Source organism: Dama dama, chromosome 29, assembly GCF_033118175.1.
Source record: "Dama dama isolate Ldn47 chromosome 29, ASM3311817v1, whole genome shotgun sequence".
In the NCBI taxonomy this organism is placed as follows: Eukaryota; Metazoa; Chordata; class Mammalia; order Artiodactyla; family Cervidae; genus Dama; species Dama dama.
In genome coordinates this window covers 55,249,086-55,389,226 of record NC_083709.1, presented here as the reverse complement: position 1 = coordinate 55,389,226, position 140,141 = coordinate 55,249,086, and the positions used below count along the sequence as shown (strand labels likewise).

Below are 140,141 nucleotides of genomic sequence, written 5' to 3'. Positions count from 1 at the left end.
AGTGTTTCAGCAAAATAAAAAGTCTATAATCAATTATGGTTATATAAATCATCAGACCAAAATTAGTGAGAACAGACCTATTTTGCAAACAAACTAGCATTTTTTTTTTTTTCAAACTAGCCTTAATTTGGTTGTATTTGATAAAAATGAGGGTAACTTTAGGGAGAAAAAGATATTTCAAAAAATGTTAAATCCCAGTTTGTTCATGGAGGTCTGCATGTCGTAATACTCATTTCTTGGATAGTTCTTTGCTGTTATGTGATATTAATGCAAAATTTAATTGAATTCTTAAAGAACACCCTAAGTTTGTTGCTGAAGCTTATCTCAGTTATCTATCTTTGGATGAAGATCAGATGTCTCATGACCTGCAACCAGGACTGGAAAAAGACATAATTTAAGGGACTGTCTCCAACCTGGATGGAAGGACTTTTTATCAGGTACTCTTGACTAGCTCATGCACAATGAAACTGAGGGGAAATTAACTCTTAGATTAATTCCCACTTCCAAAGGCCCCTACACTGGATTGGTCTATAGAGAAGACAGCCGACCTGATCTCACCTTAAAATGATGCTCAAACAGGAGAAACTACACTACACCAGGATGAGAAGACAATGACATCAGAGGTAGACAGCTTGTCCAAGATGCTGGACCTGATTCGTATGATCATTTATAATGTTTTCTTGACTTCTTAGATCTTTGCATATAAATCAAATGCTTTTCTATCATAGGCCTGATTCTATGCTAGTTTTAGAAATCAATCCAATTGTTGGGTTTGTGGCCAATTACCTGTATCTAGTTCTGGGTTACCTTGGTAAATTTCTCTACTACAAGACTCTAGCTGGTTGGCCCTGAGGAAATTTACTTAAAAAAAAAATTATAGTCATATTCAGTTCACTGTGATACTACCAGACGGGGTCCCCTCACTGGGCCAATTAATAATGCCTACTCTGACTCTGGCCATAACTTTGAGCCTTTTTCTATTACTCAAGCTCAATCAGAGCAACAAGAAAAGTTTCAGCAAAGGAGAAAGAAATCTCCTACAATTATGAGATGGATTTATATAGATAACACCAGGCTATGGTAATTTAGGTTTAAAGTCTCCTCTGTGTTGAAAACAATTAAATCATACTAAGGAAAATCAGTCTAGTAACACTAGAAAACTGGGCTATGTGCCTTATAGATGGTGGTGCCAATGTATAATTTCCCTGAAAGATAAAGATTCGTACAGAGTAGACTAAGTCAGACGACCTGGGATATACTGGGCTACATCTAATGGAAGCTGTTAAGTCTTACTTGTGACTTTACTAGTACTGCTGGCTATGTTCTTTGTTCACCTGTTTTACAAAATTGTGTTTTTACAAAAAAAAAAAAAAAAATTTTTTTTTTAAGTAAATTTCCTCAGGGCCAACCAGTTAGAGTGCCAAATGTGTGACTGAGGCCTCTGATAGAATAATATATAGTTCCCTATGAGATCTATGATAACAGTGTAACTCTAGATATGAGAAAAAGCAACAAGAGGGAACGTTTTCCTGGACCAAGAGGCTAGTAAGACAGGTGGTCCAGAGAATTTTGGATATTGTTTTATGGCCTAGTCCAGTAACAGCACATTGAGTGGCCAGTCAACAAAATCTTTGCCAAACCTGAGAATGGACATTCTCAGCACCATGGGATAAAATGGTCATGAAATGCCCCCCTCAAAATCATGGTCAAGTTTATGAGCAAAAAGGGGCTCTGCCAACTTAAGACTGACACTTGCCATCTACATCTACAGAGATTAAATCATGGCCACTGCAACTGTTGACTTTCAACGGCCCTGAAAAGAGTTCAGGGTGAAAATCAGGAATGAGGCACTCTGTGCTCTGAAAAAAACTGGCAGAACAGGCCTTCAGATAGTTAGATCTTTTCAGGAGATTTTATGAGTCCCAATTCTTGTATCTTCTCATACCTAGAGAAACACTGACATCATTAATGGTGACATCTGCTTTGGCTATTAAGGAAAATTTTACAATTAAAAGTAAAAATAGAGTTCTCAGCTATGGTTCAGACATCCTGGGAAATAACCAGGTGTTACTGTGGGGGTAATTTCAGATTAGATGTTGTATTGCTAAACACTGGAGTTTTCTGAGTCGTGTCAGGCTTAGATGCCACCATTCTCAAAACAATGTCTGCTGGAAGCTAGTAACTTCTACCTTACTTTTTATAAAACTAGCCAACTGGCCACCTGGCTAAAAGTCTCCCCGAAGTGCCAGGTCCAGACTGGGTTTCAGGCCTATTCTAAAAAGAAAGAGATTTATTTTGTCTACTAAAATTCCAGTTATCCCTCTTCCAGCTACTACTAATTGGGTCTGTTACAACAAAATGGCAGACCAAGGGATTGAGATTTTAATCATACAAGGTTCAGATCTAGGACTTGGAACTCAGGAATACTTCCAATTCAGTGTCCCTTCTTCAAGCTGAGGCAGTCCTATGCCCCATTTTGACAGGAAGTTATCACAGTCATAGTTGCCCTGTTCCCTAAATTAAAACTGAGCAAGACTCTGTGGGGTGGCTACTCTGGAGTACAGATCTGCTGTGTGTTCTCCATTTCTTATCTGTAGGATATAGTCTTCATTCAGCCTCCCTGACCTTCTCTGAGTTCCAAAGGATGGATTCAAATGATTGCTACTTAGGGAAGGAAGGGAATACAGAAACAGGAAAAACAATCAAATGGTGGTACAGCCTTGAGACAGGGTCCTATTTCCTGCCCAAAGAAATATGCATAACAGTGTCTTTTGAGTTCTTATACAGAACTGGAGCCCCACCCAGGTGGAGGATGGTAACTTCAGACTAAACACAAGATTCCTGGAGCACAGCTCTGTTGCTTCACCACCAGCCAATCAAAAAAAAAAAAAAAAAAAAGTCACAAACCCTGCAGCCCTCACCCCAAATGTTGCCTCCTGTTTCTGGGGACCAGTGATGACCATCCTGTTAGGTCTCCTGTTTGGCCCCTGTCTATTTCATCTCTGAGAGGCGCCAACAGTTTCAAACTAAATTGCTGTTATTACAAGAGTGAAAGCTGGTTTCAGATGTGGAACACCCCAACTTAGATCAGGTACAGAGAGACTTCTGCTCTGCTAGGCAGGCCTACGCCCAGGCACAGCAGGAAGAAGTTACAGAAGAAAGAGACCTCTGCCCCAATTCCCAAGAAGCATCTTGAGTATGAAGTCTCTCAGGGGGGAATTGTTAGGGGGAGCACACTGATTGAAACCGCCCACCCTGGCCAGGCACCATAGTAACCATTTGCATGAGTTGTTTTATGATAGGAGATCCTGATAAGGCATACCGAACTAGTAAGCCACCACCAGCCGGAAGAGTTCGGGAAAGGTCAAGAGGAGACACTGCCTGTCCGTCCACTTCCCAGAATCCCTCTTGCTAGCATCCATCTTGGCTGAGCGGTGCGTGCACCACCAGGAAAGACTCTGAATTAGAATGATTGGCCAAAGACCACCCGGAAACAAATCCCATCACCATAAAGCCCGAGACTGCGAGCCAGGTGGCAGAGCTGTCCTCCTGGGTTCCCTTACTCTCCTGCTCTCCACCCGGGTGCCCTTCCCAATAAAATCTCTTGCTTTGTCAGCACATGTGTCTCCTCGGACAATTCATTTCTGAGTGTTAGACAAGAGCCCGTTTCGGGCCCTGGAAGGGGTCCTCCTTCCTGCAACAGTCACACTTTACTAAACATGAAAAAGTCAGTTGAAATCAATTCTAGTCTTGCTTAGAGGCCATCACTAATGATATTCTGGTATATTTATTTCCAGACATTTTCAGCTCTCTCAGAAACACACACATACACATTCACTTTTACAAAAATGGAAATATACTACACATACTATTTTAGAGTTTGCTTTCCCATTTCATATATGATGGCCATCTTTCATTAAATATATATTTGCATTATTATTTAATAGCTACAGAGAATCTAATGTATTAACAAAACAGTTTAAAAAAAACAACTCCTCATTGATAGACATTGAAATCATTTCCTTCCCAGCATTCTCCTTATTCTAAACAGTGCTAGATACATATCCTTGTAAGACACCCATGTGCACTTGTCTGATTATTTCTGTTGGATATAGTTTGGGTTTTAGTCTCCTTTTCTGTAAAACAAGAAGTTGAATTGGGTGATCTCTAAGGTTCTTTTTAAGAATCTATATTCTGAAAGATATCTTAAGTTATAATGTGATTTCTTGCTTTCCCATAAACATTTCTTACACATATCAGGTAAGGAAAAATTTACACTAATTTTAAAAGTAAGATAATTAAAATTGATTCTATTAAAAGAAAATAAACCTCAACATTTAGAAATCACTAGAGAGTCCCTTAGTAATATATTTTATTGCTGAATTATTATGGTCATCAGTTATTTTTTTGCCTAGTTTAAACCTGGTATTACCATGTAAATTTTTAAAAAATATTAATTTGTTTATCTGGCAGCACCAGGCCTTACTCGTGTCATGCAGGATCTTCGAACTTTGATGAGGCATGCAAACTCTTAGCTGTGGCTTGTGGGATCTAGTTCCCCATCGTATGGTGTTTTATCCTGCTGGGCTGCTTAGTTGTGTTGAACTTTTTGCTGCCCCATGGACTGTAACCTGCCAGGCTCCTCTGTCCATGGGATTTTCCCGGGCAAGAATACTGGAATAGGTTGCCATTTCCTCTTCCAGAGGATCTTTCTGACCCCGGGATTGAACCCAGGTCTCCTGCATTGGCAAACAGATTCTTTACCACTGCACCGCCTAGGAAGCCCTGATCAGGGATCAAAGCAGGACCAGAGCATTGGGAGTGGAGTCTTAGTCACTGGACCACCAGGAAAGTCCCTATTGCCATGTAAATTTATTTAAATAAACTTATTCACCAGTGGAGCCTCTCTGAACCGTCTGCCAAAGAATAATGCTCATTATATATACTTTCAAGGTTTAACAGTTCAAACTTTCTCTTCTATAAATGTAATTCTAGCTTTTCCTGGAGAAGAGAGAGATTGAATTGATAAAATACCTGGTATCATAGTCAATGAGAGTTATCATTATTATTACTATTTTGCCTACATTAAGGGAGATTCTACAAAACAACTCGCCTGTACTCTTCGTTGTTCATATCCAGAAAGAGGAATCAAAGACTAAGGGACTGCTCCAGAGTAGGAGAAACTAAAGAAACCCATGGCAAGCAGAGGCTATGGATGATCCTAGACTGGATCCTGGATTCAGATTGGGAGGGGTGGAATTCTGTACATGACATTGTTTGGCTAACTGGAAAAATTGGGAGTGGAGTCTTAGCTGCTGGACCACCAGGAAAGTCCCTATTGCCATGTAAATTTATTTAAATAAACTTATTCACCAGTGGAGCCTCTCTGAACCATCTGCCAAATAATGTTCATTATATATACTTTCTGTATGCCAAAATTTCGAGCTGTGGTTTTGGAGAAGACTCTTGAGAGTCCCTTGGACTGCAAGAAGATGCAACCAGTCCATCCTCAAGGAAATCAGTCCTGAATATTCATTAGAAGGACTGATGCTGAAGCTGAAACTCTAATGCTTTGGCCACCTGATGCAAAGAACTGACTCATTGGAAAAGACCCTGATGCTGGGAAAGATTGAAGGCAGGAGAAGAAGGGGACAACAGAGGATGAGATGGCTGGATGGCATCACCGACTCAATGGACATGAGTTTGAACACACTCCGGGAGCTGGTGATGGACAGGGAAGCCTGGCATGCTGGTGTCCATGGGGTTGCAAAGAGTTGGACACGACTGAGCGACTGAACTGAACTGAACTGATGCCAAAATTTCTGAATTTGATCATTACGATGTTGTTCTGTAAAAAAACAGTCTCTGTTTCCGTGAGATATACAATGAAGTAGTTAGGGGTGAAAGGGTGTGACACATGCCATTTATTTCAAATGGTTCAGAAAAAATACAGGTACTCTGTAGATAGATGAACAAATGTGGCAAAGTGTTAATAATTGAAAAACATAAATGAAGAAAACACAGGGGTGGTTCCTAGCATTCTTGCAACTCCTGTAAGTTTGAAATTAAAAATGAAAAGCAAGCAAGAAAAAAACAACCCTTTAGAGGATGATTTTTTTTTTTTCTTTTCTGAGAAATCTTTTTCACATTCAATGTATTAAGCTCCCACTTGTAATCTGGAGTTCTGCAGGGTGGGATGTGTCCAAAGACAGTTATAACTGTAAAATTTCAGTCAAATATGAGGTCAGGCTTTTTCCTCCATTCAGGTGTCACACAGTTTTTATACACTGAAAGGGAGCCAAGTAAAAGATTAAAGCACAAAAAAACTCTTTAAAAAGATATTTACATGTAAAAGGAGAACGTGTCACTTTTCCTCAACAGTTTTTCTTTTACTATGAAAATGTAAGTCCATAGAAAAATAGAATAAGAAATAAGTAAGATAAATAAAATAAATAAATAAATAAAAAATAAGAAATAAATAAAAAAATAAATCCATAAGCTAGAGTGTCTATAAGCTAAATCCATAAGCTAGAGTAGCTATAATGTCACATGTGCTTCATTATTATTTTTTGCTAAATTTTTAAGAGATGTCTTAACATTTAATGCCTAATCTTCAGTGAGAGACTCTAAAAATAAGAAAAATTTTCTTTGTAACTACAGCACCACTAACACACCTAACAAAGTTAGCAATAAATATCACCTAATCTGTGGTCCATATTCAGATTTTCTCATTTACTCCCAAATGTGTCTTTCACTGATTTGTTCAAATCAGAATCCAGTCATTACACTTGCTTATTATTTAAGTCTCTTTTAATCTATAACTGTTTCTTTTCTTGCTCTGCATAGTAATCTCTTTCCTCTTGTGTCCAGCAAATATAATCTTGGGGGGAGTATTAATTAAGAAGTGAATAAGGCTGTCTTTGTATACAATATGGACTAATCATAGAGACTTATTTAATTAAAAAAACAAACGAACAGGTGATGTTTTGTTTCTTAGAGACAAACTGATTACTGATTTGAGTAGTCTAATATTTGAACCTCACTTTTCTCATCTATATAATGAGGGTGATAATCCTTGTCATGTCTATTCCATAGGTGTGTCATGAGGCTCAAACAAGACAGTTTGTGAAAGCACTCTTTTCACAAGCAAGTGCATGTAAGTCAAGATTATTATTATTATTTTATCCAGCATAATGACTTTTTAACTTGACAGTTAGCAGGAGACATTAATTCTAAATACCGCCACAGGCAGAGGAGAACAAAAGAAGAAAAGTCCTGTTATGACCAAGTAATCCCCCTGTTTCCTTATCCCTTCAGAATCCAAACCCCATGAAAATAAGTCTAAACCCATGAAAATAACTCTTCAAACCATAGTTTCAAATATGTGATGTGGGCACCCCAAGCTCCCCTCCAAACAGCCTGAGCCTTGTAGGCGCAGCCAGCAGAAGTGGCCGGGGCGGGAGAAAGATGCAATTGAAACGTGTCTGCACAGACCGCCTGTCTCGCCTACTCCTTTTCCGCCCCGCGTGCGTCAGCGCTGCTGACAGTGTTATTTCCTGTGTGAACTGAAAAGTGCAAAAGAATGGAAGGATGGCTGGTCGCCCTGTCACACGGTAACACCTAGGGTTTGGCTTTAGGAAACATTCTTGGTTCACTGCTCTGTCTCCTAAAGCCTGAGCCAGCGTGAGTGGTGTGCTCTCCTGAGCTTGGAAGATGTATGCTGCCTTTGGCCCCCACCACGGGGTGGGCATTCACTGCTTCTCATTTTAAATTCCTTTCTCCTGTCTGTCCAGGTTGAATCCCTTTTTTTGTTCATCCCATACTAAGATTAGGAGCTCTTGGGATCTCTGTGATGGAAGGGACGTCAAGGTCTTTGATGCCAGCACCCACCAAATTAATAGTCGAAGGTCCATCATATGATTACTTGTGTATACTTAGGTTGGAAGAGCAAGACTCCCTGAGTTCAAACTCCTGGCACCTACTAGGTGTATACTCACACAAATTACTGAGTTGCTCTTAGCCATTCCATCTTTAAAGTGTGGATAATAACAGCATTTACGTAGGGTTCTTATATGAAGATCCCCAGAATTTATCTCTATCTATACATCTCTGTCTCTATCTATCTATACCTGTAAAAGATACACAGCAGTTCCTGGCTCATAGGAAGCATTACATGTGTTAATAATTTACATGACGCTGTCCAGCCTCTGCACAAACACCTCCAAGGATGGAGAACTCCCTACTTCATGAAGCAAGTCATTTAATTGTTGGTCTATTCCAACTATCATGTAAAAGCTTCTTATATTGTGGGGGGAGGAAGAGAAAGGTAGTGGAAAAAAGGTACTAGGTCCTGTGGAATTATTTATCCTCATTTTACTGCTTTATATATAACTAAACCAAAGTACAGAGGATTTAAGAAATTTGCCCAAGCAATGATCCTGTCAGAATTTGAACTTGGGCCTCTTAGAGGCTCCAGTATCTTTAATTATTGGAAGGTAACTGCCTTTTTCCCATTAAGACTCTGGTTTTTCACAGAGGTTGGCACATAGTGAGTTCTCAAATGATAGGAATTATCATTGTTAATTTCCATTAATACTTTATATGTTTGAACCATTCTTTCCCTCTTTTTTATTTTTTTATTTTTTCTTGCTGAGGTAGGCTGCTTACAACATCTACTTTATTAGGTTGGTTTGTTTGCCACCCCTTTTGTTTCAACTGAAATAGGGTTGATTTACCATTTTGTGCCTTCTTTACTGGGCTTCCTGGTGGCTCAACGGTAAAGAATCTGCCTGTAATGCAGGAGACCCAGGGTTCTATCTTTGGTTGGGGAAGATACCCTGGAGAACGGAATGGCAACCCACTCCAGTACTCTTGTGGAGAATCCCATGGACTGAGGAGCCTGGAGAGCTACAGTCCATAGGGTCACAAAGAGTTGGACATGACTGAAGTGACTGAGCATGCATGCCTTCCTTACTAAGTTTTACCTATATGAAATATCAGTAGCATAGTCCTGCCCCGGTCACCAGTGTCCACAGAGAGAATGACTCACCAGAAAGAGAAGTATTTGACAAGAATCCCTTTTCAAGTTAGTTTCTTCTGTTGTACAGAAAGTTTTAAAGTCAAAAGTCAGTCCCTTAGTGGTTCTGGGAAAAACTTCTTTTTCTTTATTTGCGCTAGGGTCATTTTTCTTCCTGAAGACTCAGCTAGAATAATTAGATGTGCGGTGCTATGCTTAGTTGCTCAGTTGTGTCCGATTCTTTTCGATCTCATGGACTGGGACCTGCCAGGCTCTTCTGTCCATGGGGATTCTCCAGGCAAGAATACTGGACTAGTTTGCCAAGCCCCCCTCCAAGGGATATTCCCAGCCCCAGGAATCAAACCCAGGTCTCCCGCAGTGCAGGCAGATTCTTTACCGTCTGAGCCACTAGAGAAGCCCAAGAATACTGGAGTGGGTAGCCTATCCCTTCTCCAGGGGAACATCCTGACCCAGGAATCGAACTGGAGTCTCCTGCATTGCAGGCAAATTCTTTACCAGCTGAACTATCAGGTAAACCCAGGATAATTAGATACCAATAGGTTATTCTAACTGTCCATCAGATGCTTAGCTGTAGCTTTTTCTTACATGTGACTGGAATGTAGTGCTTCTGAGGTAGCCTGTTTCATTCTGGATACACTTATTATTTCATTCATTTATTTATTCATAAATATTTATTGAGAGCCGTTGCCAACCAGCTAGGGACTAAGGATACAATGGAAAGTCAGGACAGCCGTTTCTTCATAAGACTGGACCAGATTCTGCATCCCTTGACTTTCTACCTGTTGATACATCACTTTCCCCTCCGGTTAATTTCTGGTCCTTACGGTAACCCTTCATATACTTGAAGATAGTTTTCCAGTTGCTTGTGTCACTAAGACTTTTTTCCTCCATGTTTCCTTGTAAAGATAGTACTTTCTTTAATATTGGCAGGTGATCTAAAGGTGATGAAGAAAAGTGGGTCTTATTTACTTTGTCCAAGCCTCAGTTTCCTTATTTGTGAAATGAAGATAAGTATCCACAAGAGGTGACTGAAATTTTGAGATATTGTGTTACTTATCTGAAATAGAGTGTGTGTGTATATTAGTACATATTAATAGCATTAAATAACTGTATGCCTATATGCAGGTACTCTTCTAAATGCTTCACATTTATTATCTCATTTACTGTCATAACAGCTCTGTGAGGTGGATGTGATTATTCCCATTTTACAGACAAGGAGCTTCAATACCTTGTCCAAACAGCTAGTAAGTGGTACTGTGAAGGATCTGAAACAGTATGACTCCAGACCCTTGTTTAAGGGTCCTTGGTTGGTAGCTGTTTTTAAATTGGGAGGGGCTGGGAGAAGGACAAGAGTCAAATGGTCCAGAAGGTGAAGTGGAGCTGAGACTGAACTGATCTTTTACTTGTGGTGTCATCTACTGTTTTAAGTAATTGCTTAGAGTTTGAAATTTAGTCTTGGGTTCACAGTCTAGCCTCAGAGGAGGCTCCCTCCTTCCCTGAATGCAGATCCCTGTCCATTCAGCCCCCTGTTCACATGTGCTGGTTCTTCTGTGCCCCATTGTGTGGCTCTTGGCAGCAAATGGTACTTTTCTTTCCTCAACACATCATTTGTTAGTTTCTGACACTGGTTAAACTGCAGCATACAAACATATTTTTTCACTTAAGTGTGGTTTTTTGGTATTGTTTGGTTTTTAGCTATTTACCATTTCTAAGTCAGTCTACTAAACTGGGAAATCATAGTTTCAACTCAAATAACAAACAAAAGGATAATTTCCTTAACACTTATAGAGCTCTTACAAATTAATGACAATAAGAGAAACAGCCAAGAAGAAAAATAAGCAAAGGATATGAACATAAAAGTCACAGACAAGGACGTACAAATGGCTCTCGTATATGTGAAAAGACTAATCCACGGTTGAAGTGAAGCAAAGTGAAAGTCACTCAGCCATGTCTGACTCTTTGGTACCCCGTGGACCCAGGGAATTCTCTAGGCCAGAATACTGGAGTGGGTAGCCTTTCCCTTTTCCAGGGGATCTTCCCAAATCCATGGTTATTATCAGGTAAATATATGTTAAAGTTATAATATTGTTCCTATGGCAAAGATGGGTGCATATTTCTACATCTATATTTATATCTACATATCTATATAGTGATACTGCCAGTGAGGTAATAGGGAAAAAGTTACTCTCATACATTGCTCCTGGAAAAATACATTGGCATAGCTTCTATAAAATAATCTGACAATTACAAATCATAAATGCACATACTCTTGTTGAAGTCAGAGTTTCTCAGCCTGGGCATTATTGATCTTTGGGAACAGAGAATTCTTATTCTGGACATTGCAGGATATTTAGCAGCAGGCCTGTTGTCTATTCATCTGCTAGATGCCTGTAGTACCTCTCCCTCCAGTGTGGCAATGAAAACTGCTTCCAGATATTGCCAGATTTCTACTGGGGGACAAGATTTCCCTTTGTCAAGAACCACTGGTTGAGGGTTTTTTATTTTATTTATTTTTGGCTGTGCTGGGTCTTTGTTGCTGCTTGGGGGCTCTCTCTAGTTGCTGAGAGTGGGGGCTAATCTCTTGCTGTGGTGCACAGGCTCTAGGGCACATGGGCTTCAGCAGTTGCTGTGTGGGGGAACGGTCGTAGCAAATTGCAGGCTCTAGAGTTCGGGCTCAGTAGTTGTGGCACACAGGCTTAGCTGCCCTGTAGCATGTGAGATCTTCTTGGGCCAGGGCTCAAATGTTGCCTGCATTGGCAGGTGGATTCTTAATGACTGGACCACCACAGAAGTCCGAGATATTTTTTTATTACTGCATAACAACAAACTTAATGGCTTAAAATAACAGCTAGTTGATTTGCTAATGATTCTGAAATCTAGATTGGGCTCAGTTGGGCTGTTCCTCTGCTGTTCTTGCCAGTGGTCGGTCATATGGCTGTGTTTATTTGGTGAGGTAGGTAGGGCTGACCTCAGCTGGGATACTGAGGTGGCTGGGTCTTCTCTGTCTATAAAATCATCTCTCGTCTTTTTATCCCACACATGGTCTCTCAGGATAAGGAGAAATGGAAAGTAGAGCACTCTTTCTATGTGACTTATCCAGCAGGGTAAACAGATTTATACATAGTAGCCCAAGGATTCCAGGGACACAAAGGTAAAAGCTGTCAGGCCTTCTTAAAACTGTTGCTAATGTTCAACTAAGCAATTTTCTACATTTCTATATAAAGTGAAGAATCTGTCCAGAAAATTTTTAGACCTTAATGATTTCTTTTGATTTATTTGGTATCTGAATAAGGCCAGTCCAAGCAGAAATTATGCAAAAATTTCCCCTGAGTTCATAAAATTCTAAGCCTAGATTCCCTGGTCCTCAGGGCTAAGCCTGCTCTGGTCTTTCCTTTTTCAGCATTGTAACTCATCTTCCTTCTGAAATTTCTGTTCTTAGGGTTAACATCCTTAGATCTTGATTTAACTATTACTTCCTGCATTCAGTTGGCCGTTGAAAAGCTCAGAGGTTAGAGATGCCCACCCTACATGCAGTTGAAAATTCCGATAGAACTTTGCAGTTGGCCCTCAGTACCCCAAGGTTCTGCATCCATGGATTCAACCAACCTTGGATCATGTAGTACTGTTGTTGTTTAGTTGCTCAGTTGTATCCAACTCTTTTGGCACCCCATGGACTGTAGCCCACCAGGCTCCTTTGTCTGTGGGATTTCCCAGATAAGAATACTGGAATGAATTGCCATTTCCTTCAGGAAATTTTCCTGATTTTCCTAATTTTCTTCCAGGAAAATCAGGGATTTTCCTGATCCAGGGATTGAACCTGCATCTCCTGCATTGCTGGAAGATTCTTTCCTGCTAAGCTTCTGAAGAAGCCCATTTAGTACTGTCAGTTCAGTTCAGTTCAGTTCAGTCACTCAGTCGTGTCCAACTCTTTGCGACCCCATGAATTGCAGCACGCCAGGCCTCCCTGTCCATCACAAACTCCTGGAGTTGACTCAAAGTCATGTCCATCGAGTCAGTGATGCCATCCAGTCATCTCATCCTCTGTCGTCCCCTTCTCCTCCTGCCCCCAATCCCTCCCAGCATCAGGGTCTTTTTCCAATGAGTCAACTCTTCACATGAGGTGGCCAAAGTATTGGAGTTTCAGCTTCAGCATCAGTCCTTCCAATGAACACCCAGGACTGATCTCCTTTAGGATAGACTTGGTTGGATCTCCTTGCAGTCCAAGGGACTCTCAAGAGTCTTCTCCAACACCACAGTTCAAAAGCATCAATTTTTCGGCGCTCAGCTTTCTTCACAGTCCAACTGTCACATCTATACATGACCACTGGAAAAACCATAGCCTTGACTAGATGGATCTTTGTTGGCAAAGTAATGTCTCTGCTTTTTAATATGCTATCTAGGTTGGTCATAAATTTCCTTCCAAGGAGTAAGCGTCTTTTAATTTCATGGCTACAGTCACCATCTGCAGTGATTTTGGAACCCCCAAAAATAAAGTCTGACACTGCTTCCACTCTTTCCCCATCTATTTCCCATGAGGTGATGGGACCAGATGCCATGATCTTAGTTTTCTGAATGTTGAGCTTTAAGCCAGCTTTTTCACTCTCCTCTTTCACTTTCCTCAAGAGGCTTTTTAGTTCCTCTTCACTTTCTGCCGTAAGGGTGGTGTCATCTGCATATCTGAGGTTATTGATATATCTCCCAGCAATCTTGATTCCAGCTTGTGCTTCTTTCAGCCCAGCGTTTCTCATGAAGTACTCTGCATATAAGTTAAATAAGCAGGGTGACAATATACAGCCTTGACATACTCCTTTTCCTATTTGGAACCAGTCTGTTGGTCCATGTCCAGTTCTAATTTTTGCTTCCTGACCTGCATATAGGTTTCTCAAGAGGCAGGTCAGGTGATCTGGTATTCCCATCTCCTTCAGAGTTTTCCACAGTTTATTGTGATCCACACAGTCAAAGGCTTTGGCATAGTCAATAAAGCAGAAATATATGTTTTTCTCAAACTCTCTTGCTTTTTCGATGATCCAGCGGATGTTGGCAATATGATCTCTGGTTCCTCTGCCTTTTCTAAAACCAGCTTGAACATCTGGAAGTTCACGGTGCATGTATTGCTGAAGCCTGGCTTGGAGAATTTTGAGTATTACTTTGCTAGTGTGTGAGATGAGTGCAATTGTGCAGTAGTTTGAGCATTCTTTGGGATTGCCTTTCTTTGGGATTGGAATGAAAACTGACCTTTTCCAGTCCTGTGGCCACTGCTGAGTTTTCCAAATTTGCTGGCATATTGAGTGCAGCACTTTCAGAGCATCATCTTTCAGGATTTGAAATGTAGTACTGCAGTATGTATTTACTGAAAAAAAAAATTCACCTATAATTGGATCCATACAGTTCAAACCTGTGTTGTTCCAGGGTTCACTGTGTTCTGTGACTATATTATCTTAAATATTAATACCTTCTGAATTCAGAATTCTGAATTCAGAATACCTTCTGAATACCTCACCTCCAACAACTTGCACAAGCACTTTTGAAGCGTCTGCTGACATCATTCTTCCATGTTGCATTGGCCAAAGCAAGCCACATGGCCAAGTTCAGAGTTATTATGGAAGCGGACCTTGCAAGAACATGAATACCAGGAGATGTGGTTCATTGGGACTATTGATGTAACTTCTGTCCCACTCATTGTTCATAATTTTGTTTATCTCCGTTAGAGAATTTATCATAACCTATATTATCATTTGCTTATTGACTTGTCTGTTTCTTTGTATTAGTGAGAGAAATCCATACCGAAGTGCTCTGGTATTGCTATCTTGTTCTCCTCCAAAGTCTATCAGTGTTTGCCACACAGGCCAACAATAGGCATTAATATTTGTTGAATAAATAACTGAATTTTCTAAGCTGTGTTCAGCTCATTTTACAAAAGACCCTGTGGTGATATGACCATGGAGAGGGTTGAAATTCTTTCTTCTATTTTGAAGCACATTGTACATTTTAACGTGTTTTTCTGAAAATAATGACTCAGTTTAAAGATGTGTGGTAAATTTTTACATCTGAATGGAACATAAAATCAGATTTTTCAACTTCTGTCATTTTGGCCATTTTTCATTGTACTCTTAGAAACTGGGAAACATTTGATTACTTTTGTTAGTTTAGAATAATAAATATTTCAAGTAATATTGATTATCTTTCAGAATAGTCTCATATTTGTTTCTTTAGAGAGGAATGTAGACATGTTGCAAAAGGGATTTGTGGAGTTGAGCTGGACTGATAGTAACTTCTGGCAAGTTGTTAACTGTGGATTTTCAAATCACTGGTGATTTCAAGTTTCCTGAAGAGGCCTTTTTTAATCCAGGTAAAACTACAGGAATTTATTTTTTTTTTTTCTTGTACTTTATTTAGCCTTTAATAATAACTATGGGAAACACAGAGAGCTTTTACACAATATACTTTGGGGAATTTGGCAGCTACAAATTTATGAAGATAAGGTGCTCTTAATCTTGCTTTTTCTTTCTAATTCTACTCCTTTGAAGAGTTCACAGGATTCTTAATCTTTCAATGTAGAGTGAGTTTATGCATCTTTGCTGGTTGCCTGGAAGGGAAGAACAGGAAAGAAGGGATAAAACCCAAGAGACAATGCATGATTTCAGGGTATTGGTATTATTTCACATTAAAATCTATATACATAACCAACTTTCTCAATTCTTACACGAATTCACTATTTAAGATCTATCAGTATACATCTATATATGAATGTAATTAAAAGGTGCTATAAAAAAAAAAAAGGTGCTATATTTCTCATGTATATTTTTTCAGTTTACCTGCATCATATAATCCTCATACAGCAAACATAAGATAGTGGTAGCAATACTGTATATATTTTAGACATTATATAAGAAAATTTTAATCCAAAACAGCAGTGGCAACTCTTTTTTAAAAAAAAATTATTTCTTTATTTGGGTGGGCCAGGTCTTAGGGCATATAAGATCTTTTGATTTTTGTTGTGGTGTGCGGGATCTTTGGTTGTGGCCTTTAGTTTTGGGATCTTAGTACGGCATATGGGATCTAGTTCCCTGACCAGGAATCAAACCCGGGTCCCCTGCGTTGGGAGTGTGGAGTCTTAGCCACCTGGCCACCGGGGAAGTCCCAACAGTGGCAACCCTTACAGGTTTAGCAACTTCATTCTAGCTGAGTGACCTCAGGCTACTCATCTCCTTTCTTAGGGACAGCGTCCTCAATTGTGAAATAAGACAACTGGGGAAATGTTCCTTCTAGTTCTTGGGTTTGGATGCCAGCAGCAAAGCATTATCACTTATATAAAGATGCCTGTAAAGGCCTTAAAATAGAAAAATACTAATGGCATATAACGTAAGAGGATTTTGTACAAAATCTGAAGGAATCAGGATGGGATATCACTTTTTTTCCAGAGTAAAAAGTCATGTTATTTAATAGAAAAAAGAAAAGATAATTAATTCCTACTTAGTTAACAGAATTTAGAGGCTTAAAAGAAAATAAATATATATTTTTTCCTTTCTCTGAAATGACTGTGTCAGAATTTTAGTTATATCTGAATTGCTTACGTCATATTGATACTTTAAAGTAAGTATCTAGGGGAATTCCCTGGCAGTCCAGTGGTGAGGACTCTGCAGGGGACTCGGATGCAATCCCTGGACGGGGAACTAAGATCCTACATACTGCATGGTGTGGCCAAAAAAAAAAAAAAAAAAAAAAAGAGGGGGAAATAAAGCAGGTATCCAGAGAGTTGAACTGAAAGTATATACAGTTCTCATAACAAGCTGATGAAGTGTGAGAATGAGGTTGGCTCGATGGAAGGACATAAAGAAAGAAAAGATGGTTTTGTAGACACTCGGCAGTATTAGAGCAGAGAAAGGTTACACTAATATTCTGTAATGTTATTGCACTGGGTCACTGGGAGGAAAGTTCCTCTAAGACTTTTAGTTACTGTGAGGATAGCAAACAGCATATCAATGCCTTCCTAGTAAAGCATGAGTCATCTGGAGAATCATTTCCATACCTTCCACCAAAATGTAACTGGGAACAAGTATGGACAGAAAAACATGGTTTAAAAAAGATCTGTTCAGACCCTCATAGAATGAAAGGCTGTTTGTAGGAATTAGTTTCTACAGCCTTGGGGAAAACAGAAAGGGAAAGAGTGGGTGATAGTCAAGAGAGGTTCTGTCTTAAAAGGGTTTGGAGCTGGAAAATGCAGAGCAAGAAGAGGCACTGAAATGCTGAGCATGAAGCGGTACAGACTGTTTCCAAATCTTGGTGTTTGGTCCTCTGCTCCTCTGCCCTCTCTTGAAGGGCTCTGTGAACTTTGTCATCCACTCAGGGAGCAGTGTCACTCACCAACTGATGCCCTGGGGATTTAAAAATGAATAAAGATCAATCTCAAATCTCTAAATCTTCAGGTCCCCAGTTTAGCAGCTGTGAGGGAATGGCTGGGATGGGAATAGCTGGGAGGGAATCCTGTGTAATAATCACAGTGCATTGTGGTAATGGTTGTAGCAGATGAGTGTGCAGAGCCAGTGGAGCTGAGAGGAGGCCCTCACTGGTGACCCTAGAATGTTCTCAGAGGGGGTGACATTTGCTACAACTCAGGAGAGGGAAAAGGATAGCGGCAAGTATAGTAAATGGTTGGGCCAGTCAAGGTACTAGCTTCCCGGGTGGCTCAGTTGGTAAAGAATCTGCCTGCAGTGCAGAAGACCTCCTGCAGGAAACCTGGGTTCAATCCCTGGGTCAGGAAAATCCCCTGGAGAAGGAAATGCCTGGAAAACCCCATGGAAGTCAAGGTATAGAATAGGAGAACTGGCATTCCAGAGATTTGTGAAGAGGGAAGCCAGAGAGACTTGCAACAAAAAGACGTATTTGGAGTCTGACGGCTATTTCTCACCATTTAAAAGAAAGTTGTAGTGTCCTTTAGGTCTGCAGTCTCAATCTTTTTGGCACCATGGGGTAGGAGGGATGTTTTTGGGTTGATTCAAGTGCATTACATTTATTGTGTGCATTCAGTTTCCTAATCCTAGGTTGTGATGTAAGATTCCAATTTAGCAAATCATGGAGGGCTAAAGAAGAAATGACCAAAGACACCCATAAAGCAATTTGCTGAAAACTTGTGGGGTGTGCAGCTAAACTCTTTAGAGCATTACCAGATTTTAATTCTCATAATGATTCTATGGGCTAGGTACTATTTGTTCAGTCACTAAGTCACGTCCCACTCACTGCGACCCTGTGGACTGCAGCATGCCAGGCTTCCCTGTCCTTCACTATCTCCTGGAGTTTGCCCATGCTCATGTCCATTGAGTTGGTGATGCCATCCAACTGTGTCATCCTCTGTCTATTCCCGTTTTTAAATAAAGAAACTGAGGCACAGAGGCATCGTGTTCAGTTGAGCTATGCACCCTGCTTCTAACCCAGACAATCTGACTGCAGGGCTCCAAGTCTTAGCCAGTGTGCTATCCTTCCTCGTGACTGTGAGCACTGCCACCACCAGGAATCAAAAAATATTGGATGAGCATCATCCCACTCATCCTGGGGCTTTTCCTCCTCACATGGGAAGGAGAGCACAATGGTGAGAATGAGGGTGTCACCGTCGTGTGAGTGGGTGACATGGAGTTCACCAGCCAGATCTGCCGTCAAGGGAGGACATGCTGTTGAGCTCTGAGTGCTGTCCACCGGCCCTTTGAGGGACTGCCCCAGCTACTGAGTCACCTTCTCGAGGTCATGCTATTCCCCAGGATGTACCAGATCCAATGACTAATTCAGAAGGCTCTATAAAGCTCCAGCCATGTAGGTCCAATACCTCCTATGAGTCAGGCTAGCTGCAGGGCCTCACAGGGAGGTCTGCTGAGCCTGTTGTGTTTACGTTGACGCTCCACTTCTCCTTCTGTTCCATCCTGCTTCCTGTTCCACCCTCCACAGGTGTCAACCCCATGGGCATTCTTTCATGACCGTGTTGCCCCTCTGTCACAGAGCCTGCTTCCCTGGGGACCCAATCGGTGATAACATCAAATCCATTCTGTGACCCCTCACTTTGTTTTGTCTCCTTTGTAACGTCCTTTCGCATTAGTTTCAAAACCATCCTTTGTTTTTTTAAGGACCTTTGCTTTTTTCATATTTCAGATAAATATCCAAGAACAAAAGTTAATAAAATTCTCAAAAATAGGTTACACAAAGATTTAACCTGCTCCCCCCGCTTTTTTGTTTTTGTTAATTGAGTTTATTTAGAGCAGCATTTGGCTCACAACACAAAGCAGAAAATGCCTTGAGTCCCCCTATAGCCTTTGCCTTCCTTTCACATGCACAGCCTCCCCTACTGTCAACATCCATTTTCTTTGGTTTTGGCAATATATATAGGTTATAGAGGGGCTTCCCAGGTGATGCTAGTGGTAAAGAACCTGCCTGCAATTGCAGGAGAGATGTAAGAGATGTGGGTTCGCTCCCTGGATCTGGAAGATCCCCCGGAGGAGGGCATGGTAACCCATTCCAGTATTCTTGCCTGGAGAATACCATGGACAGAGGAGTCTGGTGGTTTATGGTCCATAGTGTCGCAAAGAATTGGACACGACTGAGCAACTGAGCGTGCATGCACACATAGGTTATAGAAATAAGATCTCTTTAAAACCAAAGCTTTCATTACAATAGTTTATGTAAACTCTTAATGACTATTTTTGATTTTTGAGTTGTTGGCTGGCTTTATTCCAATAGGCTCCTGCTATGTGAACTTGGCAGGCTCCTTAAACTTTGAGTCTCAGTATCTTCTTCTTTAAAATTGGGAGGATTATATGAGCTGTCCCAACTTCAAACAAAGTACTCGGCACATAATAAAGATTCAGAAAATGGGCATTTTAATGTAAAGTCGGCACTGGCTATATTTGTTCCCTATGGCTGCTGTAACATATTACTACAAATGTGGGGGCTTAAGACAACAGAAGTTTATTCTCTGAGGCTCCTGGAGGCCAGAAGTCTGAAATCAAGGTGAGAGCAGGACCGCTATCCCTCTGGAGGCTCCAGAGGAGAATCTTTCCTTGTCTCTTCCAGCTTCTGGTTACTGCTGGCATTCCTTGACTGCATCACTCCAATCCCTGCCTTCCTGGTCAACATTGCCTTTTCCTCTCTGCCTTCCTTTTGTAAGAATACATGTGATTGCAGCTAGGGCTTACCCTGAAAACCCAGGATAATCTCTTTAACTCACGATCCTTAATGTGTATAGACTCTGTTTCTATATAAGGGGACATCGCCAGGTTCTAATAATTAGAATCTGATATTTTTGGGGGACCATTTTTTAGCCTACCACACAGGGTGATACAGATCCTGTCCTGTCTTTACAAGGCATGGTTCTGGACATTTTACCTTTGAGTTCAATTATGTCGCTCAGTCATGTCCGACTCTTTGCAACCCCCATGGACTGCAGCATGCCAGGCTTCCCGGTCCATCACCAACTCCCAGAGTTTACTCAAATTCATGTTCATCAAGTCGGTGATGCTATCCAACCATCGCATCCTCTGTTTTTCCCCTACTCCTCCCACCTTCAATCTTTCCCAGCATCAGGATCTTTTCAAATGAGTCAGTTCTTTGCATCAGGTGCCCAAAGTATTGGAGTTTCAGCTTCAGCATCAGTCCTTCCAATGAATATTCAGGACTGATTTCCTATAGGATGGACTGGTTGGATCTTCTTGTAGTCCAAGGGATTCTCAAGAGTCTTCTCCAACACAACAGTTCAAAAGCATCAATTCTTTGGCGCTCAGCTTTCTTTATAGTCCAACTCTCACATCCATACACTGGAAAAACCATAGACAACTAAAATTGTCATTTGTTACCCCAGTTTGTCCTTGGAAAACATCTGCCTTATTTTAAGAACCTTCCTCCCTCTGGCTTCCTTGGTGGCTCAGCTGGTAAAGAATCTTCCTGCAATGTGGGAGACCTGGATTCAATTCCTGGCTTGGGAAGATCCTCTGGAGAAGGGAACGGCTACCCACTCCAGGGAGTCGGACAGGACTGAGCGACTTTGACTTTCTCTCTGACAGAAAGGACCGTGGCCATCAAAGTTGGGTGGTTTCTTTAAGGCCTCAGCATTAGACCGTGTTGCTATTTTACAGAGGTCTTTACAAGGTTTTGTTTAATTCCAGGATGCCCTCTAGCACTTTTTCTCAAACTTGCACATTCCCGGCACCTCTAATTCAGTGGGTGGTGCTCGGTCCCGGAATCCAAAACTTTCAGTGCCTCTCGGGAATTTTATCAGCCAAAATTTAGAAAGATTAATTCCAACAAAGTCCTGAACCCAAACCCTCGAAACAGGGAATTCCCTTTCCCGCCTGCTGGATGTGTCATAGCTACATGACTGAGTTTTTATTAAAAGGGCGGAGGAAAAAAAAGGCAAGCCTGAAAACCGAACAGTCCTATCTGTACAGTATCCACTGAAAGAGTTCCCTAGAGGGAAAACTTCCAGTTCCGAATTAAGTGGCGGATGACGACAGCCTGGATTTGGCAGTCCTACTGCTGTCTTTAGCCCGGGACCTCATGGGTCAGAGTGATCAAGCGCTGGCCACGCCCTCAGCGGGAGCCAAGGCTTTCCTCGCCGGAAGCAGCCCCAGGTGTGGTGGCCTCAGGGTATCCCAGCCTTGTTATGGGTGTCCATAAGAAAGGTACAGCGTTGGGGTGGGCCAGGGAGTGGTTTTCAGCGCCACTCCCGCAAGCGACAGCCGCTCCAGAGTGGTGCAGGCAAGGGAAGTGGGGGAGACATAGGTATATTTATACTGAGCTGGATGCCGAGATCACTCTCTGCCGCCGGAGGAGCGGTCCTGAGTTCTCCCGAAAAGGCTAAGAAACCAGCGCCAGTGATTGGCCAGGTGGGGGCAGCCTTGGTGCAGTGGCGGAGCGCACAGAAAATTTTCGGGAGTTGCGAAGTCCCTTCGGGGATGCTAGGCGCAGTTCGGCTCAGCCAGGAGCGATGAAGGAGCCTGTTCGGTTCAGCCTTGAGAGGCTGCGGCGCAAAGTCAGGCTTAGTCGGAAGGTGATAGGGGTAAAATGTCCAGGTCAGCCGTGGAGTGATGGGTGGCTAAGTGTCGGGTTCAGCTGGGAGTGTCGGGGTGCCGTTGTCAGGCTCAATGGGGATGTGATGGAGGTGCAGAGTCAAGCTCAGCTGAGAGGCGATGGGGGCTCAGGTTAGGCTTAACCCTGGAGGTGATGCGTGCCGCAGCGGGGGGCGCTGGTTGGAAGGGCTGCTCCGGCAACCGGGCGGTCAGGCGCTGTTCTGGGCGCCGCGGCGAGAGGCGCTAAGTGCTGTGTCCGCAGCTGGAGCGAAGCTGGAACAGCGGGCGGAGCCCTGCGCGGCCGCCACCTCCCCCGGCCGCAGGCTCCTCCTCTCCCCCCGCCTTCTTCGTCTAGCCCGCCCGCGCGCCCAATCCGTAGCCTTCTGCCCCGCAGAGCCGGGCTGCTTGTCTGGCCGACGGAGGCTGAGCGCGACTTGAGCGAGCCGCGGCGCCCGCCGACCAGGGGCGAGCCCGACTCCCGGGACCCCGCTCTGCCCCCGAGCGGCCGCCTTCTCCCTGTTGTCGCGGGGACGCTGCGGCCCGAGCCACGATTCTCCTCCTCTTCCTCCCGAAGGGGAAGGGACGGCGAAAGCGGAGCGGCTGAGCTGGAGAGAGCGAGCCGAGGCCCTTGCCCCGGAGGCTCGGGACTGGAGGAGGCGGAGGCGGAGGCGGAGGGAAGTGCGCGTCACTCCCGGGAGGAGAGTATTTCACCTCCAGGCAGAGGCTGCGGCTGCCAGTTGCGTAAAAGCAGCAGCAGCGGCGGCGGCGGCGGGCTCCGGGGCTGGAGGGGCTCCCTGGCCATGGAGGGAAGATCCGGACCTGGGGACGCCAGGAGCTCTGCCCAGTCTCTTTGGACTGCTGTGTAGGCACCTGAATTAGCCAGCGCTAAGCGGGGGAGGGGAAGGTAAGAAGCAGCTGGGTCACCAGCCCCCTCTCCTGCCCGGTCTCCCTTGCTCCGCGCTGGGGGCCACTGCCAGGACGCGGACGGGGGTCCTCCGGTCCTTCCTGGCTCCCAGGAGTCGCATCTGGGCCTTTCTGTTTGAAGCGGCAAACATCCTCCCGCCCCCCAACAGCACCCTCCCGCCCTGCCCCCGCGCACCGCCTCTCCCCTCTTTGGATTAGGAGTAACAAGGCTCCCCAGAGTAAGTCCTCTCCATAAGAAAGGGTCTTTGGGAACCGAGTCTTGATTTCTTTCTCTGCCTCTCTCTTTTCATTACTTTTACGGGGAAGGAAACAATGGACCTTTGAAAGTCGGTGTGAACAGCCTTAAACTTTTTGGAGAGGGCTGGTTTGGGGGAATAAACCCCACAGGAAGCCGACTACGGTGAAAGGCTGGTGGAATGTGCATTGCAGACTTTCGGCTTCAGTGCGCGCGCGCGTACTCGTTTGGGGTGATCTTTGTCTCTATTCCCGTTGGGTTGGTTCCCACCCCCATTGTCCCCCACCCCAGTTTCTGTTAGTTATGGTGGGGCGACTCTTTAAGATCTCCGTGCAGCTTTCTTTAAAGCTGGGGAAAGGCTTAGCACTGGCTCCTCCACTTCTAGCTTTCCTCTGCAAAGTTGGGAGGTCTTGGCAAAAGAAGGGGGTCTGGTTCTGCGAGGACCCCTGAGTGCTGGTTAATGCTGATTGCTACACTCCTTGCAATAAAATTAAGGTTCTGACGTCCCTGGATGCTCTCTGCTGAGGGTTGATTTGTGTCACCAGAGTTCCCGTGGAGTGGAAGCCACTCACTTAAATTCTCCGCATTAGGTTAGGAAAACAGACTTTGATATATGTCTCCTTTCATCAGCACTAGGGGTTACGAATAGAGTGCTTCATAATTTTAAGAACTTTCATTCTGCACAGGAGCCACTCACTGGTTTGTATTCACTCCCCTTCTTTAAGTGTGATTGTGATGTGATATTGCATAATTTCATGTGTTGAGAGTGTGCAGATGCCACCTTCTGTAGCTCTTCCCAGAACAAAGTGAGAATGATTCAGAGGAAGGGGGATGAAGGGAAGTTTCACCTGAGCTGAGGGAGGACTGAATCCTCAAAACAGCCTGCTTACCTGTTGGAAACGTCTCTGTTTTTAAAACCAATACATTTAAGATATTAGATTTATGGTTCTTTGGTTGGCTAGAATGGAGCTATTAATGTTTGTTTGACCCTTGAAGGAAGCTTGCTATTTCAGAATTGGTCAGGCATCACACTTTGGTTGTGTCTTTGATTAGCTACTCAAAGTTCCAAAAGAGTTTGCATTTCTGGGCGAAATAGAAGATAGTGCACTTCTGCTTAGTATGGGCTTCCCTTAGTAAGGGCTTCCCTTGTGGCTCAGCTGGTAAAGAATCCACCTGTAATGCGGGAGACCTGGGTTCAGTCCCTGGGTTGGGAAGATCCCCTGGAGAAGAGAAAGGCTACCCACTCCAGTATTCTGGCCTGGAGAATTCCGTGGACTTTATAGTCCATGGGGTCGCAAAGAGTCAGACACAACTGAGCGACTTTCACTCACTCACTCATTTTCTTAGTAAATGTTGGGTAGTGCCTTCTGGTGCTTTATCCTTTGCAATAAAATCACACCTCTCAACTTTTTGCCTGTCTGTGCTGCAGGGTGTGTGTGTGTGTGTGTGTGTGTGTGTGTGTGTGTGTGTGTGTGCGCGCGCACACCTCTCAACTTTTTGCCTGTCTGTGCTGCAGGGTGTGTGTGTGTGTGTGTGTGTGTGTGTGTGTGTGTGTGCACACACCTCTCAACTTTTTGCCTGTCTGTGCTGCAGGGTGTGTGTGTGTGTGTGTGTGTGTGTGTGTAACTTAAAGTCTTTTAGTTTTTTCAGTTCAGTCCCCTTGATGCTGTTTTACCTGAATGTGTTTAGAGGTCCAGGAAAGTAATGTTAAAAGTGAATTCTGAGTCATCACCTGTTTCTCTTTAACAGTCTGTGAATGAGCAGGCAGGCTGAGCACTGGGCACTGTGTATGTGGACAGGAAATTTGAATCAATAAATTCTTACATGGTACTTGTTTAGATTTCCTTTGTCACAGCTAATTGTCTGAGTAAAGTCTCTTTTCTTGATCTGGCTGATAACCAACCCTTCAAATTTTCAAAAGTCTCAGGTTTCACAACAGGAAATAAGAACAGGACAACACCTTATTCATGTTCCAATAGACATAATCGAGCCTGTTCTCAAACAGCTATGTTTGAAATGAAAAGGAAGCAAAGCAAGAGAGTGAGGTAGGCTTGTGGGCAATTTCTGAAGTTGAAAAGTTACTACTTCTAGCTAGGTGCCTCTGGGCAGGTTTCTGCAATTGAGAATGATGAACCAGATGTTGGGTAAGAAAACTTAAATTTTCATTATCAAATTAACAGTTTTAGACTCACAGGAGATGCTGTATGTAAATGCATACCTTGTAAAGTGCTGTAAAATATTTACAAGTATTACATCATCCACCATCCACCACCCACCATCCCTTCAGCTAACAATTGTTAACCACCTATTGTGTGTCAGGCTGTCTGGAAGCAATCTGATTGCCCACTCTTTTGGCCGAGTATTCTTTTTGGTAGAGAGAGGGAGTTGGATGAAATGGTTGAAATTTGAGAGGTTACGAGGAGCAAAGATAGTCTGTGGTGGCCTCCATCTATAAAGAAAGATAAAACAATCTCTGCTATTGAAGAAATGAGTCTATTCAGGGGCAAAAGGAAGTGAACAATTAGAAGGCCCAGTAAGTGGAGAATCATGCATAGAATGCTTTAGGAACCCAGAGGAGGATCCAATCTGGAATGGGAGGGGGAAGCAATTTAGTGAAAAAATAAAATTTGCCAAATCAGACAAAATAGTAGGGGCTGGAAACTGATGTTAGAGTACCATTTTGAAATATAAAGATTGCAGGACTTGAAGTCAGAACTGAGTTGAAAACAAGGCTCTGACAGTTGACCGTTTGCTTATCAGCCAAATCCCCTGATTCTTCACATAATTGTTTCTTCATCTGTAAAATGACTTTATGGAATTCTTTGAGGATTAACTTTGATTTAATTTGCTATATATATATGATAAAGTACCATATCAGTCAGTTCAGTTCAGTCGCTCCAGTGCTATTTGGTACGTTAAAAATATGCTCTTTTTGTAACAGCTGTAAATAGAGCCAGTTTATATCTTAGTGTAATTGGTCTCAGTCACAGATGTCTATTTTATTGGCCCTTTCCTGAGGGATCTGGATCCCATCTTGAGTGTAAGTCTTCAGCTGTTGTCATATGGTGAAGCTCACTTGTTCCCACCATCTTCATCTCAGCCCTAGGAAATCTTTTCATTGCGTTTGGGTTGTGAACACTAATTAGACGTATACGCTGTCTAGCACAGTACATCAAATGAGAGGGGCTTGTCTGGATGTGTACTGTAGCTTCCGTGCTCTCCTTCCTGCCTCCCAAGCCAGGCTTGTTCTTCTGCTTTTCTTGATCCTAACAAAAAGCTATGCATCTGTGTTTCTGAGACCATGAAAATCACCCTTAATAGTTTTCTCCATTTGTAAAGAGGTATAATTTTCAACTACCCTGTTAAAGAAAGGCTGTGCTCTCAATAGCAACAGCTGCTGTCTAGGTGAAACTTGAATCTGTAAACAGTACTTGCTTTAATACATGTGCCTTAATTCTCCACTTGAAATAGACTTAAGCTCATCTGACATTTTAATAAATTGCCTTTGATAGAAATCCATACTCAGATATTTAAAACTGCCATGTTACATGTGACTTTTTAGGGGGGAGGGTGGCATGACTATAAATCAGTTTTCAGGACAGTTACATGCTGAGTCTTGACATGCAGTTTAATGGGCTTCAAAAATAATATTAAAATGAGGAAGTTGAGACCCATAGAGGCTAACTAATTAGGTAAGGTCATGTAGTAAATTAATGGCTGAGTGGGGACAAGAACCCCTTTGTCCCTATTTTCAGCCAGCATTTTTTCTTTTTCTCCAATATACTCTAATATGCTCCTGTTTGGTTTTGTTAGAACTTAGTTATTTTAATGTTTTAATAGTGAAATAACTTGCATTTGGGCTTAGAAACCCATTGCACCCAAGTTGAAGGCAGACACTATACTTTCTGTTTCATTTGTGAGAATCTAGATGTGGTATGGTGCACAGAGAGGGTGAAGCTACTTGTAATAAATTTGTCAAATAAGGAACTAAGTGTAAAAGTAATGTTAACTTTACTTGCATTTTCCATAAATAGTATACCAGCTTAAAGTATTGTTGAAGTGCACATTTTTAAAAAGAAGCAAGTTCCTGGGAACATTATTCAGATTTGTGTTTGAATCATATGATAAAAACATGTTAGAAATAGGTTTGCGTGTTCTTTTGTTTTCCTTGTACTTGCTTTGAGAAGACTTTAATGCTGCTTGTTAGAAACTATGTTCAGCAAATATCTGATTACATTCCTAAGATGTACAAGGCACTGGCAAGTTGCTGTGAATGATACAGAGATGTATGAGGCATAGGGTCTTTATTAAAATGTCTCTTTACAAAAAGTGAAACAGACTCGAAGCTGTGTATGACCTGAAACATAGAATCCCTATCTCCCAACAAATGAATCCTTTGATCTAGTAGGTAAATCTGCTCTGAAATTATTATTAGACTAATCAGGCTTATAACAAGATATTTCTTTTCATTACATGATGATACGTGATTAATCTTTTACATTTATTTTATCAGTGCTTCATCTTCATTTGGACTATAAATGAAACCTTGGCAGAATTTGATGAGATTTTATATTATGAAAAGTTTGCCTAGGAGAGCTTGTGGTGATCTTAGCTTTGCTTTGCTTACCCGCTCAGTCATGTCCCACTCTTTGCGGCCTCGTGGACTGTAGCCCGCCAGGCTCTTCTTGACTTTAACATTGCATTTAGAAGTGTGACTGGAAGGAACATTGTTGTTGCCTGAAAAGGTTGCAGTTTGAGACAATCCATATGGAGCAACCAAGAAAAGAATTGTCCTCATTGACTCTGAGTTTGATGTAACTATTAGAACATATGCGTATTCTCCACAAACTAGATGTCCTAGTCATGTCTGAATACTAAGTGTCTCTGAAGAATAAAATTATTATTGATTTGGGGGCTCTTGCCTAATTACTGGTTAGTAACATAAGACTGGAAGCCTTCTCTTATCATAATGGTCTCTGTTTATAGCGACTCATTTTCCTGAAGAATAAATGAGCTTTTCTTTTTTAAACACACAACAAAGTTAGAAAATTCATTTTAATATTTTAGGGATTGGAAAAATTAAGTGTAGCATAAGGACAAATAAATGCCTGATTCCTGTTTCAGAAGGAATGAAAAAAATGAGTCATTAAAAAAAATGTGGCTTAAAAAAAAAAAAAACCCGCACATATAACATCATTTTTGCTTCCCCCGTGGCTCAATGGTAAACAATCTGCCTGCAATGCAAGAGACCTATCTCTGGATTGGGAGGACCCCCTGGAGGAGGGCATGCATGGCAAGTATTCCTGCCTGGAGAATCCCATGGACAGAGAAGCCTGGTGGGCTACAGTCCATGGGGCCACAAAGAGTCAGACACAACTGAACATACACATATGAAGATTTAAAAAATATTATATTTCATTAGTGCAAAGGTATGGCTTTAATTGTTTAATTGGTGCTTAGTCACAGCCATCCCCTAACCATCCAATGTCATACAATGAAGTGCCAGTAATGCTGAGAATCTAGCAGTTTGCTAGGCAGAGAGAGGGCTGTGTATGAAGATATAGGTGAAAAGGCCAAATGAGAGGTGAATCGTCTTCTCTGCATGATTAATGACATCTTTCGATGGATGTTAGTTGCTGTTTTCCCAAGTGCCTGCTGATTTAGACACTGTCTGTCCTTACGATATGGCCACCCTTGACAATATATGGTCAGTTCTTGGATAACCTTCCCCAGCTGCCTGGTTGCCATGTCATCTGAGCTTGGCCTTAGCTTTAAAGTATTTCTTCTAGCCTAAAGTATTTCTTGTTTGTGGCATGTGAGCTCATCACTCAGCCCCTGTTTGCCTTCTTCTTCTTTTTTTTTTTTTTTGTTTGCCTTCTTCTGCTGGCTGTAGTCTGTCCCTGTTCAGCCATGCAGAGTCCAATCTCTGCTCTAGTTCTGAGTAATTGCTCGTTCAGTGGAGGTCCTACCTTTTGACTCTCTGATACTCTTGAATTCAAATGTCAAAGAGACTGTGGAGGAGGTGTAATATGGTCCCTATAGTTTTCACAAGCCCTAGGAGGACAGGGGCTGTAATTCTTTTGTATTAATATTTTGGCCAGAAACTCACCCGTGGATGATACCCACCAGCCAGCCTTTCAGAGAATACGAAAGACCTCATGAGTTCGTTGTTTTCTCCCTATATTGGTTATTGCTGGACAAAGTGTTGTCATTTTAGGGGCAAAATTTAGTGGTAAATTTTAGTTCACACATACAAAGGAAGCTATTAGTAGTAGTCTGATGGTATACATTTGGGTAAGTTTGGAGTTAAATAAAACCAGGCTATCACCTCTTTAGACACACCAGCCCAGTGTCTTTGCCTCAATGTGTATTGTTATTACTTGTTTACCTGTGTCAGCCCCAACACCCACCTCCAACACTAGACTTTGAGCTCCTTCGCCCCCACCCCCACCTCCAACACTAGACTATGAGCTCCTTTAAGGTAGAGTTATGTATGTTTTTTGTATTACTGGGTCCTAACCTTCACAAAACCTTTGTCTCATAAGTGATGCCCAAGTCTGTACACATTCTCTGTTTGATAAGGCTTTTCTCCTAGATATACTGTGTTAAAAATAGACTATGTTGTATAGGTAAAAAGATTACACATTTGGATTATGGTCCTAGCCCTATCATTAATAGAAAATTTGCTTTGTTGCTGAATTGAATAGCCTGGATCACTTCAGTCTGGTCATCGCATTATTCATCTGGAATATTTCTTAGTTTGAAAGGCATGTCAAAACATACTTGTTACATGTTTCCTACTGTCATTGCATTTTGATGTCTGTATGTCACTGGATTATAAACTTTTGGTACAGTTATGCTTATTTATCAAACACATCTCTATTGTCTTTTCTTTTTTCCCACCTTTCAACATTCTACCACCACGACTTTCTTGAATTTGCTTCTGGAAGAGCATCGTAAAGCTTCGTCCCTGCAGCCCACAGGCAGCTCTGTCCTTTGCTGTGATCTTAATTAAATCGGCCTCCCTCGGGTCAGGCTTAGGCTTTGGTTCTTTCTTTCAAAGGCCAGCTGCAAGGCTGATGACATGCCTGCGCCTGCCATTGTGTGCCTCTGCACGGCCATCCTTCACTGTCAGCAGGTTGGGAGTCTCCACAAGAGTGAAGGGGGATGGTCTAAAGACTTGAGAGGGAGGAGAAGAAAAGAGAACAGCTTTTCAGGAGAAAGAATTAAGGAGAAGGAGGAATCTGAGAAATAATAAGCAGAAGAAAGGAGACAGAAGTGAGGAGCGGAGGACTGGTAGGTAAAATGACCCTCTCATTCTGTCTTCAATTTTCCAAGTTGAAAAATAGTCATCCTCTAGTTTTATCCTTTAGTTTTTTCTTTTTTTACTTCCAACCAGAGGCCTACGTACTTTGCTTTTTTTTTTTTAATTTTATTTTTGATTAGGCGAGGAATGTTCGCTATTCCTCAGTTGTCACCCTTTCTTCCGCCTTAGTATGTAAATCTGTATTTTTTGCTCCCTTTGCTTCTCTTTTGTTTCCTGGGATAACGTTCTCCAGCCTTTTCACTCTATCAGCCATCTTGGCTTTAGGGTCAAGCTTGCTTTTCATGGATAGGCTAACAGATTTGAAAAAAGACAGGATTAATGAGTATATTTGGTGGCAGACAAATCAGACATCTGCCTCCTATGTTTTGCATAAATGAGAGGAGTGAAATAATGAATTAAACTATTTCTTAAAGGTCACTCACTCAACTTAGCTTTAGAGTGGGAAAGTGTTCACTGGGTTTACTTTGGGCATTAGATAGTATAAATACTCTTTGTTTTGAGAGATCCATATTTTAACAAGAGATTCCAATAGAATTTGCCAAGGATATGGACATTTCAGTACAATTGTAACTAATTAGCTAATTGGAAATCCTTAAGTTCAGGCCCCATAAGCATGTATTGTTTTCTTGTTTTCCATGTAAGCAAACTCTTGGTATTTGTAGTTAATTTTTCTTTGCCAGGGATTTACTGTTTCCTGACTACAGTTTTCTGACAAAGAGAGTATAGGTTAAATGAAAAGTAAATTTCTACGCAGGGAAAAAAACGTCTTCTAACTTTAAGTAATAATTATTCCAATGCAAACGCTTAGTGGCAAAACATTTTTTAAAGTAAATTTAGTCTTTTTAGGACTATACATTTGAAATATTCCATATGATTTCTCTGTATTGTTTAATAGAGTTAGTGTATATTAAGAGAGTTATTTCCCTTTGAGGGGAGAGATGTGAGCAATATAGGATGCCAAACTAGAAGGTAAGAGTCTATTGATATTTATACATAATAGTAGCTTAACTTTTGAGTATATCATTCATCATATGTGTTTGTATTGACCAAGTGGAGAAAGAATAGGATTAAAGAGCCTCAGCCCCTTATCCTTTCACTTCATAGGAAGCTGTTCATCATTAGGTTTAGTGCATTCCCCTTCTACTTCTGAACATTGATTTGGGTAATTAGCAAAATGAACAGGAACCAGTGCAGGTAAACTAACTGCACAGTGTCTTGTTTCTTGGGAATGTACCGGGTGATAGTGACTCATCCTGCTTTTGGGAGTTGAAGGAAAAAGACAGAAGGGCTGTGACAAGTGCTGGGCAGTAAGGCAGAATGTGAATGTGACAGAGTGAAGGCACTGTTCTGTTTGGACATCTCAGGGTATTCAGTTCTTTTAGAACTGTATGTATTCTGCTTACATAAAACCAAGCAGATCTCTGAATGAAAGTGAACTTAATTTTTTCCCAACTTCTGTCTATTTTCTCTCAAATAGTTGTAGGAATAGACCTAGCATTTATGCTGAATTCCTTTGCAGTGTTTGCTGTAGAAAAGTATATTTTATCTTGTGTGCTCTGATAATAGACTATGAAATAAAGTATATTCTGCTAAAGTATGTAGAAGAGAATTCCCCCTTCTGAAACTCTCTTTGCTTTATTCTTTGCATTTGAAAATCTTTGTACGAGAATATTGATAACACTTAAATATTTGACAGTATGTGAAATTAAAGATCCTGAAAGTCAGCTTTGCAAAGTTTGTTTCTTACTGAATAGTTTTTGTATGATTGAGCTATTGAGCTCATTGTTTATCAGTGACATAACCTGAATCTAAAACAAAACTAGATGAAATATCCTACTTCTCCCACACAAAGCCCAAACCTGAAAATCACCTTGATATTATTCTTTTTTGTCCTTTTCCTATAAATAGGAGATTGGAAGTTAGCACTATTAATCGAAAGCTCAAAGCCATTAGAAGACAGTTAAGAATTTTATTAGGTCATGATTTGTTGTTGTTCAGTCGCCCAGTCGTGTCCAACTCTCTGCGACCCCATGGACTGCAGGACGCCAGGCCTCCCTGTCCCTCCCCATCTCTGGGAGTTTGCCCAAGTTCATGTCCATTGCATCGGTGATGCTATCCAGCCATCTCATCTTCTGTCGCCCTCTTCTTCTTTTCCACTATCAGGGTCATTCCCCGTCATTACTAGTAATTATAAACAAAGTTATCATTTGTTTTCATGATAATTTATGAACACCTCTTTTTCCTGGCATGTTTTTCTTTTACTTTTTGCTGTGACTGAGCATATCAGTCAATATGTTACAAAGACGTACTAAGATATTAATAAAAGGAAAAGTTTCCTTAACCAGGTTTTGGCCAGTTGTACTGAAACTGTTGGAAAGTAGACACACTTGTAAAACTGACCTTTAGCTTGGATACTGTTTCACCAGTTATGTCCTTACTCCAAGAAAGATATGCTTGAGGAGATCATGCCAGCTTCTCGACTGTTCCTACAAGCCTGAATTTTCCATTCAAAAATAAGCTTTCATATCAAGTGTAGGCAGGATTTAAGAGAGCTTAAATCAGTCAAAAGTGCTGCATTTTCATTAGGAGTTGAGTATGTTGGGGCTAAGCGCTTCCCAGGTGGTGCTAGTGATTAAGAACACACCTGCCAATGCAGGAGACTTAAGAGACTCCTGTTTGATCCCTGGGGGTGGGGCGGGGGGGTGGGGGGGGTGGCGAAGATCACTTGGAGGAGGGCGTGGCAACCCACTGCAGCATTCTTGTCTGGAGAATCCCATGGACAGAGGAGCCTGGTGGGCTACAGTCCATAAGGTTCCCAGAGTCAGATGACCCAAGCGACTTAGCGCACATGCACATATGATGGGGCCAATATGTATGGCATAGCAGTGGGCTTTCGGTCGCTCTCAGCGTTGGGTTGGAGGGGCTGGATGATTTTGCTAACTATGGGGCAAGTGTACTCAACCACTGAGTGATGAGCACTTGTGGTAGGCAATTGGTCTTCTGTATTAACAGCTCAGCAGTAGAAAGAAAATGAAAACTCAACCTTTTTAAAGGAGTTTTCAATTAATTGCTGCTATCTCTGTATTGAGAAGATTTTTCCTCTGATAAAAGCTTTGCTTGCTGTCAGCATAACAATATAAAGTGAAATGGAACGTTTCCTTTTTCCTAAGTACCTACTGCATTTTATAGTGTGTGGTTAAAATTTACAAAATATTGTGAAAGTTTGAGCTTGTCTAGATAGTTTGGTGCTCTTTATCTTTAGAATTACTATTTGCATTTGTTAATAATACCTTTTAGTCACACACTGGGTTGCATATTAGGGTTGCATTTTACAAAAATTAATGTGCTGACTTTTTTGCTTGAAATGTTTTCAGCTTTCTCTAAATTAGGGCAACTAATACAGAGATTAGACAGATTTCCTAGAGCCTCAAGGATGTTGAAAAAGGAGTCGATGGGAAATTCCAATCTGTGTGTATGTGTGTATGTGTATAAGTGTGTGTGTGAGAGAGAGAGAGAGAGAGAGAGAGAGAGAGAGGGGACAACTTTTAAGTTCTAAGTTCAGTAAGCACTTGAGTCTCTACTGTGTGTAAGCTCCCATGAGAATGCCAAGAAGAGTAAGATGTTGTACCTGCTCTTAAGAGGCTTCTGGTCAACTGCAGGAGAGGGATATGTAGTTATATCAATTGAAACGTAAGATAGAAAGCAAGGTGATTCAACAAGAGTTTTAAACAGAGTACCGGGAAGAACAGGCAGGGAGCTTATTGTGGCATCCTGAGAAGGTGTCATGGATGAAATAGCACAATGTTTGAAAATTTTATAGGGGAATATTTCAGTTTTCTTAACATCATGGACCTTTTTAATAAATCATATAAACCCAAAACTATGATCTCCTTTAATGTTATTGAAATTTCAGAATAAATTAATTACTTTCTGAGATTATTTTAACTTATAACTAAATAAATTAATTGAATGCTCTTACCAACTGCATAAGCCCCTCCCACAATTTCTGTTTGAGGGTATACTTTTTGTACAAGAGAGGAATTTTATTTAAAATAATAGCAAATTTTTAAGATTTGTGTGTATGTGTGTGTGTGAGGGCAACTGAGAATTTGACAGAAGTACTAGGTTTTAAAATGCTTCCCTTTTTTCTCAGCGTTTACAAATTTTTAAGTTGATATGATTTTTTTCATATTTTTAATAATTTCTTTCATTATCTACTTTAAATTTTGCCTAAATCCCCTGTGCCGATTTTTAATTGCGTGATTTTATTTTTAATTAATTATTACCAAGCTTTTTGGGCTACTAAGTTTTTTAATCGTCCAGGAAATAAATACTCACAAGATAATTCTTCCAAGGAACATCTAAATACCAAAAATTATGCCCCAAAACCTTTTTAGAGTGTATTTACAAATTTGGTATGAATGACTTGGATTATCACTCACTATGGATTGTCTGCATTTAGAGGTTTAGCACTGTCTATAATAACTCTTAAAATCTTGGTGTGTTCCTTCTGTATTCTGTGTGCTTTCCACTAGAAGTACAGTCCTTTTAAAAATGACAGGTGGTATAAACAAATGAACAGTGTATTAAGTAGAAACTTCAGTCTGTAGTAAAAATTTTAAAATGACACCTAATGCTCACTTTGAATAAAGCTTGAAAGACTGGGGGAAACTCTTCATCCTCTTTCCTCTATTAGGTCTCTTCTTTGTTTTGGGGACCCCATACTTAAACGAATGCAACCAAAGACAACAACCTTACGGACTGAACAGCCTGAGTATACCTCTCACAGTATTTTACAATATTTCCTTGGTCAATTTCACTCTTCCTTCAAGCAAGTGATTTAAAAATTGGATTTAGGACTCTATGTATAACATTGTTTAAAATTTTATACTATTTCACTTGTACAAATACTCTTAAAATAAATACTTGGAATAATTTTTAAAAGTAAATAAATAAAATTGAATTTAGGAATTGCATTTCTTGGGGATGCTGTATATCTTTTGTCTTTATCACCCATAGTTCCTACCACAATTCTCTAATGACAGCAAGAGCTCACAATTGTTTATTGAATGAGTGAAATGTCATTTTTTCCCATGAATTATTGAAATCTATAACTAGCAATTAATTTATTTTATTTTTTAATATATTTTAAAGTAATTAATTTATAATACCACTCCTAAACTAAACTTGTAAATGTAAAGTGAAATCCTAAAGCAATGTATTTGTCTTATATATTCTAAAATCATAATAGAGAGGATAATCTGCATAGAATATGATTATTTTCTTGTAAATTTACTCTTAAATATAGTTGCAATAATTTATTATTTAGGAAAATAATGATTGTATTTATTACTATGTATTTTCATGTTTTTCAGTAAAATAGAGCTAATGGGCTCAGAATATATAGAAAAAATATATATTGTTTTGGAGATTTATGGGGAAAACACATCATGATTATTTTTGATTTATTGATCTTGTCAGTTTGTGACTGACACCATGTGAAATTTCATGTTAGGATACCATTTTGTGAATTCTTCACATTCACATTCACAAAAATTTTTCCAAGTGGGATGGTGATTTCATTGAGCCTCTCACTGCCTTTGTTGTTGTTGTTGTTATGGGTACATCTGGAGACATTATCTCCTACAAAAGGGGCCTCCAGCCTGTTAAGTAATAATAGCCTTTCTCACCCTGAAACAATGAAGTTTCAGATGATTGCAGCTTCAAATAAAAGATTCCCACTCCCTTTCAGAGGAGATTATAGTCTGATTCCCCTCTCACCCTGGTGAGCCTGGCACTCAAGAATATCTAGTTGAGTCCTTTCTTTGTTAATAGATGATCATAAAGGGGTCTTTGTCATACTCTCTCATTTGTTCCAGCAGGATGTATCCATTATTTTGTTCTGCTGCTTGGCACATGCAGCAGTTTCTTCAATAGCACCTTGAATCATGTTGTTTTCCCTTTGTTATGGAGCTTAAGCTTCATCTAAATAATTACTTTTGTTCAGAAATCAAACTCCACAAACCAAGTGCTTTTGACAGACACACTGACTCTCAGAATGTTCTTTGCCCTCTGTAAAATCAGCATCAATTCCTGATTAGATTCCCTTTCTGTCCCCATTAATTTCCAGGTCGTTTGGGTCCTGGGAACACTTATTTGTGGCTTCTTTAATTGGTCACATTTTGTGTTTAGTGGATTTGCTGTAGTTTAGAGCAGTTTAAAGGTACCCTTTTTTGTTGTTTTGGCAGGAGATGAGGGGGATTAATTGTAAGAGTATTGAATGAAGTCAGGTGACTCTGAGATGCTACAGTTGTTAAGGAGGGGAAGTAGTGAACATCATGGTTCTTATTTATCCACAGCTGTTGCAGTAAGAACATTAAATGACAATGCTTCTTTCCCTTTTATCCCTCCTTCCCTTCTTCCATTCTTTCTCTTTTTCTCCCTCCTAGCCCCCTTCTCTTTCATTTGACAAAATTGGAGTCAGGTTTCATTTAAAACTTATTCTTTTATTCAAAAACTAAGTGCTTAATATAAAGAATATAGAAAGTAAAAAGGACTGCCGTTTTGTGTTTGTGTCAGATTCTCTTAGATTAGAAAGAATCATATACAGTCTGGTAAACTTCTGCATGAAGAAGTTCTGAGAATATTAAAGTACCCTTTCAGACTCAACACAGTTCTCGTTATACCCTTGCAGAATTAATTCTTTGAAATTACTGTCTCTCAAGTGTTTTGGAAGACACCTTAGTGTAATGGTTAGTCAACATTCTTGGGTTCAAGTCCTGGTTCTCTGTAAACTAGCTAATTAACTTTTCTAATCCTCAGTTTTCTGGTGTGTAAAATGGGGATAATGGTACCTACTCATAGATTTGTTGCATTAAATGTGTTAGATGAGTTAACACATGTAAGGTGTTTAGAACAGTACCAGGTAGTAAGTGCTCTAGCAATGTTAGCTATTTTTTAAAACCATCTTAAACATGATATTTGAATGCCTGCTATTTTTTAAAACAAAATTTCAGTATTTAAAAAGATAGTATAGACTTTCTCATTAAATGAATTCACAGTCTATTAAGTGATAGCATGATTAAAAATAAGTTATATTACCAAGATAACTAGGTGTGATAACTCTAGTGATACCAAGATAACTGTAGGTGTGATCACTCACCTAGAGCCAGACATCCTGCAGTGTAAAGTCAAGTGGGCCTTAGGAGGCATCACTATGAACAAAACTAGTGGAGGTGATGGAATTCCAGCAGAGCTACTCCAAATCCTAAAAGATGATGCTGTGAAAGTGCTGCATTCAGTATGCCAGCAAATTTGGAAAACTCAGCAGTGGCCATAGGACTGGAAAAGGTCAGTTTTCATCTCATTCTCAAAGAAAGACAATGCCAAAGAATGCTTAAACTACTGCACAATTGTACTCATCTCACACACTAGCAAAATAATGCTCAAAATTCTCCAAGCCAGGCTTCAGCAGTGAACCGTGAACCTCCAAATGTCCAAGCTGGATTTAGAAAAGGCAGGGGAATGAGAGATCAAGTTGCCACCATCCACTGGATCATAGAAAAAGCAAGTGAATTCCAGAAAAACCTCTGCTTCATTGACTATGCTAAAGCCTTTGACTGTGTAGATCACAACAAACTATGGAAAATTCTTCAAGAGATGGGAATACCAGACCACCTTGCCTGCCTCCTGAGAAATGTGTATGCAGCTCAAGAAGTAATAGTTAGAATGGAACATGAAACAATGGACTGGTTCCAAATTGGGAAAGGAATATGTCAAGGCTGTATATTGTCACCCTACTTATTTAACTTCTATTCTGTGTACATCATGTGAAATGCTGGGCTGGGTGAAGCACAAGCTGGAATCAAGATTGCAGGGAGAAATATCAATAACCTCAGATATGCAGATGACACCACCCTTATAGCAGAAAGTGAAGAGGAACTAAAGAGCCTCTCGATAAAGATGAAAGAGGAGAGTGAAAAAACTGACTTAAAACTCAACATTCAGGAAGATCATGATATCTGGTCCCATCACTTCATGGCGAATAGATGGGGAAACAATGGAAACAGTGACAGACTTTGTTTCCTTTGGCTCCAAAATCACTGCAGATGGTTACTGCAGCCATGAAATTAAAAGACACTTGCTCCTTGGAAGAAAAATTATGACCAACCTAGACAGCATATTAAAAAGCAGAGACATTACTTTGCCAACAAATGTCTGTCTGGTCAAAGCTTTGGTTTTTCCAGTAGTCATGTATGGATGTGAGCACCGAAGAATTGATGCTTTTGAACTGTGGTGTTGGAGAAGACTCTTGAGAGTCCCTTGGACTGCAAGGAGATCCAACCAGTCCATCCTAAAGGAAATCAATCCTGAGTATTCATTGGAAGGATTGATGCTGAAGCTGAAACTCCGTTACTTTGGCCACCTGATGCAAAGAACTGACTCGTTTGAAAAGACTGTGATGGTGGGAAAGATTGAAGGCAGGAGGAGAAGGGGGTGACAGAGGATGAGATGGTAGGATGGCATCATCGACTCAATGGACATGAGTTTGAGCAAATTCCAGGAGTTGGTGATGGACAGGGAAGCCTGGCATGCTGCAGTCCATGAGGTCGTGAAGAGTTGCACACGGCTGAGTGACTGAACTGAACTGAACTGAAACATGTATGCTTGCCTGTTGGAACTTGTTAGGACCACCTTGTGGTCCTCATATGACAGATGGACTTTAACTTCAATTTGAAGAGCTTTACAGTAATTATACTCACGGGTGAACACCTGATTCAGTGTCACCGAGGTACATTTTAAAAATATAAACTCCAGGGCCCTCTTTCCACCCACTGAGCCAGAATGAGTGGGGTGGAAAACCTAGGAATCTACCTACTTAACAAGCTTCCCTTGGGAATCTTACGCACAGTTGAGGAAAGCTGCCCTGCAACAGTGGTTCTCAACCAAGATGCCCATTTGAATCACTGTATCATTTAAAAGATGCAGTTGCTTGCCTCCTGACAATTTTTGGGGTGCGGCATTGGGCATTAAGTTATCAAGTGATTATAGTGTGTAGGGTGGAGAAGCAGTGGCATTAGGAGTGGATCACTGAAGGTGATTGTTGACACAGTTTAATATATCAAGATGTAAGCTGATGATATTTTCAAAAAAGTTATTACAGTGGTGACTGGGGAGAAGGAGGGAAATGTTTTTGCTTCATGGGTACGGAGTTTCTGTTTGGGATGATGAAAATGCCCTGGAAATAGATGATTGTGATGATTGTACAACATTGTGAATGTGCTTAATGTCACTGGATTATACATTTATAAATGGTTAAAATGGTAAGTTTCATGTTATATATATTTTACCACACTAAAAAAAAGGCATTACAGTTCTCACATTTCTGAGCCTAAATTTTGTTTTGTTTGTTTCTTTTCACAGTGACAGTGTATCATGCATGCCACTAATTCCAGGGGACACTCCCCTGCTTTCCTGCAACCTCAGAATGGAAACAGCCATCGTTCATCTGGCTATGTTCCAGGGAAGGTTGTCCCACTGCGTCCCCCTCCTCCTCCAAAGAGCCAAGCTTCAGCCAAATTTACCTCCATCCGACAGGAAGCCCAGGCCAGCTTTGCTTTTTCATCTGAGGAACAGCAAGTCCAGAGAGAGCGCCGAAAGCAGAAGAGGCACAAAAATACTTTCATTTGCTTTGCTATTACTAGTTTTTCATTTTTTGTTGCACTTGCAGTCATTTTAGGAATATCCTCAAAATATGCTCCAGATGGTGAGTACATATAAGAGAAGAAAGAAGGGAAGGAAATAGAATAAATTCTGAAAAATCTTTTGTTATCTTAACTTGGCTCTCGCTATATAATTAGATAATAGGGGCTATAACTTCTTATGAATGAGAGCAATTGTTAAAGGAATCCATTGAAAATGATAAAAGATTGCTCTTCCTTTCCATTTGCCACTTGGCCCCAGGGCTCACAGACCTCCTTGGAACATTTCTTTTCAAAATGGTAATTTTAAGAGTCTTTACTGAAATCTTGTGGCTGCACAATTTTATCTTTTGTAGTAGGTGTGATTTTCAGATTGCCACAAGTTTTTAGTAATAAGAATTACTAAATGCAGTGATAAAGTATATTTAATTGGGGGAAAAAAGCGATAGGATTTGTGTTCTGCCATTTGAAACCAGTTGAGGGGACAGTTCCAAAAGAGAAGCTCCCAGTATTTTTGAGTAATAATGTGTATCCTTAAAGGAAAATATCCATTAGTAGGTATAAGTTGTGATACACTTGTTTTCATAGTTAAACTTCATTTAGGAGGATCTTAATTTCTTAAATGGTTTTTGCTTTTCGAGTTGGTGACATAGCAGTACTTTGAATGATATTGTCAGTCAGCCTCAGTATAGCACTGCTAAAATGTTTGTGTGTTTAGTCATGCCTGACTCTTTACACCTCTATGGACTGTAGCCTGCCAGGTTACTCTGTCTATGAGATTTCCCAGGCAAGAATACTGGAGTGGGTTGACATTTCCTCCTTCAGGGGATCTTCCCAACCCAGGGATCGAACCTGCATCTCCAGCATCTTCTTCATTGGCAGGCAAATTCTTCGCCTATGAGCCACCTGGGAAACCCCAGTACCAATGAAGACTGGCCTCATAATGCACCCCATCCCTCTCTAAAAATCAAAGGGCTCAAAGCTGTGGAGAAAGCAGACTAGGCCACCAGGATTAGCACCATATTGGTCTGCATTATTTTATCATCTGCAACAGATTTTTGTTGAATTAGTGCCTTCTTAAATGGATATAACATTTGAGAAGTATTTTACTGGTTATAGGCATCCCTGGAATGAATCAGATGGTGAAGAATCTGCTTGCAGTGCAGGAGATCTGGGTTTGATCCCTGGGTTGGGAAGATCCCCTGGAGAAGTGAATGGCTACCCACTCCAGCATTCTTGCCTGGAGAATTCCATGGCCAGAGGATCTTGGCGGGATCCAGCCCATGGGGTTGCAAAGAGTTGAACATGACTGAGTCCCTAACACACTTTCACTTACTGGTTATAAGACTTGGAAACATTAGTCTATTTAGTTTTCATGGGTGATTTAGGGGTCTTAGAGACTTTAAGGTTTAGGGGGAGATAATGTCAATACTTGTAAAAAAGTAGACCTGAAGTAAGAGAGATGTTCATTTGACTTATTTAAAAATGTATATGTGTTTGTTTTGTTTTTTTTTAATTGGAGTGTAGTTGCTTTATAATGTGTTAGTTTCTGCTATACAGCAAAGTGAATCAGCCATACGTATACACGTATCCCCTCTTCCTTGGATTTCCTTCCCATTAGGTCACCATAGAGCTTTAAGTAGAGCTCCTTGTCCTATACAGCTGTTTCTCATTAGTTATCTATTTTATACATAGTAATTATGTAGGTCAATCCCAATCTCCCAGTCCATCCCACCCTACCTTCCTTCCTTGGTATGTCTCTATTTCTGCTTTGCAAATAAGTTCATCTATGCCATTTTTAGATTTTATGTTTTGTGTTAGTATAAAATATGTTTTTCTCTTTCTGACTTATACTTCATTCTGTGTGACAGAGTGATGTTGAGGTGTCTGTCAACATTTTTGTTGGCCAAGCCAGTGGACCACATAAAGAACTTGCAACATTGCTTTTTGTTGCACATACCATTGACTTTCTCTCCTCTTTTCTCCAGAGAAGTAACCAAGTTCACTGCTGTTGATTCATTCTTTCCAAGCAATCTGCAGTAAATGGATGCTAGATTATGGAAAATCAGAGCCTATATCTGTGGCTTTCATTGACATTTTCATATTGCAGCTAAGACAGTGAATTGGTGATGTGGTTCCTTGAATCAACATTTTTTAGTTTCACATTTTGGCAGTAAAGGACAGAATATCAGTGGAAAGACCTGGTATGCTAAAATATTTCAGAATCAGCCTTACTGTGGTTACTGCTGTTACATAACTTTAATAATGGATCCCACTACTCAAGTGGGTAGCCACGAAGGTGGGGCTGGCTAACCTATTTTTTGATGCTTTCTGCAGACTACATGTTTTCTCATTAAATGTACTTTACTGGAAAAAAACAGATTAGAATTTTGGGTGATAAAAACTTTTTAGTGAAGCATGCTTCCCTAGGAAATAATTATAAACAATTAAGAGGAATTATATAATTATTATAGTAGGTTTTAGATCTTTTTTAGATTCCTTCTGGATTTTCTTCTCTAACTGGGTCGAATGCTTGTTTCTTTGGACCTACATTTGTTTGTGATATCATGGAGAATTCCAGTTAAATGTTTTATGGGTAGAGAGGGAGGTACAAGAAAAGCTCAAGAAATCCTCAATATTAAGTCAGAATGAATTCAAGACATTTCTTGTTTCTTTGATAGAAAGAAAAGTTTGACTATTCTTAGCATATTAGTGATGATCATTGATTTATCAGAATTAAATATCAATGATCATGAAGCTGCTAGGACAAAAATTAATTCCATGAAGTAATTGCCAAGGTCTTACCTAGTAGGACTAATTTTAATGGTAGTGGTTACTATCACTTCAAAGAGAGAGCATAAACCAGCATGAATGCTTAGAAATAGATGTTTGCATTAGTGGTGTGCAAGTTCAAAATGAGGAATCATAATTTACTTCCTATAAAAAACTGTATCTTCATGATGTACGCAGTATCTCTACTTTTTCTCACATTATCCTGTAGTATATACCTTCCACTTCATACAAGTGTATCCTGGCCTTTCTAATCTTTGCTTAGTTTAAATGTAGGCGACATCTGGCTATTCTAAATGAGCAACCGAATGGACTTGGACCATAAGGGATGTTTGCATCGCTAATATTCATATCTCCCCTTCATGCTCCTCTCATTTAAATTCTGTCCACTCTTTGGGGGTCTAGGTCTGCTCCGTTGAAGCTGTCTCAGTTACTCTAGCGCCACCTCTCCTTTCTCTGAGCTTTTTTGCATCAAAGAAACTACCATATTTTTCAGTATTATTTCATACAAAACTAGATTATATACTCTAAGGGCTGTGAGCTCATTCTAAATTTTATATATTATAAACTTTATGAATTTTACACTGTTTAGTCCAGAGTGGACAAATTGGTCCTCAATAACTACTTGGTCATTAATTGGTCAAAATTGGTGTGATAATGGAGAGAGTAGCATGGAAACATATACACTAACATATGTAAAATAGCCAGTGGGAATTTGTTGTATGATTCAGGAAACTCAAACCAGGACTCTGTGACAATCTAGAGGAGTGGGATAGGGTAAGAGATGGGAGGCAGGCTCCAGAGGAAGAGGACACATGTGTCTGGGGCTGATCCATGTTGATGTATGGGAGAAATCAACACAATATTGTAATTATCCTAACATTAAAAATAAAAAAAGAAAAAAGAAAAAAAAAAAAATTTAAAAAAATTGGTGTGATATTTTTTTCCTCTCTCTTCCAAATTTTATATATATATAAATAAATGAAAGGTCTCATTCTTTAAATAGCTTTGGCAATGCAAAATACTTTTTGTATTTTCATCATCATCTATTCAAGAGGCAAATTCTAGCAAAGGAACACTGCAAGGAAAGTAAACCTCATTTCTTTTTTTTTTTTTTTAAAACCTCATTTCTTAAAGGGGAACTTTCATATCACTCAACTTGCTGAGTTGTCTTGGGTTTGGCTTCTCTAATCTGTAGTTTCCTCATCTCTGAAAATGAGAAGTCATGGTTTTGGCTATTTGCCTCTTGCAGTTTTGTTGGGAAAATGTACATGTTTGAAGATACCGCTATTTATCAGCAGCTCCCTTTGTGATGAAGGAAGTGCCGTTATCACCTGCTTTATGATTCTCCATGCATAGGAAGGAACCTGGGAAGACCTAATATGCATATTGCTTAGCAATTCTTTTTTTTTTTTTTTTTTAATCTATCAGTATGTTGTGAACTTATTTTCTTTTCTAAACACAATTCAGAGTTTTGCCTCTTACTGTTGATTTGTTTCCAGAGTAGATAGTTCAGGGGAACTCTGTTTTTACTGGACTCTGACCCAAACTAGATGGGAGCAACTTGCTTTTGTGGAGAAACCTTTTTTATGTTTTGAGGAAGTAAAGGATTTGACATAGCTCTGCTTGGTGGGATGGGATAGGAATTCCATCCTTATGGAAAGAAATTAAAATACGTCAGCCCATTACTTGCAAGTTGCAATAAACAACAGTAGTACTTGAATTTGGCTAAAGGTGTTTTTGTGTCTTGTTGGTTTAATGGGGTATTGATGTTGCTTTGTTTTATAGAGAATTGCCCAGATCAAAACCCCCGTCTCAGGAACTGGGATCCAGGACAAGATTCTGCAAAACAAGTTGTTATCAAGGAAGGAGATATGTTTCGTCTGACCTCAGATGCCACAGTGAATTCTATAGTTATTCAGGATGGAGGTAACGGTCCCTGTCTATGGGAACAGCAACATTTGATGTTCTTTATGTAGACAACTGTTGTTGGCATTTAGAATGTGGTGTCACTAACCGTGGAGACAGGAACGTTTCCTAAGTTAGAACCGTAGAATTCAACAGCTAGAAGGGCCTTAGAAATCACTCAAGTCCAGACCGTTGGTTTATTCAGAAAGAGCGAGCTCCAGAAGGTCATCTCTTATAGCTAAATCTTTGTTACAACTATGGAGAGTGATGAGAGAATTAATATAGGTTAATACAGGTAAAAATGAGATTCAGATTTGTAGAGTCTTAGATATTTTTCTAGAGATGATTTCCCTTTAAAGTGAATGGATTGAAATTCTTACACATGGGCATGTTTAGGGTGTTGAGATATGAATTCTCCATTTCTTTAATACGTTTTGAAAACATTCAATTTTCTAAGCAGACTTACAGTAAATTCTTTTTCCCAACTTAACTGCAGAAGTGCTTTTGTTCCCTCTTAAGATGAAAGCTATTTCTCTGTACCTTAGAAAGATATTTCAGAAACTGGCTTACTTGATGTTATTCCCTGCAGGACTGCTTGTATTTGGGGATGATAAAGATGGATCCAGAAATATTACTTTGAGGACTCGTTACATCCTGATCAAGGATGGTGGGGCGCTTCATATTGGAGCAGAAAAATGCCGCTATAAATCCAAAGCGACAATTGCCTTGTATGGCAAGTCAGATGAAGGTGAAAGTATGCCAACATTTGGCAAAAAATTTATTGGTGTGGAAGCCGGCGGGACACTGGAATTACATGGGACACAGAAGGCATCATGGACATTGTTGGTGAGAACTCTGAATTCTTCAGGCTTGACCTTTGGCTCCTATGCCTTTGAAAAGGACTTTTCCAGGGGCCTCAATGTGAGGGTCATTGATCAAGACACAGCCAAAATTTTGGAAATTGAGAGATTTGATACCCATGAATCCCAAAATGAAAGTAGGCGACTTCAGAAATTCCTGAGAGACCAGGATCCAGGACGGATTGTTGCTATAGCTGTTGGAGATTCAGCTGTTAAAAGCCTCTTACAAGGAACCATACAGATGATCCAGGACCGGCTGGGAAGTAAGCTGATCCAAGGGCTGGGCTACAGGTGGGCATGCATATCTTTTTTATTTTTTTTTTTTAGCATGAAGATATATTTTACAATTTTGTATTTATTTATTTTTGACTGTGCTGGGTCTTCCTTGCTGCAAGGGCTTTCTCTCGTTGTGGCGAGCCGAGGCTGCTCTCTGGCTGTGGTGCTCGGGTCTCTCCTCGTGGTGGCTCCTCTCGTTGCGGAGCACAGACTCTAGGCCCCCCAGGCTCAGTAGTTGTGGCTTGAGGGCCCAGTTGCCCCTCGGCTGGTGGGATCCTCCTGGACCAGGGATCAAACCCACGTTCCCTTCATTGGCAGGTGGACTCCCAACCACTGGACTGCCAGGGAGGCCCCATACCTATCTTTTTTGACTTTCCTTCCCGCTGCGTATTAGAATCTGTGTGTGTGTGAGAGGAGAGTGTGATGGAGAAAGTCAGGTGTCAGAATGGCCACTACAATTTGGAAGTCTGGTTGCCTCTTGCTTTGAATTGGAGGATAGAATACTGGTTACAAAGCTCTCTTCTAAGCTTTGGTTTATGAAGCACTTTGTGAATCTTAGCATTGGACTTGTGAAAAATTAAGAATGGGAGTATGGTTCTGAAAAACAATCAGTTTAAGGAAATTGACTTCCTTCTTACAGTATCTTCTGAAGATCATATGAAACTCAGGCTAATTGAGTTTCACCTTATGAGTTGAAAGGTTAGGGCCCCGTTCTGAGCTAAGGTGTAAAAGTTGTCTTAAAAGCATGAGGAGGGGTGGAACATGCACAGGTTTCTTTTTCTTTTCTTTCTCTCTCTCTCGCTCTTTTTTCTTTTGTTATTTGAACCCTTTAATTCGAATCTTGTTTGATTGGCACTGTCCTATGAGACCCTGGCACAAGTTGGAGGGCCCGGGAGTTCATCCAGATAGTAGGTTTCATTCCTACAATTTATTCTTGTGTTCTTGTGCCGTATTCTGGCTAATCATGATTTCCTAATGCGGTTCTGGGGAAGTAGCTGGCTCAACATTTACAAAGAAAACAGAAGTTTTCTGCTTAATGTTCACAATAAAGCCAGGGGATATCTGCAGTGAAAAGTTAGAGAACTTCAAAACTGGCATGTTGAAATGATCTAGTTTCTCTTTTTTTCCTTTGATGGTTGATTTATTTAGTTATTATTTTTTCCTTTGGTCAGTGTTAGAATGGAATATTATCTATAGAAATTGTAGAGAAAGTTAAGAAGACAAAAGTTAGTGAAGAAAAAGGGTCTGTAGTGGTTTTAAACCTCTTTTTACTCACACGGGGAATATTTGTTGTTGTTGTTCAGTCGCTAAGTCATGTCCCACCCTTTGCGATCCCATGAACTGCAGCATGCCGGCTTCCCTGTCCTTCACTATCTCCCGGAGTTTGCTCAAACTCATGTCCATTGAGTCAGTGATGTCATCCAACCATCTCATCCTCTGTCGCCCCCTTCTTTTCTTGCCCCCGATCTTTCCCTTCAACAGTCTTTTCCCATGAGTCGACTCTGCATCAGGTGGCCAAAGTACTGGAGTTTCTCTTCATGCTCATGTGCAGGTATTTCTATAATTGATAGACCTAGGAGTGAAAGCATGGTCTGCTCCGATACCTACTCTATTTCATCATCTAATAGTACCAGAGATAATAACTTTTGTTTCTTTAAGTCATTATTGTTCTAGATTTGTGTGATCATTAGCTCTGAATGTTTTGTTTGACTTTCCGGGTAATCTTCTCCCTACTGTTTTCAAATTCCTTTTAAAATATTGCTGCTGATTTGACGGAGAAATTAGAATTGTGATCCTTTGCCAGTGTTCCTTTGCATTGATATTATCTCCAGGGTACATAAACATGCCCCTTTGAAGATAATGTCTGGCATGTTGAAATTTTCCTCAAGTGGAGGAGGGAAGTAGGAGTGTTTTGGAGATAGTGTCAGTAGAATAGAACATTGTTTTATAGTTGCTGAGGCAGTTCTGGTAAATAAAGGAAGCCTCTCATAGTCTTCCTCTCCTTCCCTCACATAGGAGATAATAAACTAAAACATTCTTCATTTGATTCTTTCTGCTGTATCAAAGAATATAAATAGAGCTATAAAACAGTCAGCCAAAGAGTAGCTAATCCACGCAGGGGCGGGTGTGGGATTTGTAAGGATGTAGGCATGCATTGGTTAACTTTCATCTGTGAATATCCAGCCATCTGTCTAGCATAGATTATATTTGGCAATTTTTCCCCCCTACAGTGAGAAGCTGACATTTTTCTTTTCATGTTTTAAACCAGGAGTCTTAAGGCTAATTTTCTGATGTTTTGTCTTTATTCTTTCTTTCTTTCTTTTTTTTAAATTGACTTTGGTCACAAGCTTGAGCAGAGTCCCTGGAATGTTTATCACAGTATCACAGAAATAAAATGGTGTTTTTCAAGTGTATTGCTTTCAACAAATAGATATAAAGCATGTAAAATTAAAAACCTGTTGAATAGTGATTCTACAGCTTTAATATTAAACTAATAACCAGCGGTTCTCAGCTTTGTTTGCACCCCTGAGATCTTAAAAAATTCCATGCGCAGGGCCCACGGTACATCATTTACATCAGGATCTCTGAAGCGTAGAACATACCCCTGCTCCCCACTGGCAATGTATGCAGTCAAAGATAACGCCTACTGCTGTAACCTCTGACCTGTGACTCAGGTTCGCAGTGTGGTTCCCAGACCAGCAGCATCAGCATCACCTGGGAACTTGTCAGTAATTCTATGGCCGCACATCCAACAGTCAGAAGGTGGGGCCCAGCAGTCTGGTTTAACAAGCCTTACGTTTAATTCTGATACCAATGAAGTTTGAGAACCCCTGCTCTAACGTGGTGGTTATCCAGTGTGGCTACACAGTCAGAGCATCTGGGGAACTTTAAAACAGACTCATGCTAGGCCCCGCCTGCAGAGATGTTGGTTGCGTTGGTGTGGGCTGGGTCTAAGCTTGGATATGTTTCTAAAGCTCCCATGTGATTCTATTATGTAGTTAGATTTGAGAACATTGCAGAGATAAGAGTGGAAAAGAGACCAGGCAATAGTCATTTAAAAGGAAATGGGGGCTTCCCTGGTGGCTCAGATGGTAAAGAATTTGCTTGCAATGCAGGAGACCTGGGTTCAGTCCCTGGGTCGGGAAGATCCCCTGGAGAAGGAAGTTGCAATCCATTCCAGTATTCTTGCCTGGAGAATTCCATGGACAGAGGAGCCTGGTGGGCTACAGTCCTTGGGGTCACAGAGAGTTGTACACAACTGAGTGATTAACACACATTGGTGATCCAGTGGTTAAGAATCTGTCCTCTAATGCAAGGGATGCTGGTTTCATATCTGGTTGGAAACTGACACCCCACATGTTGAGTGGCCAGAAGATTAGAAAAAATAATAATAAAAAATAATGTGAATGAAACGAGTGTGCATCGGGGAAGTCAATGATTAATTGAAATCATAGTAATCAGCGTTTCACCTGTTACAGAACTGGACAAACAGGGATTTAAAATCCAGGTGCATTTCCTTCTGTGATGTCAGTTTTTTCAGTTAAGTTTGGACTTGCAACCACATGTGATAAAAGAGTTGGAGGGATTGACAAAAATGAAATAGAATTAATAGCACCTGTCATAACATCTGTGTTGGGAATTTGGGTCAGTACCATGACAAATAATCAGTTTCACCTGCTGTTTTTCCTTCTAGGCAAGCTTGGGCTTTGGTTGGTGTCATTGATGGTGGCAGTACTTCTTGCAATGAATCTGTAAGAAACTATGAGAATCATAGTAGTGGAGGGAAGGCTCTCGCCCAAAGAGAATTTTATACTGTGGATGGTCAGAAGTTCTCTGTGACAGCTTATAGTGAATGGATTGAAGGTAGGTGAGCACAGTTTATACTTTTGTTAATACATTGGTAAGTATTGTGACAAATGTTTTTTAAAGTGGCATTGTATTCAAATGACAGTCTATTTCTATTTCTCAACTGGTTGAAGGTGAAACCTATAGTTTTCCAACTATAGTTGATCTTTTAGGCTGAAACAACACTCTTTTTTTCTGGATTAGAAAATGATCTAGTTTAGGCATCCTCAGTTGGACATTGTTCTTCATTCTTGAGTCATTAGGTGTGGTTAATAGATTTGTTTCCTAGATTTAGTATCAGTCGAACCAATCTGGATGTGATAGGGTGAGCTGTCTTTGACTATGTTCTGTGACAGTGAACTGGTTTTGTACTTTGGTTCTTATTGTTTTATAGCTGTATCGACAAATATTACCTTTGAACACATGCTGTGTAAACAAATACTCGTTTGCTTAGCAATGTTTCGTTGATAATTCAGCTACTACATTTATCTTATAGACAAACTGGAAAACAGAGAAAAGTACAAAGTTAAAATTAATGTTTCACCCTGTCATTCGGAGTTAATTAGCATTTAAAATCTATGTTCCCTCCCCTAGTGTTCATTTTGTTTTAACCTGCTTGCCTTTCCTTAAATAATATATTTTAAAGTTATCTTAGGTCTTTACTTTTCTTCAGCATTTTTGAAAATTAGAATCCACCTTTCAGAAGAATTATCATGTCTAACAATGATACTCTGACCTTTTTTTAAATTTTTTTTATTTTTTATTTTTTTTTCTGACCTTTTTTTTTTTAAAGGAAATTCACTGAAGAATTTCTGTATTTTGCTGCTAGATTTTTTTGGCTCCAGGTGAATTGGCAGCCTCCTGTCTGTGCTTGCCCACCATCTTTCTTTTCCAACCCAGTATTATCCCAAAATTAATGTGAAATGAGTAATTAAAAGGTGGCTTATTACATCTGTAATTACACAGAAAAGCTTATTTTAGGCTGGGCACATACCTCTGTTTTTAGCAGCACTGTAGCAAAGTATTCACTGAAATGGATTTCTGGAGACAGAATGCCTGGGTTCATGTCCCAGCTGTCTGACTTACTATATGATGATGGCATATGACTTTAACTTCCTAACCCTTAGTTTCCTCATCTGAAAATGGGGATAATAATGGAAACTACCACATAGGGCTGCTGTGAGTATCAAACATGAAGAATATGAAGTTTTTAGCACAGACTAGATAGTAAGCACTCAATAAAGGTTAGCTGTTTTAACAGTAATGCAAACATGACTTGGGATATAACTGTATTTTGTATCCTTGTAATTAAAAAAAAGAGTCTTTTGCTTTAAAACAAACAGATAAACAGAGTTCCTATGTTTATGGAGGAAACTTCATATGTTCATGGAGGAATTCACATGCTCCATTTAAGCAGCCTTCTGAGTTTGAGGTGAGGAGATAGTGTCTATTATGGATGAGGAAACTGGAATCAAGCCTAAATTTTCTGCCTCCAAGACTATTGTTCTTTCAGCCACATCATGGTTGCCTCTGGCAAAAAGCCAAGGTAGATGAGAAGTATTTCTGAGTGGGAATTGGGACTTGCATGAAGAGTTTAGTGGAACTTCTTTCAGTAATACTCCAGGCAGAGGATGACAAACTTGGAGTCAACATTTCCTTTGTGAGAAATTTTGCTTACATTTTCACATTACCAATGACTGTTCATTTCTGAGAAAGGATACATTCTAGCTGTCTATTGTAGGATATTGTTTGTGTTCTCTGCTCTCAGTGTCTCCTGTTTTCTGCAAGAGGTAGAAATTCACTCCAAGAAGCTAGGATGGTGAACGTATTTCCTTTCCTACTTCCAGGTCATTAGTGCCAGTAGGAGATATCCCAGGAAGGATTTTCTTCTACATCCAGAAAAAAGTGAAGAATTGTTGAATAATACAGATTTTTCTCTACGTAACCTTGCTTTTTTTTTTTTAACAGAAGCAAATTCTAATGATCTTTTAAGTTAAAACTTATTTATCTAGAAAATTTTTAAAATTTGAAATTTTAAAATTTTAAAAATTGAAATTTTTTATGAAGAAAATTAAAGTTTCTTAGTTGCCCTTTTTTAGATAAATCTTTTTGGTTAAATCTGAAATTTTGGGTGGTGATTATCGTTGCTACCATGAGATTTTGGCTTATCTTTACTCTTAACCTGCCTGTTTTAGTTCTTAGGAAGGAAGAATGATATAGAGGTTAGGAAAACTGGACTCTGGAATTAAATTAGCATTCATTGTGGGCTCTTTTTTTAGCTATTAGTCAGACTATCTTTTTTCAGCTATTAGTCAGACTCCCTGACCTTTGCTTCTTTTATCTCTAGTGCATATAATAGTTCCTCTATCTCAAAGCTGTTTTGATGAAAGGTTATTATGTATGTGAAATCCCAAAAATTGTTAGCCATCATTGATAGTTATTATCTTTATTTAGACAAAATATTCTATTATGGGCTTTAGTATTTATGTGAAAGAAACATAAAGAAAAGACACTTTACATTCATTAGGTTCCTTCCTTTTTTTTTTTTCTGTTTTGTTTTAGTACTTTGTAGAAACAGGAAAGCATGGTGGATCAGTCTAGTGGAGCAGATTTCAGAACTTGCTTAGGTTAGGTATTATCAGGTATCCCTAAGACTGTAAGGATATTTGTATTATTCTTTGTGTCTTGCCTAAATATCTTGCATTTTGATTCCTGTAACTTATGTAAATGAGTTTTTTTTATTCCTGTCATTGACTATTTTTTTTTTAATTTTTAAAAAAATACTTATTTGGCTCCACCAACTCTTAGCTGTGGCGTACGGGACTTTAGTTATGGCATGCAGGATATAGTGTCCCGACCAGGGATCGAATCTGGGTCCCCAAGCACTGCGAACTTGGAGTCTTAGCCACTGGACCACCAGGGAAGTCCCTCATCGACTTTTAGGGTCAGTATCTTCAAGTAGCCCCAGAGTAGTTTGTCAATTAATTGGAAAGGTGATGCTGAAATACAGATAGTAAACAGATATCTTTGAAATATGGTGTCTCCCCACATTTCCATATTTTCTGTAGCTTCCATCTATTCCATATTCATTTGCATTAAATCAGGTTTTGGACCGTGACAGATTATGTCAAGGACACTTTGAGAAGCAGGAAACAGTGCAGAAGCTTCTGCACTTGGTTGCGTGTTAAAGAGTGCAAGTTATAGAGATGTTGGATCAGCTTTTCAGTTTCCATCTGCCTAGTTGGGAACCAACTCTGAATTTCAGAAGGAGGTCTCAGGAAAGATCAGTAATTAGTAGTTCCTGGATTGCAAGTCTGATGTTATCCCAGGGTAACATCAGTGTGAGTTGGACTGGGCACTATCCTGTGGCCTTTAGGTCACTTTGCAGATGATAGTGGGGCACTCATCCCTTCAGTAGACGTTTATGAGTCTGCGCCGTGAGACGGAGCTGTGCATACAGGTGGCTGTGCTTTGCTCTCTTCACTGATGCAGCTTCCAGGGAGGTGCGCTGTCTTCCCGTTGGAATGAGACTAGTCATACCAGAGAGAAATAACAGTAGGAATACTGGAGAGAATGGTTACTTCCAAGAGGATGTTTGGGAAGTCCAGAAAGGTTTGCCTGAACGTTATAAGATGAATAGTATCTTGGTTGGTAAATTAAGAGTGGATGGACACTGTAGACAGAGACTAAATGATGAGCAAAGGTCTAGAAACGAGAAATCACCTAAGGCCAGCTTTTATTCTTAATGTTAAGATTATGTGTGTTCATGTCCTATCTTTTCCTGTGCATGGGTCAGATTGAAGCATTGCTGACTTACATTTATCTTTTGATTTATGAATCAGTGAAGGGGTTGATTTTAGAGGAAAAAAAATCACTTTCTTTCTTGCTTTTTGGTCTAGGTATTTCTTATTCAGGTTTCCAGGTAGAGGCCGTAGATGGAGTAAAACTGCACCTGCTGGATGAAGTTAGTAGCTGGGAACCCGGAGATCATATTGTGGTCGCAAGCACAGACTATTCCATGTACCAAGCAGAGGAGTTTACTCTTCTCCCCTGTCCTGAGTGCGGCCGCTTCCAGGTCAAAGTCAAAGGTATCAGACTGCTAAGAAGGCTTCTTGGGAAACACTCTTCTTGAGATATGATTCTTGGGATTCTTTGTTTTTCCTTCAGTCCTCATTGTCGTCATCATCATCATCAATACTGAAGGTCTTAGCAGTGGGCTTCTTTGAACAGTAGAGTCCCGGAGGATGTTAGATAAAAGTAGTCATTGAGCAATAATGTTGCTGTTAATGATGTATTATAGACAAATCAGTGTTTTTATGCCAGTTTCTATATTTAAAAAAAAATAGATGGAAACTAGATGGATTGAATTTTTTTTCAAGATGCTTTCAAACTTTTTTTTTTTATTAAATTTCTGCTATTAGATAATAGTAAACTAGGTTTATTTTTTAAATAGAAGTGTCTCTTTTTTATGTAAAAAAAAGGAAACTCATGGTCTTTGAGTGTCTGCTTTCTTGGCCAGTAGTAGATCTCACAAATACTTAAAATGAAACCAAAAAGGTATTTTCATAAAACTACATTTTGTGCCATAATCTTGATGAATGTATTTTTTGAGAGAGAGCAATATATAATGAGATCCTTACTGTAAGCTCTGTTTACAAAGAATGACTGACATTTACCAGTTACTTATTTTGAGACCGGTGATAGGCAAAGCTTCTTTCTTCATTGCCTCAGTTATGGGATTCATTGTGCATTCATTCGTTATATTGCTTTCCTTGCTTCTGTAATAAAAATTATGCACTATACATTTATGATAGAAAACAAAAGAATTTAGAGTTACTAATAAGTACTCACTCAATGGGTAATTTAGAATTTTTAAGGTTAAAGGAAACTTTTTTGCTTTAAAAAAAAATGAAATTGACTCACTTGGCAGTTTTATCCTGCTTCACTCAGTGTTGTACTTTTCCTTCTTGACCATACAGGCCATAAGCAGAAAGCTGAAAAGTAAAAAATCATCAGACCATCTGGCATTAATTTTGTTTGGAAATTCCCATTGTTGTTAACAAGTATACATGATAATGAATCTCCATTATTTGGTTTATTTGTGTTTTTCCTTCCTGAGTTTATATAGTTCAGTTCAGTCAAAGATCAGATAAAGGCTCGTTGGTAAAAATGTTTCTAAGTTTTTAGTAAAGGGGGGGATTTAAAAGTGCATAATAATATTATAAAAGAAGTGGAAAGAAAAGATAGTTATTTCTGGACTGTTAATGTCCAAGTGCAGATTACTTTAGTTTTGAAGAAGAAGCAAGAAAAACTTGACACCCTATTATCAACATCTACAAAACCATTAGTTTTCCTAGATACGGAATGTACTTGGGTATTCACGTGTCCTCAGGGGAGCAGAACAAGAGCCCGTGGACAGGAAGCAGAGAGAGACAGCATGGACGCTTAGTTAGGTTCCAGATTACTGGTGCTGTTCAAGAGAAGACTGAACTGTTGGCTTGGCCAAAAAGTTTGTTTGAGTTTTTATGTAACATCTTCTGGAAAAACCCAAGTGGAACTTTTTGGCCGACCCAGTACTTTAGGGAGGAGTAAGCTCTCCGTGTGTGGGTTTGATAGTTGGGAGTGAGGGTTAAGGGCACTGAGTGTGGGTGATTAGAGTAGGAAATCCATAAAATCTCTGCTTCCTGGGATTCTTTCGTTCTGAGGGATTGAAGAATGGAAACAAACAATAAATTTAATAATGTCTTGAAGTTACAAGATAAAGATTACTGTCTTTTTGATGTAAGTTTTATGTTTTCTTTGTTCTAATGTTATTTTTGCCTTGCTCTTATCAACCAGAAACGCCTCAGTTCCTGCACGTGGGTGAGATTATAGATGGTGTAGACATGAGAGCTGAGGTTGGAATTCTTACCCAGAATATTGTCATCCAAGGAGAAATGGAAGACTCATGCTATGCTGAAAATCAGTGTCAGTTCTTTGATTATGATACCTTTGGAGGACATGTCATGGTAGGCAAAAGGATTTAATGAATTCTTTGAAACTCTGACTGCTAAGTACATGTTTGACAAAGCTTTCAGGTTTTGGAATGACATCTTTATGGCTATTGAAATCACATTTTATTTCTCTTTCCAATGACAAGGAGATTTTAGATGATTAAAAGATAACATTATATCTTCATTTAGTTGAACTGGACTCTTAGTTAAACCATTTAAGAATTGTCCTGTGAAGAATGAAATCAGTTTACATGGAGAAGAATCAGTTATACAGACAAAAAGACCAAATAATCTTGGTATTATTCATGCAATCTCTGAAAGGATCAGGTTTTTTTTTTTTTTTAAGCATGATATTATGAAAGGGTAAGCAATAGTGATGTACATATTCAAGATATGTTTCTGTAAAGATACTTTTTATATGCAGATTTTTTTATTCTGTAAAAGTACTGAGCACTTATTATATATTAAATGTTGCTCTGTGTACTAATATATTGGACTCCTGGGCTGCATTTTGGCTACATGTGTCTTAAAATCAATTTTTGTGTGTTGAGTAGGATATTATTTTTGGCTACATTTCTGTTGCACTGATTTCTGATATGTTGGTCAGTGTCATGACTTTGTTTTTAGTAGTATGATTGAAAATCCAGAGTTTATAAATATTGAGACTGCTGAAGTTGTGGATCATAGAAGCATTTTTTTAAAAAGAACGGAAGTAAACAACATTATATGCTAACTAAATCATTGAGGGAGGATTTAGAAATAATTATTTATCACAGTGGAGATTATAGAAATGAGAGAACTGGACTAGATAGGAAATGACCAAAATATTTGAACAAACCCACACATATGTACAAAAATCATTTTTGTAGCCTTTCTGGTTACCTTTCCTTGATTCCTAATAAGAGGCTATTTTTTATTACTCTTTAAAGTATTCATTTATGTAAAGAAGCATTTGCTAAATTCTGAGCTGGAGATCCAAGAAAACAGGATGTGAAAGAAAAATGCTGTCATGTCTGGTCTCCTTCAGATATTTTCCATTAAAACAATATTTTGGGGGAATTTCCTTGGTGATCCAGTGGTTGAGAGTCTGCCTTCGAATGCAGGGAACTCAGGTTCGATCCCTGGTCAGGGAACTAAGATCCCACATACCACAGGGCAACTAGAGAGCCCATGTACCCAACAAATATCCTGCATGCTGCAACTAAGACCTGATAACAGCCAAATAAATATTTTTTTAAAAAAAAACAATGTACAATGTATTTTGTTACTTTGCTTCTGAGCTACTTTGCCCTAAGCTACTTTGCTTGTGTGTTAGTTTGATTTTTGGTTTTCTCGTAGATAAAGAAGAATTTTACTTCGGTCCATCTTTCTCACGTGGAATTGAAACACATGGGTCAGCAGCACCTGGGGCGGTATCCTGTTCATTTTCATCTATGTGGAGACGTGGATTCCAGAGGAGGGTACAGACATGCAGCATTTGTGGATGGCCTGTCCATTCATCACAGCTTCTCGAGGTGCATCACTGTGCATGGGACAAATGGCTTGCTGGTAAGTAGCCTCATATGGTGTTGATACATTTTATGAAAGCAGTCATCTCTCCTTCATTTCCATGACTTATCAATTTTATATAAGTAAGCTGTTGGACCACAGGTCTTACTCTCTCCTGCCTTCCTGAGAATTCTGCTGTTTTTCTCTGTTCACTTAAGAGATCAGTGAACCCTGACATTTGACTTTGCCCCATCAGCTAAGATGAAAACTTTTTGCTTTTGTACTCAGCATGCCTCATGAATGGCACTTATCAACCACAGCCAGTCATGTTACCAATGGCATTATACACTTGTATTTTGGCAGATAAAAGACACCGTCGGATTTGACACACTGGGTCATTGTTTCTTTCTGGAAGATGGTATTGAACAGAGAAATACTTTGTTCCACAATCTGGGACTCCTCACCAAACCAGGCACACTCCTTCCCACAGATAGGAATAACTCCATGTGCATCACCATGCGGGAAAAAGTATTTGGAAATTATATCCCTGTGCCTGCCACTGACTGTATGTGAGTAATTGCTGGAGTGAAAAGCTCACGTGTGATGGCCAAGGCCTGTTGGCTTTTGGGGGATATGTTTAGTGGGAGGTTTTGAGAAGATGGGATTTTTCCTGACAAATATTTAAATCACCTTAAAAAAAATGCCTTTCAGGGCCGTTTCAACTTTCTGGATTGCTCATCCCAACAATAATCTGATTAATAATGCAGCTGCAGGCTCACAGGTAAATAACACTAAAGCACATCAGTGTTTTTTTGCATTCTTGTTTGTAAGTGTTCTGGTTTATATGTATATGCAACATAGTATGTGGTCGTCTAACTCAAGCACCTTGCTTTCTGGTACTGCTTATTTCAGCCTGCTCTCAGAGCAGGCTGTGGTTCAGATGGTTCTTCTGTTTCTTCTACATCATTTGTGCCAGTTAGTATTTATGAGTGTACAAAGACAGATGCTAAATGGAAGAAAAGAGGGGGCTAGTATGTCGGGTTTGGAGAAGGAAATGGCAACCCACTCCAGTACTCTTGCCTGGGAAATCCCATGAACGGAGGAGCCTGGTAGGCTGCAGTCCATGGGGTCGCTAAGAGTCGGACACGACTGAGCGACTTCACTTTCACTTTTCACTTTCATGCATTGGAGGAGGAAATGGCAACCCATTCCAGTGTTCTTGCCTGGAGAATCCCAGGGACGGGGGAGCCTGGTGGGCTGCCGTCTATGGGGTCACACAGAGTCAGACACGACTGAAGTGACTTAGCAGAAGCAGCAGCAGCAGTATATCGGGTTATCATGTCATCTCCAGAGTATTTTTAGTGTATTATGTACAATCCTTCTGGCTTCTCCATTTCAATCATATGTTCATTAGTAAAAAAAGCCTTATGAGAATGGGCTATTCTGTAGAATATTATGACAATGGTCATTCTGGTCAAAGGGGCATATCCTTTCTGTTAAATGCAGGGATTTTATACACTTGGAAATTCCACCTCCTTAGTAAAGCAAGGACTCAACCGTGTGCCTTTATCTTATTTATTTATTTATTTTTGGCTGCACTGGGTCTTCGTTGCTTTTCTACGGCTCTCTCTAGTTGCAGCAAGCCGGGGCTGCTCTTCCTCGTGCTGAGTGGCTGCTCATTGTGGTGGAGCACGTTCTCTCGTTGCGGAGCACAGGCTCTAGACACACGGGTTTCGGTAGTTGTACATGTGGGCTTGGCAGTTACTGCTTTGGGACTGTAGGGCACAGACTCAGTAGTTGTGGCACACAGGCTGAGTGTTTTTATAATATAGCTGCTAATTTATAATGTACAAATGAATCTTTAAAACATAATACTATTATGATTATATCTGTGCTGAAAACTATAGCACAGAAATACAAGCTTTGCAGCAAAACCTGAATATTCATATACATACATCATGGCTATTAACATTTTAAACAGGAAAGGAATACCTATCATTGTTTTCCAGAATAAAGTAAAAAATTACCTGAAGGGAGTATTTCTTCAAGATAGCCAGAAAACAGGTATCACTGGGTGATGGTAGAATTTACATCTGTGGTTTTTCTTAAAAACATAAAGCATAAGATTCTTACTTGACAGGGCAGAGCCCTGGACATTCAATCATTTCAGTCTTCTATTCATTCATTTTTCATCAAATATTTGTTGAGCCCATATAGGATTTATAGTGAGAGTTTCTAGTTGGAAGATGAGATTTTGGGTAGAGGTGGCCAAGGGTTTGATGTGCCGTCTTACCCCAGGATCATCTGATCTACATTACATGACAAATGAGCACAGAGCAGAGACTCAGCTATTTTCAGAAGTCATGGGTTGCAGATCAAAGCAAATTGCAGAGTCCCTGAAAAATGTAAGTTGAGGTTGCCAGACATCCTTATGAGGGCTCATTTGAGAAAAGAAGATAGCAGGTGTCTGTCTTTTTCCGTCTCTTATATGTTCTTCTCCCTTTTCATTCTGTGAGTTCTTTTTTTCTCTCTAGAAAAACTGCTCCGGTAAAGCTCATGTTTTGGCAAGGGTTTTCCTCCCAAAGTAAATCAAACTTTTTCTTCCTGTACCTTTCCACTGCCTTTTACAAAGCTCGCTTTACCTGTCTTGACGCCACAGTGTTTTAACAGGAAACAGCTGCTACCTCCTTATCCCCCCTTTTCCACCCTGCAGCCCCAAACTCCGCTGTGTCTTGGGAGGGTTCACTGCCCTTACTATCAGGCTATGGTGTGGAGCCTTCTTCATAGCCCTCTGAGTCCGTCTTGTGCCCCAAAGCATAGAGGTGGCAGACACATTCTTCAAGAGGAGTTTGTTTTTACTGAGACCTATCTGTAAAGTTTTATCATGGAAAAATGCCAGATACTGCATTCATTTTGCTGATATGTTTTCCACAATTCATCTCTCTTTGTTCCTAAAGGACTTTGTTAAAACTAGTGTAGTACTTATAGCTATACTTTAGTTGTCTCTATGTTTCTTGTTTGACTATGAATTCTTTGAGAACAGGCTATTGTATTCCTGGCTTTAGATGAACGTCTGCTAAATTTGAATCGATACTGTACTTTTGGACTATATATTTGAGTTTTAGCAAGCTGCTTAGTCAATGTTCCTTGATGTGAAGTTGTCCTTCACATTGGGCTGATTTTTAATTAAATTGTAAAATAAAAAGTTGTCACAGAGGTTAAGAACATTTCATTTCTATTTTTATATCCCATTTTGAGTGTCAGAAAATTTCAAACTCTTCTGCTGCCCCAGTTAGGGTAAGTAACACTGAGACTGAACAGACAGGACCCAGGCTGAGACAGCATCCTGATTCATGCATGTGGTGGTTTTTTCTCTTTGGCAAAAATTTGCCTCAGGATAGGAAGGGCATTGGAGTTGTTTGAAAGAAGTCAGTGATCTCTGTATGTTGATGGATAGTTGTTTAATAGGTATGACTCATCTATTGATCAGGTTTGGAGGTAAATAGGAAAAAAAAAACCCATATTGCTAAAAGGCTATCCTATCCTGGTCATGTGAAAGGAAGGGAGGCTTGTTTGGTTCTAGTTCTGCATGACTTTTTAAAGCTAATGATAGGAAAGTTATTTTGAATAAAATTTTGGTATCAGCCAGTTCTATCTTTTGTCCCATCTTAAAAGCAAAATTAAATTTGCTTTTTGAAAAATCAAACCTGATACACTGCTTTGAGAGTGCACAACTTTTTAGAGTCAACTCTGAACCTGAAACAATGAATAATTAGTGTTAAGAAGAATAAACTTGTTTGTGAAATGCTTAGTTTATGTGAGGGTGTTTCACAGAGTGGTTTTATAAAAGGATGCCTTTAATGACCTTGCCCTTTTAATTACAGGATGCTGGAATATGGTATTTATTCCACAAGGAACCTACGGGGGAATCCAGTGGATTGCAGCTCTTAGCAAAACCAGAACTCACTCCACTGGGAATATTTTATAACAACAGGGTCCATTCAAATTTTAAGGTAGGTTCCTAAGTTTTAACAATCAGTATGTATAATTTACAGGGTAAAGGATGGACTACTGTGATTACAACTGAGAGATGTTAATACAAGTTAGAACTTGTCATCAGAGAATGTAATTTGTGATTAAAAAAGCTGACTCCTAATCCTGCCAGATTCAGGATGTATAGACAGCTTTCTGTTTATATACACACAGGAATATATGCTGTGGCGCACATGTACATGCAATCTGAATAATTATAATAGTGGACTTGAATCATGAGTCCTCATCCTCTTTCCTTCTGCTCACTTTCCTTCCAATCTTTAATATCATTGCTTGTTTCTAAGGATGTACACATTATTGTATTATATGCTTTTGGGACTTAAAATGCATATTTTCTCTCTTCTCTCAGTGTTGATGGAATGTCCTACTGGACATTTAATATAGTTATGTAAACAGTGAAATATTGTTTAAGAATATTTGACCTAATTTAAAATGATATGTAGGTCAAATAGATGAAAGGCCATTTAGGAACTCTAATTTTCATGATAATTGACACTTAACCTCCTTGGTGATAAAACACATCTGGTTCCTTTTGTACTCTTGAGCCATCTTGATATTTTTATCATGTGATACAGTGCCCAGATTCTTTCCTCTGATGTGATCCACATCAAAGTTCAATTAATAATTTCCCTTTATGAAACTCAGAGGATCCTTTAAAAACCTCAGTGTGATATAATTTGAAGAACTTAGAATCACTTGAAGACTTGAGAGGAAAAAACTTTACACAGAATTGTGATATTTATGAACTGAATAGTTGATTAAGACTGGTAATAATTGAAAATAGCACTTCAAAGTAGAAGTCCTCAAAATTTTAAAATTATTAGTGGTATTACAAAAAACACCTCATTCTAATTAATTTTTTAATGTCATGTACCATGAGGAAATTTAGTATTCTACTATATCAATTTAAAATAAAAGATATTAGATCTGAATAAAGGGTGGATTATTAGATTTTAAATTTAAATTTGTTAAATTTGAGACTACAGTATTCTTTCTTAAAAATGCAGTTGATTACATAACCTTTATTAAAATCCCATTGTCTTGATTCTTAAGCATACTGACTCTGCATCATCTGGCATTTGCTTCTCTTTAGTCTTCTTCCTTACCTTGCCTCCCTCCATATATTTCCTGATAGTCCATCTAAGATTTTTTTCCCCCTCAGATATGTCACGCTTTCTCTCATCCCCAGAAGTTTTGTACAGATGATTCCCTGGAGTGATTTCCTCTGGGTTCTTTAGATGTTTCCCACCTACTCCCTGCCCTTCAGTCTCTGACCTGGTCTTCTGTGTGGCTGGTTTCTTCAAGTGTCAGCTTTCAGATGTCACTTCTTTCAGGAGACATTCCCTGAATTCTCTCTCCTGCCTTCATAGAATGTCTCATCTTGGTGCCTTTCTTATGTGCTGCCAAAGCATCATCTATTTCCTTCATTGTATGCTTACTATATTGTTTTGTAATTGTTTATTTAATTGCATATCTTCCTCCTTGTTTATGGAGTAATAGCAAAGACCATGGTTTTCTGGGTGACATATAATTCTTGGTGACCCCCAAGATGGGCACTAAAGAAAGGTTTGACCAAATGAGTAAAATTATTAAAAAAAAAACAAAACAATAAAGTAGCCATTTTTGTAATACCTTTGTTTGGTTGTTTACCTCTTCTCCCTCCATTTTTGGTAGATGTGATATGCTAAAACTTATTTTCATGTATCCTATATGTCATTATAACTTGGGATTTATATTCATTTCAGTCCATTATTATGTTTTCCAGGCTGGCTTATTTATTGACAAAGGTGTCAAAACAACCAATGCTAGTGCTGCTGACCCAAGGGAGTACCTCTGTTTGGATAACAGTGCAAGGTAGACCTGGTCCTTTTAAGTCACACTTGAGCCATATCTTGCCAAAGTAAAACTTTCTGAGTTGAGCCATTGCCCTCTTCTCCAGTAACATAGTTAAACTGAAGTTTTCAAGGTTTGTAGCAGGGTTTTGAAAAAACATTTATTTTGCTGTTCTAGGTACTGTGGCTGGGATTTTTATCTTAGTGAGATGCCAAAGAAATTGATGCTGCTTCTCCTTTTGACAGTTGCAAATTGATGTTAGAAAGAGTTGTAGAAAGAGAAATAAAAAGAAGAGAGATATGTTGAAAAAGGGTCCAAATTTGGCTTACAGTAGAATATGATTCATTGAAAAACAAGCTAAGATGTCTTAATATATTCCCTGAAAACCAAGGAATACGTAATTTATTGTTAGTGGTCAAAATGGAATGTTGCATTAAATCTATTTCAAAGGGAAAAGTCTCAAACTTGATCAAGCTAGTTCTGTTTCAGTTGTTTGTAGTCTCAGATTCACATCATAGCTGGGCTCTTTGTTACTCTCCTTTATAACCACAAAATGTGATTGGAATATGGATCAGCATTTCAACAAAGTTTTTTTTTTTTTTTAAACATCCTGTAAATGAGCCAAAATAAATAAAATGTGTCCAATGGAAACAAAATTTTCCGGAAGGTGGCAACTTAAGGTCATATTCAGTAGAAACTGTGTATGACCTTAAGTTGCCATTTCTTCTGGGAAATTTTGTTTCTATTGGAGACATTTAATTTATGTTGCCTCATATACTGCCTGTTTAAAAAAAAAACAAAACTGTTGAAATGCTGATTTATATCTCAGTCATTTTCCAGGTGGCTCAGTGGTAAAGAATCTGCCTGCCAATGCAGGAGACGTAGGAGATAGGGGTTTGATTCCTGAGTCAGAAAGATCCCCTGGAAGAGGAAATGGCAACCTACTGCAGTATTCTTTCCTGAGAAATCCCATGGACAGATGAGCCTGGTGGGCTACAGTCTGTGGGGTTGCAAGAGTCAGACATAACTGAATGATTGAGCATGAGCATGATATGAGTCAAAATAAATAAAATGTCTCCAATGGAAACAACATTTTCTGGAAAAGATGGCAACTTAAGGTCATATTCAGTAGAAGCTGTGTGTGTGTTATTTTTCTATACTTCAGATGGACTGACCAACTAAAGGATTTGAAAAGGTGCTAGGTTTAATAGACTCTGTTTGCAGTCATCTAAGAAAAGGATGCCAGGTGCTGTTGTTCACAAAGAAATAAAGTAGGAGCCACACTGCAGCTTGGTGAAGCAGAATCATTGTGACACAGTATAAAAGGTCAAGAGAAAACATGAATGTCACTCAGTCATGTTCGACTTTTTGTAACCCCATGGATGGTAGCCCAGCAGGCTCCCCTGTCCATGGAATTCTCCAAGCAAGAATACTGAAGTGGATTGCCATTCCCTTCTCCAGAGGATCTTCCCAACCCAGGGATTGAACCCAGGTCTCTTGCAATGCAGGCAAATTCTTTACCATTTGAGCCACCAGGGGTGACACTTAAAGAAAAGGATGCCAGGTGTTGTTCACAAGGGAATAAAGTAGGAGCCACACTTTAGGTCAGTGAAGCAGAATCCTTGTGACACAGTAAAAGTGGGGAAATAAGTTAGTAAAACTACTCATCATGAAAGATCAAGTTAAGCCTGAAAAATATTAAAGCAATGCTCAGATAATGTTTGAGAAGTGGAGAAATTGTCAGTATTGTTTAAATAAAACTCAGGGTACTAGACACTTAATAGCTGAGCAAGATATGACGTAGAAAAAGAGGAGATAAACTTGGGATGAAAAAGGAGCATATAGATGGCAATAAATTATGAACCAAAAAGAGAATATTAACTGACAAAACAAAGGAATCTTGCTAGAAGATCACTACTGTTTTTTGAGAGTTTGTTATAACTAGTAGAACTAGTAATGTGTGCTTTGCTAAGGTATTAATAGTATTAGCCAAAAAAATCTTTACATAAAACACAATCGACTCTCTTATCTGCCTTAAAAATTATATGTGTGTATATGAATGGATGAATAAAGAAAATATATTTCAGAATCTATTGATGTTTTCATTATACTTGACAATAAATCAAATCTATTCATAATGGCCTAAGACCCTGTGTATGCATGTCTGATATCATGATAGTCATAATCTTTTCTGGGCTGTCTATACTTTTCTCACTAGTTTATAAAGCATACATGTTGGTAAGGAGATTCCATTTGGAAGTTGTCATTGAAAAGAACTGATTGTAGAAGAGTAACAAGACATTTGGCAGCTAGTATATACATTTAATTTTGTATAAACTGATGAATAAAATATGCCCACATGCATTCATGCAGTCCAAACATGACTAAAAATGATGACACTCAAACACAAATGAGTAATAAGTCAGCTCATGAATTAAATATCCAGTCCATGGGACTCAGAAGGTATTTAATGTGTTCATCAAAGGGGAAGTTGACTTAATAGTTAATCAGATGAGTCTTTCCTTGTATCTTCAAGATGTGAAATTACAGGAATCCAAAGATAGAATATTTTAACTCCAGAAAGCTCTCAGGTTAAGACAGGTAAGTTTCATCTAAGAGAGTAAAAGAACATGAAAACCGACTAGTACATTTAAAGCAGAAGACAAGTGAGAGTCGGGAAGTGTTCTGAAGGCTCATAAATTGAAGGGGATGGAAAATTAGCTGCATTTTCTACATACTAAGTGGGAAGGAGGGTGAAAAATAAAGGGTATTTAAGCAAGTGGTCAACGATTTGTATTAATAGGAATTTCAGAAAAAGTGAGATGGCTACAGCAGAAAATTAGATGTTGCTTTATTGTCTTTTTTTGGGGGGGGGGGGGCTTTCTTTTAGCACATTGTGTAGTTTCCTTTCCAAAACTGTTCCATCTGCTTGATATTATGTAATGACTGTGAAGCTGTTTGACAGCAGCTACAATGCCAGAAGACTGGGTGATGGCTCAGTCTTTTTACACCATAGGTCAGAGCTATTTAGTGTAAGGGGTCACATCCGCAATCTAAAGGGTGGGCGGAGTGCTTTCTAGAGTGCTGTCCTTATTATCTGTTCTCCATGATCCTGTCACCAAGGAGCAGCTAGTGACCAGTTAAAAAGTGAAATTCGATTATATCATGCTCTGACTCCATGTTTCTGACAACTTCCCATCACACTTATTGATCCACCTACTTTATTCAGGTATGACTGACATGCAAAAAGCTGTGCATATGTAATGTCAAGAACTCAGTAAGTTTGGAAATAAATACACACCTATGAACTATCAAGGGCAAAGTTTCCTTCTGTCTCCTTTATGGACATTATTTTATGAAGTAAAACATTAGTTTTTTGTCAAAAGATCTATAGACTAGCTCTCTAGAATTTATTTATCTTATAAAACTAAAGCTTTTATACCCTTTGATCATCACCCCCCCATTTCCTCCTCCCTCCAGCCCCTGGCACCGCCATTCTACTTTTCCCATTGCATTCAGAATAAAGAACCACATCCTTGCCTGAAACGTGCCTCCCTCCCTGTCCTCTTCGTCTTGCTTTGACCTTACCAGCCAGCCTGCTTGTTGTTCTTGGACATGCCAAGCTCACTCATGCCTTTGCACTTGCAGCTTTCTGGGCATAGCTGCTTCTCCCATCGTCACATCTGTCTTTGGTGAGCACTACCATGTCCCAGCGACTTTCACAGTAGCATTTGTGCACATGATACTTCATGATTATATGGTTGAAGCATCTCAACTTGCTGAATGGGTCTTTGTAAAGCTGTCTAGTTTTTCTCTGTCCACCTCCCCAGCTTTGTAAGATTATGATGGAAGTGATCTTATTTTAAGTTAGGAGGCCTTTTGAAATTATTTGAGCTGTTACACTTAACAGTTTTTGACACCAGTTTTTTTTTTTTTTTCTTGGTCTTTTCACTAAGATCCTTGTAAATGTTTTAGGAAGAGAAAGAAAAAATAAAATTCAATCTTTATAACTAATAAGTTGATGAAATACAGTCTACTTTTTAAAGTGCTGAAATTTTTTATATTTTTATTATAATAGATTTACAGTATATTAGTGTTAAATGTACAACGATTTGGTATTTTTATAGATTAGACTTCATTTAAAGTTATTATGAAATAATGGCTTCATTTCCCTGTGCTGTATGGTATATATATATCCTTGTTGCTTGGGTTGCCATTTCCTCCTCCAGAGGATCTTCCCCACCCAGGGATTGAACCTATGTTGCTTATGTCACCTGCCTTGGCATGCGGGTTCTTTACTACTAGCACCACATGGGAAGCCCTGTTTATTTTATCCATAGTAGTTTATGTCTCTTAATACCACTATCTGCTCCCTCTTCCCTTCTCTGCACACTGGTAACTACTCTGATAACTACTCCTTTGTTCTCTGTATCTATGAATCTGTTTCTTTTTTGTTACATACATTTGTTTCATTTTTTAGATTACACATATAAGTGATAATGTGGAGCATTTATTTGTCTTTCTTTGTCTGACTTATTCACTAAGCAGAATACCTTCTAGGTCCATCCACATCACAGATGGCAAAATTTCATTTTTTATGGCTGAGTAATATTCTATAAATATAATCTCTTTTAAATTTAGGCATTTTAAAGATATTGAACCCAGATTTCACTCTATATCTGAAACATTTCACCAGCATACAACTCAAATAATACTCTGGTTCATAGATATGTATGTTGAAATATATGATTAATTTACTCAGTAAGTTTATTTTAATATCATGTAACAAGAATTTGTGAAAACATGCTGTATTTCTTAGTTTGAGGTTTTTATTTTTGAAATGCTTTTAGTGCTTGGAATGTTCTGTAATGTCCACTCTATAAGATAAATTGATGAAAAACAAACTGAAATATGAAATCAGTTTTCTGCAAATTTGTGATTTTTTTTTTCTTCAGTATTTTAAATGCAGATATTAAGTTGTGTCTTGGTGTTTTTGTCTTGTTTTGGTCAAACTTGAATCTTGCTTTTTGATACTTAAGCTTATAATTTTTTTTTTGTTTGTTTCTTTTTTTTTCTTATAGTTTTAAATAGCTGACTCCCATTGCCTTTTCATTACTCTTTAAGTCTCTTTTTTTTTTTCTCCCAACCCTAAGGTTTCGGCCTCATCAGGATGCAGACCCTGAGAAGCCACGTGTTGCTGCTTTGATTGACAGGCTCATTGCTTTTAAAAACAATGACAACGGAGCTTGGGTTAGAGGAGGAGACATTGTTGTTCAGAATTCAGCGTGGGTATTCTCTGTGAAGTTATTATCTGATGGCACTGACGTATTTATTTTTTAAGGCTATTTTTAAAAACTCAGTAGACCAAAAAGCACAGTGGTGGTTTCTGGAATCATAGTATCATTACTAATAGACAGGACAAGCTCTGAGGAAGTATGTTAACCGACTGCAAATGTTTGGAATCGTCTCATTCTGCTGCTGTTATTGGAACTGAATTTGTCTGGTGACATGAGAGCTTTTTGATGAGATTAAACAGAAACTGGGACTTTATATAACAAACATGGTCTATGTCAGAGAACTAAATAAAGATTTCGAAACTACCTGCACTTTTTTCCTTCCTCTTGGAAACTGTTTGATGATGCTCTTCCACTGCCATTCAAAACAAAAGTTGAATTCCACCTTAATAAGTCTGTTGACTTATGTTTTAACATGACTTGAGGCAGTAAGCCTCTCACTTCTTTTCCATTTGTATACTTTTAGGAGAAGCCTGAGGTATGTCGAGCTAAGATTTGGTGTTCAGGAGTTTAGAAAAATGTTTTTTTCTGGCTGATACTTACGTTAGTTGCTTGGTTTTTATCATGAAAAAAACTGACACTGTATAAAATCTGTAGAAATAATTTGGAATTAATATTGAAAAGTTTTGAAGAGAATGCTATGATCTAATTGATAAAAATTAGTCATTCCTTGGTATTCATGGGGGATCAGTTTCAGGACCCCAATGGGTACTAAAAATCTTGACGCTCAAGATCCTTATATAAAATGTTATAGTATTCAGTATTTGCATATAACCTATATACATCCTTCTATATACCATAAATCATCTCTAGAGTACTCATACTCAAGACTGTAAATGCTACCTAAATAGTTGTAAATACAGTGTAAATGCTATGTAAATAGTTGCCAGCACTGGACAAAGTTTTGCTTTTTGGAGTTTTCTGGAATTTAAAAAAATATTTCTTAGCCACAATTGGTTGAATCTGTGGATGCAGAACACACAGATATGGGAGCCAAACTAATGATAAAAATTGTAAATATAGGTTTTTAACACATATTCTCTTTGGGCTTCCCTGGTGGCTCAGACGGTAAAGAATCTGCCTATAATGCAGGAGACCCGGGTTTGATCCCTGAATTGGCAAGATCCCCTGGAGAAAGGGATGGCTACCCATTTCAGTATTCTTGCCTGGAAAATTCCATGGACAGAGGAGCCTGGTGGGCTACAGTCCATGAGGTTGCAAAGAGTCAGACACGACTGAGTGACTAACACTTTCACTTTTCATGTGCTCTTTACTCTGTGCCAGATGCTGTTCTAAATAGTTGAAATGAATTAGCATTTTAATGCTTTCAGATACCCTACGAGGAAGCTTATAGTGTCATTTCAACCTTTAGATGAGAAAACTGAGGCGCACACAGGTGATTTGCCCAAGGTCACACAGCTAGTAATTGGCAAACCTGAGATTCAAACCAGGTTCCTTTACTGTGGAGACTATGCTTTTAGTTATTAGAAAGTGAAATTTTTGTGTGGTCTTGGAGAGTAAATATTATTGGAACTTCTTGAATGTTATGACAATTAAATACTGACAATTAAATACTTGTTACATGATGTGATAAATTAAAATGTTCCTTCATTCTCTTTAGATTTGCAGACAATGGAATAGGACTGACCTTTGCCAGGTTTGTGATTACTTAAAAAATATTTATCTGTTTATTTTAAAGTTGTAAGGTAAAATAACCTTGATTTTTTTTTTTTTTGATAACACAGGAATGCTGTATCATTTATTAACATTAAAAAAATAGCACTCACTTCTTGATGCCACTAGAGGGCCAAAAATACATTTTTATTGATTAATTGAATTCACACCAAAGTAGGAGGTTGCTCTAGCTGGAATTGCACAGAAGGGTAGGCCCATCATATTTTTTGCTTAGAAGAAAACCCTTGAGCTTTCGATTAAAGATCTTAAGAAGTAGGGGAATAAAGAGGAAGGGAGTAAAAGTTGGAAGCAAAGTAAGTATTTTCTTTCTTAAAAGTTGGTCTCGTTTCACAGTGGTCCTTAAGAATTGAACTTTTTATGTTACATATTTTTCCCCAGATAAGTTACTCTCATGCCCATCTTAAATATGTTTCTCATCTCATTGTTGTGTTCAGAGCAAGTTTAGTCTCCTCATTTGCAATATTGTTGCTTGAGACTAAAATAATTAGTTGTTGCTGCTAAATTAAATCTCATTTGTTTGTCTAATTTGCAAACCACATATTAATTTATAAGAGGTATACTCACAATTTAGAGGCACCTTTTGATGACTCACTAATATGTATTTAAGAAGCTGCTGGCACATTGAAAATTTTTAGGTTTTTAAAGTTATATCTTGCCTTTCTGTGTGATTAATGATTATTCTTATTTTTAACAGTGATGGAAGCTTCCCAAGTGATGAAGGTTCCAGCCAAGAGGTATCTGAATCTCTCTTTGTTGGGGAGAGCAGGAATTACGGCTTTCAGGGTGGTCAGAACAAGTATGTAGGCACTGGAGGGATAGACCTGAAGCCTCGGACATTACCTAGGAACAGGTGAGCATTGTTTTATCAGAGGAATGTTACCTTTAAACAATAAATGAAGCTCTAACCCTTACAGAAGTTTCCATAATGATCCTGAATGGATTCCCACTGTGACACTTTTCCCACCATATTTACTATTATTAAAATGATTCATGTTATTATTGCTATTTCTATTGTATGTATTATCCTCTGGGATTCTGGAGCATTAGCTATTAAACATTATATATAGATGTTGTTATCAGTTTTATGGGGCTTCCTTCAGTGGTAAAGAAGCCACCTGCAATGTGAGAGCCCTGGGCTTGATCCCTGGATCAGGAAGATCCCCTGAAGAAGGGAATAGCTACCCACTCCAGTATTCCTTCCTGGGAAATTCCATGGACAGAGAAGCCTGACCGGCTACAGTCCACGGGGTCACAAGAGTCGGACATGACGTAGCAACTACACCACCACATCAGTTTTATAATGAAGGAAACTATCCTGTTTATCCTTCTTGGATAAGGTCTTATGTAAGCTGGTAGTTTTTTTTTTCCTTTCTTGAGCCACAGAAAGTCACCAAACCATAAACTATGGACATCAAATCAGTTTTTCCTTAATATGGTGATGTTGGTTTTAAGAAATAGCCACTGGAAAAAAGAAATTACTGAAAAGAGTCCTAGAAAATGAGTTGATAGATGCCAAAGCTAACTCAGAACCTAACTAGCTTTATAATTAACAATGTTTCAGATGTTGAAAGGGTACGGGGTAGACTTTTGGCATGTTTTCTGTCAAAATAATCACAGTCATTAAAATAGTACTTAGCACTATAAGGATTCTTCAGAACTTTTGGGAAACTATTACCTAATTAATGTGTACCTCAGCTCTGAGACACAGTTTGGAGTTGTTGTCATTTTACTTGTAAGAAAACCAGGTAGAGAAAAATTAGTGTTCTAAAATCCTTACATCAGAGCTAATGTCAGATTTCATTAAGCATCAGTCCCCTTAAAGCTATCCACTGTGTCTGGATATTGGGCTAGGACAGGTCAGCGGGGTAAGGCAATCAGACAGGTGACTTTGGGGGACAGGTGGTGAATATTGGCCAAAGGGCTTAAGTAACTTCAGCAAAGGGCAGCCTATCCTTGGCCTGTCTCCCCTGTGCTTATTCTTGGGAAATACTAAGTGTCTTTACTACATGCTACACTATGTGTAGAACTTCTTTTTAGTCAGACCGTGGAAGCCACTAGGAGAGGAACTTCATGGATTTTTAATAGTTAACATTTACTAAATGTTTATTATGTATCAGGCCCTGTTCTGAATATTTTATTATTCATTTAATCCTTGTAAGCCTGGTGAGGTAGGTGTTGTCATCGTCCTGCTTTATAAATGAGTAACTTACTAAAAGTAGCTCATGTGGAACTCAAAACCTGTCAGTTTGGCTTCAGTGCTCTGCTCTTTGCAATTAAGGCAAAGCTGCCTCTTCTATTATGTAAATTAAAGGAAAAAAAAGAGCTGTATTAGTTGGGTATGGGCTGCAGTAAAAGGGTGGGCAATTCAATTTCATTATTTTTATTTTACATTGGCCTCCAATTTTATTTCAAAATGCTGTTGCTTCTGTGCTAGGGAGGAATTTTTGAAACAAAGATTGCTGGTTGGTCAATGGGCCTAATTTTCATTTTACTGTATCTTTGCAGCCTTTTCTGTGGCAGAGGACCATTTTGCAATATATTCTTGGCTACACAAAGATAGGCATAGATTTTTAACCAGATTATTTTGACTTTCTTGCTAGTATATATGATTTTTTATTGTGAAACCCTGCCAAGTTGTAAACTAATTAGTTGCTATAGAAGTCCTCTGCAATGCCATTAAAAAACTTAATAGGGGAAAAACCTAAGAGATCAAGAATATTATGGGTTTTGAACATTAATTATGGTTAATAACATATGATTAGTAAGGTAAGGAGCTTATGTTTGGACAGAAAGGAGTAAAATGAATAAAATGAATTTCTCAATCCAGCTATAGTAAGCCTTGCAGACTTAGACTTTTGTACTTTTAGGTATATCATTTCTCCTTTTTATTGTCATTTAGGGGCTTGAAAGGAGGTCTCTCTCATTAAGCACAGATTTGTCTTCTTGTGCTAGAGATTTCGGAACTAAAGCTAAATGGTATGAGTTATCAAAGAAAAGATCTTAATGGCGTTGATTCAAGGAAGCAGAGTCACTTCTTGGAGAGGCCTTCACTGTATCCAAAATAGCATGTCTGTCCTACTCAAGTCTATTACTATATCTTTCCTTTTCTCATGCTCTTATCTGAAATTACCCATTGTTTTTTTGTTTGCCTTTCTCACTGCAGTATAGGTTTCATTAGATTGGAGATCTTGCTTCATTAGCACTGTATCCTAGAATTGTACTCATTATATATGGGTTATTTAACAGTATTTATGAAACAGATATGTAAGTGAAATGCTGTTAAACAGATGGGCCCATACGCATTAAACAAAATTTTGTATTTCAACAGGACATTTCCAATTAGAGGCTTTCAGATCTATGATGGGCCCATTCATCTCACCAGGTGCACTTTCAAAAAATATGTGCCAACTTTAGATAGATATACCAGTGCTATTGGCTTCCTCATGAAGAATTCCTGGCAGATAACCCCCAGAAATAACATCTCCCTTGTGAGGTTTGGTCCACATGTAAGTACGTTCTTGTGGTTCCTATACAGTGACTATGGTACCAAGCGGAGGGGTGGCACGTTTCCAGAGAAAGAAACACAAAGATAGGATTTGCACTGAGTTTTAGGATTGGGAGGTTACTCGATGCAAGAGTAACTCCTGATTTCAGGTGCTCTGTCCTGCTGAGTTTAGGGTGAGAACCGAAGTTCCATGTGACCTAGAGTATTTTTGATATTCTGGTGATATCCATAAAGGGAAAATGACTTAATGTGATGATACAGTGGTGGGAATTGTAGAATTTCATAGAAATAAGAGGACATATGATTTTGGGGAATTCAGTATAATAATCCATAAAGAGATTTGGGTTTTACCTGGTATTTTACTTTTCTGAGGCCTATTCTGGGGAGCTGGAGAACAAAAGATTGGGTAAGAAGAGAAATACTGGGGTGATAGGAAACAAATTGGGTTATTTCTGATATAAACTATTGGAATATTTCTATGAAGATTGCAAAAAAGACTTAGAAATAATTGTTTACAATACAGTAGGCCACAGAAATCATTTTCTCAGTAGTCTCACCAGTACCCTCCTTACCATCAATACATAGGCCAATCTGATTATATACCCCCAGCCTCTTCATCTTGCCACTTCTAAGATGACAATGATGTAGAGATTGAGTCTCAGACCATCTTGCTTTCTGCTTCCAGGTGCCACAATTGTAAAGTGACTCATGGTTTTGTCGTTCATGTCCATAGGCAAACTCTGTGGTTCCCCAGTTTAAAAGAGAACTTAGGTTAGTTTACCAAAGTCTGTAACTGGTTTTTGTGAATAGCCGAGGCATGAAACAGAGGCACAGGTGCAAATTGATTGACTGGTTCTCTTCTAGACTGCGTAACTCCAGAGGAAGAGGAAGAGCTACACTGTGGACAGGGTTGCATGTAAACAGGGTGGGTCTTGGACTGCCTCTCCATTGTGGAGGTTGGCAGCTCACTTACACCCTGTATGTTCTCTCCAGCCATAGAGTTTAGTGATCACTGACATGGTCATGTTGAAAAAACAGTTTTTAGATGTTACATTTGTTGCAGAGTTAGAGTTCTCGCAGCCTAAGAGAATCCATGCTGTTTAAGGCCCTTGTTTCATCAGCCTGGAATTTTCTAAGGGGCTGATGCTCTGGAACCATTTGTGAAGGGTGTGTTCCGCAAATTTGTTCTTCCTAAAAAGATGGACAGTATGTCCAAGACTTTAAGATTTAACCGTGGGAGGTATAAGTGAAGAGAGAAAAGAGTCTAGAACTAAGAACTTGGAACCATTTGTCCCACACATCACTGACTTTCCATTGAGTTGCTTATCATTTAGATGTTCAGTTGCTTTTAACACTTGCCAGGGCAATGAGTGCATAAAAGCATTGTAAGGTGTATCTGCATGGTTTGAATAACATTAGCCTGGAGGGCTATAGTCCATAGGGTCGCAAAGAGTCAGACACAACTGAAGCAACTTAGCAGGCACCCAAAGATTCTAAATCATGTAACCTGTAGCCTGCTTTGTAGCTAGCTATGTACTGTGTGTTTGATAAAGACATTGAATTAATGTTACCCAACATGAAATTACTAAGCTGGACTTAGTCTGTGTTGAGGAAAGAGAAAAAAAACCAGACACATTTCAACAGGTTCTAATGAGCCCAGTGGTCAGGCAGCCATACCAAGACAACGTTTATACTGTTTCAGTTTGGAACTGTACTTATTTTTTGGTGGCAGGAGTCATTCACAAGTTAACTAAAACATTTGAAATAAAATGAAATGATTAGCTAAGGAGATCAAACTTGTAATATATTTTAATTTCATTGAGGTATAATTTGCATACAGGGAGATGCAGAGATCTTAAGTGAAAAGTTTTTAAGTTTTAAACAAATACATATGACTACATAGTTCCTCTTTCCACAACTATTCTGGTTTCTGTTACCATGAATCCGTTTTGTCTGGGGAACAGGTAATCGTTTTTAAGTTGGAAAAAGGGAAAACATCAAAAATGAAGTTGAATGCTTACTGCCTGAACTAAGGCTTCAGGAAGTTTTTTTCCCCCGTTCATGTCATAATTAATCAAAAATGTTGCTTGACAACTGTGCTGTGGCTCAGAACTGCAGTCTTAAAGGAATTGTAATGAGCTGTAATGAGTATAAAGTTGGGTTCTTGCCGGGGACGCTGGGTAACATGGCCAGAGCCCTCACGGTAGGATGTTCTTGTTTTTCACCACTCTCAGGTCTCTCTTAATGTATTCTTTGGAAAGCCTGGCCCGTGGTTTGAAGACTGTGAGCTTGACGGTGATAAGAACTCCATATTCCACGACATTGATGGCTCTGTGACAGGATATAAGGATGCTTATGTGGGAAGAATGGACAACTACCTGATCCGCCATCCAAGCTGTATAAACGTTACCAAATGGAATGCAGTGGTGTGCAGTGGGAGCTACGCCCAGGTAGGCCAGAATGCCTTGTGATACCTGATTTCCCCCCAGCTCCTGACAGCACTGTTTCTGTGAGGAGTACTTTTTAGGTCTTCGGGCTGATGGATGCTTCTCAAAGCATGATTTTTTTTTTAAAGCGGTAAAAAAAAGAAAAATTTCATTAGAAATCATAGACTCATAGAATTTTATTTAAAGTTCCCCCACCACAAACCGATTTAAAAGTGGAAAAGTGAGCCCAAGAGAAGTAGGATTAATTTGCACTTGGCTAAATATGGCTGGGAGATGTCTGGGGTGAGAAGCCATATTTCCTGAGTCTTAGGCCAGGTTTTCTGGCTGTGGTACGCCGTGCCCCCCGAGAAGGCGTTTCATTCTTTGCTTGTAGGGTTACTGAGTGCTGGGTTGCTTCAGTCATGTCCAACTCTTTGCGAGCCTGTGGACTGTAGCCTATCAGGCTCCTCTGTCCATGGGATTCTCCAGGAAAGAATATTGGAGTGGGTTGCCATTCTCTCCTCCAGGGGATCTTCCCAACCCAGGGATTGAACCCATGTCTGTTACAGCTCCTGTACTGGTAGGTGGGTTCTTTACCACAAGTGCTACCTGGGAATCCCTTCAGGGTTATTATCTCTATTTATCACTAAATTAGGGAATCTGACTTGTGAGGCAGAATATCAGTAGGTCACACGGAAAGTAATATATTCTCAGAAACAGAGTTGGGAGTTGAAAATGAGTGGACAAGGAAGGAATCCAAGGAAATTCTGCAAATCATTATATATCTGTGAAAATATGAAGGAGATGCTATAGATTGGGAAACACTTCTTTGAAAACATTAAGCTAGTGTGCATTTATTAACCGGATGTCAAGTATAAGAGGATGGAATACTTTGGGAGGTATTATATTCAGAAAATAGATGCTGGAACTAGACCACATGGCTTTGAATCCTGTTATTTTCTTAAATACGAGATGTGTAAGTTAATTAACTGCTCTGTGCCTCTGCACCGTGAGGATAATATTAGATTGTTTCATATGTGGCTGTTGTGAAGATAAAATGCATGAGTCCTGACAATACATTTCACCCATGGCCTGGCACATAGTGAAGTGCTTGCTGCAGTTAGTACTACTTGAAGAACAGGGCTCTATGTTGCAAAGATGATTTTAATAGTAATAATTTGGATGGATAGAAGATTGCAGAATGAAGGTACCAGTTGCCCAGAATTTTGAAGAGAGTAGGATTTTGTTTCCATATTTTAGACACATGGTCATAATTAATAATAAATGTTGAGGGACATAAAAGAATAAAGGATAAGGATAACTGGAACATGAAGAGGAGAATTAGAGGAAGAGCAAGGTATCCTCCAAGGCAGGCTGGGCTCTGATAGTCTCAAAGGCAAGAAAGAAGCCTCCCCCTTGCTGATGTGCTGCTGAATTCTCTTATTTATAGGATGGATTTTTCCTGGGGAACAACCAGTTTGGTGATGGAGCACGTTTGCTGAACTCTAGCTACTTTACCCATCAAGTGTGTGTTTGTGGCTCCTGCTTTTCAATTTCTTGAGTCCCTGGAGTCTTATGGTTTCTGCCATTTAATAAGCCTTCTGTAGTGGGAGCTTCTTGAAGCAGATTTCTTTATTACTCTTCAGACTTTGAATCATGATTGTTAAAGAATGCTATGATTCTTAAATTAAAAAAAAAAAACAGCTTCAAAAAGATTCTCATCAATAGACAAGACAAAGGGCTTAAGAGGGGTAAGGATTAGAGAGATTTTTCTGGCTTATTTTAATGGAATACTAGCTTCTTTGTTGTGGGATTTCTCATCCCCATGGGAGCAAGAGGAATCATACTTGCCTGAGTTCCAGGAAGTACCAGGAAAGGATGGAGAATTAATTATAGTAAAAAATAAAGAAGAAAAGAATGTGGTTAAAAATGTGATTTATTTTTTCATTCATTTCATTCTTAACCAGAATTGCCCTCTAAAATTAAGTAGACTCATTAATGCCTAAGAAGATGTAGAAATTCGAGAATTAAAACAAAAATAAGAAGCTTTTAAATTCTTTGATAGCTACAGTTTTAGTTAAATTGCTAGCCATATGTATTCAAAGGTACATATATCTGTTTGTCTTTCTTAAAGTGGTATGTACTCACTAATGAAGACTTTATATTTTATTTTAAATGTCTCTGTAATCTGGATTTGATATACTTGAGAATGTGAAACTGATACTTCTGTCTTACAAAGCAAAGTGGTAATTCTATTTTTTTTTTTTTTGGTTGTTGTTGTTTGTTTAATCCTGCCCATGAGGCTCTGGAAATGGTAAGATAGAAATTTTCTCCTGAGGATTTGAAATTTGGGCTGGGAGCCCAGATCTACAGCCATTTGTTGTTCCTTGGATGATATATAGTACTGTACGTTTTTAGCAAAAATTAGAAACAACTGGATCTCAAGATAGAATAATCATTATTTAGCTATTTGTAAATATTTTTAATGGCATGTCTGCTTTTTGCTGACCCAAGGATAAAGGTACTCAAGAAGAAAGTGGTATCATAAGGAGCATGCTGTGCTGTCTTGTGCTTACCGCTCAGCTGTGTCTGACTCTTTGTGACCCCATGGACTGTAGCCCGCCAGGCACCTCTGTCCATGGGGATTCTCCAGGCAAGAAGACTGGAGTGGGTTGCCATGCCCTCCTCCAGGAGATCTTCCCAACCCAGGGATCGAACCTGGGTCTCCCACATTGCAGGCAGATTTCTTTACCGACTGAGCCACCAGGGAAGCCCAAGAATACTGGAGTGGGTAGTCTATCCCTTCTCCAGGGGATCTTCCCGACCCAGAAATTGAACCAGGGTCTCCTGCATTGCAGGTGAATTCTTTACCAGCTGAGCTACCAGGGAAGCCCTCATAAGGAGCATGTGCCACCTCAAATCCTTAGATTTAGACGAAGGCAGGTTTTAGATATGTGTTTGGGGTGGGGTGTGTATTCTATTATATTTTATATGTAACCTTTATGTAACCTCTTATTGGGTTGGCCAAAAAGTTCATTTGGGTTTTTCTGTTGCGATGTAATGAAAAAACCCTGGAAGAACTTTTTGGTCAACCCAATGTAATGAAGTACAGGTCACATATAAACATTTAAATAACCAATAAGTAAATATAATATATTAAACACATATATTTAAATGAAGACAATCAGTCTCAAACTATATATTTCCTATCTGTATTTTAATCTTTACATGGTGTCAGTGGGGAAAAGTTGTATAGAGATAGTCAAACACAAATGAGAGTTCAGACTTTCTGGCTCAAAGAATTTATAATGAAGGAATCACTATGGACAAAACTGTGGTATAGAGAAACAGAAAACAGAGAAGTTGTGTGGATTAAATGCAGCATTCTGCAGATGTTTCGATACTTCTGGGGAATTCTGTTACAGGATGCTGACTTGTTTTAGGAAATTGTTCTGAGGTTTGTTCCTTGGAGAATGCATTTGGGGAAGATTTTGTTTTGGTGTAGCATGGGGCCCAAATGCCACTGGAATAAACTCAGGGCTTTCAAATTTGCCTCAGTTTAATATGTTTTTCCAGTTTTTGCAGAACACTTTATAACTTTTTTTTTTTTTAATGGGTGAAAAATGACTTCTTGGGCTGATGCAGGTCATGGAAAATCGAAAGCCAAAGCTCTAAGATATTTTAAATTTACACCTCTTATTTCAGAGGAAAACCTTTCAGATTTAACTAGAGGGTATCAGTTTTCACATTAATTTACTAATTTTTTATATGTGTGTACTTCAGATTGAGGGATTTCTTTGACAAGCTATGTAAACCACAGAGGTTTTATATTCTGATGAATAAGCTGGCCTGTTGTGGAAGAGATGATGGAGATCTTGGCCAGCAGAACACATAGTCTGTTTTTACCGTTTCAGTTTAAGTAGGCTTCATTGGAAGTGGAGCTTAGGATGAAGTTGGCTACTACTCAATTTTGTCTGGCACAGATCGTAGAATCTCTCTTTTGAAAGTAGAGACACTTGACTTTTGCTAGAAATGTTTTTCTTAGCTATTTAAATTTTCATTCTCTTTTCTTTAATTCTTAATTATTTTTTGAAGATCTATGTGCAGACATGGAGCACTCCGAATCTGACTATGACCATCACACGAGATGAGTATCCAGACTACCCTATGGTGCTCCGAGGAATTAACCAGAAGGCAGCTTTCTCGCAGTACCAACCTGTGATCATGCTGGAGAAGGGCTACACCATCCACTGGAATGGGCCAGCACCCAAGACTGCTTTTCTATACCTCATAAACTTCAACAAGTATGCTTCTGTTACTGTTATTTCAAATAGTTGAGCAAGTAGTAATTTAGTAGAGAAAAATAACCACCTATCTCCTTTGTAGCAAGTAAAGAATGCCGTCTTTATGTATGTACCCTGTTCCCCCTGTGGAAGGCTATATATGTTATATTAATGGAATTAAGGGATTATATAGCTTGAATCCTCTCCTTTTAAAAGCATGTATTTTTCTCTATGGCCAAGGTATTGTGTGCAGAAAGCCATTTAACAGTAGGATTTGTTTTGTTGTTGTTGTGCCATGTGGCTTGTATGTGGAAATGTGGGATCTTAGTTCCCCGGTCAGGGACCGAACCTGGGCCCTCAGCAGTGAGAGAGCCAGTCTTAACCACTGGCCTGGAGGAGAATTCCCCAACAGTAGGTTTTAATACTGTATGCTGAATACTTTAATTCTCCATAGCTGGGATGGGAAGACATTTTTATCTGGTGTTCAAACTGAGCACTTGGTTACCTAGAAAGTAAAAAGGTTTTTGAGGCCAAGTTTAGACTTGACAGAAGAGAGTGGTATGATTGATTATTCATGTCAGCAGTGGGCAAGGAGTGGAAAATTGTGGCGTGAATGCCAGGTATTTTGCACCTCTGCCTGTATGTGAAATCATCTTTCTGTTCCCTCCTGACTTCTCAATTGTCTGCTCTCATAATATTACTTTTAATCAAGACCTCTGTTTTTACATTAATTTACTTACATGTTTACTGTGTGCCAGTTGATATAAGGATGACCGAGAGGAATACTTGTCCTTTAGGAGCTCACAGTATAGAGGTAGAACAAAATTTAAGTAAATAAGCCAGTAGTGTTTTTTAATGGACAAAGGATAAGAGCAATTATTCTGCATAAGGGAGTTGGGCCAGGCTGCACTGAGGAAGTGACAGTAAGTGATCATTTTGTTACAAAAGCAGCAGAGTCCAAAAAGGTCTAGTTCTGCTCAAAGACTGATGTATTGATTGCCGTGGGAGCCTAGGTCAGGGAAGTGACAGAGATGAAACTAGAAACCAGAGCTGGGACTATCTAGATATGTGCGGTGGTTAAACCATGGGACTCCATGAAACTGCTCAGATATGTCCCTGAAAAATTGAAATGGTTTGTTCACCTGATTGGTCATAAACTTTGACTTGTCAGAACTCTCTTAAAGTACTAACTGAAGTGAACAGAGATGGACATAGATCATGTAGGAATTCGCCTCTAAGGAGTCCACTTTCAAGAATGGCTGAACATATGGTAGATGATCTTATTCTGAGATGTTAGGCCTCTGGCATATGCTCTAAACTGAACCGTTACTGTTTTCCTGTAATACTTGTTGCTGTCAAAGGGCACCTTCACTTACTGAGTCAACCAAGTCAAAAAAAGAAAACAAACTCAGGACTCATCTTTGGCTCTTTCTTTTCTTTCATTTCTCCATCCTATTAGTGGCCAAGCCCGGTTGGTCCTGTCTCCTTAATATTGTTCAAATGTCTTCACTCTTGCCACCGTCACTGCTTATGACTAAGTCATTATCATCTCACCGAGATCCCTGCAGCAGCCTCCTGTTCGGTCTCCCCGCCTCCCCCGACTTCCAATCCTTGGCCCACATTGTGTCCAGGGTGTAGTTCATTTTAAAAGTCAGTCTGATCATATCACTCCCGTCTGTGAGTGACCTAGAAGTCAATGAAAGAACAAATGATTGTCAGAGAGGGTGGGGGAGACATGCCAAAGAGTGATCAGCAGTCCAAAAAGTTATAGCTGGTAGGTTGTGAACCTGAGGGTGAGATATTACAGTCAAAAGGTAAACAGTGTTCTGTACATACCAGGCATAATTTTTTTGAATAAATACTGAGCAAGTAAAAAACATTTTAAAGTGAAAAAAGGGCTGAGTCAGAAGTTTCAAAACTCCATATGGGCTTGAAATTCAGTCAGACTTTGCTTGTTTAATCATCTAAAAGTTTGTAAAAATTGTATCATGGGCAGAGGCAAGAGGAGGAGATGGTAAGTTTTTTTCCCCATGTTTAAGATAATTATAGAGAGATCATGAATTTTGTCATAGTAGCACTTTTGAAAATAACAGTTTAAAAGTTATAAATCTATACTTATTGCACAAACTAAGAAAATGCAGAAAAACAAAGAGAAAATTACAATAACCTATAATTCTTCTAATCGAAGTAAGACATTGTAAATGTGTATAGGGTTCTCGTCTCTCTCCACCCTCAAAGATTCTCTGAGCATATCTTATACCAAAATGTATTTAACTATTCCATTCCCCCATGAACATTTAGATTGTTTTTCTCCTGTCCTTCCCTCCCCTTCTGGTATTACAAATGATACTGAATAGAACACTTTTCTTATTTATTTTTGGTCTGTGTTTCTAATTCTTTAGTGGGATTACTGGATGAAATGTGTGTGAACAGTTTTAAACCCTCGTTACATATTGCTTTAAAATTCTTTAGAATGATTAAAAAGTTCTGGAAATGAAGAGTGGTGATGGTTGTACAACCTTGTGAATGTATGTAATGTCACTAAACTGTAAAGTTAAAAATGTCTAACATGGCAAATTTTGTATTTTACCACAATTTAAAGAACATCAGAAAAAAGCAAATGATAAAAAAAGGAGAAATATTTTTAATGGTTTTCAAAGAGTATTAATTTTATATCCAAGAACATTAGGTAAGAAAAAACACTATTGCAATTTGGTAATATTATCAAAGACTTAAAAAATGCATATACCTTTATCTCTAGTAATTTTAGGGCTTCCCTTGTGGCTCAGTGGGAAAGAATCTGCCTGCCAAGCAGGAAATGTGGGTTTGATCCCTGGGTTGGGAAGATCCTCTGGAGAAGGAAATGACAACCCACTCCAGTATTCTTGCCTGCAAAATCCCACGGACTGAGGAGCTTGGTGGGTTACAGATACAACTTAGTGACTGAACAACAATAACAGCAACTGGCAATTTTCCACTAGGAATTTATCCTAGTGTTATAAAAGATAAAAATATATTTATGAATAAAAAAATCCTTTGGAAAACTTTTAGCAGTGTACATTTCCACAATCAGGCTATTAGTGTTTATTCTATCTTAGTGTGCCCATTCCCAACAGTCTCATTTAATTTTATTATCTGCTTATGGTATCTGATACATTTTATCCAATGTCTGTTCACATTCTCTGAAGTCTTGTTGCAAACAAGATTTTTGTAAGCCATATCATTGTTGTAAATATACAATGAGAGAAATCTGGGTAACATGGAAAAGTGGATAACTTAAGTGTGTTAGGGTTCAGGGCTTTCATTGTTTGTGGCTCCCTACACAGTAGAAATTTAAGGAGGGGAAGATCATGGCTAAAATTTACATTTGCTGTAATACTCAAAAGATGTTGGCTAAAATGTGGACTTGTGTTTTTTACTGTCTCTCCTTTATAGGAATGACTGGATTCGAGTTGGTCTCTGCTATCCATCAAACACAAGTTTTCAGGTTACCTTTGGCTTTTTACAGCGGCATAATGGCTCGTTATCCAAAATGGAGGAGTATGAGCCTGTGCATTCATTGGAGGAATTGCAGAAGAAGCAGTCTGAGAGGAAATTCTATTTTGACTCCAGCACGGGGTAATTCAGGGCAACCAGTGAACGAACATTTTTGCTGTTTTCCCTTAATGGTGAAATTACTAGTTGTTCAGTGTAACTAAGAATAGGCTGTGATGTGACGGCTAGTTAGAAAAGCAGCTGATGTGGGTAATTCTCTGCTCATCACCATTAGAGGTTTAAGGAGAACTAGAATGACTCATAATTACAGTTGGCAGTAGGAATCGAGTGAGATGTTTGCCGTGTACCTATTAAGGCAATTTAGAGAGAGAAATTATCCTTGTCAATAAAGAACTAGTAGGCCCAATTGAAAATTAAAATAATGTTTTCCATAACAACTCTTAAAGATGATTATTTCCTTATGATACAGTTCATATTTTAACGAAAGCTCATTTTTCTCTTCCTTTAAGGCTATCTCTCAGGTTGACCTTGGGTTTAAAAAAAAAAGCAATAAAAAACACTGTGTAACCATGGCATATTTGCTTTCAACTTTCTCTAGGCTGCATCTTTCCACTTTTTAATTCTAATCCTGTTCACCTGGGGTCCTGTTGGCTTTGTCTGCTTTTATCCAGTTACAGTCTCTCAGCCTTTGGGTTATGGTAGGCTTGATCTCCTGCACTCTTCCAGAAAGTAGCATGCTCCTCCAATATCCATTGTTTAAGCTGACATTTCTACTCCACGCCATTGTCTAGGTACTATAAAGATACTCATGTAAATAAGACACATTTCTTCTGCAAATTCACTGTCCATTGAAGGATGTGGGCATGTAAAGCAAGTGATTAGAGGGTGAAAGGTTTAAATGCTGTAAGTCCTATAGTGAATGCTGTAAGTGCCTTTTGAGATAATCCATGAGTTCAGCCTTAGGTGGTCAGTGACAACCCACGAGGGTGACGCTGGGGCTGACTCTTGAGGAGTAAGTAAGAGGAGACGAGTAAGTGTCCCAAGAACAGTGTGGATAAATGCATGGAGGCATGAAAAACATGGCATGGCATGTTTGGGGAAAGACAACATTTTGGACTAAAGAGAAGGGTGGCAGGACTGACTGTGGGGAAATGAGGTAGTCACTCGATTTCCTTGTTAGCCTTTGGGTAAGAAGCAACTCATTTGCCCTCCAGGGCTGGGGCAGCAGCCAGTGTGATTAGCTTCTAATTAACCTTTAAAAACCTAGTTGGACTTTTATTCTATAGATGACAGAACAGCCACATTCCCAGTTGATTTTCTGCAAAAATAAATGTAAGGCCCACATTTTTAAGGACAGTCTGGTGATCACAAATTAATGATTGATATGCACAATGACAGGAAATATTGTTTCATCTGGGTATTTCTAGAACCTTTCAGCCTTCAAGGTTCAAATTCTTTTTAATTCTGTTCATTTTGATGATTTTAATTATATATCAAAAGGCACCTGCCTAATTAGATCCCTGTCATTCCTTATGTATATGTTAAAATTACTAGATGTTGGAACAGTGGCTGATTTTCACCTCATAATCTCAACTTTGTATTGTTTGTTGACCTCATTTTAAAATGTGAACTCGTGAACTCCAGTAATCAATCACAGTTGATCAAGTCATTTTTGGAATCTTGACTTCCTTTGGTTTAGAAGGCCTAGGTTTGCTGACAACACATTGGACTGCTGCCTGGAAGTTGCTTTTCCATTCATTTTGGAGGAGAATTCAGAATGGGTGGGACTGATCATTTCACTTGATTTTGGCCAAAGTATAGACAGAAGGACTCCAGGCTCATCTGCTCATAGTATACATCACAGGAATTGATTTGAGACTATATCTTGGCCTTAAACAAACAAGTCTCAAAGTTGCTGTTTTTATCATTCCAGTTTTGTGCCTTAAAATGAAATAATGTATAAACTAAAAGAAAAAGAAAGAAAGAATAAACCACCCTAATTTACCAAATCCTAAACTCAACATAAGTATTAAGTTTTCCAAGGAGTTTTTGAGCCAAGCCAAATTCCATCTTCCCAAATTTCCTATTGAGGTCATTCAAACCAGAAATTTACTTTGATACTGTCCTTAATGACTGAATCAGATTTTCATGATATTTTCTAAAGTGGTATTGTGTTTGACTTAGAACCCTATGAGGACAGAAAGGAAAGAGAAACAACTTTATTACTTTTATAAGTTATTTTTCTTTTAAGAAAAAAGTTACTTTATTGGAGGAATATCCCCGCTGGCCGTGAGTTAATTTGAGGAACTTTTGTAAGTTTTTGAAAGTCAAAATCTAATACCCTTTGGACTGGTCTGTTTTGTGCAGGTTGCTGTTTCTGTATCTTAAAGCCAAAAGCCACAGGGATGGTCACAGTTACTGTTCATCTCAGGGATGCGAACGAGTCAAGATCCAGGCAGCAACAGACTCAAAAGACATCAGTAACTGCATGGCCAAAGCGTATCCCCAGTATTACAGAAAGCCATCAGCCCTCAAGTCGATGCCATCCATGCTCAAGGGACTCTGTCAAGGCTGTGGAACCCGTCAGGTAAAACAAGCAATAATTTCTCTTGGTCCAAGAGAAAAAGTCAAAAGGTTCTGTGCAGTCAGCACATTTTTTTCTCCCTGAAACATCTGTGCTGCCCATTTATTTTATTTTTTTAAGTTTATTTTTAATTGGAGGATAATTGTTTTACAGTATTGTGTTGGTTTCTGCCATACATCAGCGTGAATCAGCCGTAGGTATACACATGTCTCCTTCCTCCCGAACCTCCCTGCCACCTTCCACCCCATTCTCACCCCTCTAGGTTGTCACAGAGCACCTGATTTGCGCTACCTACATCATGTAGCAAATTCCCACTGGCTATCTATCTTATGTATGGTAATTTATGTTGCCATCCTGTCTATTTGTCCTCCTTCCCCCACAGTGTCCACAAATCTGTCTTCTATGTCTGCATCTCTGTTGTTGCTCTGCAGATGGATTCATCAATACCATCTTTCCAGATTCTATATATATGCGTTAATATACAATATTTGTTTTTCTCTTTCTGACTTCGTTCTGTATAATAGGCTGTAGAACTGACTCAAATGCATTCCTTTTTATGACTAATATTCCTTTGTGTATATGTACCACAGCTTCTTTATCCATTCATGTCAGTGGACATGTAGGTTGCTTCCGTGTCCTAGTTACTGTAAATAGTGCTGCAATGAACATTGTGGTACCTGAGTCTTTTTCAGTTATGGTTTCCTCAGGGTATATGCCCAGTAGCGGAATTGTTGGGTCATGTGGTAGTTTTATTTCTAGTTTCGTAAGGAACCTGCATACTGTTCTCCATAGTGGCTGTATCAATTTACATTCTCACCAGCAGTGCAAGCATCAGAGCTTCCTTTATGGCTCAGATCTTAAAACATCCGCCTGCAATGTGGGAGACCTTGGTTTGATCCCTGGATTGGGAAGATCCCCTGGAGAAGGGCATGGCAACCCACTCCAGTCTTCTTGCCTGGAGAATCCCCATGGACAGAGAAGCCTGGCGGGCTACAGTCCATGGGGTTGCAAAGAGTCGGACACGACTGAGTGGCTAAGCACAGCACAACAATGCAAGAGAATTCCCTTTTTCCACACCCTCTCCAGTATTTATTGTTTGTAAATTTTTTGATGATATTTGCTGCCAGTTTATAAATATTGAATGGTTTCTTCTGAATTTTGGCCCACTCTAGAATTTGATCATCATAAGAAGCAAACCAGTCCAAATTGATAATAAAATCAGTCAAAATTTATTTACACATCAGTTTGCCCTGGGTCATTGTCGATTTATTGGTTGTCATCTTTTCTTTCTCAGCTGTGATTCCATTACATTATCACTATTATGTATACATGTCAGTGATGTGGAAATATAATCTGTTTTCTTGGCAGTGTGAAATTTGTCTTCAGAAAAGGCACTCATGAAAATTGTTTCCTTTAAGACGAAAAACCATTAATTTGAAGCGTATGCTATTATGTTTACCTATAATTAAAAGTACAAACTGACTTTGGCTAGAAGTGAAATGCTTCCTGTGACATATTCTTAATGAGACAGTCTTCTAGATCTTGAGAAAACATGGCAGTGGAAGTGGATCCAAAGTATGAGCTAAAATCAGGCACGGAAAATCCCATAGGAAGTCACACTGATTCCAGGAGAAAAAGAAGTACAGAATCAATATTGCCCTAATTAATATTTAACCTATATATAAACAAATATGGGTCAAGAGGAATGGTTCTCAACTTGTGGTCCCCAGACCAGCAGCATCAGCTTCATCTGGGAACTTGTGAAAAAATTCTAACTCTTGGGTCCCACCCAGTTCTATCCAGTCAGAAACTTCAGGAGTGGGGCTTACAGTCTTTGCTTCAACAGGCCCTACAGGTGATTCTGATAAGTGTTCACATTTTAGTTTCACGGGCCTGGAGGATTTTTTTTATAAAGTTCTTACTGCCACAGAAATGCATACTGTAATAAGATTGAGAAAACCTCTAAATATTTCTTTTTATTTCTTATTTCTAATTTTTCTTGTTTCTGTCCATTGGTGGCAGTAAGAACAGGGAAAGGAAGGGGGATTTATGCTTCCTGTTGTGATATATGATGATTATTTTTCTGATGACAACTCACTATCGCAGTCTTGGTCTCTTATACCCTTGAGTCACCTCAATACTCCAGTTCAACTAAACTAACCAACAGACCAAAAAACAAACCAGGTACATAAATAAGCTTATATGAATCTTTGCCTGTCCTATGTAATGTTCTGACTGTTAAAGTGAAATTGTCAGATAATCTTTGTGGAGAAGTAAATTTTCCAGCCTAATTCTCAAGTTGAATTTGTTAAGAAAGTCCTTCGTTACTCAGAAGACTTCAAATAATTTATACTTATTATAAGAAATACTAGAATTTGTAAGGATAATTTAATCATCTTCAAAACTGTTCTAGGCCTGTCTTGTTAAATGGTTCCATGTATTGATGTTTAGCATTCTCTATTTTTGGGTTTAAAACATTGATCAGAATGCATTTCTTAAAAATGTATTGACTACTGACCTGGCAGTTGAGAAGTATTTGAAGCGTCTGTGGACACCACTTTTACTTGGAAATTTGAGGAGAATTTTTGTTGTAATGTCAAAAACACGTAAATTAGAGATAAGTAGGAAAATTCACAAGAATTTTTGACTTCAGACCTGAGACTTGAAACAAATATTCAGCTTCTGGATGCTTAACATCATGATTATCTGCTCTTACCATGATTATTGGTTCTTGTTGGCATTAATTTATAAGAATATACATATATATATGTGTGTATATATATATATTTTTTTTTTGTTTGTTTGTTTGTTTGTTTTTGACCACACCACATGGCTTGTGGGATCTTAGTTCCCTGACAAGAAATTGAACTCAGTCCATGGTAGTAAAAGTGCTAAGTCCTACCCACTGGACTTCCAGGGAATTCTTCAGTACATATACTTTCAAGTGTTAAGTTGTGTGAAGAGTTGAGTGCTTTTGATTGAGAAGATAGCCTTTAGGGAGGAGGTAGATGGTGGGATTTTGAGGGTGGAAGTGGTTTGAAGTAGAAGGGAAAATGGAAGGGCGTTCTTGGGGAAGGAACAGCATCTGGAAAGGCAAGTGGCAGAAGAGTGGAAAACTGAGGGAACTGCCCTGCATGTTGAATGTGGATAGAATAGTGGGAAATAGAATAGAATAGTGGCTCTATTTGTGGAACATTTTAAATAAAATTGGTGGTGTACAAGGCCCCTAAAAGTTTTTAAACAGAGTCATCCTTGTCATCTATACTTCTTTCCTCAGTTCTGGAGTGACTGAATCACAGTTGAGGATAACTGGTCTGAAAAGAGCCTTTGAAAAGATTTGTGACTTCTTTGCATGAAAGGTTTACAAAGATTTAGATATAAAGCATATTTATATAGTCATTTAGAGAGCTGATCTTATTAACAAGATTGCAATGACTTGAAACTGGGATTGCTCTAGAAATGAGGAATGTACTATTTTCCTATTAAAGCTTATATCAAAAAATAAAATTCCAGGTCATGAAATATGTACAGAAAGTTCAGAGAAAAAAAACCAAAAAACCATTCACTGGCTTTGATATAGTTGAGTTTATTTTGAAGGGTCTTTTTGGAAGGTTGACATAGATATGGAACTTCTTCCCCCTGTAGGCGGTGTTTACAAGTGATCCTCATACAAACTACCTCCCTGTGCAATTCCGGTCACCCAGTCAAGCAGAGACTCAGCGTGGAGACGTGTCTGTTATTTCTGTGAGTACCATCTGCTGCGTACAGTGCCTCAGCTTCTCACTTTTTCATTCTATCCTTGTAACATGAATTATCTCTGATAACATTCACTTGTTTCTAATCACATTTTTATTATTGGTAGTGAGCTATACAACAGAGGCATAAATACTCCTAAACATATGTATTTTTAAATAAATGAAATTTATTGAAAATTTTTTTCTCAGTTAGGTTTATTGATTACTTTTAGGCAAATGTTAAAATTATTCAGGTGACCCAGATTCCTTTTCTAATAGGAGAAAAGGTATTTTTGGTTTAAAAAATTGTCATTGGTAATCAACATGTAGACAATTGTGTTTACCCTCAGTTTTTGAAACTTAAAAGAAGCTCCCCAGTTACTTGCTTAAAATATGGAAGGTGAAAGTTTTAAAATCTCAGCCTCTTGTTTTGAGATAGCTTGACTCCCAGTTTTTCAGATGAGGAAAGTGACAATGCAAAGTGTTAGTTGTCTTTAAGTAGGTTAATGGAAGTATAAGCGTTAGCCTGAGTGTCAATATTGGAATTTGGCCTAAGAGCCAAGTTCACCAGCAAGGTTAATCAGCTCTAGGAGTGAAAGTGAAAGTCACTCAGTCATGTCCGACTCTTCGTGACCCCATGGACTATACAGTCCGTGGAATTCTCCAGGCCAGAATGCTGGAGTGGGTAGCTGTTCCCTTCTTCAGGGGATCTTCCCAATCCAGGGATCGAACCCAGGTCTCCTGCATTGCAGGCGGATTCTTTACCAGCTGAGCCACCAGGGAAGCCCAAGAATACTGGAGTGGGTTGCCTATCTCTTCTCCAACAGATCTTCACAACCCAGGAATTGAAACGGTGTCTCCTTCATTGTAGGCGGATTCTTTACCAACTGAGCTATCAGGGAAGCCTACTCTTGGCATGTGGCCTGTCCAAAACTGAGTTGACCAGGTGTATCTATATAAAGGGCTCTTTGGGTAGGAGGTATCTAGCCAACTGATGCCCAGCCAAGGCCTGGGCTCAGTCTCATGTGGTCTCTTTGGGAGCTTTTTTTTATTTAAGTGGTGGACAACACATTTAAAAATTCACATATATGTGAACAAACTTAAATCTTTTTTTTTCCTCTCTCAATGTCTTTCATTGTGTTAAAGTACACATAACATAAAATTCACCATCCTAACCATTTTTAAGTATATAATTCAGTGGTATGAAATACATTCATAATATTGTGTGGCCATCACCATTATCCACCTCCAGAACTTAACTCTGAATTAAGAATTTTTTAATAATTCTGAATTAAAAATACCCCTATGTAAGGTGGGGAGGGAATGCAGAGTTATTAATCAACAGGCATAAAGTTTCAGTTGAGTAAAATACATAAACTCTCAAAATCTGCTTTAGAGCATTTTCCCTGTAATCAGTAATAATATATTGTTTACTTAAAATGTTTAAGAGGATGGATTTCATGTTAGTGTTCTTACCACAATTAGAAAGAAAGGAAGGAAGGAAGGAAAAGAAAGACCCCTACTTAAATATAACTCCAAGGTTTCTCACATATATATACCTATTGCTCTATGTTAGCATGTTTTCATTTTGTAGTATATTCATGATGTAGTTTTATTGGTAGGAAGTTTGTTAGCTCAACATCTCAATGAAGTCAGCAGTGTGAGGAACGCATCCCAGCCTCCTTGTGTGGGATCTGGTAGGTGTCAGTTGCAAAGGGATGCAACTGGATGCTGAGTCTCTGCTCTACTAGCTTGCTAGGTAATTAAACAAGATGTATTGCCCAGACAATCTCAAGTAGGGGATTCCTCTGGGTCTGCAGACATTGTTTGACTCCGTTGCTGGAATCACTGTGTGCCTGGGACCATAAAAGGGGTCACAGAGGACTGTGTTTTGCCATGTTTACCTCTAATACTTTTTACATGTATTACCTGAAAAGTCTTTGCTGGATGTGGCCTTGCTTTAGTTTTTATGGAAAATTTTGTTTTTCTTTTAAGCAGCAGGTTTTTGGAGGTACTTTTCAAGTGGACAGTTTGTGTTAAAGTTTTTTTTTTTTTTTTTTTTAATCAAATGTGTCTCAGTTCTAAGTATTCAGATTTTAAAAAATGAGTCACTTTCAGTCTTTCTAAATATAGAATGGCACTATATATTAAGCACTTCTAGAATTATTCTCTGGACTAGAGCAGTTTAAATACAGGCAAAAAGCCATTTTGAATTCCTGTGAGATCATTAGTGATTAGAAATAAAATTTAAGTATAACTTCTCCAAATGAGGACAGGTGTAATGAAGAGACCCCTCTTTGTTAACTTTTAACATAGTTTATAATTTTACACATTTTAAAGAGAAACAGTGCCTATGGCCTAGTGTTAAATCATTTTTCAGTTAAGATTTTTTTCTTTCCTTTTTTGGTTGAGGAATTTATGAGATTTGGATATATCTGGAATTCCTTTTTCTTGAAAATGTCTCAAGCCATTAATTTAAAGAGAACGACTGGAGCTTTCAGTTCACAGTAATTGTTTGAACAAGATATCACTATCCTGTGGCTTAAATCCTGGTAAAATTTCCTGTTTTCCATTTTGATTTTAAAGGAGAGCTATATATGGAACAAAGCAGATGAAACTATCTGCCTCCGCTGATGTTTCAAGCCTAAACTCTAATGGGGCAGGAGTTTATGTAGGTTAAGAATTCTATCTATCTCTCTACTTACCTACCTATATGACTAGATACCTATTGTATGTAGCTATGCGTTTTTTTCCTGAACCAATGTGACAGCATCTGAGCTGTAGCATAGAGGCTGTCACCTACCTGATCGCTGAGTTGGAAACTGACCCCAGTGAGAGAGTGTGTGTATAAGAATGAAAGCCCTGAACCTGCAGAGTCACCCTGCTCAGCTGAGTGTAGGCTGCCGTGTCTTGCTTAGAGCATCTTACCCAATCAGTAAAGACCAGTCAAGGTAAAAGCCTATGAAAACACACTCAATTTCAAATGTTGGCAGAGGAAGAGTGATGGGACATGCCGTTTGAATTTTGGAATAATTATTTTTGATTCATGGGTTTAGAAGGCAGAGGGAAAGGGGCTGGAAAGATTCTGAAATGGGGATGACCGCAGAGGATGATCTTGTATTCTCAGATCAACGGCACCGACTTTCCCTTCCGAAGTGTGGGCATCCTCCTCCTGGTTGTGGATGCCTGCAGTGTTCCCTTCCGGTTGACAGAAAAAAAGGTTTTCTCTTTCACTGATGTCAGTCGCATGGAAGAATATTTAAAAACAAGCATCCCTCCAAGGTAGGTGAAACTTTCCCGGTATAAGGGATAAGATACCTTAAAGATGACACCTGGCTAACTCTAAGCTTTGGCTTGTCTACTTTCTTTTTTACTCTGGGTATTTAGGATTCTTGAAGGATACTCATTCCTTCCCAGTTTCAGGTTGATGCTTGTGTGATCTAAGTTGCTTATCATTGATAAGTGAGGACTTGGATGTTAGAAGAGTTTGCAGATGATGGGAAGGCTCTTGGGAGGAGAAAAGCTCACCGTTTTGAATCATTCCTATCCCACCTCTTAGTATTAAGCTGATCTGCATTGTACCCAACTCTCTCAGAAGGTTCATTATCATTTTAAAACAATTTTATTGAGTTTCGCCTTTGTAACAGCCTATCCTGCTGATGGACCCTTGGACAGCGTTGTGCTACGACTCTGGTATAGGAAGTTGTCACCTGGGTCACTTGGAATTGACTGGAAAGGACTAAATTGATTTTTTAAGTGGATGAGTGTGTGATCTCTTTTTTTAAGAGCCCTAGCATGATTCATGTTTCTTTGTTAGTGCCAGAACAAAGGTGCACAGGCCAGAAACCTTGCTGTATTTGTGTTGGGCAGACCCTCACTGGAGGCAAGAAGATAAATTCAGTCCCCTTTCTGCCCCCTTTGCTTTGCTATGGACAGTGATTTACACACAGGCTTTCATTTAATGAAGCCCCAAAGGGAGGAACATAGGTTTCCCAGGGAGCAAAGTCCTATGTAGCTTTTGAATCATCATGAACTGATTTGGTCACTTACGCTCCTTAAACTTTAAAGAACCGGATCTGAACAAGTCCCGTAGAGTTGTTATATTCTTTGAGTGTAACATTCTTTGTGTACATACAGCTCTATCTTCTGGTTTAATACATTTGTAGGTATTTACTTTGCAAGGCCTCAATTTTCTTTATGTATCTAAAGATTTTTTTCCTAATGTTGGAAAATAAACACACTCAGTCACTTCACTAAAACAATCCGGAACATAGAGCTCACCACAGATGTTTAGAGCAACACAGTAGTCATGCAAGGCACCCAATATATTAAGAAAAGAAATGCTTTATTAAAGGATATACGACAAGAGTAAAAGGAGAGGCTCTCCCTGCTTCTGGATGGAAAAGTTAATACTGTAGAGATGTTACTCTATCTAACTTAAAATTTAAATCTAATACATTTCTGTTAGTGCCCCAGTAGGTTGCTTTTCTATTGTATTTGACAGTTGACGATGAAGTTCATCTGGAAAAATAAATAAGGGAGTCATAGGACATTTTAAAACTAATTACAGTAATACAAGGGGCTTATTTTATCAGATATTAAAATAAACCATAAAGTGAAAGTCACTCAATCATGTCCAACTCTTTGTGATCCCATGGACTATACACTCCATGGAATTCTCCAGGCCAGAATACTGGAGTGGGTAACTGTTCCGTTCTCCAGGGGATCTTCCCAACCCAGGGATCAAACCCAGGTCTCCCACATTGCAGATGGATTCTTTACCAGCTGAGCCACCAGGGAAGTCTAAACCATAAAGCCATAGTAATTAAGCTGTGTAGTAGTGGCAAAGGAGAGAGAGATCAGAAGAGACAGTCCACAAACAGATTTGATTATATGTATTGATATACTCATAATAAAAGTGGCAATTTAAACCAAGCCATGGGAAACATTTTCTTTCTTTCTTTTTTTTTTTTTTTAAGGATTGGCGTTTATCCATTTAGTTAGTAAATGGATAGTAGAACATAAGTAGGTGTATAGGACGTCTGACACAAACAAAACCAACCTCTTCTGTTAAAATAGTTTGCTCCATGAAAGAGCTGTGTCCCAAGCCATCCACTAGGTCAACTGATGTAAATGACTTTACATCATAGTTTTCCCTATATTTAGAGACCTCCTTGTAATAGAAATGTTAAGTTCTAGGTGCGGAATTGAAGTAGACCCTTGTAACAGCAAGGATGAAAAGGCATGTAGAGTACTTTTTGTTTTTTGAGTTCTGCTTTTATCTAGTATTTACTTCAGAAAGGTACTCAGTAAACACATGCTGAATTATTGAAATTTGCTCTGATTTTCTAACTTTTACAGGTCAGTTGTCCTGTTGAGCACAAGAGGACAGATAAAGCAGTTGAATATTTCGGATTCATTAGTACCTCTGGGATTAGCCAAGCCAGCCAATCTTTATAACAAAGGTTTGTATCTGTAGTCTTCCATAAAGTTTTTAGGAGAGCAGCAACATGTGCATTTTTATGGTGGAGTGTTGCTACCAGCCTGCTTTCATGAGCCTGTTAGGCTGGGATGGATATTATAAAGATAATTTCTAAATCAGGAGACAGTGTTAGAGGATGTGTGTTGGGATGTAGTTTGCTGTTTGGGGCAGGAGGTGAGTGGTAAGAGTTCATTTTCTGGCATAAGGAAGTATAGTTTTTTTGTTGCTTCTTGTTTTGCTCACCTCCACCTCACCTTTCACATTATCTTGCCTGAAACTAGTAGAGATACACATTGAACTTTTTTTTTTTTTTAAAGGGAGTACCATATTTTTGGGATTCATTGGAAACTTTAAACCATCATGGACTAAGCTGTATACCAGCCCTGCTAGACAGGGCCTCGGGCTGCTTGAACAATTCATACCTTTGCAGCTGGACGAATATGGTTGTCACAGAGCTGGCACTCTCCGCCGAAGAGACCTGGAGCTGTTGAAGCAAACTTCAAAGGCACATTAGAGACTTACCTGTAGCTTAAGTGCTGGGGGATAAAAATGTGAACTAACTTATTTAATTTATGGCATTTTAAAATGACACTGTTAACCCAATGGAACCATTTTCCTGTTTGAGGCAGAAAGGGGAGAAAAGTAAGAGTTTAAAGTGATTGCTTGAATACCAGCTCACGCACCTTCTAGTTGTACAAAATGTTAAAGAATTTATTTGTATTTGTTAGGCTGGTATATTTCAGAGATCAGTTCTCTTATCCCTCACGTCCCACTCCTGTGTTTTGTAGTGACCGTAAACAGTGCTTCACCTTTTGTACAAAATGGGATGTTGTGAGGGAAGGGGAGCTTCTGAGAGTCAGCCTGAGTCCTTGAGAGGACCAGCTCTTGTAGCACCTTGGATACTTGAAGTCTAATGTTCACTTGTGTCGTTGACTTTGGGTCAGCAGTTGACCTGGGTGGCTGGCATGTTCAGGAATGCCTTGGGCCCTGATTCCAGGCAGCCTTTGAGGATTTTGTATGATACTGAATGATGGAGTTTTAAGTGGCAACTCAGGCCCAGCTCATGCCCTTTTTTGCTTGGACATGTGCTATTTTTATTCATTTGTATATTGATTCCTTCTAAGGATTCAACTTTCAAACAGCAAGTATTATTGGGAAAAAAGGGCTTTTATGGGTTCGACATCCCTTTAATCTGTGACCATTGGGCAAAAATTCAACCTGCACCATGGTCTGATGTTGGTGGGACCATTTTTGCAGCTTTAATCCTTAGCCTGTTTGACTGTATATTTGTATTTAAAATGCAGAGCTGAGCTAAATATTTACATTTTTTAAAAAAAGAAGCAGGCTATTTTCCTGAACTATAAACTTGTGTCATTTCAACTTGCACAAAGGAAGTCTGTTCTTGGAGTTGCTCCTGCACCCGTTTTTTAAATTTGTTTTTGTGTGTGGATTTTTTTAAAAAAGCTTCTCTGCTCACCAACCTGGCAGGACAATTGCAAAAAACTTAATGGTACCCCAAAATATTGTACTCAGGGAGAGGAAAAACAGGAGAACCTTTTAAGGGCCAGAATCAAGGAGAGACTATTCAGAAACAAACCTCTTTTTAGCCTTAGAGGAGTCCATCACTCTTAAGTAAATCATTAGAGCCCACTGAAAAAAAGGCACTGTGATGCCCTATTTTCCTTCCTACTGGGTGTGTGCGTCTCCTGCCAGTGAGGACTGCCTGTGGCTAAAGGAGATGGGTGCCACAGCCAGGATGTCACTACACCAAGAGGAAAGAGGTGTTGAAATGCTTTTATCTTTTCCTAAACCCACAATGCATGAAGTGTAACGTGGGGATGGCCACAGCAAGGAATATGTTCAGGCTGACTTTGGCAATGAGTACAGACAAATTCACTCTTCTCTATCAAGAGCAACAGCTAACAGCCTGAAACTGCAGAGCAGCTCTGTGACTTTATTTCCATTACTTTACAAAATATGCTACCTCAAAGTGCTACCGATAAACCTTTCTAACTGTAAGTACTCTTGTTAAGAGTACATGTCTTAATCAAAGTTTAGGTTTGGGGGTGTTTTTTTTTGTACATTGATGAATGAAATCTTACCTATTAAATATATTATTGGATCATGGTTCCTCAAGGTGATTAAAGTTTGTTTGTGTGTGTGTGTGTTTTTTTTATGACAAATATCTTTTATGTGTGATTTTTAGAGTTTGGCTCTTTAAAGATTTGAAGAGGATATGTAAGTTCTAAAGCACTCAGTTTTTCTGATTTATATGCTAATGGTCAGGGCCCAATTTAAATAAAATAAAAATATGTGTGCATGTATTTTGTCTTGTATGTGTGTGACTATCTATCTAGCAAGCAGTCTTTTTTTTTTTTTTTCCATTCCATATCCCATCTGTAAAGAAGCTATGGGTAGAAATAATGAAGGAATTTTCATCCACTAGGTAGATTTTGTAAGACTAAGTAACTTCAGAAGGCCGGTGCAGAGGTTTCTTAACTTCGGCTGCACATTGGAGAAAGCTAGGGAGCTTTAAAACCTATGATGGTCTGGTCTGTTCCCTCTACTTCAGCTCCTGTTTCACATTTAATTGGTGTGGGGTGCAGCTTGGCCATTGGAATTTCTTTAAAAGCTCTCTGGGTGATACTAGTAACACGTAGCCAGGATTAGGTATCACTGCACTAATATAATAGGCCCACTGTTTAGCTTCAGTCTATAATTTTTTGTGATAAAAAGAAAAGAAAAAATTATCTATTTTTACTTGTGATTCCTATATTGCTTATGGAACTCCCAGCCCTAAACAAAACATTTTGCTATTGTCTGAACTTTCAGATAGCGTTTTTAGTCCTTAGTTTTCTCAAATTGTTAAATTGGTTATCAGAGCTGATATACACATTTCAGGCAATTGGGAGCTTGCAGTCTGTTTTATTTCTACCGGGAAAATGTGTTCAAAGGTGATTTATAAGTTCGTAAGCATTTTCCATCAGGTGAGGCGGTTGGTTGAGCTCCAGAAATGTGGCCGTCCACGAATTGGCCAGCTGATGAGAAACACAGGACCTTCTCATATGTCGACAGACTTGGGTTTTAAGTCTTTCCTGTGAGATTTCTCCCTCTCCACCTGAATCAGCATGCTGTATATTATCTTCAGAGGCTGGAAGAGAGTGCTTGTGAGAAGATGAAAGACAGGCTCATGGTCTTGTAGAACAGGACTCCAAAGCAGCCACTAAACTGATGTTTAGGTCTGAGGGTTGGGAGGAGGTTTTATGACTCCTCTGTTCTCCAGCTTCATCAGAAGAGAACATATCCTTGTGCCATTAGATGGAATATTTGGTTTGGAGGAGGGGCGGGCAATGAGGTGATGGATAGAGACTTGAATGCTTCAGATAACTTAAGTTTTCATTCCTTAAGGGATGAGGTAATGTTTGGATAAGTCCAGTTGAAAGGCATTTCAGTAAGCAGGTATGCACTTAATTTAAGTGTGTGTTTTTTTTAAGTTGGTTGTAGTAGGTTAAGTACTTAAATTCTGTTGTGACAGTGTTTGTTGATTTCATGATGTGTAGTCTGAGTTTACCCTACAGAATTCTTGTTTGGCTTTCAGATACTTGTGAAATCAAGATTAATAACCTGATAAATTCCCCTAGAAGTGAATACCATGAATGGGAGTAATTGGGTAACAGATTTGTATATTTATGGTTAGTCTTAACTTAGTAATAATCCAGACTTTTAGAAATGTGAGTGCACACTCTGGACTGGAGCTCATTTTCAACAAAAGGGAGGGAAAAAAGTTAAGAAAAGGCATCACCAGCCCCTTGCTCACAAATAACAAAACACTGTTTATTTCTTGCTGAACTCTTGGCATCATTTGTAAGATTGAAAGTTTTACTCACATTTATCTTCAATAAAGACAGAGAAGCTGAAAAAAAAGGATGCTAGTTAGGCCTTGGTGTTGTAAGGAATGGCACACAACACTTTGCTTTTATGTGATAAAATTAAAGAATGACTGATTGAAATATGAAGATTTCTAAATGAGGAACTGTGCCCCACAGGGCATCCAAAAATATCAGCCAAAGCAATATATGAAAATGTTATTCCTGAAAATCCAACAAATAGGGGGTCAGAAAACAACTTCATAGATTCATTTAAAGTTTTTTTCCTAAGATGAACGTTGTAATTCATCTGGTTATGAAAGGTAATAACAGATTTAAGATTCGTCCTCAGAAAAGCTTAGACTTTTTCATCAAAATTGGTAAATCAAGAACTGCAAAACTAACCTGTTGAATAAACCTGTCCCCTTGACTGGTTTTGTACTAATTTTGAGCCAAGAATGGTTTCATATCTTCAAATATAACATGTTAGAAAAAGTCAAAAGAGAAATATTTTATGATGTGAAATTGTGTATAAATTATATATTGGTGTCCATTAATAAAGTCTTATTGGAGGACAGTCATGTTCATTTTGTTACATATTAACTATAGCTTACATATGGCAATGGCTTGTTTGAGTAGTTGCCACAGAGACCATGGCCTTCAAAGCTGAAAATATTTACAGGCATGCCTTATTTTATTGTGCTTCACTTTATTGCATTTCTCATGTATGGGTTTTTTTTTTTTTTTTTTTTTTAACAAATTGAAGGTGTGTGGCAGTACAGCATGGAGCAAGTCTATTGGTACCATTTTTCTAGTAGCATTTACTCACTTGGGTCTCACATTTTGCTAATTCTTGCAACATTTCTAACTTTTTCTAACAAATTATATTTGTTATGATCAGTGATCTTTGATGTTACCACTACAGAAGAATTACAGGACTCACTGAAGGCTCAGATGTTGATTAGCATTTTTTAGCAATAAAGTTTTTAAATTAATAAATGAACATAGTTTTAGACAATGCTGTGCCCACTTAATATACTACAGTATAGTGTAAACTTTTATATGCACTAGTAAAAAAATTTGTGTGACTTGCTTTATGGTGATATTGTTTTATCACAGTGATCTGGAACCAGACTGGAAGTATCTCTGAGGTATGTCTGAACTGTTTTCCTTTACTGAAAGAGTTTTCTGACCCTTGATCTTGGTGTAGAGTATACTGGTGTTCATTGTACTGTTCTTGGAAAACTTCCTAAGGCTTGAGAATTTTTTAAACAAAATTAAGGGAAAAATCTTCATCAGAATCACCTGAGGTACTTGATGAACCTGCAAAATCCCAAGCTCCAACTCAGACCGGAGAATTGGCATTTCTGGGAATTGCAGCTGGAAATATAATTGTATAACAAGCTCCTCAGAGGATTTCTCTGGGGGTCCAGTGATTGAGACTCTGAGCTTCCAGTGCAGGGAGCACTGGTTCAATCCCTAGTTGAGGAACTGGAAACCCCACATGCGGCGCAGCACAGCCAAAAAATTAAATATAATAGTAACAATAAAAATGAACTCCCCAGGTGTTTCTTATAAGCACTAACATTTGAGAACCCCATAACCATAACAAGTAGTAAGCCCCTGTTATTGCTCTCTCTCTTTTTTCCTTTAATGGAGGATACAGCTGAACAAATGTTTCTTTTTTTTTTTTTAACTCTGACAGCTCCCTCTACACTGTCTTCCCCACAATGTTTGGTGACTAATACAGGGCAGAACGGGTGCCCAACACAGTATGTGGTGGTTTCTGGGGCAAAGATTTGGAGCCTGTGATAAAGTCTCTTCACTGTCTGAAATTCTCACTGTTAAAATTATTCCTGTGACTAAAATGACTTCTAGAAAGAAATCCCAGCCATCCTTGAAAGTTCTTTTTATTATTTTGAGGAGTCTAAAGGGAAATGTACAATAAGTCACAATCAGGCTGCATGACTAACAAAAACATACGTTTCTTTGCTTTTGGATGGAACTGTATTCATCCTAGTTATCCCATGTTTATCAAAGTGCTGATTGGCAATTGCAGGTCTATTTTTTTTAAAGGTAGAATGAATTATTTCATATAAGCAAGTTGCTTTGTACACAAAAGCCTCTTGATACATGAGCTTCATGGAGAGGTTTTGGAAAAGGTTGGATGGATTTGAGGGGTCCTTACCAGGAAGGAGGGTAATATACTCTCTGGGAAGGCATGGAAGGTTTATCTTGTTCCACCTTCTCCCACCAGCTTTTGTTAATCATAACACCCAGTTCCTGAGGGAGGAAGGCTTTGGTCAGATAGGTTTCTTATGTGGGAGAATTTAAGATCTTCAAACTTGGGAGACAAGAGGCATCGTTAGTTCCAATATGGGTGAGAGAAGAAGGGAGTTCTGACAGGGGAAAGTCCATGCCAGAACTTGTTGCCTCTTTCAAAATTATGCATGTGCGTAGTCTTCTCAGGAAAATAGCTCAGTGAATAAAGGATTCCAGACAGTCAAGTGCCTGATAGGGTTCAGTGTTGAAGGTATGGTGGGTGTTTTATCTGATGCCACTAAGGCTCTTACCAGCAGTGTTTCTTCAAACTGTTTCCCAATCCTGATCCTCGATCTTTTCATCTATTAAATGGAATGACTAATAGTTTTGTAAAATTACAGAGGGGATCAAATAAGAATAGTCAACAAACCTGAGTGTTTTATTTACAAAGAAAGTCAGATTTCCAGACAATTTGTTATCTGAAACCTGGGTTTGCCTCTTGTTGGGTATTAAGCTGAAGGACACAACCTAGCTACCAATTGGGAGCAGGAAAATTTATTACATGTGATGAGTAAGAAAAACACCGGGATCTTCCCCAAAGCATTGTCTCCTGGAACAGCAAAATTGAAGTTTTAAGCTAAGGGTTCAAGCATAGTCATGAAGGGGCTTGGTTGCAGGCAGAATCCAAGCTCTAGTTGACTGAGGTCAGAAAAGGTCAACATGGTTGTCCTATTTGTTTTTGGTCAGTCACTAAGTTGTGTCCGACTCTTGGCAACCCTATGAACTGCAGCAAGTCAGGCTTCCCTGACTTCACAGTCTCCCGGAACTTCTCAAACTCAAGTGCATTGAGTCAGTGATGCCACGCAACTATCTCATCTGCTGCCACCTTCTCCTTCTGCTGTCAATAGTTCCCAGCATCAGGGTCTTTTCCAGGGCTCTTCACATCAGGTGTCCAAAGTATTGAAACTTTAACTTCAGCATCAGTCCTTCCAGTGAATGTTCAAGGTTGATTTCCTTTAGGATTGACTGGTTTAATCTTCTTATAGTCCAAGGGTCTCCCAAGAGTCTTTTCCAGCACCACAGTTCAGAAGCATCAAGTCTTCGGTGCTCAGGCTTCTTTATGGTCCAACTCTCACATTCGTATATGACTACTGGGAAAACCAGAACTTTGAGTATAAAAATCTTTGTTGGCAAAGGGATGTCTCTGCTTTTAAATACACTGTCTAGGTTTGTCATAGCTTTCCTTCCAAGGAGCAGGCTCTTTTAATTTCATGGCTGCAGTCACCATCTACAGTAATTTTGGAGCCCAAGAAAATAAAATCTGTCCTTGCTCCCACTTTAACCCCTTCTATCTGCCATGAAGTGATGGGACTGGATGCCATGAAATTAGTTTTCTGAATGTTGAGTTTTAAGTCAGCTTTTTCACTCTCCTCTTTCACCCTCATCAAGAGGCTCTTTAGTTCCTCTTCACTTTTTGCCATTAGAGTGGTATCATCTGCATATCTGAGGTTGTTGATATTTCTCTCAGAAATCTTGATTCCAGCTTGTAATTCATCTAGCCTGGCATTTTTGTAAGCAAGGTGACAACATACAGCCTTGACATACTGCTGTCCCAATTTTGAACCAGTCTGTTGTTTCATGTTCAGTTCTAACTGTTAACTTCTTGACCTGCATACAGGTTTCTCAGGAGACAGGTAAGGTGGTCTGTTATTCCCATCTGTTAAAGAATTTTCCACAGTTTGTTGTGATCCACACAGCCAAAGGCTTTAGCATAGTCAATGAAGAGGAAGTAGGTTTTTTTCTGGAATTCCCATGCTTTCTTCATGATTCAACAAATGTTGGCAATGATCTCTGGTTTCTCTGCCTTTTCTAAATCCAGCTTGTAAATCTGCAAATTCTTGGTTCATGTACTGCTGAAGTCTGTCTTGAAGGATTTTGAGCATTACCTTGCTTGCATGTGAAACGAGTGCAACTGTACTATAGTTTGAACATTCTTTGACATTGCCCTTCTGTGGGATTGTAATGAAAACTGACTTTTTCCAATCCTGTGGCCATTGCTTAGTTTTCCAAATTTGTTGACATATTGAGTGCAGCACTCATGTATTCTAATTTAGTCTGTTGTGTTTTTTTTTTTTTTTTTTTAGGACTAAGGATTAGGGAATCTGTATTTTTTAAATTAATTTTTATTGGAATATTGTTGATTTACAGTGTTGTGTTAGTTTCTGCTATCGGGAATCTGGAATCTGTATTTTTTTAAACAAACTTCAGAGAGAATGTGAGGTCTGGGAACCACTGAGAACTCATTATGAAAGGCCCTGCCCTAGTTTTAACACACTTCCTGGACTCAGTCATTTGTATCTAGAAAAGAGGCCCTCAGGGCAGGCAGTGCTTGTTTAGTGAATTGGTTTGAGCATCCAGAATGTGGTTTGCATTTAGGCCCTTCCTTGGACTGGCACCATAACTCAGCAAACCAGCTGTGTTCAGACTCCAGCTATGAAATGTGGAAAGACAACTATGAAGTGAAAACACGTGGCTGCACCCTGTTCTGTAGCTGGCGCGTGCAGTCTCCTGCTCTCCACTCTCATGAGTGAAAACTGTCGTTGATGGTTTGCCTCTTTTAATCCCTTTTAGCATAAACTAACATGGAATGCAAAAAACTCATTTCTGATTCTCTTTCAATACTTTATCCACATTTCACTCCTTCTTATCAAGTAGGAAAAATGCTACTGTGCCGTGAAATGGTTCAGAGGGAAGGTTTAGGCGATGAACTGAAGCTGAGTTAGAGGACTTGGAAAGTGAGTGTCTTTGGCAACAAATCTTACGATGTTTATGGTACCCCATTTCTTTCTAGCACAACTCCACCTCCATCTCCTCTTCACTGCCCGGAGCCCACTGCTATGGCCTTGTCACACTGGGCGAGACCATGTTCCCAACCCTCTTTGTACCTTTGATTCCCTATCATTGCTCACATGTTCCATGTCCAGCCCTCAGCATCCTTAGCCCTTTGTAAACTAGTTCAAAGTCAGACTGGTTCACATGTCTAAAACAAATTCCCTCTCAGGCATAAAAGCCATTTTCATATCTGCCCACAGTGACTATAATGCTAAAAGTAGGGTGTGTTGCTTGAAGTTTTATCTGATTTGGTTGGTTTTTTTTTTTTTTTTTTTTCTGATTTGGTTGGTTTTTAAGACAATTTTGCCCTCCTACATACTTCACCTGCACATGAGGCTGATTCTACTGAAGCCTGGAGGAAGTTTACAAATCTGGAAAATTTACAAACCGGATAATCATTCACTAGGTACTGGGGTCACTACCATCTACAGGATATGAATAGTTGTATTTGAATGGAGTCCCTTCCGACGAGCTTCAGGAAGGTTACGGATAATACTGTGATTTTCCTCCTGCTTAAGCAATGTTCTCAAAACATGGAAACTAGATGAGTAACTCTACCTGGCTCTGAAACATATAATCTATTTGGATTGCAGGCCCAGGGTCTTGGCCACAAAAAAGTGTATTTATTCCAACATCTTCCTGGAAGCTGTGCTCTGTGAGCCCTGGAAAATCCCCTTTGTTTATGGTATCCTACACTTCTGTAAATCACCTTATTTCAATAGCTGAGAGGAAGAGATTTGGTAATTATAGCTTTCCTTTGTTGCAGCCCTATATTGAAAACATGCCAACAAGGTTAGGTAAGAATCCAAGTAGATAGATGATATATAAACAAGATTAGGAATCATGAGGATTAGGGGCTTCCTGTGCAGTTTTATCCAGAAGAAAAAGGTCAATTATAATACAAACCCCAAATTAGTTTTTTTTTTTTTTTGCTGGAGGGTGTATGGTTTTATTAAACCAATAATCTATGCTTTCTGTCTCTTGCTTACAATTCCTTGAAATGAGTTAGTTTATTTCAATTATAAATTTTTAACATGGTGTCTACAAGTATTACATTTAAAAATCAAGTATAAAGATAAAAGACCATTACGGTATACTAACACATATATATGGAATTTAGAAAGATGGTAATGATAACCGTATATGCAAAACAGAAAAAGAGACACAGATGTACAGAACAGACTTTTGGACTCTGTGGGAGAAGGCGAGGGTGGGATGTTTCGAGAGAACAGCATCGAAACATGTATATTATTTAGGGTGAAACAGATCACCAGCCCAGGTTGGATGCATGAGACAAGTGCTTGGGCCTGGTGCACTGGGAAGACCCAGAGGGATTGGGTAGAGAGGGAGGTGGGAGGGGGGATCGGGATGGGGAATACATGTAAATCCATGGCTGATTCATTTCAATGTATGACAAAAACCACTACAATATTGTAAAAAAATTAGCCTCCAACTAATAAAAATAAATGAAAAAAAATAGAGTATAACTGCTGGGGAGTCAACTTCTAATTTATCAACTTAACACCTATATTGCAGCTACCTATCAGATTAAAATAACGAGAGTTTCTTTAAATTTTATTTAGTTCTTTATTTCATCCGTTTACAGAAGGTAAATGATAAATATGAAGCATAACGGTAACCAATGAAAGACTTGGAAGTAAAGGGTGAGGAGGGAGAAGAATGACTCTACCCTGGTTTTCTTTAACTTTTTATTTAAGCTCTCTCTGTAGTTAATAACCAGTCAGAGCCCGTTGAATCTATCTAGTCATTGAACTTCTGAGTTTGCTTAGTGAGATAATACTATTTTAAACAAATCCTGGCCTCCGTGTTAGTGTGTGTGTTTTGCTCTCATATGTCTGAAAGTTTATTCATTGAACCAATATCATTATTTTGGTGAGAGCTACAAAAAATATTACACTGGTGACTGTGATGCTAAAGGAAAAATATTCAAGGCACTTGTGAAAGATGGTAAGGCAGACTTTATTAAAGGGGCTGTTGCAATGGAGTTTTGCAGTAGGGGAGAGAGATGGAGTGCAACTCCAAATATAACAAGGACATGTGAAGAATTATACCCAAGGAGCAGGGTGGGGACTGGTGGATGTAAAGTGGCTAAGAAAAAGCAGCAGGGGTTGGGGAATTCTGGCTTGACAGGAGTTTTGCTGAAGGTGGGCAAAGGTGATGAAATGAAGCTGGGCCCAGGTGATGAAATACTAAAGAGTGGGGAGGGGAAATGAGAAATTTGGTTAGATATTAAGGATGGGGAGTTTTCAGTAAGTTGGAGTTTTGCTAAAATGATTAAAAAGGCCAAGGACAGAAGCCAAGGTCAGAAAAAAGACCCAGAGGAGCCTGATTCAAGTTGGTCATGGAGAGCCTTTGTCAGCGGTTCAAGAGTGAAGGTAAGTCTACTGTTAATTACCATGGGGAAGTTTGTAATTTAGATGTACTCCCCTGCTTGGTATTAAATTGAAAGCTAGATAAAGAGGGTTTAGACTTTCTCTCTGACTAGATTTCTGTGAGTCAAACTGCCTTGAATGATGAAGTTTCAGATACCACACGGAAAAGGAACAGGTTTTAAAGATGGAGGAATCCTGGTTATGGATTCTGCCATTATCTATTGTTTCCCAAAGTACAGGATTATCCTTCTTAAAATGTAGTTTGTGGGCCATTTCCATCAGAACCTTGCAGTTTACTGTTAAAACTGTGGATTCATAGGTTCCATTCTAAATGGGTTGAATTAGAATCTTTGGCTAAACCCAGAAGTCTGCATTTAAACAAGCAACCTAACCAGTGAAGTGAACCAAAGAACCCAGAAGCAGATTTGCAACAAAGATGGCATTACAACCAATGGGTAAAGGATACATTATCCAATACACTCGAGAAAGGTTGATTTTCCACATAGAAAAAAATGCAGTTAGATCCCTACCTCATAGTACGAAGAAAAGTAAAGTCCATGTAATTGGAATATTTAAATGTAGAAAGTAGTACTATTAAAACTTCTGAAGTGAAGTGAAAGTTGCTCAGTCGTGTCCAACTCTTTGCAACCCCATGGACTGTCCATGGAATTCTCCAGGCCAGAATACTAGAGTGGGTAGCTTTTCCCTTCTCCTGGGGATCTTCCCAACCCAGGGATCGAACCCAGGTCTCCTGCATAGCAAGCAGATTCTTTACCAGCTGAGCCACAAGGGAAACCCATTAAAACTTCTAGAGAGTGGGAATTCCCTGGAAGTCCAGTGGTTAGGACTCACTGCTTTCACTTCCATGGGCTGGGATTCAATCCACGGCCACCCAGGGCAGCCAATAAATAAATATATAAAACATTTAGAGAAAATATAGAAGAATATAATTTTGATATTGGAATGACCTTAAATACATGAAAGATACAAAACATGAAAAAAATAATTATACTAAATTACAATTTAATAATTTTGTGTGACAAATGGTAAAATAAGCAGTCAAGAGGAACCCCACAAACTTGGATAGGGTATTTCTAACAAGTATAACAAATAAAAATTAGTATAAAAAACCTAAGAACTTCTCTAAATCATTAAGAAAAATAAAAGCAAACCAAAGGAGGTTTTTAATCATATCCAACTCAGAACAGGACATCTGAAGCAAATACATATATGAAAAGATGTCTAACTGTATGATTATTTAGGGGGAATTCAATTAAAAAGTGAAATATTATTGAAAGGGTTCATGAATATGCAGAAAAAATGAATTTTTTAGATAACACTGTTGGCTGGAAAGTATATAGGTACAAACACTTTGGAGATCAAATTGGCGATATCTAACAGCTTTGTGTGTATGCTATCCTAATTATATATATATGCCTTGAATTTTTTGTTCATGTGTGCAAAAGAGGTATGTAGAGATACTTATTGCTGTTTTTATATGGATCAAAAATTGGAATAATGTGAACACTCATCATTGATGGACTGCATAAATACATTATATCAATAGTATACTCACACATGGGACTACCATACTCCAGTCAAAATGAATGAATTATGTCTTAGTGCATCAATATAGATACAACCTAATGCTGGGTAGACAAGGTACAAATTGATACATATGAAATAATAACATTTATGGATACAAACATATTGTTGAAGTTGCATGACCCAATTTCCTCTTACAAGAGGTTTTCTTCCTATTCTTGCTAACTTTGGAAATTCATTATCTTGTTATTTTGATATCAGAATATTCAGGCTAAAATTACTTTGTCATTCATATGGTATTATCGCATTCAATCTTTTGTATTTTACAAACTCTTTTAAAATGAACTGTTAATTTTAGAATAGTTTTAGATTTATTGAAAAATTGTGAAGAGAGTTCCCATAAACCCCACATCTGGTTTTTCCCATTATTAACATTGATATCTTACATTATTAGTATATTATATCTGCTATAATTAATGAAATAATAAGTCAAATAAAGTTCATATTTTATTCAGATTATCTTAGTTTTTAACTAATACCTTTATTTGTTCTAGAATCCCATTTAGGATACTATGTTAAATTTATTAGTCATGTCCCTTTAGGCTCCTATAGGTTGTAGAGTTTCTCAGACCTTTTTTTGTTAATGACTCCGACAGTTTTGAGTTGTACCTGTCAGGTATTTTGTCGGATCCCTCATTGGAGTCTGATATTTTCCTCATGATTTGATTGGGTTTTGGAAAAGAAAAGCACAGAGATAAAGTACCATTCTAATCACATTCTATCAAGAGTGCCTATTATTAACACTACTTATCACCTTAAACGTGATCTCTATCACCTGGTAGAAGTCATTTGTCAGGTTTCTCAGCTGTAAAGTTGCCTCTCTGTCCCCTCTTTCTGTACTGTACTTTTTGGATGGAAGTCACTATGTGCAGCTCACACTAATCTCCTTTTTAAAAAGAGAAATTGTAGCTCAGAATGATAAAGTAATTTGCCCTACATCATAGAGTTACTTATACCTAGTCCAAGGGCCACAGTAAGAAGCTTACTTCATGTACAGTAATTTAATTTTAAAATTAATCAGTGTGATTCAATTAATTTTATTTCACTTATATTTTACATTTAATTTACACTTAAGATTAAGTGTGCTTAGCACATGAAAAATAGTGTCTCCTTGCCCCCAACAATCCTTCTACTCAAAATATACAGGTTTATTAAGTGACATGTTTTGTGCATGTGCGTGTGCATGCACACACACATACACACAGCTGAACTCAAAATAAATACAGGAAAATTTATACAGGTTGGAAACTGGAAAGGAACTAGTATCAAAGAGTAGGAGCTAAAGTTCCATGGGAACCAGAAATTTAAACCAGAAACTTAGTCTGCCCCTAACAATTGCCATCCAGGCAGGAAATTCCAGGGTCCTGAATCTTTGAAATATAGTCCAGAAGACAAGAGGTCCATGCCCAGATGGGTATATCTTCTTCAACTCCTGGATTCCTTAGCTCTTGAAGATAGACACACAGGATGAAGGCCAGAGGGGCCCTTTAAAGTGCTAGGTCACACATCAGGGCCATATACCCAGGTCTGAGGGTGGTATTCTGAATAGTCGGGGGACCATACTTCAGGAAAGAGAAACATGATTGCAAAGTGAAGCTATGGGGTACAAGAAGTGATGATGAACAAAGGAAGCAGTAAAACATAGAACATAATTCTAAAAAATACTTCCCACAGAGTAACAGGCATAACAATATTTGTGTTTGAAAACAGACTAGAAATAAAATACCACATACTAACTTGAAAGTTATGAGGTAGAGGAAGGTACTATGTGCTAAGGTCCTTGTCTTCTTCAGGAGAGAAAAGAGAGCTTGATTGGCTTTGTCATCATATTGTAAATGCTTCTTAAAAATCAAGCACAAAATGCATAACTTCCAAACTGAAAAGCAAACAGAAAAGTTTGAGAAATCTATTTAATGAAAGATAGCACCACCCCCACAAAAAGAGAAAAAAGAAAACCAATAAAAATAAATAGCAAAAAATAAAATATAGAGTAAAATGGTAGAAATTCAAATGTATCAATAATTATAGAAATTAGCTTCAGATTAAATTCACTTTTCTAATAATGGATTAAAAAATCTGGTTTAAAAATAAAATATAAGCTGTGTATAGGCATACCTTACATAAAATATTATGGAATAATTAAAAATGAAAAGAGAAAATAACACTAAATTATATATAAAAAGTTGATGTAACAATATTAATATTGAATACTATTAATAGAATACTGCAAAAAATTAAGCAGGAAAATATATAACAGAAAAAGAAGGAAACATAATGTTAGGAGGTAGCATTAAGGGACAAAAATAAATCTCTCAGAAAAGTTGATAGATCAAGGAAGCCAAATTAAGGAACCAGTCCCCATGCTGAATCATGGAAGTAGGAAATAGGCACTCATTTGCTATCAAATTCGGGAACTGTGGTTCAGTCTTCAATTTGCTTTACAGTGTATGCCACATATTTCCCCTGTATTTCTTAAGTACATATTTTCAGTTCTCCAAACTTACCACGTGTTCTCTCTTGAGCTTCATACAGACTTTTCTCTCTACCCACCACATCTTTCTCCTCCCCACTCCTTTTCTTGGCTAACTACCTCTGATCTTATTTTAACGGTTCTATCCTCTGAGAATATCCTCACTGTGCCAGGGGCTCCCGTAGCACCTCATACTTCTCCTACAATGGCACGTGCACACCTGAATTGTAATTGCCTGTTACTTTTCTTTCTCCTCTGCTACGTAGTAAGTGTTCTGAGGCTAAAGCTATACTCTTTTCTCTTATTGCAGTACACCGCCTGGCATACGATTTGCTTCTTGAGTAAATAAATCAGTGAAGGAATGAGATAAGTAAAAATGAAATCTGATTGCAGCTGGAGAGATTAATTCTACCTAAGGAGACTGCTTCAAAGAAGAAGAGAACTTTAAGAAAAAATTTGGAAAATGAACTAAAAGTGTTCCAGATAAAGGGAACAGTGAAAAAAAGGCCTGGAGGATAGAGAGCAGGGAACAGCAGGGAATTTTGAGTAGTGAAATTTAGTGTGAAAGTGCAAGTCACTCAGTCGTGTCCGACTTTTTGTGACCCCATGGACTATACAGTCCATGGAATTCTTCAGGCCAGAATACTGGAGTGAATAGCCTTTCCCTTCTCCAGGGGATCTTCCCAACCCAGGTCTCCTGCATTGCGGGTGGATTCTTTACCAGCTGAGCCATAAGGGAAGTCCAAGAATACTGGAGTGGGTAGCCTAACCCTTCTCCAGCAGATCTTGCTGACCCAGGAATTGAACTGGGATCTCCTGCATTACCAACTGAGCTATCAGGGAAGCCCTGAAATTTAGGGTAGCTGGAGCATATATGGCAGTGAAGGAGGGAGAATGAGGCTGAAAATTGAGATTGGGATCACCCTATAGAGCCTGGAATGCCATGCTAAGGAGTGTAAACTTGAGTCTTTAGGTGAGAAAGATCCATTAAAAATATTTAAACAGAAGAAATGATTGTGGTAGTTATTCGAGCAACTCACCAAATAGTTTCAGTTCTTCCCACTTCTAAGCCTCTATTAGGATTATACCTCCTTGTCTGCCTTTGAAGCATGACCACATAACTCACTTTTACCAATGCTAATGTATGCCATGTCTGCAGAAACTGTAAGAGACACTATCTGATCTGCCACTGAGTCTTGGCCTTAGCTCTTCTAGAAGCATGAACTTTGGTCCTTGAGTGAGAATGACATAAAGAAGATCCTTGGCTATTTGTCACAGACATCTATAAGGCACAAGGTTTTGTTGTTATAAGACACTGAGATACAATGCTTACTGCTTATTTCTTCTATTATAGGTTCTTTTTTTTTTTTCTTTTTTTTGCCTAATTTTGCTTCATATCTGACAGATCAGTTGGACTTAAGGCTGGGAGAAAAATTAGGAGACCATTCTATTATGACATTGGCCATAGGGAAAGTGATGAATGGATTGTGAGCATAAGGACAGGGACTGCAAGGATTTTACTCATTTGTGAATTTCTGGTGCCTGGCACAGTTCCTAGAACAAAAGAGGAGTAGGGGGAGAATTCTTGTTCTCATGTTTTCATAAGGATTGTTTAGTATTGCCCCAAACTATCTGTCCAAGTCATTTTGACTTGTAAATGTGATCTTGTATTGAAACAGAATCTTGGTCCCATCACTTCATGGCAAACAGATGGGGAAACAATGGAAACAGTGACAGACTTTATTTTGGGGGGCTCCAAAATCACTGCACATGGTGGCTGCAGCCATGAAATTAAAAGATGCTTGCTTCTTGGAAGAAAAGTTATGACCAACCTAGACAGCACATTAAAAAGCAGAGACATTACTTTGCCAATAAAGGTCTGTCTAGTCAAAGCTATGGTTTTTCCAGTAGTCGTGTATGGATATGAGAGTTGGACTATAAAGAAAGCTGAGTGTCAAAGAATTGATGCTTTTGAACTGTGGTGTTGGAGAAGACTCTTGAGAGTCCCTTGGACTGCAAGGAGATCCAACCAGTCCATCCTCAAGAAATCAGTCCTGAATATTCATTGGAAGGACTGATGCTGAAGCTGAAGCTCCAATACTATGGCCACCTGATGTGAAGAACTGACTCATTGGAAAAGACCCTGATGCTGGGAAAGACTGAAGGCAGGAGGAGAAGGGGATGACAGAGGGTGAGATGGTTGGATGGCATCACCGACTCCATGGACATGAGTTTGAGTAAACTCCAGGAGCTGGTGATGGACAGGCAGGCCTGGAGTGCTGCAGTCCATGGGGTCACAAAGAGTCAGACATCACTGAGTGACTGGATTGAACTGAGGTAGATTAAATAAGGATCTTGTGCTGTGTGTTTTGCTTCAGTCCTGTCAGACTCTTTGCAACCCTGTGGACTGTAGCCCACCAGGCTCCTCTGTCCATGTGATTCTCCAGGCATGAGTGCTGGAGTGTTTCCATGCCCTCCTCCAGGGGATCTTCCCCACCCAGGAATTGAACCCTTGTCTCTTAGGTCTTTGAGAGTATCCTAGATTTAGGATAGGCTATGAATCCAATGGCTGGTACCCTTCTAAGAGAAAGGGGAGGGAGGGTTGGGGAGGGGGAAGCCTTGTGAAGATGGACGCAGACACTTAGAGTTATGCAATTACTAGTGGAGGAATGCAAAGGATGCCAAAAATCATCAACAAATAGAAAATAGGTAAGGAATGGATTCTCTTATCAGAGTCTCCAGAAGGTACCAGTGCTGCTGACACTTTAATTTTGGATTTCTGGCCTCTAGGACTCTGAGTGTACATTTCTGTTAGTCATTTTTGTAGAACTTGTAGGTCTATTTCATGGGGCGGGGTGCGGGCGAGTCAGAACTCCTGCCTGCGGGTCATCCTGCTCCTTCTGAGCGCATTCCCCGGCCTGGCGTGGGCCTCGTGGGCAGAGTGGGGCCGCCTCCTGCGCAGGCGCCCTGGTCTTCACTCCGCGCTCCCACCCGTGCGACCCGCAGCCCTGCCCGCCGCCCTCCGCGCCCACCCGCGTCCCGCGACCTGCTTCGAGAGCATTCCTGAGTGCCGGCTCCTCGCCTTTGTTCTCTTTCCGTTCCCTGTGAATCACCACGGCCGGGGAGAACAGGTCCTTCTCACCAAGGAGAAGCGTTGCTGAGGAGGGAGGTGAGGCGCCGGAGGAGTTTCTGGCGCTGGGGCTGGTCACGGGCCTGGCGTGCGGAGCCTGGAGGCCCGGTCCTGTCGGTGCCGAGGTGTCACGCCCTGGCCAGGAACTGAGAGGCCGAGGGGGTAAGGAAACGGGTGCGGAACTTGAAGCGTGGAAATAGGTGGGGAACTTGGGGCGCGCCTTGAAGGTGGTGGCCCTTGTGGTAGGTGTTGGGCCCGAAATTGGCCACCTCACAGCTACACAGGGGTACCTGGAAGCCCTGCCTCGGCTCCTCCTGCAGCCCCGTGAGCCGGGCAACCCGCGGCTGGGGCTTGAGGTGAACACAGGGCTTAGGGTCAGGGCGTGTGGGGGCCCTGGGGCCAGCGGAGCTGGGGCTTGGGCTTGAGCTTGAGGAGTGCCTGAGCCAGAGCTGGGCCTGGGCTTGAGGCGTGCCTGAGCCAGAGCTGGGCCTGGGCTTGAGGCGTGCCTGAGCCAGAGCTGGGCCTGGGCTTGAGGCGTGCCTGAGCCAGAGCTGGGCCTGGGCTTGAGGAGGGCCTGAGCCAGAGCTGGGCCTGGGCTTGAGGAGGGCCTGAGCCAGAGCTGGGCCTGGGCTTGAGGCGTGCCTGAGCCAGAGCTGGGCCTGGGCTTGAGGAGGGCCTGAGCCAGAGCTGGGCCTGGGCTTGAGGCGGGCCTGAGCCAGAGCTGGGCCTGGGCTTGAGGCGGGCCTGAGCCAGAGCTGGGCCTGGGCTTGAGGCGGGCCTGAGCCAGAGCTGGGCCTGGGCTTGAGGAGGGCCTGAGCCAGAGCTGGGCCTGGGCTTGAGGAGGGCCTGAGCCAGAGCTGGGCCTGGGCTTGAGGCGTGCCTGAGCCAGAGCTGGGCCTGGGCTTGAGGCGGGCCTGAGCCAGAGCTGGGCCTGGGCTTGAGGCGGGCCTGAGCCAGAGCTGGGCCTGGGCTTGAGGCGGGCCTGAGCCAGAGCTGGGCCTGGGCTTGAGGCGGGCCTGAGCCAGAGCTGGGCCTGGGCTTGAGGAGGGCCTGAGCCAGAGCTGGGCCTGGGCTTGAGGAGGGCCTGAGCCAGAGCTGGGCCTGGGCTTGAGGCGTGCCTGAGCCAGAGCTGGGCCTGGGCTTGAGGCGTGCCTGAGCCAGAGCTGGGCCTGGGCTTGAGGCGTGCCTGAGCCAGAGCTGGGCCTGGGCTTGAGGCGTGCCTGAGCCAGAGCTGGGCCTGGGCTTGAGGCGTGCCTGAGCCAGAGCTGGGCCTGGGCTTGAGGCGTGCCTGAGCCAGAGCTGGGCCTGGGCTTGAGGAGGGCCTGAGCCAGAGCTGGGCCTGGGCTTGAGGAGGGCCTGAGCCAGAGCTGGGCCTGGGCTTGAGGAGGGCCTGAGCCAGAGCTGGGCCTGGGCTTGAGGAGGGCCTGAGCCAGAGCTGGGCCTGGGCTTGAGGAGGGCCTGAGCCAGAGCTGGGCCTGGGCTTGAGGAGGGCCTGAGCCAGAGCTGGGCCTGGGCTTGAGGAGGGCCTGAGCCAGAGCTGGGCCTGGGCTTGAGGCGTGCCTGAGCCAGAGCTGGGCCTGGGCTTGAGGAGGGCCTGAGCCAGAGCTGGGCCTGGGCTTGCTCCTCCTTGCTGCCCACCCGACCTGAGCGCCTGGCTTGCTCTGGCGCTGCGCCACTTGCTCACCTCCGTCTGGTTGTCAGATATACTGTTGTTTTAAGCCACTAAATCGGTGATAATTTTTAATAGTAGCCTTAGAAAATTAGTATCAAACTTATGCTCCACTTCTCAACAGCATTGGAATAACTTTTTCAGTTACATTCTCTTTCTACATCCCATGCTTCACCCTCCGCACAGGAGTAAGTGATTAACCTGATTTGTGAGGTTGGGGAGTTCTCTTGTTTCACCTCATGCTCTTCCAGGCTTTTTTAGGCTAGCCTGTGGGATGTGTATGTTCTCTTACTCATCTCTACCATTAATTAAGCAAACCTGATCAATGATGATCTGAACCTGTTTTTAGAAGATCGCTAGGCATGAAAAAAGTGAAAGTCGCTCAGTTGTGTCTGACTCTCTGTGAGTCTAGGGACTGTAGCCCGCCAGGCTCCTCTGTCCATGAAATTCTCCAGGGAAGAATACTGGAGTAGGTTGACATGCCCTGCCCCAGAGGATATTCTTGACCCAGGGATTGGACCCTGGGTTTTCTGCACTGCAGTCAGATTCTTTACTGTCTGAGCCACTGAAAGGCAATATACAGTTCTTCGTGTAGTTGGCTAGGCACATATATGCTTTGAGGCTGTTCCTTCAGATGATTTGCATGATTAGATGTGTGGTACGGCCCTGAGGGCTTGAGAAACTGGAGGTCTTAAAGATGAAGGTTCTGTATTTGTACCATGCAACATGTTACTTTAAACTCTTACTGAGGTTTACTTGTTACTCAGCCATGATGAAAAAGATAATATTTAATCAACTTTAGGATTCCATCGATTGCAAGGATTACGACTGTTTTATGTACTACCAAGAAAGAAGAAAACTGCATATGAATCAGCCCAGAAGCCAATTATTGCTTTGACATGTCTCTCAGCTTTTCTGAGAGTCTGGCAATTCCTCTTGCCTCTGGTGGCATCCACTGGCTTGTGATAGTAAATTCTTTGTATATATCTCAGTAATGAAATATAACATTATATACTTGCAAACATCTTTTTTTCTCAGTTCCTATAAAGTATTTAGTTATTCCCTTATAAGAAAATTTGGCAGTGTGGTCATTCTTCCTACAAAGAATATTTTCTGTTCAGTTTCCATGTCTTTCTATATACACAGTAGACTTTGTTTCACTCATATCAAATGTATATCCTTCTGCTATGTTACTGTGCCTTTCTGCATTCTCCAGACTTTTTGTTTAAATGCTGAATCATAGCAAAAGATTTTTGAAAACGTTTAACAACAGTTAAATTCAGCACTGTAGTGCCAGATTGCACAAAGCTCAGTAGAGGTGATGCCATTCATGTGAACAGCTATGACCGATGAGGCATATACCAGCAATGACAGCTCAGTCATGGTGCTGCCTGGCTGGTAGGGATTGTAAATGCAACACTTTGGGTTGTAAGAAAATTCAATTTCAGTGTATTAGATTTGAAAAGAACAAAGTGTGCCTTAGAATTGCTGAAATATGTACACTAAATTTTTTTACAGAAATAGGTAATCAAAATCTACAAATAAACTTTGAACTTAATTGTATCCACTTTTTTTTTTTTCTGCAGTAGGGAACTAGAAGTAGATAAACCTATAATTGATTAAATCAGTGTTTCAGTATTGTATTTTATTTGAAAATGACCTAGATAATCAGTGAATTTCTATCAGTTCACTTGATAGAACTCTACCAAGTGAAACTCTACCAAGTTTCACCTTGGTGAAACTCTAAGGTTCCAAGTTACCAGAAGACTTTAGAAATTGATTTTTAAGTAAACATATTTTATAAAATCTCATCACTGTTGAAAAATTCATTTATAAACTTTTACTCCCCTTCATCTGTTGAGTCACCTGTTTCTAACAGTTATGTTCAGATTAGTCATGAAAATTCCACTAGATGATAAAGAGCTAACTATTATCTTGCTGGCAAATTTTTAACAGAGATAGTGAAATGCACTCAGTTGTGTCCAACTCTTTGCGACCCCATGGACTATACAGTTCATGGAGTTTTCCAGGGCAGTATACTGGAGAGGGTAGCCTTTCCCTTCTCCAGGGGATCTTCCCAACCCAGGGAGGGGTTGAACCCAGGTCTCCTGCATTGCAGGCAGATTCTTCACCAGCTCAGCCACAAGGGAAGCCCTTAACAGAGATAACTGATTTGTAAATGCAGGAATAATAAAAGTTACATGTCTGCATTAAATTTAATGCTGGTAATTCTAAAGACATGCCTGTTTTAATCAAACCAGCAAATTTAAACTAGCTTTTATTTACTGAAGATTATCCTAAGTCATGAGGAGGGCCTGGCAACCCTCTCCAGTATTCTTGCCTGGAGAATCCCATGGACAAAGGAGCCTGGTGGGCTCCCATAGGGTTGCAAAGAGTCAGACACGACTGAAGCGACTTAGCATGCGCACACGTACGCATTAATGCCAAGCACGGAGAACAGGCATCTCATACTCAAAAGACTGATGGCTTTCAGGCAAGGGTTTTTAAAATTATCATTAGGAGTAAGGGTTGCAAGGTGTGTGATCAACTCATGGACATTCTTCTGGTTGGTTGGTAGTGAGGTTTCAGGTGATGTTTCAGAAATCTTAATCATCAGCCTTCTGGTTTCAGCCAGTCTGGGGTCTGTGTACTTGTGGTCAGCATGTAGTCACCATCCTCCATCTGCGTGGGGGCTTAGTTTCTGCAAAATTACTCAAAGATATGTGTCAGGCTATTAAGTATATCCCTTGAGGAGGAAGTAAGTGTCCTACGACTCTGTTTTATTGCTGAACTGTTGTTTAAGCTTATCATTACTTTACTTGCTTGACTGCTTTTCCTTTGTTTCTGCATTCTCTCACTTTTTAAATCATTAGCTGTTTGAATTTGCTCTTTGGAACTCAGGGAAAGCCGGATATGAAGCTGGGGGCATGGAGGAGCTTTCCTTGGAAGGGCTCTGCAGAGTCCTGCTTGGTTTCAGTCTGATTTCTAAGTCAGACCCAGACTGGAAAAAGAAGTAATCGAAGTTTAAAAGCTCATAATGCAGGAAGTGTGGAGTTAGGAACTTAGAGGGACTTACATAACAGGTCCAGAGGCAGCGAGAAAGCAGTGAGCTGAAGGGCTCAACAAATGTCTTCACCTCATTGTCAATACCTGGATACTATGGGTGGGGGAGCTTCTTTAGTCCCCTTTTCTGACATCAGCACTGTTATAAGATAAACTGAAGTGTATTAAAAATTTTAAGAGTTTATTTGAGAAAATATTTAAATCAAGCAGGGCCAGACCAGAAGTGGCTAGAAGTGCTCCACTGACATGAGCTGGGGAGAGGCTTTCATAGAGAAAAGGTGGAAACAAAGTAAGGAGTTTATTGATTGACTGTAACTTAAAGCCTGTTGACGATTTGTGATTTGTTGTCCTTAGCATTTTGATCTTGTAAACTTAAGGCAAATATAGGCTTAGATTTTGGTTTGCTTGTGTAGCACACCACAGCATTAGTGCCACCTTGGCCTAATGGTCTTCTTGTTAAATGAATTCAATAGCAGGCATGGTTCTAAATGCTGTAGGCATTCTTTATTGTCTATTCTCCATTTACAAGACCAACCCCTCTCCCCATCTTTATAGTCTGTCTTCCTTTAGTCACACACCTGTCATTTCATTTTGCTTTGCTTCATTTTTGTCTCTTGTCGGGTCGGGGTTGGTTGGTTCTATGGAAATGGCTAGTGCCTGATTTCCCACACTTTAGAGCTCTGGTGTGAGTTAAATCTACAGATGTTTCTGAGTGGTGACAACCCCCATAGGTACATTTATTTGAGAACTGGCTAAACTGAGTGATGCCAGCTTAAAGGGAATCCTAGAAATTTGCTTTTATGTAGATCAGACATTTGAACCCAGTGAAGAAAGGTTCCCACTTTTTCTAGCTCTTACAAATCCTGTAAGGCTCAAATTTCATTTGTGCAATCTGAGATGATTTTTTGCTCTCATCTGGTGGGACTGGGGGTGGGGGAGTGAAAGTCAGTTGTTCAAAAGGAGGCTCTTTTTGTTCATCCTGACTCTCAAATCTGTTTCATAGGAAATTTTCCATACGGATTCTAGAAAGAGAAACAAATGGCTTAGGCAGAGAGCAACATTTGCTCTATTAAACATTCCAGTGGCTGGGTATGTGGCCAGCAGGACAGCCAAACCTAAGGAATTTCAAGGAGCATAGCTCTTTTTAAAATTGGAGCCCTATGTCTGGACACAATGCTAATTGTTTGGCATCAGCCACTTGATATACAGTCCTATGGGGACATCAGTGTTTTCTTTTGACAAATTCAGGCTAACTTCTAGCATTTATTCAAGAAGGTTACAACTAGAAAAAATTGTGTAACAGAGCTTGAGAAAGTGATCATAGGCAACAGCCTCTCCTTTCACTATATATTGTGTCCTCTTCCTTGCTTCTGTAGTTATCAGATGCTAAATACTTGAATTTTCTTGGGTTCTCTTTTTTTTAGGAAGGACAGAGTATAACCAGGGAAAGCATGTATATATCAGAATGCTGTAGTCTAAACAGCTGGCATGGGAAACAGGCATGGACATGGAGGCTGCTGGTAACTTGAACAAAGCCCAAACATGCCTGAGGTTAACTTGATTTAAAGGAATCAACAGAACCTGGAAAACAACCAAAATGTGAAACCTTTGTTTGGAAAGTTGCTTGCAGGCTAGCCAGATCTAAATAAAGCTTTTCCATCAGGATTTCAAAACAAAACATTGAAAAAAACAGAGGATGCCTCTGTCTTTCCTTGCTACTGGCCAGGTTTTGAGTTCAATGACAGGACTAGTGTGTTGGATGTGGAAAAATATGCAGTCAATTTCTTTGAGCAGTTCAAGAATCTGTCCCATCCTGAACATATGACCCTGCAAGGTAGAATTTATTTCCGTTGCCTAAGACAAAAGTTAGTTAGTTAATATCTCATGTTTTCATTGTGCTTCAGTAGTTGCAGGACTTACTGTAAGTTGGGACAGTGTCAAGTTGACACAGGAAGCTTTACTTAGAAATGTCATTCTGAATGTGTGTCTATGCTCCTACCATTCCTAGATGCCATCTCTGGCTCACCCACCAAGAAACGTTCTCAGTGTCCTCCTTTGTGCAATGGTAATACTAAAAATACTGATTAAAAAAAGTCAAGTGAAAAACCACATGTAAATGTAAATTATGAAGGTTTCAGGACTCTGTAGTGTCTGTGCATGAAACACTATCGTCTTCCACACATAAGTTCATCTATTCAGTCATTAAACAATATTTATGGCCCCAGAATACACATGGCAGGCACTCAGTTTGTTGAGTGAAAGAATGTTTTGTGACCAGGCATCATCATGTTCCTTTATAGCGGGGGTTGGCAGACTAGAGCCCAAGGCCTCTTTTGCCAAATGAAGTTTTATTGGAATACAGCTACACTCAGGGTTGACTATGGTTGCTTTTTGGCTATTATAGAAGAGACCATCTGGCCTGCAAAGTCCCATATATTTACTAGGTGGCCTTTTACAGAGAAAATGTCCTGATTACTGCTCTACTGCTAAACTTTTCTACCTTCCCCTAAATAGTGTATCCATGAATATTCCTGGAGCTCTATTTCTCAAAGTATGTTCCAGGGAACACTAATTCAGTGAACTGTTCCTGGTTTAGGAAGTTCAGAAAATAGAAATTTATGATGTATATTGTTAAGTCTGATAACTGAAAAAACCTGTATACTGTTGATTCACTATTTTAAATTCATTTGACCTTATTAATCTTTTTTCTCACCAATTAATGTTTTATAGAAGGAAGTCACCACACAAACACCTTAGGAAATGTTGATGAACAGAATTCATTTTGCATGGTAATTGTAGTAAATTGGAAGCGACTGCCCAGTGCATTGCATTGAGAAAGGGTCATGAGGTACTGCTAAGGCACAGTGGGGAAGAATACAGCAATTAATTACCTAGATCAACTATGGTGTGTATGCTGAACATTTGCTGATACTTGTTTACACTCTACAGAAATTATACTTATGGTCTTTACAGTTTTTATACTGGTTCCAGTTGCATGAGATGTGACTTCAAGGATGCTTTTCTTGTGTAACTTATAACTTAGTTATGAAGAAATTTCACGAGGAATTATAGTGAGAATACTTTTCTTATCTTCCAAGAGAACTGCTCATAAGATGAAATTTGATGGATCATATAGATGCAAACTTGATTATTATACATTATTCTGCTTCTGATATTCCCATTTCACTTGTGTTACCTTTTGTAGTTATTCTCTAGTCCTCATATTATGTTCTTTTCCCATCTTTATTCTCTTTGCTTTCAGATTTTAAAGTTCCTATTGATATATGCTCAGGCTTAGAGGTTTTTTCCCTCAGACATGTCCAGTCAACTAATGAGCTTTTGAAGGCATTTTCCATTTCTGTTACAGTGTTTCTGATTGTTAGCATTCATTTTTGATTCTTTCTTATAATTTGCATCTCTCTGCTTATATTACACATTTATTCTTGCATGTTGTCAATTTTTTCCATTAGACTTGTTGGCGTATTGATCATGATTGTTTTAAATTCCCTGTCTCAAGATAATGGGTCTGTAATAAGTCTCAATCCTGCCATATCTGAGTCTGGTTCTGATGCTTATTCTAGCTCTTCAAACTAATTTTTGCCTTTTAGTATGCCTTATGCTTTGTTGTTGTTGAAAGTCAATCATGATGGATTGGGTAAAAGGAAATCCAGTTAATAGGACTTTAGTGATGTAGTGGTAAAGTGCTGAGGGAAGGGGAAGTGTTTTCTAGTCCCATGATTAAGTCTCAGATAATCACAATGGTGTGATCACTCACCTAAAGCCAGACTTCCTGGAATGGGAAGTCAAGTGGGCCTTTCTTAGGAAATGTCACTGTGAACAAAGCTAGTGGAGGTGCTGGAATTCCAGTTGAGCTATTTCAAGTCCTAAACGATGATGCTGTGAAAATGCTGCACTCAATATGCCAGCAAATTTGGAAAACTCACCAGTGGCCACAGGATTGGAAAAGGTCAGTTTTCAGTCCAATCCCAAAGAAAGGCAATGCCAAAGAATGCTCAAACTACCACACAATTGCACTCATCTCACACACTAGCAAAGTAATGCTCAAAATTCTCCAAGCCAGGCTTCAAAAGTATGTGAACCATGAACTTCCAGATGTTCAAGCTGGATTTAGAAAAGGCAGAGGAACCAGAGATCAAATTGCCAACATCCGTTGGATCATTGAAAAAGTGAGAGAGTTCCAGAAAAACATCTACTTCTGCTTCATTGACTATGCCAAAGCCTTTGACTGTGAGGATCACAACAAACTATGGAAAATTCTTCAAGAGATGGGAATATCAGACCACCTGTCACCCTGCTTATTTAACTTATATGCAGAGTACATCTTGAGAAATGCTGGACTGGATGAATCACAAGCTAGAATCAAGATTGCTGGGAGAAATATCAATAACCTCAGATATGCAGATGACACCATCTTTATGGCAGAAAGTGAAGAGGAACTGAAGAGCCTCTTGATGAAAGTGAAAGAGCAGAGTGAAAAAGTTGGCTTAAAACTCAACATTCAGAAAACTAAGATCATGGCATCCAGTCCCATCACTTCATAGCAAATAGATGGGGAAACAATGGAAACTGTGACAGACTTTATTTTTGGGGGCTCCAAAATCACTGCAGATGGTGACTGCAGCCATGAAGTTAAAAGACGCTTGCTCCTTGGAAGAAAAGTTATGACCAACCTAGACAGCATATTAAAAATCAGAGACATTACTTTGCCCACAAAGGTCTGTCTAGTCAAAGCTATGGTTTTTCCAGTAGTCACGTATGGATGTGAGAGTTGGACCATAAAGAAGGCTGAGCACCAAGGAATTGATGCTTTTGAACTGTGGTACTGGAAAAGACTCTTGAGAGTCCCTTGGACAGCAAGGAGATCCAACCACTCCATCCTAAAGGATTTCAGTCCTGAATATTCATTGGAAGGACTGATGCTGAAGATGAAACTCCAATACTTTGGCCACCTGATGCAAAGAACTGACTCATTGGAAAAGACCCTGATGCTGGGAAAGACTGAAGGTGGGAGGAGAAGGGGACGGCAGAGGATGAGATGGTTGGATGGGATCACTGACTCAATGGACTTGAGTTTGAGGAGCTTTGGGAGTTGATGATGGACAGGGAGGCCTGGAGTGTTGCAGTCATGGGGTTACAAAGAGTCGGACATGACTGAGCGACTGAACTGAACTGAATTGATTAAGTCTCAGTCTTTTAGTGAGCCTGTATCTCTGGGCTGTGAACTTCACAAGTGTTTCTCAGTCCCAAGCTCTATACCATGGGTGGGACAGGATGGCCAGAGTAGGCTGGAGTTGAGTATTCCCTTCTCCCAACTGGTTAGATTCTGATTAAATCTCATCAAATTAGGCTTTCATCAAATAGTGTCTTTTAAGGGCTGACCTTGTTAAGAAAAAAATTCTCTAGGATATTTCAGAATGATTCCTTTTCCCTTCCCTGAGAACATGAGACACTTTTCCCCCCAAAATTGACTGTGAGAACCTGGTAGGTAGAACTCACAAAAGTGTCAGGGGCTCCTGATGACTGGGTCCCCTTGGAGCTTTAACTTTCAGACCTATCTACAGTGAACCTCCAGCAGTTTTTCAGGTACAGCTTAGGTTTTCCAACTGTGCTTTTGGTTCCTGTGGGGGGTTTTGCTCTGGTAAGTTGTGGTTCTTTGTATCCACCTGTCTGTCTCTCCAATTTGGGGGCAGCAGTTTGCCCTATGACCTCACTTCTCTGATAAATATGAGAAGAATTGTTGATTTTCCATTTGTTTAGCATTTTACTTGTTGTTAGGATGGTATGGAAACTTTCAAACATCACCTGCTGGACCAGAGACTGAAAATCTGCCTCATTCTGCATGCTTTCCTGGATCCTAAAAGGATAACAAAGCAGATTCCTTGTCATACCTTGTGTATCAAGAAGCCATTATAGATTTACTTTTTTAAGTTCCACTTTTGGTTGAAACAAACAGCAGTTTTAAAAAAGAGAAAATGAAAGTGATAGATATACTAATAAAAAAGGATAACATTTCCCTGTACTAGAAGCACAACAGAACAACAAAGCTATGCTTGGGTTGGACCGTGCTGCAGTATGTCTGAAAGCAGGCAGAAGCTTCTTGAAACGAGGCCCTTGAATAGGGTTCTCCTGGTTAAGAAAGGGAGCTGGAGAACTCCTCTGGGCTGTCACTTCTATGAACTTAGTGCCTGGAAAAAAGAGATTCTGTACATATTCACAATGTGATAATGAGGCGAGCTCTACACAGTAGCAAATCTTCAATATCTGCAATACCATCAGGGTCTTAGGAGAAGAGAGGCAGTTGCAGGGTGCCTCTAGACCTGGGAGACTCGCTGGAAAGGAAGGAGAAAAAAGACATTTTACCAAAATGAGCTTGAACTACAAACTCTAAAACATATGAAGAAATCTAGTCTTAAAAGGACAACCAATAATTTGAGACAAATTCATTTTAAGTACAATTAAAAATGATAGATTATTATGAAAAAAAGTCTTTAGATACATGTATTTAAGATCCTCAGAATGGTAAATGAAGGAAAAACTTTCATAAAAAGAATAAGAAACAAAAACAGACAGAAAATGAAACGAAAAGATACATATGAATTATAAATCTTGTACATGACAAAAGCAGTGGAATAAGACACGCAGTGTATTCTAGACTGATATGGTTGAAGGAAGTGATAGTGCTCTGGATGGTTATATTAGAAATTCCACAAGAATGCAGCACAAAGACAGTAAGATTAAAAAAAATGTGGAAAAGGAGGGAAGAGACTTTTGAAGACACAGATTGAAAGGCTTCAGCATACATCCAACAAGAAGTTCAAAAGAAAGAAAGGATGGTGACAAATTACTCAGAGTGACTGAAGACATTTCAGAGTTAAATTCACAAATCTTCATGTTTTAAAGAACATGAAGAACAATGAAAAAAAATAGAAATAGTGCACATGTAGATGCAAGATGGTAACACTGCAGACTCCAAGCATAAAGAGAAGTCTTAAAAACCACAGGAGAAAAAAACAGAATTTCTGTTAATGAATACCTATAGATGAATAAAAACTTCTCATCTGCGGCAGATGCCAGATTACACCAGATGTTTTCAAGGTGTTGACAGCAGATAACTGCTATCTAAATCCAGATAAACTGTGACTCAAAAATTAGGACCTTATAAAGACAGTTTCAAACATCATTATAAAAATTTACCACTTAAAACCCTCAATGAGAGAACCATGAACACATATCCAAGGATCGAGATGCAAAAGCAGAGAAACTAATAGTCTTAGAATGCTGTTGTGTTTAATTAACCATTGACATTGTTGATACACACACACACACACACACACACACACACACTCAAACTTCTAGATAAGAATACTGAGAGTGGAGCAGAAGTGGTAGTCCATGCCTTCTCATTATGTAGGAAAAGAAGACTTTGGTTATTTAGGAGTTGGATAGAGATGGTAAATGATTCTAGGCCAGTGTTTCTCAAACTTTGATATCTGTCAGAATCACTTGGTGCACATAAGTTGTGGATCCCATCCCCAAAGCTTATGATTCTTTAAGTCTGTGCTGGAACCTGAGAATTTGCATCCCTAGTAATTACCAAGTGATGCCGATGCTGCTGGCCTGGGGTCCACATCTTGAGAACCAATCCTCCAGACTTAGAAAAATATTGTCACTGACTCTGTAGATCAAAAAATTGAATGACTGGTAATAGAATAGAAACTTTGTATAACACAAGTTAAAATGATATGACTAAGCCCATAGACATAAAGACAGTCTTTGCAACACATAAAACTGAAAAAGACTTTATGTCTTTTTCATGTCACTTTAAGAATTTTTGCAAACATCTAAAAAAAAAAGACAAAATATGAGAACATTTGCAAAGCATATGAAGGCAGTTCACACAGAAGGAAATCAGCATGGCTAAGTAAGCAAATGAAAAGTGCTTAGTCTCACCACTAACCAGGAAATACAAATTAATGCAGGATTTGTATCCAACAGATAGGTGAAAACTTAAAAGTCTGATGATTCTAAGTGTGAGTGGGGAAAGTAAAGAAACAGAACAGAAATCTGACATACAGATGGTGAGAGAGTGAGTTGTTGCAATCCTCAGAGAACAATATGACTATATTTTGTAAGGGTTATAATCCTCATGTTATATCAAAATAAAGATGCATTCTCTATGACCTGGCAGTTCTGCTTACACGGAACCCAGAAGAACGCTTGCATGTGTGTAGAGAGGTATGTGAATGAAGGTTATGGCAATAGTGCTTTGCCAGGGAAGGAGGAAGGGAGACACAGCAGGCTTCTGCCCTTGAAAACTGTGTGTCCCAAGCAAAGATTTGGTGAGGAGTTTTAATAGCAATAGTTCAAGAGTGGGGTTGCTGATAAGATTAGGGTGTGTGGGGGGCCTGCACTCCTTTAATCTGGTTTTAGATCAGGTAATCTCTTGATAAGCTCCTCTGATCCTGCAATCTAGCCTCAGATGGACTTCTCTAGAATGAAGAATGCTACAAATATTCCATTGGGAGTTTTAGTTCTATAAAGAGCTTAAAGGATATTTTTATGTGCATCTCCTAAGGTGGAACCAGGACCCTGCCCCAAGGCTGCCCTATTGGTGTTCAGTATCTCTTTGTGACCCCATGGACTGCAGCACACCAGGCTTCCCTGTCCTTCACCATCTCTCAAGGGTTTGCTCAAACTCATGTCCATTGAGTTGGTGATACCATCCAGCCATCTCGTCCTCTGTTGTCCCCTTCTCCTCCTGCCTTCAATCTTTTCCAGCATCAGAGTCTTTTCCAATGAGTCAGCTCTTTGTATCAGGTGGCCAAAGTATTGGAGCTTCAGCATCAGTCCTTCCAATGAGTATTCAGGGTTGATTTCCTTTAGAATTGACTGGTTTGATCTCCTTGGAGTCCAAGGGACTCTCAAGAATCTTCTTTAGCATCACAGTTTGAAAGGATCAATCCTTTGGCACCATTCTGTTTCTTAACTTTCCCCACTCACACTTAGAATTATCAGACTTTTACATTTTTGCGTATCTGTTGGATACAAATCCTGTTTTTTGGTTACTCCTTCCTTACCTCTGTGTTCCCTTCCTCCCCTGATTAGCAGCAGTTTGAACCTGTGCTTTGTAACCCAGGGAAGGTGGTGGAGGCTGGAATCTGTTTCTGATAAACAAGAAATAGGGGACACGGAAAGGTGTCCATGCCCAAGAGCTCCACAGGGTCCTGCCTGGTTTCAGAGAGACCAAGAGAAGTTCTCTCTGGAGAAAGCGGTACCTGAACCAAGTATTAATGTGGTTTCCAACTCTTAATCTCTTTGACTTTTTCTTTTCCCCTCTCTTCGTTTTTGGTGTTTGTTTTCTGTCCTCCTTCCTTGACCCTTTATTCTTTTCTCGTTCTCCTCACTCTCTATATATTTGTGGCCTTGTCTGACAGCTGTATCCTGTCGAGATGTTTCTTTCTTTTTTATTTATTTATTTAACACATAAAGCTGTTTTTAATAGAGAAAAGCCCATCATGCAGTAAGACAGCTTTGTCTTAGCAAAAGCAATTATGGAACCTAAAATTCTTACATTTTAAGTTTGTCTTTTTCTTGCCTGTAAACTCTTTTTTTTTTTTCATTTATTTTTATTAGTTGAAAGCTAATTACTTTACAATATTGTAGTGGCTTTTGCTATACATTGACATGAATCAGCCATGGATTTACATGTGTTCCCCATCCCGATCCCCCTCCCGCCTCCCTCCCCATCCCATCCCTCTGGGTCTTCCCAGTGCACCAGCCCTGAGCACTTGTCTCATGCATCCAACCTGGGCTGGTGATCTGTTTTACCCTTGATAGTATACTTGTTTCAATGCTATTCTCTCAGAACATCCCACCCTCGCCTCCTCCCGCAGAGTCTAAAAGTCTGTTCTGTACCTCTGTGTCTCTTTTTCTGTTTTGCATATAGGGTTATCGTTACCATCCTTTTAAATTCCATATATATGTGTTAGTATACTGTATTGGTCTTTATCTTTCTGGCTTACTTCACTCTGTATAATGGGCTCCAGTTTCATCCATCTAATTAGAACTGATTCAAATGAATTCTTTTTAATGGCTGAGTAATATTCCATTGTGTATATGTACCACAGCTCCCTTATCCATTCATCTGCTGATGGGCATCTAGGTTGCTTCCATGTCCTGGCTATTATAAACAGTGCTGCGATGAACATTGGGGTGCACGTGTCTCTTTCAGATCTAGTTTCCTCGGTGTGTATGCCCAGGAGTGGGATTGCTGGGTCATATGGCAGTTCTATTTCCAGTTTTTTAAGGAATCTCCACACTGTTCTCCATAGTGGCTGTACTAGTTTGCATTCCCACCAGCAGTGTTAAGAGGGTTCCCTTTTTTCCACACCCTCTCCAGCATTTATTGCTTGTAGACTTTTGGATAGCAGCCATCTTGACTGGTGTGTAATGGTACCTCGTTGGGGTTTTGATTTGCATTTCTCTGATAATGAGTGATGTTGAGCATCTTTTCATGTGTTTGTTAGCCATCTGTATGTCTTCTTTGGAAAAATGTCTGTTTAATTCTTTGGCCCATTTTTTGATTGGGTCATTTACTTTTCTGGAATTGAGCTGCAGGAGTTGCTTGTATATTTTTGAGATGAATCCTTTGTCTGTTGCTTCGTTTGCTATTATTTTCTCCCATTCTGAGGGCTGTCTTTTCACCTTGCGTATAGTTTCCTTTGTTGTACAAAAGCTTTTAAGTTTAATTAGGTCCCATTTGTTTATTTTTGCTTTTATTTCCAATATTCTGGGAGGTGGGTCATAGAGGATCCTGCTGTGATTATGTCAGAGAGTGTTTTGCCTATGTTCTCCTCTAGGAGTTTTATAGTTTCTGGTCTTACATTTAGATCTTTAATCCATTTTGAGTTTATTTTTGTGTATGGTGTTAGACAGTGTTCTAGTTTCATTCTTTTACAAGTGGTTGACCAGTTTTCCCAGCTCCACTTGTTAAAGAGGTTGTCTTTTTTCCATTGTATATCTTTGCCTCCTTTGTCGAAGATAAGGTGTCCATAGGTTCGTGGATTTATCTCTGGGCTTTCTATTCTGTTCCATTGATGTCTAGATCTGTTTCTTAAACTTCTAGATGTATTGCACACTCTCTCCCCCTGCCAGCTTTATTGAGATATCATGGACATGTAACATTGTGTAAGTTTAAGGTGTACAATGTGATGACCTGATACTGGTATACATTGAAAAATATTTGCTGACTCATTCTTAAACACTTCTGTCTAGTCTGGAAGTTTCACAGGCAATTCAATCTAAGACACTTAAAATGGATACTTTTTAAACTCCTTTAACTATATCCTTCCTTTAATGCTTCCTATCAGTGGGTGCCATTATAATCTGTGTATATACCTAAGCTAAGCATTTAAGAGTTCATTCTACTGTGTCTATTTGGTCACCAAGAGTTACTGATTTTGCTACTTCATATCTTTTGTAGCTGTCTACTACTTGAAATCCATTGCTATTACCTTAGCTTGGGTCCTCCTCATTTTCTGCCTGTTGCATTCACCTACAAACAGGTCTCTCCATTTTCAGCCTTTCTTCTCTTTAAAGATTTAAAGATCTTTTCCTTATCACTACTACAGTGACCTCTCAAAGCACAAAACTGGCCTCTTTACTCTTCTGGTTAAGGTCCTTTGATCCCTATGGACATATGAACTGGTTGACCTGGCTCCTGAAGGAGGCATCATCTCTGGAATTCCCTCTGCTTGTTCATAATTGGCAACAAATCAAACTACGTATGATTTCCTGAATGGACCAGACTCTCTTGTGCTTTGGTGCTTATGCATATGCTGTCGCCTCTGCCCGGGACTTCTTTGTCCTCTTTCTCAACTGACTATACCTCAGTTAACCGGTTATTACTTCCAAACTGCAAAAATTCTTCCCTGTCTCCTCCTTCCCCAGTTTGGCTTCCTCTGACCCATAGGCTCTGTACCATTGTAGAATTTTTGGATCTAGCATTTATCACATCGTGTATTTATTACCAGGTGTTCTGTCTGTATCTTTACTTGGTCTATGAGGTCCTTGAGGCTAATGACTGTGTTTTTGTTCTCCGTGGCCTTGGATCCTAGGGTAGTTCCTGGCACATAGGCATAGGATATGTACTCAGCAGATGTGTATCGAATGAATAAGTGGATCCAGCCTTCCCAAAGAACTTTCCCCATGGCCATCATGGTGCTGAATGCTTCACAGTGTTCATTATAAAAACAAAATAAGGAAGTAATAGAAATAAGATAAAAAGTTTCTCAAGAAAGCTAGAAATAAATGTTGAACAAATGAATCTTGAATAGGGTTTTTAAAAGAGTCAAAACTGACATGTAAAGCAAAGCCACACAGAAAAATTCCCACCAGGCAAAATGGCATAAAGGATCACAATATGTTTTTTAGGATCAATTATAAAGTAGCAACATAGTGAAACAAGTTCTGAAATAGCGAGTTTGAAATTTACTTAATGGCATATGTTGTAAGAAAGTCAGAGGTGAAGCTTCTCAAAGACTGGAAAGATGTCCTTAATAATAAGAACTCCCAGGTGGTCCAGTGGTAATAAAGAATCCGCCTGCCAATGCAGAAGACACAGGAGATGTGGGTTTGACCCCTGGGTCTGGACCCCTGGGTTGGGAAGATCCCCTGGAGTAGGAAATGGCAACCCACTCCAGTATTCTCGCCTGGGAAATTCCATGGACAGAGGAGCCTGGCAGGCTATAGTCGATGGGATCACAAAGAGTTAGATGTGACTGAGTGGCTGAGCACACTTAATATTAATAATAATTTTAACTAACCTTTATGAGCATTATGGGTGCCAGATATCATACTGAGTATGTTACATTCATATTCTCAGTTAATATTTACATAACACTATGAAGACTATATAGTTATTATGCCCAGGTTACTGATGAGAAAAACCAAGGCCTTTTTAACAAGCCAGATCTGCTGGATCCAACCCTAATGCTTTCTGCCTCCCAAAAAGGGGGTTTATTACCTCGACAACAGAGCTTGGCTCTCTAGGTAATGCACAGACAGGGCTTGTCCTCCGTGGGGCCACACCAGCCAAGACATATTCCCCTCCTGTCCTCTTGGTTGCCTTTTGCACATTCCCTAGTAGGGAGTCTCTGAGGAAAGGAATTCACAAGGTCACATGTAAATGGACCAGAGGCTATGGAGGGAGGTAAACATTTTTACTTAATCCCACCTCCCATGGGAAGTTTCCCTGTGAGGTCTGTGGGGAGGATTGCTGAGAATGAGCTTCCCCTTCCAAGTGGGGAAGTGGTAGGGTCAAGAGCCAAAATAGCTTGTCCAAAGTCCCCAAAGAAGTCAGGACTAAAGCAGGAGGCTGAGTTTCCACCATGGGACATTCAGGTGGCTTAAATCTAAAGGGCTTAAGAGAAGGAAGTGTGTCCTCACCATTGAGTTATATATTGATTATAGAAATCTGTCTTCAGTTGTTACGAAGTTTCTCAAAGTCTCTGGTTCAGAGCTTAGCTCACAGTATACCCCCAGTGTATGTTCTTAATGAATTAGGAAGATTTTACGGACTATACAGTGTCTGATCACAAATCCCCATCGGTTAGATATTGAACTTTTAATAAAGATGAGAGTTTCGTGACTTTTAGCAAGACTAAATAACTTGTTCAGGGCCACTCTGAAAATAAGGACTGGAACTTGAGTTCCAGAACAGCAGCCCTTGTGGTCACAGGTTGAAAGGTTTGCCTTTTGTTGTTTTGTATTGGCTCACAAGAGCCCATTGTTAATTCAGGACTTTGCAAGCTGATTACTCAGTTGCTAGTAGTTTGAAATTGCATGCTGTAAGTACTTTTATTACAGAAATTTGCAAACACTGTAAGGGTTCCCTCCACTTGTGAATAGCCAGTTTACAGAACTTTTTAGTGTCTAAGCCTTCATTGCTCCCATGATGATCCCAAATAACAGTTTCCATTAAATGTTACATCACAACTCACTCAAGATCAGCCTTGCTTAAAGCTTCAATACATCTAACCAAAGAAACTGCCTTTAATGTGCTCTTTGTAGGGCTGGATCCTTATAAATAATAGATCCAGGGAATAACAGAGGTTAACATTAGTGAAAGGATTCTAAAGGATGCTATTTTCTCTATTTTATTTTTGTTGAAATTTTATTTTTGTTGAAATACTTGGAAACTTTCCTGTTATTTATTTAATGTTTAATTTCCTCCACTAGAATATGAACTCCATGAAGACAGACACTTCATTTTTGGTGCTCCTTGGTTAGAACATCGTGTGAAAAAGGATCACAAAAATCTGTCCCTCAAACAGCAATAGTTGAAACCAGCAGTAAGTTCACCAGCAGCAGTCAAACAAGGAAGTAGTTATAATCCCACTCTCTGTGAAAATCTGGTAGCCAAAGAATCAGAAGATTCTAGCATGGCTAGGCTTAGCATTGCTTTTAGCCCACTCCCACCTTCTAGAAGAAGCATGGAGAAATGGTAGGCCTGCAAAATCCTGAAACTTCTTATAAATATTCCCACGTTTGTGGAGAAGCAGACTGAAGAAGTGAGTAGGTAGCTTAGGAAAAAGTCAAGGGAAACCCTTAACTATCATTATCTTTTCTCAGTTGAGGAAAGAAGGGCTTCCAGAGCTTTAAATTTTCCAGGGCTTTAAATAAATTGAGCAGTAATCTCAAGACTTTGGGCATCCTTGACCTGTAGGAATATTTTTAGGGGAAATAGAACCCACAACTTTGTGATATGAATTCTCTGAAGGATATTAAGAGAGTCCCTGAAGAAATAGAAGAACTCATGTCTTTTAAGTTGCCCAGAGCCCCAGCAGAGCTTCCCTCATCCCTTTGCACCATAGACCATAGAAAAATGAATCTAATACAATAATCACTTTTTAACCTTTAGCTTAAAGGAGAAAACCATGCAGACTCAGTTGAGCTTCAAATAGTGTCACCAAGTTGGCTTGCATTCTGTTAGATCAAAGAAAGGTTTAGTTAGAGCTGTCTGTCTTAACCTTGTGTTAAAAAAAAAAATCCACAGTGCTAGATAGAGTGAAAACAGGGAAGGAAGAAAGAAAAGGAAGGAAGAAAGAAAAGGAAGGAAGGAAGGAAATAACTGGGAAAAACACAGATGAATAGTTAAGCCCATATTCCTGTAAGGGGTTTGGGTCGTAAAAGAATTATGAACAAAAATTCCTTATTAAGAACAGGGCTGTTAGAAATAAGGATTCAAGGATAGAATGGTACAAAACAGCAGCCTGAAGTACAAAAGGAGATTTCAGAGCTAAGGGAACAAATTAAGAACTGAAACAATGTCATTACCAAACTTATACATAAATTAGAGACAACAAAGAACAGAGTACACACAGCTGAAGATCAAATTACTTACACAGAGAAAAAGCTGGAGATATTCACAGTAGAAAAATTTAAGAGTTGAAAGCAGTTAGAACAAGGAGTCTCACCACCGCTGGTCCTCTGCTCATGTTTGTGTTCCTACCCTACCAGTTCTCTCTCACTGGGATCCCCAGTTCGTTGACCTTATTACCTCTTTTCATTATTCGTCCACCTCTCTAGCGTCATTTCCTCTTTATCCAGCATCAGTTCCGTTCAGTTCAGTCACTCAGTCATGTCCAACTCTTTGTGACCCCATGAATCACAGCATGCCAGGCCTCCCTGTCCATCACCAACTCCTGGAGTTGACTCAAAGTCATGTCCATAGAGTCAGTGATGCCATCCAGCCATCTCATCCTCTGTTGTCCCCTTCTCCTCCTGCCCCCAATCCCTCCCAGAATCAGGGTCTTTTCCAGTGAGTCAGTTCTTCGCATCAGGTGACCAAAGTATTGGAGTTTCAGCTTCAGCATCAGTCCTTCCAATAAACACCCAGGACTGATCTCCTTTAGGATGGACTGGTTAGATCTCCTTGCAGTCCAAGGGACTCTCAAGAGTCTTCTCCAACACCACAGTTCAAAAGCATCAATTTTTCGGCACTCAGCTTTCTTCACAGTCCAACTCTCACATCCATACATGACCACTGGAAAAACCATAGCCTTGACTAGACGGACCTTTGTTGACAAAGTAATGTCTCTGCTCTTTACTATGCTATCTAGGTTGGTCATAACTTTCCTTCCAAGGAGTAAGCGTCTTTTAATTTCATGGCTGCAGTCACCATCTGCAGTGATTTCGGAGCCCCCCAAAATAAAATCTTATACTGTTTCCACTGTTTCCCCATCTATGTGCCATGAAGTGATGGGACCAGATGCCGTGATCTTAGTTTTCTGAATGTTGAGCTGTAAGCCAACTTTTTCACTCTCCTCTTTCACTTTCATCAAGAGGCTTTTTAGTTCCTCTTCACTTTCTGCCATAAGGGTGGTGTCATCTGCATATCTGAGGTTATTTATATTTCTCGTGGCAATCTTGATTCCAGCTTGTGCTTCTTCCAGCCCAGCATTTCTCATGATATACTCTGCATCTAAGTTAAATAAGCAGGGTGACAATATACAGCCTCGATGTACTCCTTTTCCTATTTGGAACCGGTCTGTTGTTCCATGTCCAGTTCTAACTGTTGCTTCCTGACCTGCATACAGGTTTCTCAAGAGGCAGGTCAGGTGGTCTGGTATTCCCATCTCTTTCAGAATTTTCCACAGTATATTGTGATCCACACAGTCAAAGGCTTTGGCATAGTCAATAAAGCAGAAATAGATGTTTTTCTGGAACTCTCTTGCTTTTTCTTGCTTTTTTTTTTTTAAATCCAGCTTAGATATACTAAAAAATCTGAATAATGCTTTTTATTTTGCTTTTTGGCAAATTCTTGTTGGAATGATAGCTTTTTTGTTATGGATGATGCTTGGTTTAGAGCCAAAGATTTCCCATATTGAAAGTTTTGATTCAGTGGTCTGTTGCTGCAGTCAACCCCTGGGAAACCTGAACTTAACTCTTTCTCCCCTAATTATATTAATTTGACAAAACAAACAAAAATTAAAATTCAAAACAGAAACCCTACCATGAATAAACCCAACTATCATCTACTCTGAGCACTTGAATGGGGGTTGGAATTACTAATACAGATGGATTTACTAGTCCCACTTATAAGTTTGTGCCCATCATTTTCAAAAGAGCTCTTGATACTTCCTGGCTTTTCTTGTGTTTTCTTTTTACTCTCTGATTCTTCAAAATGACCTTTACACACTTCATGTCCTCCTGCCTTTAGTATCCCTCTATTTCTACACTCTCTTAGGTGGTGTTTTCTGTTTGCCTGACTGATAAAAGCAAACAGATGGTGACTTGACTTTCTCCTTCATATTTACTCAATCCTTGTCTTTCTAGATGTCTCAGCAGCAGAGTGGCCACTCCATCCTTCACAAAACACTTTCTGCTTTAGGACTTTGCTAGTTCTCTTCATCTCTGCCTGTGGTTCTGTCTACTTTACTGGATTCTCCTCCTTCCACTCATGGTGTGAGTGTATCTAAAGGCTGGTCCTAGATCTGCTCTATCAACATCGATGCCATGTGCCGTCCTCAAATATGCTGATTTATTTGGGGTAGGGAACTGAACCCAGGTATTTTTGAAAGCATTTCAGGTGGTTTTGTTGTAGAGTGAGGACAAAAGACCACTGTCTACACAAGGTGATTCCCCCCTTGGTGTTAATTCCATCCATATGTTGACTACTCCTAAATTCCTCTCTCCACTCTCTCCAGACTAGACATAAATAGCTCTGTCTACTGGATTTCTCATAGATATCTCAAATGTGACATTCCCGGACTGCAGCTTCCAATGCAACCTATTACTTCTTCAGTTTTTACCGCTCTCAGTAAGTGCCACTCATTTAACTTGTTGCTTGGGTAAAACAAAACCAACAAACCTACCATATGAACAATCAGACACACACTAGAATTTGTCCTTGGTTCCATTTTTTTTCTCATTTGTTCACCTTGCTCTGGAAAGTCCCTTCTGCTCTACTTGTAATGTATCCCAAATCTGCTAGTGTTCTATATCTTCACTATTATTGCTCTAGTCCAAGACACCATTGGGCTTCCCTGATGGCTCAGCAGGTAAAGAATCCTGCAGTGCAGGAGATACTGGACACACTTGTTCGGTCCCTGGGTCAGGAGGATCCCCTGGAGAAGGAAATGGGAACCCACTCTAGTATTACTGCCTGGAAAGTCCCATGGACAGAGGAACCTGGCGGGCTACAGTCCATGGGGTCGCAAAGAGTCAGACACAACTGAGTGACTAAGCACACAGCCCAAACCACCAAGTAGTATTGCCTTGATTACTACAATAATCTCCTAACTGGACTTCCTACTTCTACTTTTTCACTCCACTATCTCTTTCTTTTTTAAAATTATTTATTTATTTACTTTTGGCTGTGTTGGGTCTTTGTTGCTGCAGGGGCTTTTCTCTAGTTGCAGTGAATGGGGTCTGTTCTTCACTGTAGTTCATGGGCTTCTCATTGCGGTGGCTTCTCTGGTGGAGCACAGGCTGTAGAGTGCATGGGCTTAGTAGTTGTGGTATGCAGGCTTAGTTGCTCTGTAGCATGTGGAATCTTCCCGGACCAGGGATTGAACCCATGTCTCCTGCATTCGCAGGCAGATTCTTTACCACTGAGCCACCAGGGAAGCCCCACCATCTCTTTCAATTCATTCTCTACACAGGAGTCAAAAATTGGTCTTCTAAAAATGCAAATTAGTTCATGTCCCTTTTTCCTCCTTTGCTTATATTCTCTAACATCTTTATGTTGAATGAGTATCAACCTCATATGTTGGCCTCATATTTCCTGCATGAAATGAACCATACACTCTTGTCTCCTAATCTCCAGTAGTCACATTGGCTTTCTTTCTATTACTCAAACATGCTGCACTTACTTTGGCCTTAGGCATCTTCTGGTCTTTCTGTGCAGAATGTTTCCCCTTAAAGAACTTTTCTTACTGACACTTTTGAATTGTTCAAGGACTCAATTCACATGTCACATCTAAAGTGAGATCTTTCTTGGGTAAACAGCCTTTTACCCACTTATTTTCCATGTGTCCTTATGTACATAGCACCAATCAACACATGATTTGAAAACTATTTTGGGCTTTTTTCTTATATGTTTTGTTCATTTTTTCTCTTCTCCTTTAACAGGTAAGTTTCATGAGTGTAAGAATCTTACCTGTTTCTCACTCTCATCTCCCCAGTGTCTGGATGCCCCAAATGTATTTCTTGAATATATTCAGGAATGGAAAACCTATGGTAAAAATGATCAGTGTTGAGGATCAGTTCAGTTCAGTCACTCAGTCGTGTCCAACTCTTTGCCACCCCATGAACCGCAGCACGCCAGGCCTCCCTGTCTATCACCAACTCCCGGAGTGTGTTCAAACTCATGTCCATTGAGTCGGTGATGCCATCCAGCCATCTCATCCTCTGTCGTCCCCTTCTCCTCCTGCCCTCAATCTTTCCCAGCATCAGAGTCTCTTCAAATGAGTCAGTTCTTCGCATCAGGTGGCCAAAGTATTGGAGCTTCAGCTTCAACATCAGTCCTTCCAATGAACACCCAGGACTGAAATCCTTTAGGATGGACTGGTTGGATCTCCTTGCAGTCCAAGGGACTCTCGAGAGTCTTCTCCAACACCACAAATCAAAAGCATCAATTCTTTGGTGCTCAGCTTTCTTTATAGTCCAACTCTCACATCCGTACATGATCACTGGAAAAACCATAGCCTTGAATAGATGGACCTTTGTTGACAAAGTAATGTCTCTGCTCTTTAATATGCTATCTAGGTTGGTCATAACTTTCCTTCCAAGGAGTAAGTGTCTTTTAATTTCATGGTTGAGGATCAAATGCATTTAAATAGAAAACTAGGGGTAAACACTTGGAGGATTATGACTATAAAACAAATTTAAAGTGTTAAAAATTTTGACAAAATGGAAATCACAATATAACTCATAAAACTAAGAATGTGACAGCTAATTTCCTTATTGTTCAAGTATAGAGTCAGTCTTTATTTCATTGCCTAAATATATCTTTTGTTAAATGCAAGAACAGTTAATTAAATTTTACTTAAAAAACAGCATTTAGAATACTCTTCTGTTTTACATTTCCCCCCTACCTATCCATCCTCTTGTTGGTATACAGTAATAGAGAAAATGTCATTAAGAGAATGATTATTTTGTAATATGATTGTTTTTGGATATGAGAGTTCTGTTGATTTTTTTTTCTTTATTCTTTCATTTCACCCCCTATTGCTTACATTAAAAAAATCATGCATTAATGAAGTCATTTTGAAAAGTAATGAGTGGAAGATGAAAAAGTATATACTACATGTGTAGAGAATACCCTTTCCAAAGAAGCTCACTATGAAGGAGAGAATTGAAGTAGGATCAGCCAGGGAGGTTTTCTCTAAAACTTTGCTAGTTTGCTCCTTATTTAACAAGAGAGGTACTTGAATATATTTGAATGCAGATAAAATGGATTTAGAAGCAAGGATGTATGCATGTGGCATACAGAGATGATCTATGGATCAAGGTCCCTTCCAGAGAAGAGGAGAGTGATTGAGTTTCATAGGCCATTTGGAACTCACCTTTATTAGGTTGGAGGTAGGTGATTTATCTGCTGTAAAAGGGAGAAAAAGGAGAAGGTGAGTGAAGAGATGCTGGATGGTGTGTATATTTAGAATTAGTGGTTGGAAGTTGAAGGGTTTGATAGCTAATTGCTTGTATTGTCTCTGTAAAGTTGGAGACATGTCATCACTTGAGAATGGGTGTGGGGGTTTGAGAAAATTGGAAACATATAAAATGAAGAAACTACTAGAGAAAAATAAGATTAACATCAACTCAGTTGACTTTGCTGATTTTAAATGTAAAATGATAGCAATTTATTCAGCTGACTGATTTTTCTCTAGCTTTGATCAGTTCTTTGGGTGCAGGAATGGGGACAGTGGGTGGTTGAATTCACTCAGGGTGGGT

General features: G+C 39.6%; 1 protein-coding gene across 2 annotated transcripts; it reads left to right on the top strand.

The window, feature by feature from the left end:
- The first annotated feature begins 22,733 nt into the window (after positions 1-22,733).
- CEMIP2 (cell migration inducing hyaluronidase 2) lies at positions 22,734-98,139 on the top strand. 2 transcript variants are annotated; one of them, XM_061132661.1, is made up of 24 exons: positions 22,734-22,987; positions 39,993-40,335; positions 44,849-44,989; positions 45,558-46,119; positions 49,799-49,968; positions 53,850-54,038; positions 55,789-55,958; positions 57,282-57,491; positions 57,795-58,000; positions 58,143-58,212; positions 61,316-61,444; positions 63,250-63,338; positions 68,471-68,602; positions 70,233-70,268; positions 71,001-71,156; positions 73,635-73,812; positions 76,046-76,261; positions 80,333-80,541; positions 83,956-84,138; positions 86,383-86,602; positions 90,245-90,343; positions 93,461-93,615; positions 95,695-95,798; positions 96,133-98,139. In XM_061132661.1, the coding sequence occupies exons 2-24, from the start codon at positions 40,005-40,007 to the stop codon at positions 96,327-96,329; spliced, it is 4,152 nt and encodes a 1,383-aa protein (XP_060988644.1). In that variant the 5' UTR covers positions 22,734-22,987; positions 39,993-40,004; the 3' UTR covers positions 96,330-98,139. The 2 variants fall into 2 exon arrangements, with proteins under 2 accessions (XP_060988644.1, XP_060988645.1); XM_061132662.1 differs by lacking the exon at positions 22,734-22,987 and adding an exon at positions 23,060-23,225.
- The last annotated feature ends 42,002 nt before the right edge of the window (positions 98,140-140,141 follow it).

What these genes read in the sequence shown, in the direction of transcription:
- CEMIP2 (XM_061132661.1), top strand. Translation starts at nt 40,005, where the DNA reads ATGCATGCCACTAATTCCAGGGGACACTCCCCTGCTTTCCTGCAACCT. An exon ending in TATTTTGACTCCAGCACGGG is followed by an intron (nt 84,139 to 86,382) that starts GTAATTCAGGGC and finishes TGTTTTGTGCAG; the next exon opens with GTTGCTGTTTCTGTATCTTA. An exon ending in GAGACGTGTCTGTTATTTCT is followed by an intron (nt 90,344 to 93,460) that starts GTGAGTACCATC and finishes TTGTATTCTCAG; the next exon opens with ATCAACGGCACCGACTTTCC.